This window comes from Erinaceus europaeus, chromosome 7, assembly GCF_950295315.1.
Source record: "Erinaceus europaeus chromosome 7, mEriEur2.1, whole genome shotgun sequence".
NCBI classification, from domain to species: Eukaryota; Metazoa; Chordata; class Mammalia; order Eulipotyphla; family Erinaceidae; genus Erinaceus; species Erinaceus europaeus.
In genome coordinates, this window is record NC_080168.1 from 62691044 (window position 1) to 62835222 (window position 144179).

The 144179-nt window shown below is 41.9% G+C and overlaps 1 protein-coding gene across 4 annotated transcripts; it reads right to left on the minus strand.

Annotated features, from left to right (window-relative positions):
• Nucleotides 1-9337: 9337 nt before the first annotated feature.
• LMNTD1 (lamin tail domain containing 1) lies at nucleotides 9338-102106 on the minus strand. 4 transcript variants are annotated; one of them, XM_060194544.1, is made up of 10 exons: nucleotides 102022-102106; nucleotides 51324-51440; nucleotides 46941-47173; nucleotides 45649-45844; nucleotides 39878-40064; nucleotides 38801-38920; nucleotides 27082-27299; nucleotides 25764-25935; nucleotides 14328-14394; nucleotides 9338-9543 (listed from the first exon to the last, which is right to left on the minus strand). In XM_060194544.1, exons 2-8 carry the CDS (start codon nucleotides 51428-51430, stop codon nucleotides 25812-25814), a joined length of 1185 nt encoding a protein of 394 aa, XP_060050527.1. In that variant the 5' UTR covers nucleotides 51431-51440; nucleotides 102022-102106; the 3' UTR covers nucleotides 9338-9543; nucleotides 14328-14394; nucleotides 25764-25811. The 4 variants fall into 4 exon arrangements, with proteins under 4 accessions (XP_060050527.1, XP_060050526.1, XP_060050528.1 ...); XM_060194543.1 differs by lacking the exon at nucleotides 102022-102106 and adding an exon at nucleotides 81408-81471; XM_060194545.1 differs by lacking the exon at nucleotides 102022-102106 and adding an exon at nucleotides 58928-59023.
• Nucleotides 102107-144179: the final 42073 nt, after the last annotated feature.

Below are 144179 nucleotides of genomic sequence, written 5' to 3' on the forward strand. Positions count from 1 at the left end.
ATACATATCACCATGAACAAGGATATGGATTTGAGCCCCTGTTCCCCAACTGCAGAGAGGATATTTCATGAGTAGTGAAGCAGGTGTCTTTATCCCTCTCTCTCCCTCCTTCCCTATCAATATCTCTCTGTCTTGTCAAATAAACATAAAGTAGAAAGAAAAAAATTAGAAAAAATAGCTGCCAGGACCTGCAAGCCCTAGTGATAATCCTGGAAGTACTACTACTACTAATAATTTATTATTATTATTATTACAAAATACAAGTTTTAAAAAGTTGAGTTTTCTTAAAAAAATATCCACTAGAGTGGAATAAATTCTGCTTCCATCTCTCATGATTCAATATTCTGTGAGACTCCAAAGAAAAATCTGGAATTTCCAGTTCTTTTTTAAACTTGTCAATTAAAAAGTAATTTATGATCTCTAGAGACAGTTATTTCTGCTGAGCAATGTCTTAAGCCAGATTTCTCTATTTCAGCTAAAGTAACAGTGTACACAGCCATGGAGAAGGCAGTCACAGCTTCTTGCTTTTGTTTTCTTTTCTTTTTGTGGGTCTTTGAAATATTAGGATTTAATTGGTCTACCAACTTGGGGGTGTACTTTCTTCCTCAAAATTGGGGCAAGCTTCCCTGCTTAAAAATATTAAAAAGTTGTATGTATTTTCTTTGTGTTTTATACACACTGGTTTTAAAAACAAGGTCATACCAAATTACCTATCAATATGTAGATTTGATGCAATACTACCATTCTTTAAGACCCTAACATTTTCCACAGAAGAAAAAAAATCCTAAAATAGATAGGAAATTTAGGAGACCCCAAATAGTCAAACTCATGCTGAGAAAAGGAATAAGCATGGGAGCATCACTCTCCCTGATTTTAAACTATACAGCAAAATGATAACAATCAAAACAACATGGTAAGAGAATAAGCACACCTACAGATATCCAAGAAGCACCTGAAAGTCCAGAAATCAACCCACAACTTTATATATACACAATGGAATACTACTCAGCTATAAAAAATGGTGACTTCACCATTTTCAGCCAATGTTGGATGGGCCTTGAAAAATTCATGGTAAGTGAAATAAGTCAGAAACAGAAGGATAAATATGGATGATCTCGCTCTCAGGCAGAAGTTGAAAAACAAGATCAGAGGAGAAAACACAAGTAGAACCTGAACTGGAATTGGCATATTGCACCAAAGTAGAAGACTCTGGGGTGGGTGGGTGGGGGAAGAATACAGGTCCAAGAAGGATGACAGAGTACCTCCTGGGTGTTATATTGTTATATGGAAAATTGAGAAATGTTATGCATGTACAAACTGTTGTATTTATTGTTGAATGTAAAACATTAATTCCCAAATAAAGAAAAGGAAAAGAAAAGAAAAGAAAAAATAAATCAACCCACAACTAAATGGTCAACTAATTGAAAACAAAGGAGGCAAAGTATACAACAAAGCAAAGTAAAGAAGTCTCTTCAACACATGGTGTTGGGAAAACTAGATAGTCATTTGCAAAAGATAGAAACTAGACCTTTAAACACCATTCCCACCACCAAAGGACTGTGAACCATCCCTCCCTCCCACTCCCACCCCCCACTGGCCCAGGAAGCTACATGTCTACCCCTCACCACTGGGTTTTTACTTTGGTGCCCTACTTACAATTTGATCAGGTCCTGCTTTTAGTTTCCCTTTCAGATCTTCTTAATCAACTTCTGTTGATGAGTGGGATCATCCCATACTCATCTTTATCTTTCTGACTTAGCTCACTTAACTAATTCCTTCTAGCTCTGTCCAAGATGGGTCAGAGAAGGTGGGTTCATTGTTTTTGATAGCTGCATAGTATTCCATTGTATATATATACCACAGCTTTCTCAGCCACTCATCTGTTGTTGGGCACCTGGGTCGCTTCCAGGTTTTAGCTATTATGAATTGTGCTGCCATATAAATCAGTAGTTAATTAATATGAGAGGGGGAAAATCAATTGTATGTCTCAAAGTTTCTCAAAACACAAACTGAATCCTTTTAATATATAGGCTGTGTATTTGATACGCGGACTCTCTCAAAAGCCTAGACCAAGTAGATTAGAAGCATCCAATAGCACAGCTATATACAAGATACTGGATACTGTACAGCAAACCATAACAAAAGGACTTTTCAAAGTTAATCCAATTACCAAATAATGTGATGATAACATTAACTATCGATTGTCTTTTTGAACCCTAAGACAGCAGGAACCTCACATCTCCACTATAGAGCCCCTACTTCCCCCAGTCCTGGAACCCTTGGATAGGGCCCACTTTCCCGTATGCATCTCCCAATCCAAACCAAATAATTTTGCATCCGCCGATCACAACCTAACCAACGCAACGATTGTCACCTCAACATGCTTCACCTCAGACTGTGTCCAGAGACTTCACGTGTGGAATGACAACCCTTCAGCTTCATTACTCGGGTGAGACCTTTCCTTTTATAGTACACTCTAATTTCATCTCAGGTGGTTCACTTTCTAACAAAGTCCCATAACCTAGATATACACCAATTTCTGTGAGAGAGAGCTTATGTGCACACGTATCCATAAACTACTGCAAAATATATACCTGAAAGCAGTAGTACACTAGAGTTTGCAGTGAGTACCTCCCTAACACTTCCTCTCCACTATTCCAAGCTTGGGATCCATGATTGCTCAACAAATTGTTTGGCTTCGTATGTTAACTCTCTTTTCAATCACCAGGTTCCAGATGCCACCATGATGCTGGCCAGGCTTCCCTGGATTGAAGACCCCACCAATGTGTTCTGGAGCTCAGCTTCCCCAGAGACACACCTTACTAGGGAAAGAGAGAGGCAGACTGGGAGTATGGACCGACCAGTCAACACCCATGTTCAGCGGGGAAGCAATTACAGAAGCCAGACCTTCTACCTTCTGCAACCCTCAATGACCCTGGGTCCATGCTCCCAGAGGGCTAGAGAATGGGAAAGCTATCATGGGAGGGGGTGGGTTATGGATATTGGGTGGTGGGAATTGTGTGGAGTTGTACCCCTCCTACCTTATGTTTTTGTTCATTAATCCTTTCTTAAAAAATTAAAAAAAAAACAACTAGACCTTTAAGAAATACCATATATAAAAGTAAATTCAAGATGAATCAATTATTTGAATATAAGTACTAAAACCATAAACCATGTAAAAGGAAATCTAGGTGATGTGCTCCATGACATTAGTCTTAAGAGATATCTTTAGTGTTTCAACTCTGACAGCAGGAGAGAGAGAAAAGCAAAAACAAACAATTGGCCAACACTGGATCGAAAAGCAACAGCACAGCAAAAGCAAGTCATTGCCATCACAATGGACATGTTTTCCTCCTCCTAGATATGAGCTCAGGTTCTCATTGACCAATATAGAGTATAACTGCATGGCACAAGTAGGACACAGGGAAGAATAGCATCATTCATCTGTGCAATCTGCTGGTATCAGGACAAACTTCTGCCACTTGGCAGTCATATTCTTCCTTCTCCTTCCTTTTCCAGGACCACAATATGGACACATACAGAACCCAGTGAGAACAGCCAATACTACTTCCAAACAACTTCAAAGGGCTTACCTTTTCTTTTTGCCACCAGCGTTACTGCTGAGTCTTGGTGCCTGCCTGACTCCACCACTGCTCCTCCCAGTCTTTTTTCTTTCTGATAGAGTGATAAGAGACAGGGAACTAGAAAGGGAGAGAGAGAAGAGGCAAGACACCTGTAGCAATAATCCACAGCTAATGAAACATCCTCCCTGCAGGTAGGGACTAGACAGTTGAACCCAGGTCCTCATTCATGAAACTGTATGTATAACTCCCAGCCCAGGAGCTGTCATTAACATAGATAATATCTAGTTATTACACACAGATAATAGATTTTCAGTGTCACAGCATTAAACATACTATCTTTAGCCTATGAGGGATAAAATGTAAGAAAAGTAAGACTCCTTTAAAAAGGCAAAATTCCTATTAGTCTGGCCTGTTTTATAATGCCAAAGAATATGAACATATTAGGATTATATTCACATAGATACATTTTGAGGACAGCTGGTAGTGCACCTGGTTAAGCTCACATGTTACAATGCACAAAGACCAGGATTCAAGCCCCTGGTCCCCACCTGCATGGAGAAAGCTTTACAAGTGGTGAAGCAGGGCTGCAGGTGTCTCTCCCCATCTCTATCTACACTTCCCCTTTGATTTCTCTATCTATCTAATAAATAATAAAGTAAATAAGTAAGTAATTTAGATGTATTTCAAGTCAGTATTATTTTTTTAAATTATTTTTGTGGCACTGGGGGCCTTATGCATATATAACTTCACTGCCCTAGAAGACTTTACACTCCTTTATTCATATATATGTATACACACACACATACACACACACACACATATGGAGAAAGAGGGGGGAGAGAAACCACAGCACAGCTCCATCATCTGTAGAGCTTCTCTCAGTGCTAAGCTGTTCTCATGTTGTACTGGAGCTTGAACTCAGGCCTCTGGCATGCTAAGGCATACTCCACTGGGTGAGCTATTTCCCAGTTTCTCAAGTCAGTATTTTCATAAACACAAATAGTTGAGTGGTCACCTGACTTTTACATCATCATACGTACAAAGCCAGATTGTTCCCACACATTTAGAAGGCACTCAGCTGGTAAGATTTGAATGTCCCCCTAGAGTCGCAGGAGATTCCCCTCTAAAAGAACTCTAGTTTTGATACTGATCAGAGATTTCCCTCCAGAGCTCACTGGCAGTTAATTTAAAAACACCCCATCATCTGAACAGTGTATCCTTTTGTAATTTCTTTCACTGTTTCCTGCTAAAATCTTAAAACGTGTGAGAAAGCTGAGGGAAGAGAATTGAAGGGATATGCTTAAAAGCCTGCCTGTTTGGAGGCCTTTTCAGTAGTAATACACTCATAAACAAATAAACAAGGTGAGTTTATTTCTCTAAGAAGTGAGTATTATGTAACAATGCTTGTATGTGAGTGTTTTATGAAACGATCTCACATTTCCTGCAAAGTAATTAGAAACAAAGTGCTGCTATTAGCTTGCAGAGGGGCAAAAATGAAGGACCACATTCCTCAGACTGTTAGACTCACTGCTATCTAAGGCTGCAGGCTCTAGTGTGGGACTATGTGAAAGCTTGGTAGAGCTTAGGCTAGCTCTCCCATCCTTGGATGGAGGTCTGGAAAGATACCCCACTTGTTGGCCTCTCTCCTTATAGAGAGATGAGCCAAGAGGGAAAAGTCTCCCAGACTTAATTTCTCCTTGTTAGTCTCTCAAGCTCACAGAAAGCCTCCAAGCCTCTCATACCTAGTTCCCCCTGCTAGCAGACAAATGGCTGCCTGCTTGAGGGTTCACTCAAAGTTCACACATCCACTATAACTTCACCTTTTGATCATATAGGAGAACACACTCTATCATACACCCCTGCCAGTACCAGGCAATGAGACCCCCATATTCTATTTCCTTGTGCCCCTTGATATCTGTGATTTATATCAAGTTTTGTTTTTCTTCTTCTCTACCTCACCTTACCGGTTTAACCCCTATGCTTTTCTCAAATACCTTTGGATAATTAATTTGCCTGAATCATGGTAAGTAATTGTCTTGACCTTTATGTATCTCATCAATTCTTGTCATACCAACCCCCTACCATGGGGGAAAGCTGACCTTTAAGAAATCTGTAATTTCTGACATATGAGAAAAATGTTCTTTGTTTAACTCAGTATAAAAGCCTGTACCCATCTTCAAATAAATAGATGTTCATACCAGAATGTCTCCCAATGCCTCTTTCTAATTCATTCAGCCACTAGAGCTAGTGAGGGAGGGTCAGAGGCCTACCTCCCCCCCCCTCCATTGGAGCCACTCCACGTGAACACTGGCACTCTAGCTCCTGTTTTTTATTTATTTATTTATTTATTTATACTGCTCAGTTCTAGCTCTAGCTCTAGCTCTAGTGGGGGGGGATGAACCTGGGACTTTGGAGCCGCACACATGAGTCTCTTTGCATAACCATTATGCTACCTATCTCCACCTGTTTTCTTCATTTATTTACTTTTAGACATTGCCAGGGCTTCACTGCAGCAGGCTACATTTTTCAGAGAGAGACAGAGACCGAGAGATACACCAAATCACTAAGCTTCTCTAGTGCACTAGTCCTCCCATGTGGTGTACCAGGGGCTCAGACCTGGACCAAGGGAATGGGAGAGTAGACACCCTCCGAGAGGAGCTGTCTTGCTCGTCCAATCTTAGAGTTTTCATGCACCAAAACTTACAAAAGCAAAATGCTGCAAAACCACATTATTCCTTCTGATTGTTGAACAGTCTCATCTGAGTACTAATTCTGGCACTTACTGATTTATACTTGCAGATGGGGTGTATCTTACCCCCACCTGTGCCTTTCAGAGAGTAACTCATGGTCTTTGAGGACTGGAATTGAGGCCAATGTGACGTGCTGGGATCCTCCACGATAATGCAGTCTGGGATCCTCCACAATAATGTGGTCTACAAGGAGTCTCTCCCAAATCCCTGCACCCAACCATTTAGTTCTAGTCCTTGCACAGGCAAAAGGTTATATTCGTTGTAAGAGCATCCCTCACAAGGAGCAAGGGATACTTAAATAAACCATTTATTTTTCTGACCACCCAGAGAGGAGACAGTTGTGTGAAAGAGCTCAGGGGAGATATTATGTTATTGATGAAGTGCCAGCAAGCCAAGAGACATGCAGATGAAATTTCCCTACAATTACACAATCTCCAAGACAAACAATCTGAGCAGAAGCATGTTTTGCATTTTTTATTCTAGAAACCTCTGTGCCTAGGAGGGGAGTAACTGGAGACACCTGACTACTCTTACAGGCTGGAATGTTTCTGTGAAGAAGCTCAGAGAGCCAGGGGTTGGGGGGGGTGCTCTGTTCCAGGTGTGATCACCCACTGGCTCAAGTCCCCAGGGCTTTTCTGCTTGTATGACCATCACAGACATAGCTGGAAAGGAGTTACGCCCCACGGAATGAAGCTCACTGCTACTGTGCACTCTCTTCACTCCCCTGCACCTCTGCAGGCCTTCACAACAGCCTTGTTTCACGGTTTCTATAGAAACCCAGAAAAAGGACAAGATTGAATTGACTGATCAGAAGATTTTACCAGTCCTGAGTGGCAGAAGCCATCAGCGACAAGTTCCCCAAAACAAACAGACCTCCCTGGTGTCCAGATACTGAAGATATGTGATCCATGTGACCTGGGGAACCTGGCAGGGGGTCATGTAGTGCTTCTCCCAGCAGAGGGGCACCCCCACCCTGCACTCCCTGCTGCTTGGTGCACGGGTCCAGTGGCGCCCTCACCCCCCACCTGGCTTCAGCACACCAGCAGCCCCAGTCCACCCACCTGCTCACGCTTGGGGTCCTGGGCGGTCCTCCTCGCATGCTGGACAGTGCAGCTGTGTCAGCCTTTCACATTTTCTCTAGCTGTGCTCTAAGGATGGGGGGCACTGCCGGTGGCTGCGTTTTTGCCCATCTTGATGACGCAGTCTGCTTTTTGTATCAAACCAAAAAGTTTACAATTTATTTTGTCAGCCACTTGTTGCTTTTCAATCAGGTTGCTTTTCCAAATTTAAGTTGGATTAAAAAAAACAACTAGGAAATACTAATAAAATTTTATTTGTTTATTTTTTGGAACTACATGAATTAAAAAAATTATCTTTATTTATTTGTTGGATAGAGACAGCCAAAAATTGAGAGGGAGAGTTGATAGGGAGAGAGACAGAGAGATACCTGCAGCAGTGCTTCATCATTTGTGAAGTTCTCCCTCTGCAGCTGGGGACAGAGGACTGTAACCCAGGTCCTTGTACATTGTAACATGTGCACTCAACCAGGTGAGCCACCACCTGGCACGTACGTGACTATTTTTAAATGTACGACTCAGAGGCATTAAGTACATTCACAGTGTGGTGTAACCATCATCATATCTAAAAAATTCATTATTCTGGTCAGAGATCCTGCACCCAATAAACAGTAACTTCCCACCCCACCTTCCTGGCCTGTGGGAGACACACACTTTCTATTTCTGTAAATTTTCTTATTCCAGGGACCTCAGATTAATGGAATCCAAGCATATGTGTCCCTTTCTCTCTGGCTTATTTCATCTAGCATAATGTTTTCAAAGTCCATGTTGCATCATATATCAGAATTTTGTTTTCTTTTTTACGGGTGAATAATACTCTGTTGTATGTAATGACCCTATTTATAAATCCTTTCATGTAGTCTGGGAGGTGGCGCAATAGATAAAGCATTGGACTCTCAAGTATGAGGTCTTGAATTCAATCCCTGGCATCACTTGTACCAGACTGATGTCTAGTTCTGGTTCCATCTCTCTCTTTCTCTCCCCCTCTACCTCCTTCCCTACCCCTCTCTCCCTCCTTTCTTTTTCTATCTCTCTCATTAATAAATAAATAAATAAAATTTTAAATCAATTCACCAGTTGCTGAGGATTTGGGCCGTTTCTGCCTTCTGGCTATCGTGACTAATGCTATGATGAACACTGATGCACAAGCCATCAGGACATTACTTTTAAACATTATTTTTAGCTGTTGATATTGGTTAGAACAAAACAAAAACCCAATGGTCTTCAATGATGGATTTTGGGTTATTTTACAAAATATGTTGGTGAGAACATGCTAATTTTTCTCCTCCTCACACTGCAAGGTTATTCATACTCTGTTTTCCTGTGTATATCAGTCTACATAAGTCTAGAATATTAAGTTGAACTACAAGATACACACAGGGTTTGTTCTCAGAAACAGAATTGACCATACTCACTCCAAGGAGGTAGGATAAAGATTAAAAATGAGCATATTTTACTAGGTTTTCAACATCTCTACTCTTTCTTGGTATAGAGTACTGTAGCTAAAGCATAAGTAGTGAGAAACATTAAAAATGCTCTATTGGGTTGTTTAATTAGAATACCATTGACACTTGGCATTTCCCCCATTTATGGGGGTTTGTACTTAATATAACAAACTGGAAACAGAGACTAGTTGGGCTGAGTCTAAGGTAAGTGGAGGCAGGTTTAAACACTGCCCACTAGTTACTACTCTATAGAAACTTCTGTAATTTCTAGTTACTAGAAAGGTAAACATAATCCACACTTTAAGGAGACAGATTCCAAGGTAGAGAATCTGACTAGGAGGTTCAGAATTCCTGAAACATTTGTTTTTGGAGAAATGTGTCTGAGGAAATGGCAGAAGTTGTAGACCTAACAGCTGGGCTGGGTGTGAAAGACAGAAACCAATGACTGGCAGCTTCTGTATGGAGAAAGAAAAGACTGACAGTTTTGCTTTGGACCAATGTTTTTCTTCTCAGAAACCTAGAGAGTCAATGTTTCAACTTGTACACAAACTCTATCACTTTTAAGAAGAGATACAGTACAGTCCTGGCGAGTGACCTTCCCTAAAAGAAGCTGTTAATTCTCTTGTTTCATTCGCGGGGCGAGACTGGCTGCAGCATGTCTGTTGTCCTTGGGTTTTGTAGACTTTTTCTGAGAGGAAAACACAGAATGGTGATGCACATTAAGTCTGCTGGGGGGCTGGAGCAGAGGAGCTCAGAGCCTCCTCTCACGATTCCATTTATTTATTTATATCTTTTTATTTACTAGAGACAGAGAGAAGTTGAGAGAGAGATAAAGAAACAGACAGACATTTGCAGCACTGTTTAACCCCTCATGAAGCTTTCCACCTGCAGGTGGGGGCCAGGGGCTTGAACCCGGATCCTTACGCACTGTTATGTGTGCACTCATGTAGGTGTGCCACTGGCTGGCCCCACAGGATTTCTTTTACACTGTGAGCCAGGCACAGGTAGGCCATATCCTTGGGTGTAGGATGGTAACCAGAGGAAGAAAAACATAGATGAAAATGGTGCTGAGTTCTGAGGTGGATCTGCGAGCAGAGCACGCTCTTTGCTGGCACGGGGCACCAGGTTCTATCCCTGGCATCACAGAAGTGGCACACTGGTGTCTCGCCCTCTCCTCTGTCTCATACAAAAAACAAACAATCTTTAAGAATAAAACAAAACAAAACAAAAACAAACAAACAAAAAAAACCCCACAGTTCTGAGGCAGCCAACTTCATGGCCCAGTCCTGCATGCTCCCTCCCTCGTGGTACTTGAGAAGAGGCTAACTGTATTACCCATTGTCATCTGACATGTTCCCCAGGTTTCAAATATATCAAATAACACATATGAAAATGAAATAAAGAGAGCTCTGGAGTTGGGGTGGGGGAAGCCTTTAACAAGGGGATAAAGATCACTGATTTGAATATTGTGAAAAAAAGTTATGTGACATATACTCAACGAAGTATAACTCAACAGTTAAAAAAAAAAAGACTATAATGTGTCCTTTGTGACTAAATGGATTGAAGTGGCAGTGATTATGCTCAGGAAGTAAGTGAGGAAGTAAAGGACAACCATGGGTTAATTTCACTCATATGAGGAATATAGAGAATTGAAACACATGAATTAAAAAAAGAAAAAATATATAGTCTACTCATATTTATAACCTCAGGAAAACTATGGTGGGGTATGAGAGGGGTTATGGGCACAGAACTTTGGTGATGGAAGTGGTGTGGAATTATACCCCTATTATCTTTTTTTTTTTTGCCTCCACAGTTATCACTGGGGCTCACTGCCTGCACTATGAATCCACTGCTCCTGGAGACCATATTTTTTTTCCATTTTGTTGTCGTTGATGGATAAATCGAGAGAGGAGGAGAAGACAGAGAGGGGGAGAGAAAAATAGACACCTACAGACCTGCTTCACTGCCTGTGAAGTGATCCTCCTGCAGGTGGGGAGTTGGGGGCTTGAACTGGCATCTCGATGCAAGTCCTTGCACTTCACGCCATGTGCATTTAACCTGCTGCTTGTGGTAACAACCCCTCCATTATCTCTTAATTTTGTAAATCATTACTAAGTCACCAATAAAATATATTTTTTAAAAAGAAGGAAAAAATAGCTCTTCTGGGGGTTGGGTGGTAGCGCAGCGGGTCAAGCGCATGTGGCACAAGCACAAGGACCGGCATAAGGATGTCGGTTCGAGTCCCCAGCTCCTCACCTGCAGGGGAGTCACTTCACAGGCAGTGAAGCCGGTCTGCAGGTGTCTGTCTTTCTCTCCCCCTCTCTGCCTTCCCCTCTGTCTTTCTCTCCATTTCTCTCTGCCTATCCAACAATGAATGACATAAACAATAACAATAATAACCACAACAAGGTTACAACAATAAGGGCAACAAAAGGGGGGAAAATGGCCTCCAGGAGCAGTGGATTCATGGTGCAGGCACTAAGCCCCAGCAATAACCCTGCAGGCAAAATAAAATAAAATAAAATAAAATAAAAATAGCTCTGCTGTTCTATGTTTTTACAATGCTTTAAAAATGTTTTTCTATTTTATTTTATTAGATAGAAAGAGAAAGAAGTTGAAAGGGGAGGGGTAGATAGAGGGAGAGAGGCAGAGAGACACCTGCAGCTCTGCTTCACCACTAGTGAAGATTAAACCTTTCAGGTGGGGACCAGAGGGGCTTGAACTGGGGCCTTGTGCTTTGTAATGTGTTCACCACCACCTGGCCCTCTGCTGTTCAGTGTGCCCCCTGGCTTGAGCCTTTGTTTTTTATTTTTCTTTTCTTTTCTTTCTTTTCTTTTCTTTTTATTTATTATTATTTTTTTTTATCTCCAGGGTTATTGCTGGGGCTTGGTGCCTGCACTATGAATTCACTGCTCCTGGAGGCTTTTCCCCCCACTTTTGTTGCCCTTATTGTTTATTGTTGTTGTTATTGTTGTTGGATAGGACAGAGAGAAATCGAGAGAGGAGAGGAAGACAGAGAGGGGGAGAGAAAGATAGACACCTGCAGACCTGCTTCACCACTTGTGAAGTGACCCCTCTACAAGCTCGAACGGGGATCCTTGTGCCGGTCCTTGTGCTTTGCGCCAAGTGCACTTAACCCGCTGCAATACTGCCCAGCCTTCGGTTTGAGCCTTTTCTAGGTGTGTCAGCAGGGTTGTGATGGTCTGAGTTGCTGCCTCTCCTTTCTGGAAGTGGGTGGGAGACAGGCATTTTGCTTCTTTAGTCTGTAGAGGGCCCCTGACCCCACAGGTAGGGGAGTCTGGAGGACAGGCAATTATTTCTCCTCCCACCCAAACCACCCCACAAGGTGGGACTTGGGCATGGTGGCTGAGAAACAGTGGTGCAAGAAATTGTGCAGAAGAAATATTCATGTAATCTAAAACAAAAACAAAACAAACAACCCCCCCTGGAAATGTTCCTTTACAACACACATACAGATTCTATATTCAGAATTCCCTTCCATCTAAAGAAAGCAAAGGTGAGTTGAAGAAGTTCCTTTGCTGATGTCCAGGGCAGACTCCAGAAGCCACCTTGTGCTTTTCACCTACATGCTGCTTAAGGCTATGCCAACTGGGAGGCAGCAAGGAGTCCCAAGAGACACAATTCAAAAACCTCTATGGACAGGGCTTCTATCAGTGCGGTGTGAAGGCCAGGTTTTCTGCCTCTTTCCAGTGAAAACACCTTAGGTTCTGGGTTGACTCTGTGACTAATCACTAGGTGAAAATTTAGTAATGTATCTGTGCAAATTCTCATTTATTTTCTTCTGGAATGAGGCTCAATGCTTGGTTAGTTCCAAGGTCCAATAAGAAGTGTTTGGGAGTCGGGTGGTAGTGCAGCAGGTTAAGCGAACATGGTGCAAAATGCAAGGACCTACGTGAGGATCCCGGTTCGAGCCCCTAACTCCCCACCTGCAGGGGAGTTGCTTCACAAGTGGTGAAGCAGGTATGCAGGTGTCTGTCTTTCTCTCCCCCCCTCTGTCTTCCCCTCCTCTCTCCACTTCTCTCTGTCCTAACAATGATGACATCAATAACAACAACAACAATACAAACAACAAGGGCAGCAAAAAAGGAAATAAATAAATAATAATAATAAAAAAGAAGTGTTTGAGAAGAAAGCACCTGACAGGAATAGGGAGGTTGGAGACAGGGGATATTCCACTGGGAAGAGCACATACATTACCATGTGCAAGGACCTGGGTTCAACTGCCCAGTTCACAGCTTCAGGAGAGGTGCTTCAGGTGACTTTCTCTTTCATTCACTACTTCCCCTTTTCCTACCAATCTCTCTCGCTCAGAAAACAAAACAAAACAAACAAACAAACAAACAAAAAATCCAAAAAAGAATAGAGAGGTTGTAGCCAACACATATTAAGGAAATTGGAAGCTTCAAGGTAATAATGACCTTCAGAAATATAGATGATGATTAGGACCATCAAGTGAGGAGTAGGCTGAAAGAAACTGGGCAGGAGAGAAGTTACAGGTAAACCAGGAGATTGGTAACTGCAAATGTGGGTGACAGGGGGACCAGAGAAGGCCCGTAGGCTGTATGGATCAGTAAAATCTAGTAATTCTAACAACAGAATCTCAAAGACTAGTGACTGCAATTGTATCCTTAGACCAAAGAATAAACCCAAAATCTATGAGAGAGAGAGAGAGAGAGAGAGAGAGGCAGAGAGAGAGAGAGAGAGAAACACAATATTGGGCATATGTTTCTATGGACTTTTCCAATAACCAAGAGATCAGTTATGGACTTGGGCAGTGAAGGATGCCAGCTAGGTACAGAACAAAAGGAATCCTTGATGAAAAAATAAAATCCCAAATATCAGCTCTTTGGGGGAAGAGTTTAAAAACACAAGCACTTACAAAGCAGAAAGTGATTGAGGTTCTCCCCAGTTCCTCAAGTGTTGATACCATTGTGAAAAAGCTGAGACAATTTAGGAGGTGACTGGTTTAATGACACAAGGTCATTTATCAGCTGAACAACTGAGTCCCTAACCTTCCTTTCCAGTGTCAATGGAAAGGTTCACAACTATGGTGCACTTTCAGTTTCTTGGACCAGAATAATCTCTGCTCTACTATTAAAAGTCTATGGATTCTAGAGACTAAAATGTATTGGTATAGTTATAGAATTGGTTTTTAAGTATTTGAAGTGACTTTGGACTTCACTCCCTCTTGTTTGTCAGCAGAGATAGGTCAAGGCTATAGAGCAAAAATATGTGATTTTTTCCCTTGATTCTCATTATTAGAAAAAGGATCATACAACAGGGAAGATAAAAATGTATGATTCTAAAAGGAACACAAATATGGAACAAAAATTACTATTTATGGGATATATGAAAACAATCTATGTATTGATGGCTCCTATAGGTATACCTGCAAACTATGTTGGTATTATTCTTTTGCAGAGAAGACAAGTGTGCAATACTGTAACTTACCTTTATAAGTTGACTGATTGTTGTTTTCATTACTCAGATTACTCAGGTGTACTAATCTTCTTGGTCTCTGAAAATTCCCACACAGAAAAAGGTTAGAGGGGTGGGCAGAAATTAAGTCTAATATTCCAAACACTGACTTTCATGTTAAAACAAACAAATCATAGATCCAACAATCTGGTGAGATCTTCCCTAAAGCATGAGAGTGAGTACCTAGTTCCATTTCAAATCGTGCACTCCCTAGCAAAGTTATACACACTAGAAATAGAGCAAGGTCCAGGGGACAGGGTACATATACACATATCCATAAGTTAGGGGAAAATATAAACCTGAGTAAAAGTGCTCAATATTCTGCTGTGATTAGACTTAGACTTAATAAGCTCAGCAAGCAAGTAGAAAGACCTAAAGAAAACATCATAAAATTGTCTAATCAAAACAAACCCTAGAATAAAACTAACCTCAAAAGGAGAAATGCTCACAGGCTGCTATTTACTGGTAATCGGGACCAAGTGGTTTAAAAACATGCTTCATAAGTATCTTTGATTATGAAGTTTAGGTTTTCAGTGAATACTTTTAAGAGAAAACTTAAAGTGAATACTTTTTCAGTGAATACTTTTAAGAGAAAACAAACGTTAGAAGAAAAATCCTTCTTGAAGAATAGATATGTGCATTTGAGGTAATTTTACTCTCAGAAGTGTCTATCCATCAGCTGCCATAATGGCAAAGCAGCCAGTGAGGGAGCTCTCACTGGAGCAGGCTGCATCAGGAGAGGTGCAAGAGGAGCATGGACAGAATAGGGCTGCTTCCCCTGATTCCACACTACAGAGCAGAGATCCAAAGCACTGTGTTCTCCTAGAACATCTACTCATAAAACTACCACATACGACTGTAATGATGCTGCATTGAATGACCCCAAGTACAGATTACTTCTAGCTCAGCAAATCATATTCTCAGTGCACATGCCAATGAGGTCCTCTGGGGAACACGAGCAGAGGGAAAACTCCTTAGCGGCACCTGACTTTTCTTTTTCTCTGCAAGCTGAGAAAAATTATCAAGTTAAGTTTCCAGTATGCAAATGAAAAGATGATATCTAGAAGCTGGATTTGAAAATGTTATCATCTGGAAGGAAGATGAACACAAGTGCAGATGGTTTCTGGTTGGCACACATTTTCTTCGTCATTAATAGGATTTTAGAACCAGTGAATCAGGATGCTATTTGGAACATCACAGTGTGAGATTTTTGAGTAGCAAGATATGAATCTAGAATATAAACAGGCTTCTAAGCTATTTTCCTTTCCATATGCAGTGGCTTAAACATAAGAATCTAGCTCATCACCACAATTTGTTGAGATGAAATGGACCTTGTAAACATTCTGTGTATTTTCTTCCAGACTCACTAGCCTGAGGGTGGTTTTCAAATGCACTCTGAAAGCTTGGTCTTTAGCAAAGTACTGCATTTTAGAGCTGAAAGCACTTACAGAAAATTCACATCTATTATTTTTTGAAATTTAATGGCAGGCTTATCAGTGGTAGTGATGATGGTGGAAATAATTTCTGCCTCCATTTCTATGGGTGATGGAAATGTCTTGGGTTATTTGATATAGCCTGAAGCATCTAGTGTCTTGGAACTTCAATCTGAATACTCTGACTCCCTGACACAGTATTTGTTTTACTTGTGTAAAGAAATGAATCAATAGGGACATATTTCCACAAACTAGATTATAATCTTTAATAACTAAAGGAAAATTCATGTTGAATTGCTTTGAAATTAAAGATGCAATCATGAAGTTACCCAATCATTTTGCTATTAGGATTTCCTGGAATTCTCTGGATGGCCATGAAAGAAACCTTCATTTCAATAAGGAGAGCCACTTCTCACTTGTCTATCCTTTAAATTCTTAAAGAAATATAATACAATCTTTTTCCAAAAGAAGCAACAACAAAAAATTATTACCCTTGAATATATAGTGCAATATATTTTTCCTTTATAAAAGTGTTATTTTATTTATTTATTTTTTGTCTCCAGGGTTATTGTTGGAGCTCAGTGCCTGCACTACAAATCCACTGCTCCTGGAGGCCACCTTTTCCCTTTTGTTGCCCTTGTTTATTGCTGTTGTTATTACTATTGTTGTTATTGCTGTCGGATAGGACAGAGAGAAATGGAGAGAGGAGGGGAAGACACAGAGAGGGAAAGACAGACACCTGAAGACCTGCTTCACCACTTATGAAGTGACGCCCCTGCAGACGGGGAGCCAGGGGTTCAAACTGGGATCCTTACGCTGGTCCTTGCGCTTTGCGCCATGTGTACTTAACCTGTTGCATTACCACCTAGCCCCTCAAAAATGTTATTTTTTTGACACCATAATTTTAGAGCAAAAACTGAACTGAAACCCTCCAAATTCTTTTTTATTGTTCATTCAAGCTATTGGGTTGTCAGAAATGTCATGGCAGATTTTTGCACAGAAAAATATACCATGACTTTCCTGACAACCCGTCATCATCATCATCACCATTAGCAGCAGCAGCAGCAATGATAATGCTGGGGTCTTGCACATACACCATTTCACCACTCTGGGTCTATGTTTTCAGATATAAAGAGACACAGACAGACAGGTAAGTGAGAAGGTCTACAGTGAGTGACTCCCTAGTGTCACAGTAGCCAAAGTGGTGTGCTGAGGGCTTGAACTCAAGACTGAGCACATAGCATGCCTTATGGCACAGCTAAGCAGTACTCCAGTCTCATGAAAACAAACCATATATATATATATATCTTCTAGTTAAATTATTGACTATTCTATATACATTAGCTAAAATATGCAAAGTTGGCATTTCAAGTTCTGAACTGATAAATTTAATAATACAATAGATATAAACACCAACAAACAAAACAATATGAAGATGTATAAAGAAGATGTATCACAAGCTTGTATTGTTCCCTTTGTCACCATTATGGGTTAGAAGCATATTTTGCAGGAAAAACACTTTGATTCACAGAACAGATAAGGCAGATGGCCCCTAGTCTGAGGGTAGTAAGGTTCTGTGATTTAATTAATACTGAACTGACTTTGATGAGATTTAGATGGCCTCATTCTTGCATGAGATTATCTATGTTCTAGTTTCACTTATTTTCAAATAGATTTTCACAGTGTGACCTTGTGACCCTCAGAAACAAAGGCATATTGTTATCATTGTTATTATGATAGAGTCTGCATGGAAGACAGTGATAGCTGCTTAGTCCTCAACTACAGTGAGCCCCCGGTAGCCTGCGACTTGCATCACAGACTACAGGCCATGTGCAGCCAGCAGTGCACATCTATCCTCTGTGCTTGAAACCATGTCTGCTGAACAGTGCCTTCAGCTAGTTTCGGCCACTTAACTTGATACAGAAGAAAACTGACAAATTTGTCCAAAATCTGCCCTCTGCTCATCTCACCAAGAAGAAAGCACACAGGGTTTGCAAAGGATCCCACTTGGACAGTGGGCTGCTTTGCCACCATGCAACCTGTGTACTTCCTTCACTGCAGTGGAGGCATCTTCAGTGCTGTAGTCTTTCCCTCTTTCTACCTTTCTGTCTCTGAAAAAGTGAAAAGGAAGAGGAAGAAGGGGGGAGGTAAAGAAGAGGAGCAGGAGGGGGAGAAGAATAAGAAAATATATTCTCTGTAGGTTTAGGGGCAATTGTGACAACACAATACTAACACACACACACACACACACCCTTCTTCAGAGCTGCTCTCTCAGACAGGGCTCAGTGCTTCTGGCTGCTACAAGTCACATGCATGCTACATCCACTCAAAAATGACTTTCTGGTTGAGTTCCTTACATATCTACTGTGAAAAACTCCAGATGCACAGAAAGCACTAAAGAATAAGATAACTGCGCCAGGCAGTGATGCCCCTGGTTAAGTGCACACATTTACAGTGCACAAGGACCTGTGTTCAGGGGGAATGCTTCATGAGTGGTGAAGCAGGGTTGCAGGTGTCTACCTCTCCCTCCTCCTCCCCTCTCAATTTCTCTCTTTCTCTATCCAACAATCAAAAATTAAAATAGATAAATAAATAAGAGTAAGATAACCAAGTCTGTGTACCTATCTCCCAGATTCTATGGTCACTACTTTTCCATACAGGTGCCATCTCTATCAGCCCAAACCATGAGACAGTCAGTAAGTGAAGATTTCTGCATGAATCAAGGAATAGTCAATAAAGCCACAATGTAGTGGACACATATAAGGAAAGAAGAGTCTTGTCAATATCTATATCCCTCATTCTGTAGTCAGATTTACCTAGTTCTTAAAAATGCCCTTTCCATGGCATGTGTGAGCTTGTTTTCTTTTTAACTGGTAGCCTATTAAGTGAAACTAAACAATGCTGTGTGGACCATCTGGTTCAGAAACAATGCCACCTTCAACAGGAACGTTTCTCCCTCTTCACAGTCTGCAAAAGTGCCCACACAGGGCCTGCAGAGTGGTTCTTCCAGTCTCAGCACATGGCTTCATCTCTGAGCTGAAACATGGCAGCTCCAACCTGCCATCATGGAGGGAGGAGACCCTCCATGGGCTGGGTCCTGATGTTGCAGACGCAGTTTCTTCTCCTATGCCATTGTGTAGGATGCAGACATGTGCACTGCCTAGCTGCAGTGGAGAGCATGAAAAGTGGGTCTTATTCTGGGAAGCTGTGTGCAAAGGTGTCCTTGGACCATGAGTTTTATGCATAAGAGAACAATGATTCAAGGGAAGTGATTAATCATTTCTTCCTGAGAAGTTTTGGGGAAATGACAAGAGTTATTTATAAAAATTTTTGAAATTGCAACTATAAGTGAAAGAATAATGAAACGAATTCAATCATAGCTTATATAAATAACTTCCTATGAACTATTTCTGGTCACAATATCATCATCAAACTCCTAAAAAAAACTTTAATTTGAAATAATCATTTGTATTTCTTTCTTTCTAACCCCCTGAATCCAGTTCAGGGTCCTGGGGAGCCAAAGACCACCTTGGTAACTCAGGGCAAAAAAAAAAAAAAAAGAGGTGTAGAGGACTTATTCTGGACAAAGAGCCTGTTGGAAATATTCATTATGCCTGTTACTTGTCTGAGCCAGTAAACAAAGAGGAAGGTGGGGCCAAAGGGCAAGATTAACAGATGTTTTAACATTAGCATGTGACTTAACTGGGGGCGGGGTGAAGAGGTAGACTGCACTAGTGCAAGATCTGAAAATTAGTCATTCATTTACCTATTTTGCCTCCAATGTTATCATTGGGACTCGGTGCTAGGACTATGAATCCACTACCCCAGAAGGCATTTTTTCCCCCAATTTATTGGACAGAACAGAAAGAAATTGAGAAGGGCAGGGGATACAGAGAGGGAGAGAGAAAGATAAGACACCTGCAGACCTGCTTCCCCGCTTGTGAAGTGTTCTCTCCAGAGGTGGGGAATAGAGACTCGGACCCAGAGTCTTGTGTGTCCTCCTGTTTAGTACTATGGGTGCTTAACTGGTTGCACCTCTGTCTGGCTCCCTAGATCTGAAAATTATTCAAGAGCCATCTTGCACTCTCTTGGGATCCATGCTCATGAAGATGATTGCTGGAGAACCAACTTGTAACAGAGGGAACTCACAGCAAGTGGCTGTGCTCTTTCACCTATTCTCAGAGTAACAAAGTTTTAATTATTGGTCCTGAGGCCTGCACTCAAGTTGCTACCATGGCTTCCAGGAAACTAATACAACTGCTGTTTTTTTTTTACTATACCCAACTTTCTGCTGGTTTTCTCTTTTCTTTTGTTATTAATACTGTTACAGTAAGACTGTAGACTAGTGTATAGTTCCATACCACACCCAGCACCAAAGTTCTGTGTCCCCACCCTCTCACCTCCTAAAGATAACCACCAGAGTTCTCATGAATCTCAGAAACAGTTTGCTTGCTTCTGGATTTTGTTTTGTTTTAGCATGTTCGTGTAAATCAGATCTCTAGATTCCACATGTAAGTGAAACCATCTGGTAGTTGTCTTTCACTTCTTATTTCACTAAACATCACCTCCAGTTCCATTCATTTTTGTCCCAAAGAACACAATATCATCTTTTTTGATTTCAAGGTAGTATTCCAAGGAATATATATCCTATAACTTCTTTACCCAGTCATCTGTGGATGGGCATTTAGGCTGCTTCCACTCTTTAACAATATGTGAATAATGAAGCTATGAACAGAGGGGTGCATATGTCCCTTCTAATTAGTGTCTGAGTGTTCACTGGATAAATGTCTAAGAGTGGCTTTGCTGGATCCTAAGGTACTTCCATTTTTATTTGCTTAAGGACTCTTCATACAGTCTTCCAAAAGGTCTGTACCAGCTTGCATTCCCACCAACAATGTAGCAGAGTTCCTTTTTCTCCACAACTTCTCCAATACCTGTCATGTCTGGGTTTGCTGATGTAAGACAATCTCTCAGGTGTGAGATGGTATCTGAGTGTAGTTTTAATTTTTATTTCTCTAATGATAAGTGAAGTGGGACATTTCTTCATGTGTCTGTGGGCGATGTGTATCTCTTCTTTAGAAAACTGTTGGGGCCAGGTGGTAGAACACCTGTTTAAGCTCACACACTACAGGGCACAAGGACCTGAGTTCAAGCCCCTGCTCCCCACCTTCAGGGAGAAAGCTTCACAAGTGGTGAAGCAGGGCTTCAGGTGTGTGTGTCTCTCTCTGTCTCCTCTCCCCTCTCAATTTCTCTCTTCTCTATCCAAATAATAAAGAATTAAAAAAATTAAAAACAAACTGTTTAGTTCTTTAACCCACTTCTTTATTGGGTTACTTTTGCTTCTTTTTTTTTTTTTAAGATTTCTTTTTCTTTTTTTCTTTTTTTTAAATATTTATTTTATTTATTTATTCCCTTTTGTTGCCCTTGTTTTATTGTAGTTATTATTGTTATTGTAGTTGTTGGATAGGACAGAGAGAAATGGAGAGAGGAGGGGAAGACAGAGAGGAGGAGAGAAAGATAGACACCTGCAGACCTGCTTCACCACCTGTGAAGCAACTCCCCTGCAGGTGGGGAGCCGGGGTTCGAACCGGGATCCTTATGCCGGTCCTTGTGCTTTGCGCCACCTGCGCTTAACCCACTGCACTACAGCCCGACTCCCCTTTTGCTTCTTTTGTATAGATGTTTGATATCAGTCACTTGTCTCATGTGTGATGTGCTAGTATCTTCCCCCATTTACTGGATTGCCTGGTTAATCTTGTGGAGTTTGATTTCAATGTGTTTCAGTGTTTCTATGTGTGCTGTTTAGTTTCATGTAATCCCATTTATCTACTCTTGTTTTTATTTCCCATGCCCAGGGGGTTGAGTCTCCAAATATCATTTTGATGTGAAGGTTCTGCAAAGTTTCACCCACATTTTCTTCTATAAAGTTTAGGGTTTCTTATTCAATATCTAGGTCTTTAATCCAGTTTGATTTGACTGTGGTATATGGTATTAGGTGGTGGTCTAATTTCCCATTTCTTTTTTTAAAAATATTTATTTATTTATTCACTTTTTGTTGCCCTTGTTGTTTTATATTGTAGTTATTATTGTTATTATTGATGTTGTTGTTGGATAGGACAGAGAGAAATGGAGAGAGGAGGGGGAGACAGAGAGGGGAAGAGAAAGATAGACACCTGCAGACCTGCTTCATTGCCTGTAAAGTGACTCCCCTGCAGGTGGGGAGCCGGGGTCTCGAACCGGGATCCTTACTCTGGTCCTTGAGCTTTGTGCCACATGTGCTTAACCCGCTGCGCTACCACCCAACTCCCTAGTTTTCCATTTCTACATGTGGCTGTCCAGTTTTCCCAGTGCTATTTGTTGAATAGATCTTCTTTAGCCTACTGAATGGTTTGGGCCCATTTGACATATATTAGGTAACTGTATATGTTTGGGTTCATTTCTGGACTTCTGATTCTGCTCCATTGATCCAAGTATCCAGTTTTATTCCAGTACCATGCTGTTTTGATTACTATTGCTTTGCAGTATATACCAAAGTTGGGGAGCATGAAACCTCCACATTTTTCCTTTTGTCTCAGAAGTGCTTTGGCAATTCATGGCGTTTTATGGTTCCATACAAATTTCTGGACCAGCTGTTTGATTTGCTTGGGAATTGCTATTGGAATTTTGATAGGGATTGCATCGCAAAATGTTGATCGCTTTTGATAGAATGGCCATTTTAATAATGTTTATTTTTCCAATCCAGGAATAAGGAATATTTCTCCACTTCTGTGTATCCTTCTCTATTTCTTTTAACAATGTCTTATAGTTTCGATTGTAAAGGTCCTTCGCCTCCTTCATAAGAGTCACCCCAAAGTATTTTTTCTTTTTGAGTTTGATTGTAAATGGGGGTGAGTATTTTATTTCCCTTTTCTTGACTCCTTGTTTGTATACAGAAGTGCAACCAGTTTATGTGTGCTGATTTTGTATCCTACTCTGAATTTATTATTTCCAGTGGTTTCACTAGTATCTAGATATATGATTCACATGAACTTGCCAAAAATAAACAAAAGTAAGCAAACTGTTTCTAAGACTTGTGAAAACTATGGTAGTTATCTTTTGTAGGTGGAAGGGTAGGGACATAAAACTTCGGTGTGGAACTATACATTGTAATCTTACAATCTTGTAACATATTATAACATATTATAAATAACAAGTAAAAGAAGATGCAAGAACCTGTACTTCTGTACAGTATGTTAGTATGTACTTCTGTACATACTAACTTGGTAAAAGTGTATCTATTAAGGGGATGGGTGGTGGTGCATCTGGTTGAGTGCACATGTTACAATGCACAAGGACCCGGGTTCGAGCCCCTGGTCCCCACCTGCAGGGGGAAAGCTTCACAAGTGGTGAAGCAGTGCTGCAGGTGTCTCTGTGCTTCCTTCTCTCTCTGTCTTGTCCTTCCTCTCAATTTCTGGCTGTCTCTATCAAATAAATAAAGATTGAAAAATAAATTAAAAAGTGCATCTATCAAAGTAAGAAAAAAATCTAACATCCATAAAGTACCTAATCAAATATTTACTACTTAGGCCTAGATACGCTCCTCTCCTACCCCCTGCATCACTTCTCTCAATGACTTTAAGTCTAACCTTGTCAACTATAAAAGCTGGGTAAGTGTAAGAGACTGGCATGCTTTAATGATGGCCTAGTCTTGGGCTCTAGTCAGGGAATCCTTGCATTCCCAAATAGATATGATGGGCCTAGACCTCTAATAGATCCCTATCTCCACTATCACTGGTCATTTCCATCAGGAACATCATCATGATCCTTCTTGTGGGCCTCTATAGGACCTTGCCCTCACTGTAATGATAGAGACTGCCCCACTCTTTGAAGGGAGGCTGGGTCATCCATTATGTCACTTGAGGAAGACTAGTCCTGAAATGACTGCAGCCTAGAAGCTTTAACCATGAACTGTGAGCTTAGGCTGATAGAGATGCAGAGGCTACACAGGCTCCTGGGCTAAATATGAATATATATGGGTCCACCTGCATGTTAACTGTCAGACTCAGGCAAAAAAAACTAGTAAAGTCATGGGCCCCTTGGAATATACCTAAAATAGACCTACTACCTTTTTTCAAAATGGAGATCTCAAATATCAACTGTAATATTTTTACTTTTAGGTATGATTAATCAACAATTTGTTCTGCTTATATCTTAATTCTTTTTCAGCCACCAGGTTCCAGATGCTACCATGATGCCTACCTGACTTCCCTTGGCAGATGACCCCACCAATATGTCCTGGAAACCTGCCTCTCCAGAGCCTTGTCCCACTAGGGAAAGAGAGAGACAGGCTGGGAGTATGGATTGACCTGTCAACGCCCATGTTTAGCGGGGAAGCAATTACAGAGGCCAGGCCTTCCACCTTTGGTACCCCATAATGATCTTGCTCCCAGAGGGATAAAGTAAAAGAAAACTGTAAACTGGTCCAATCTGTGGAGAACAGTCTGGAGAACTCTCAGAAGGCTAGAAATGGACCTACCCTATGATCCTGCAATTCCTCTCCTAGTGATATACCCTAAGGAACCTAACACACACATCCAAAAAGATCTGTGTACACATACGTTCTTGGCAGCACAATTTGTAATAGCCAAAACCTGGAAGCAACCCAGGTCTCCAACAACAGATGAGTGGCTGAGTAAGTTGTGGTCTACATACACAATGGAATACTACTCAGCTATAAAAAATGGTAACTTCACCATTTTCAGCTGATCTTGGATAGGCCTTGAAAAATTCATGTTAAGCGAAGTAAGTCAGAAACAGAAGGATGAATATGGGATGATCTCATTCTCAGGCAGAAGTTGAAAAAGAATATCTGAAGAGAAAATACAAGCAGAACCTGAACTGGAATTGGCGTATTACACCAAAGTAAAAGACTCTGGGGTGGGTGGGGAGAATACAAGTTCGAGAAGGATTACAGAGGACCTAGTGGGGCTTGTATTGTTATATGGGAAATTGAGAAATATTATGCATGTACAAACTATTGTATTTACTGTCGAATGTAAAACATTAATTCCCCAATAAAGAAATTTAAAAAAAGACTAGGAAAACTATCAAGGGAGGGGGTGGGATAGGGAGCTCTGGTGGTGCGAATTGTGTGGAAATGCACTCCTCTTATCCTATGGTCTTGTCAATATCTCCATTTTATAAATAAAAAAATTAAAAAAGAGAAAACATCATATAGGTATATACTTTGTACCAATTTCAGCAGTTTCATTGCACTATCTGAAATGTAGTCACCGACTTTGGGTTAATAACACCAAATTCAAGAGCTTTACAATTATTATTTTTTTCTTTTCATTTTATTAGATAGGACAGAGAGAAATTGAGAAAGGAGGGGAGACAGAAAAGGAGAGAGAGAGACACCTGCAGACCTGCTTTACTGCTTGTGAAGCGACTCCTCTCTGCAGGTGGGGAGTGGGGGCTGGAATCTGGGTCCTTGCTAATAGTACTATGTGTGCTCAACTGGGTGTGCCACTGCCCAGCCCCTAAAGGGATTTATTTAGACAGGAAGCCTCTGGTTGACTAAGAGTAAATATTTGAGATATTAGAGTGTTTGAAAAACAAGATTTTTTAGAAAAGCATACTCTAACTTGTAGGACCAGTTTTTTCCCTATCAAAAAGCAAGCAAACAAACAACAACAAAGCACATTTGACTAAACTGTACAATTCCACATACTCTGTGCTGGCCATGCTGTAGCAGCAAGTCATTTCACTCAGTGGAGATTTGCTGAGGACAGTAGAGGACATGGCACTAAAGTGAATGCATGCAAGCAGTTTTCTAATACTTAAAAAACCATCATTTCTTCAGGACAATAGTTTTTAATACTTAGCAAATTTTGCCACTTTCCTGTTTTTCATTTGTTCTCAACTCAGACATATACACACATAAACAGACACATATCTCTTTCCTGTCCTCATAGTAAGTATCCCTTCAACTCACTTGGGCTGTTCCAGGCCTCACTGGCCTAGGTCTGGTCTGTTCCAGTGATCACCTTCCCATCTTGGAGGAAGCGTGGGGGTCAATCAGAGAGCAGTAGGGGTGTGCAGGCACAGAAGGACTGCGGCACCATGGGCTTTGACTGGGGAACAGCATGACTGGAACTCCTTTTTCTCTGCAGAAGACAAATTAAGTCCAAATTGAGCCCAAGAGACATTTTTCTGTAGGAGCACTAGAAATAAAAGTTTCATTGACGTGAAAGCTTGTTTCATGACCAGAAGACTTGTGGGCAGCAGTTTTTTTTTTTTTCCACACCAACATATTTTCCTCTAAATGAATACATTCTGCATCTCCATCTACAGCCAGCTCTTAGCTGAGGTGGAAGTCCTGAACAAGGTGAAGACACAGTGGTGGGAACTCCACAGCCTAGTGTCACGCTGCAGCAGTAGTGAGATGTGCACTGCCCAGAAGGGTCTCCAAACCACACAGTGAAGGTCACCCACCTGTACTGTCTTTTGGGTATTCTTATTCCTTATTTCTTTTTTTTTAAATTTTTTAAAAAATTTATTTTATTTTATTTTATTTACCCCCTTTTGTTGCCCTTGTTGTTTTATTGTTGTAGTTATTATTGATGTCGTTGTTGTTGGATAGGACAGAGAGAAATGGAGAGGGGAAGACAGAGAGGGGGAGAGAAAGACAGACACCTGCAGACCTGCTTCACCGCCTGTGAAGGGACCTGCCTGCAGGTGGGGAGCCGGGGGCTCGAACCGGGATCCTGATGCGGTCCTTGAGCTTAGCGCCACCTGCGCTTAACCCACTGCGCTACAGCCCGACTCCCCTTATTCCTTATTTCTTATAAGTATTTTCTAGTCCTATTCAAGATAGAATTTTCTTTTGTAAAATATTTATTTAATTTATTTATTTCCTTTTGTTGCCCTTGTTGTTTTATTGTTGTAGTAGTTGTTGGATAGGACAGAGAGTAATGGAGAGAGGTGGGGAAGACAGAGAGGGGGAGAGAAAGATAGACACCTGTAGACCTGCTTCACCGCTTGTGAAGCGACTCCCCTGCAGGTGGGGAGCCAGGGCTCAAACCGGGATCTTTATGCCGGTCCTTGTGCTTTGTGCCACCTGTGCTTAACCTGCTGTGCTACAGCCCGACTCCCCCATCAAGATAGAATTTTCTTGGTCATTGTTGATCTCTCTCTCTCTCTCTCTCTCTCTCTCTCTCTCTCCTGTGCATCTACTATGTCTTCTGGGTCCTTCTCACCCACTCAGTTATTCTTGGGGGAAGGACTCAAGTGAAAAAAAAATCGCCATTCACCTCTTGAGAGAAGCATGACCTGGTTCTGAGTGATGTCTTGAGTAATTGTCCTTAGAGTGATCTTGGTCATCTTCAAAGGCTGTAGTTGCAGCTGTTGGCCAGGGAAGCATATGCTTTTTGGTTGTTGGACTAACTATTGAGCGTCTGTTAAACTCAATGTCAGTCTCTAATTTCTCCCATGCTTGCTTCCAGTGGATAGGAGTGTACCAGGCGATAGCCTAAAAAGTTGAGGGATTAGTATTAAATACTATTGTTGGTACATTGACATTTTTAGTGCCATAGCCTTATTGTTATAAAACTTCAAAACCAGGGACCAAGCGGTGATGCACGTGGTTAGGTGATCATATTACCATATGCAAGGACCTGAGTTCATACCCCATGCCCACCTGCAAGGGGAAAGCTTCACAAGCAGTGAAGCAAGTCTGCAGGTGTCTCTTTCTCCCTCTCTGTCTCCATTCCCCTTTCAATTTATCTGTATCCTATCAACTTAAATAAAAGATTAAAAGAAAACCCTTCAAAATCAAGCTGGATAGTGGCACTTCACCCACTTGGTGAGCATGAGTGGAACACACAACAAGGACAGAGTAAAATACTCTGATCCTAGTTTCTAATTGGGAAAATTATTACCTGCATAAGCTCAAGGCAGTTTAGTCACTTTCTATCTTGGTCCCTTGTCCTTATGTGTAAAACAGGGAGGGGTAAGGGGGGAATTACTATGTGAGGGTGTGAGGTTTGGTTGATCTGCTGAATTTCCTAACCACAAAGAACCGTGCAGAAGACATGGAAGATGGCCAACAGGCATGTGGAAAGATGTTTAGGATCTCCATCATCGAGGAAATGCAGATGCAAACCAGTGAGATATTACCTCACATCTGTGAGAATGGACGTTACAGAATAGGTAGGAAATACTAAGTGTTGGCAGTGATGTGGGGGAAGGGGACATTTGTGAGCTGCCAGTGGGATTATAAGTTACTGCAATCACTATGAAACATGGCATAGAGAGCTCCCCCCCCAAAGTGTTCAAAATATAAATAGCATCATGGGAGCCTTGGAAAATACCTAAAATAGACTTCATAGCAACTTCCAACATGAATACCCCAAATCTCATCTGCTATACTGTTACTTTTAGGTTTCTGACTATTAAACAATTTGTTCTGCTTTATATTATAATTTGTTAATGCTTTTCAGCCACCAAGTTGCAGATGCTACCATGATGCCAACCTGACTTCCCTGGGCAGAGAACTTCACCAAGGTGTCCTGGTACCTCACCTCTCCAGAGCCCTGCCCCACTAGGGAAAGATAGAGATAGGCTGGGGGTTATGGATTGACCTGTCAATGCTCATGTCCAGTGGAGAAGCAACCACAGAAGCCAGACCCCCCCACCTTCTATATCCTACAAAGAATTTTGGTCCATACCCCCAGAGGGATAAAGAATAGGGAAGCTTCCAATGGAGGTGATGGGATACAGAACTCTGGTGATGGGAATTGTATGGAATTGTATCCCTCTTATCCCACAATCTTGTCAATAATTATTAAATCACTAATAAAATAAAAAGGTTAAAAAAAAAAGGAATAGAAATAGCATTTGATTCAGTATTTCCACTTGTGTGTAGTTATCCAAAGAATGCAAAAACATTAATTCAAAGATAGTATGCACCTAAACGTTTATTGCAGCACTATTTGCAATTAACTACACTGTAATTACAACTCAGCTATACTAAAGAGAAGCCTGGGGACATGTGGTGGGCACACACAGCTGAGTATACACATCACCATTCACCCAGGTTTGAGCCTTGAGTGTTGAAGCAGGTCTGCAGCCCCAACCTACTTCTACCTCTCTTGTCCTCTCTCAAGTTCTCTCTGTCCTATCAAATAAAATAGAAAGAAAAAAAAAAAGCTGCCAGGAATGGCGGATTCATAGTACTAACACCAAACTCCAGCAATAACCCTGGTGGAAAACAAACAAACAAAAATAATAAAAGACAACCTGCTATTGCAGTGTTATAAAACCAATGTTGCCTCAATAAGAGTTTATTAAGAAAGGGAGTTGGGCCCAGTACAGCAGGTTAAGCACACATGGTGCGAAGCATAAGGACCGGCTCGAGCCCCCGGCTCCCCACCTAAGGGGGGTCACTTCACAGGTGGTGAAGCAGTGGATGGAACTTAAAGGCATGTAAATTGAGTCAAACAGCACATTCATTGCTCTATTGCCCCACTACCCCAGTAGTATGCGGATTGCAAGGAAACTACTCAGCAAAACAAAATGCAGGTCTTAGATACAGAGAACAGGTGTGTGGTAACCCTAGAAGGGAAAGGGGTGGGTGTAATGGGTGAAGGGGTCAGCTACATGAAGACAGGCAGTGTGTACACGTGTCAAACAGCTTAATGCTGAAGTCTCAACAGTGTTATAAACCAATGTTACCTCAATAAGAATTTATTAAGAAAGGGGGTTGGGCCCAGCACAGCTGGCTAAGCACACATGGCGCGAAGCACAAGGACCAGCTTGAGCCCCCCGCTCCCTACCTAAGGGGGGTCACTTCACAGGTGATGAAGCGATGAAGCAGGTCTGCAGGTTGCAGGTGTCTATCTTTCTCTCCTCTCTACATTCCTCTCCTCTCTACATTTCTCTTTGTCCTATCCAACAACAATGACATCAACAACAACAATAACTACAACAATAAAACAAGGGCAACAAAAAGGGAAAATAAAAAAAAAGAATTAAGAAAAAGTAGCTGTCTAAAAATATTGTTTTTTTTTTTTGAAAAGTCATGATGTATTTTTCTGTTTCTTTTGTTACCACTAGGGTTACAATTAGGGGCTTGGTGTATTCATGACAAACCCACCACTTCTGGTGGTCTTTTTTCTTATCCACCCCCCTCCCCGCTTGATAGGATAGACAGAAATCGAGAGGGGAGGAGGGAATTAGACAGGGAGAGAGACAGAGACACACCTGCAACACTGCTTCACCACTTGTGAAGCTTTCCCCCTGCAGGTGGGGACCAGGGGCTCGAACCCAGGTTCTTGCTTATGGGAACATGTATGCTTAACCAGGTGCACCACCACCACACAGCCCCCTATTTTTCTGTTTTTCTATGGAAAAATGAGTCATGACTTTTTCAACAACCCAATAGTTGTACTAAGTTAACGTTTTAAAATATTTAAGCCACTCTAGATGCCTATTTACATGTAGACACACGTGCATCTGTGTCTACCTTCCTACCTCTTTGTGGTGTCTGAGACAGAAAAAACAGGCCATCTAACTAGATGTGAAGAGGAATATGTGCTTCCCAAGTGAGAATTCCAGGTGGGGTTGTCAAGGAGACCTGTCACCAATAGCATCAATGGCGCCGCTTCCTGAATATGTGGCATATTAACAATATGCACGTACAGAGATTACGCAGGAAAATCAAGTTTAGAGAAAAAATATTTTTGCTCAACCTGAGAAAATAATCACCAATATATGCCCAACAGTGCACTAGCGATGTGTTTTTAGTTTATAATATCATCAGGCTAGGGCTGTGGCAGAGAGGGGGATGATGACTTTAACAAAAATTCAGTTTCATGGACATTCGTAGGAAAATTCCACATCTGTTTAGATCATCAGTTAGGGTCTCTCTCTCTCTCTCTCTCTCTTTGCCACCACGGTGATCTCTGGGACTCTGTGCCAATGCTATGTATCCACCACTCCCAGTGGCCATATTTTCCCTTTCTATTTTATTGACTAGGACAGAGAAAATTGAGAGGAAGGGGAGACACCTGCAGACCTACTTCACTGCTCCCCCCTTCAAGTGGGGAGCGGGCTCAAATCTGGGTCCTTGTACATGGTAATTAATATATACATTTAATCCAGTGCAGCACTGCCAGCCCACTCAGTTAGGGATTAACAGCTCAGACATTTGTGAAAATGTACATGGGGCTGGGGAAATGGCTTAGGTGGTAGAGCACAGGAGTTGCATGCCTGAGCCTCCTGTGTCAAACCCTGAGGTCACAGATACTTAATTTTCTCTCTCCCGGGAAGCTCTTGACATCTCCTTTGAAATAAATGAGTCTTAAAAAAAAAAAAAAGAAAGAAAGAAAGAAAGAGAGAAAAACTTGTGGATGTTCCTTTTAGTGAAATGTCCTTCAACCCAATCTTAAAAGTTTTCTCCACACAAAAGTCATATTCTATTTTCCCTGCAACACAGGGATTTAAACATACCTGATGGCAATAATTTGGTTCAATAAAATGGTATGGTCTTAATTTCACCTCTGGCATGTTGGACACATGAACTATGAAGGCAATTTTTAGTACAAGAGAAAAATCTTTGGAGTTGGAATATCTGGTTTTAGGGTGTCAGGCAGTAGGTAGCATAGCAGGTTAAGCGCATATGGCGAGAAAAACAAGGACTGGCGTAAGGATCCAGTTTGAGTCCCCGGCTCCCCAGCTGCAGGGGGGGTCGCTTCATAGGAAGTGAAGCAGGTCTGCAGGTGTCTATCTTTCTCTCCCTCTCTGCCTTCCCCCCCCTCTCGATTTCTCTCTGTCTTATCCAACAACAACACCACCAATGGCAAAAATAACAATAAGAACAACAACAAGGGCAATAAAATGGGAAAAATGGCCTCCAGGAGCAATGGATTCATAGTGCAGGCTTCGAGGCCCAGTAATAACCCTGGAGGAAAAAAAAGAAAATCTGGCTTTACATTCATTCTGCCATTTTACTAATTATGTGACCTTGAACAAGCCCTTCAACTTTCCAAGACCTGCTTTCCTCCTTTGTAAAACACTTGAGCAGTACTGACAATGGAATGAGATAATGCACATAGTCACCAGCCCTTCAATGAGTGCTTACAGCATAGCAACCAGCTGTGCCATAGCTGAATCTCTAATGCAAAACAAGGCACTGTGGAAAATGCCAGAAACTGAATAAACATAAAATGTGTGTGTGTGTGTGTGTGTGTGTGTGTAGATAGATGTGTGTGTAGATATATAGATAGATAGGTAGATCAATCGATTGATAGATAGGTGACCTGACTGGTGAAAAAAAATAACCCTGTTTTAAAATCTAGACTATTATTATTAACACTATTATTATTAACCATCAACCTGTTAGTTTTGACTCAGTAATGACATGCTTTATTTTGGGTTTCTTTTATTTAATGACTCACAATGTAATTTCTTTGCTATATCTTTAAAAAAATTCAAGTCCAGAAACAATCTATTCTAATCATTGATAATTATTTCAGATAGAAGACTGAAGGGTCTGTAACTTTCCCCACAATGCGTGGGCTGCTTTCTATATATGAGTAGAACATGTAGAAATCAATGCCAGTTAGCACCAAAAAAGCAAATGACCCCATCCAAAAATGGGCAGAGGATATGAACAAAACATTCACTACAGAGGAGATCCAAAAGGCTAACAAACATATGAAAAACTGCTCTAGGTCACTGATTGTCAGAGAAATACAAATTAAGACAACACTAAGATACCACCTCACTCCTGTAAGAATGGCATACATCGAAAAGGACAGCAGCAAAAAATGCTGGAGAGGATGTGGGAACAGAGGAACCCTTTTACATTGCTGGTGGGAATGCAAATTGGTACAGCCTCTGTGGAGAGCAGTCTGGAAAACTCTCAGAAGGCGAGACATGGACCTTCCATATGATCCAGTAATTCCTCTCCTGGGGTTATACCCCAAGGCCTCCATAACACCCAACCAAAAAGAGGTGTACTCCTATGTTCATAGCAGCACAGTTCATAATAGCTAAAACCTGGAAGCAACCCAGGTGCCCAACAACAGATGAGTGGCTGAGAAAGCTGTGGTATATATACACAATGGAATACTATGCAGCTATTAAGAACAATGAACCCACCTTCTCTGACCCATTTTGGACAGAGCTAGAAGGAATTATGTTAAGTGAGCTAAGTCAGAAAGATAAAGATGAGTATGGGATGATCCCACTCATCAACAGAAGTTGAGTAAGAAGATCTGAAAGGGAAACTAAAAGCAGGACCTGACCAAATTGTAAGTAGGGCATCAAAGTAAAAACCCTGTGGTGAGGGGTAGACATGCAGCTTCCTGGGCCAGTGGGGGGTGGGAGTGGGTGGGAGGGATGGGTCACAGTCTTTTGGTGGTGGGAATGGTGTTTATGTACACTCCTAGCAAAATGTAGACATATAAATCAGTAGTTGATTAATATGAGAGGGGGAAAATCAATTGTATGTCTCAAAGTTTTTCAAAACACAAACTGAATCTTTTTAATATATAGGCTGTGTATTTGATATGCGGACTCTCTCAAAAGCCTAGACCAAGTAGATTAGAAGCATCCAATAGCACAGCTATATACAAGATACTGAATACTGTACAGCAAACCATAACAAAAGGACTTTTCAAAGTTAACCCAATTACCAAATAATGTGATGATAACATTAACTATCCATTATCTTTTTGAACCCTAAGACAGCAGGAACCTCACATCTCCACTATAGAGCCCCTACTTCCCCCAGTCCTGGAACCCTTGGATAGGGCCCACTTTCCCGTATGCGTCTCCCAATCCATACCAAATAATATTGCATCCGCCGATCACAACCTAACCAACGCAACGATTGCCACCTCAACATGCTTCACCTCAGACTGTGTCCAGAGACTTCACGAGTGGAATGACAACCCTTCGGCTTCATTACTCGGGTGAGACCTTTCCTTTTATAGTACACTCTAATTTCATCTCAGGTGGTTCACTTTCTAACAAAGTCCCATAACCTAGATATACACCAGTTTCTGTGAGAGAGAGCTTATGTTCACACGTATCCATAAACTACTGCAAAATATATACCTGAAAGCAGAAGTGCACTAGAGTTTGCAGTGAGTACCCCCCTAACACTTCCTCTCCACTATTCTAAGCTTTGGGTCCATGATTGCTCAACAAATTGTTTGGCTTCGTATGTTAACTCTCTTTTCAATCACCAGGTTCCAGATGCCACCATGATGCTGGCCAGGCTTCCCTGGATTGAAGACCCCACCAATGTGTTCTGGAGCTCAGCTTCCCCAGAGACACACCCTACTAGGGAAAGAGAGAGGCAGACTGGGAGTATGGACCGACCAGTCAACGCCCATGTTCAGCGGGGAAGCAATTACAGAAGCCAGACCTTCTACCTTCTGCAACCCTCAATGACCCTGGGTCCATGCTCCCAGAGGGCTAGAGAATGGGAAAGCTATCAGGGGAGGGGGTAGGTTATAGATATTGGGTGGTGGGAATTGTGTGGAGTTGTACCCCTCCTACCTTATGGTTTTGTTAATTAATCCTTTCTTAAATTAAAAAAAAAAATAAGAAATCAATGCCAGGACTGTGGTGAAGCCATGGGTCTGGCTGTGTTTCTGCATGTCTAGGGGAGGTACAAAGCTGCCTGTTTCCAGGAAAATCTGTCTTACAGTTGTAGGTCTCAAGGCCTGTTATCACTAGAGTGGGAATAAGAAAAAGGGGTGGGAGAGGTGGAGAGAGGTGCAGAGTACATTCCATGATTACAGTCAGGATTCAGGTGACAGAAAGTCACATTTCAAAGTATTTAATGGAAATAGTCTCTATTTGAATTACATAATGCTGGCTGCATTGCCATGAGGTGGGGATCCTAATAGGATGGGACCAGAAAATAAAAGATAGAACTGAAGGCCAAATTTAATAGGTGAATCAGACCATAGGTAAAAGAGGAGAGAGTCTATGGAGTGGCAATTGTATGTGCAAAGGCCCTAGGGCTCAAAGGAGCTCAAGTACTAGACAGAAAGAAATGGAAAAGGACAATAGGGGTAGAGAAGTGAGCACAAAAGAACTCAAGAGGGGTGAGTATGGGAGGAGAAAAGGGGCAGGACACCAGGCTAACTTGGTGGGCTTCCTGACACCCTGCTAACTCAGAGCACAAGACTCCTGTCTGCTCTCAGATCCTTTTTTCTTGATGCAGTATTTCTGCCGTCTGCAGCCAGGCTGCCTTGCTCTTTGTGCACACTCGAACCGGGATCCTTATGCCGGTCCTTGTACTTTGTGCCACCTGTGCCTAACCTGCTGCACTACCACCTGGGTCGCTCTGCACTGTTTTCTACTCTGAGTTTCCTGAGGCAGAACCATGCAACCACTAAACTCTTCTTTCTCTCATTTATTTATTTATTTGTTTATTTATTTTGCCAACAGGGTAATCACTAGGGCTTTGTGCTGGCACTATGAATCCTCTGCTCCCAGCAGACAGAGAGAGAGCAGAGAAGACTGAAAAGGGAGGGAGAGATAGAGAGAGGAAGATGAATACCTGTAGACATGCTTCACTGTTCCTGTACTGTCAAACCCTGCAACCGTGTCCAGTGTGTGCACTGAACTGGGTGTGCTACCACCCAGCACCCCAACTTCTCTTTACCCAATACTAAGCATTGTACTTAGTAGACACTGACTCCATGGGTGTAAATATCTCCTGCATGAATGAGTCAGTTATACTCTTTCACTATTTGAACATCTATTTGTGTTTACCACCAGCCTGCAGAGCTGGTCTCACCCTGTGCGTATAAAGTAGCCCAGATGTCCTAGTAAAGGAACAATCTAAGTATCAAGTTCTGGCTGGTGTCAGGTGAGGAGAGTTTCCTGTAATGTGCACTGAGGAGCCCTGGGCCCAAGTTAATTTTGCTTCACACTTGGATCCTAGGACACTCCACATAGGAAGCAGAAGTCCTGTGCATAGCTGCAGGGTGGGTAAGTGTGGTGAAATGTCTAAAACAAGAATGGATGAACTTGAATCTGGTTTTCCTAGTGATTTCTAATATGGCTGAGTTAGATGACTTTATTTTTCCCTATCTGTGAAAGTTATCAGAAGCATTATAAAATTTAGTTTGAGCTCACCAGAAAATATAAAGGCAAGTTAGTGAAAGCTCAATATTACAGCTAGGTAATGTTCTCCACCTAATGATAACCACTTGTCCTTATAGAAAGACACTAAATGGATTTTATGAAGTAAGCAAGTGTACTTTGCGGGGAGAGCCAACCTAAGTATCACAGATAACACAGCTATAAAGACAATCAGAGGGAAAAAAAGACACTCAGAGAGAAAGATTCTAATCAGCACATAGTGTGAAGGAGTGGTCTATGACAGAGCAGGTTACTCTGACAGTAAGACCAAAGGACAGGTATTTAAGAAATGCTGAAAGAATGGTTCTTAGTTGTCTGGGTCTCTGGTGGGATGATCTCCACGGGAAAGGTAACGGACTGGTTCTTTCTAGAGTAAAGACACCGGGGAGCCCTGCAGCGTGCTCAGAACTCGTTTATTAGCAGGTGGACATGAGTTAAATAGAAAACCAAACAAAGGGAATTATTATTGAAATATGTCAGAAATTATAGGTTTCTTAAAGGTCGGCTTGCCCCTATGGTAGGGGGCTGGTATGACAAGAATTGATGCAGATACATAAAGGTCAAGATAATTAGTCTCCTGATGTAGGCATTTAATTACCCAAAGGTGTTTGAGGGGAGGAGAGGGGTTGAACCAGTTAAGGCAAGATAGAGAGAAGATAAGCAAGGTTTGATGCAAGTTGAGGACATCAAAGGGCACTGCTAAGAGTGTGTGATAAGGTGTGTTCTGTGATTAGAAGGTGACTTTGAGTAAGTGAATCTTAAAGTAGGCGGCCATGTGGCCTGCAGTTAATGGGGGTTTCTGTGGGCCTGAAAGTCAAGAACGAAAGAACTACGTCTGAGTTTCCCCCCTTTTGCTCACCTCGGTTGAGAGAGACTCACCAAGAGGGTATCTTCTCAGACCTCCATCCAAGGATGGGGGTAGTTCTCCCTAAGCTCTATCAGGCTTACACATAGTCCCAACACTTAGTGAATTAAGTAAGGAGGTGACAGACAACCACAAGGGGAGGTTCACTCCTCTGTGGAATAAAGAAAACTGAAACACATGAAGAAGGAAAAGAAAAAAGAGGGAGGAGGGGAGAGGAGGGAAGAGGGGTAGAGGAGGAGGGAGGAAATGAAGAAAGGAAAGGATGGGGAGGAAGCAGACAAAGAAGTAAGGAGGAGGTGGTAGAAGAGGAGAAGGCAGAGGAAGAAGGAAAGGGGGAGGAGGAGAAGGAAGAGAAGGGCAAGGAGGAAAAGGAAAAGGCACCAAACTCTAGGACATTGTGAACTATGGTGAGTGCTGTCACAACAAAGTGCAGGACTCTGGTGGGGGTGCCATGTGATGGTACACTCTTGGGATCTTATGATCTTGTCAATTGCCATTAAAAAAAGAAAAGAAAAAACAAATATAGCCACAGGCTCTTTGGAATATAACTAAAATATGCCTACTAGCTAGCTACAAAATGAAGACCCCCCCCCCCAACTCTTCATCTGCATTACTTCAGCCTTTAGGTTCATGATTAGTCAAAAACTTGTTTGGTTTTATATGCTAACTCTCTTTTCAGCCACCAGGTTCCAGATGCTACCATGATGACAACCAGACTTCCCTGGACAGACAACCCCACCAATGTGTCCTGGAGCTCCAATTCCACAGAACCCCATCCCACTAGAAAGAGAGAGGCTGGGAATATGGATCGACCTGTCAATGCCCATGTTCAGTGGGGAAGCAATTACAGAAGCCAGACCTTCCACCTTTTGCACCCCATAATGACCCTGGGTCCATACTCCCAGAGGGTTAAAGAATAGGGAATCGGGATCAGACGGTAGTGCAGCGGGTTAAGCGCACATGGCGCGAAGTGCAAGGACTGGTGTAAGGATCCCAGTTTGAGCCCCCAGCTCCCCACCTGCAGGGGGTTCACTTCACAGGCAGTGAAGCAGGTCTGCAGGTGTCTATCTTCCTCTCCCCCTTTCTGTCTTCCCCTCCTCTCTTCATTTCTCTCTGTCCTATCCAACAATGACTACATCAATAGCAACAACAGTAATAAATACAACAACGACGACAACAACAGAATAGGGAAGCTATCAAGGGAGGGGATGGGATACGGAGTTCTGGTGGTGGGAAATGTGTGGAGCTGTACCCCTCTTATCCTATGGTTTTGTACGTGTTTCCTTTTTATAAATAAAATAAAATAAAAAATAAAGCCATACTAAATTAAAAGAAAAATAAGTAATATCAAATTTAAAAAGAATGGTTCTAAACAAACAAAAGAAGCCCTTTTTTGTCATAAAGAGATACCCTTAAGCTTGTGCATCCTTGGGTAGAAGTTTAAGCTACTATCAACATCAACATTATACTAAGGAAAAGACAGAGTTAGTAGAATTAGTAGATATTGAGAATAAGTTTCTGTGTTTTCCAATACTCGTTGCTTTATAGTGTGTAAGGTGCAGTCTTCAACTAGACCGTGGGGTTTTTCCCTGGCATCCTAGCCCCTTGATGCAGATGTCTCACCCCATCTGATGCACTCCTCAGACTAACTGCTGCCTTCCCAATACAGCCAGCTCTCAAAAGAGTTCTGAGAAATGTGTAAATAGAAAAGGCCCACACTTTGTACTCTCCTCTCACCCCACTTTTCCAGCTAAACAAATAAAAAAATCTACCTTGGACTCGGAATTTAAGTCACTTCTTAGAAAGATGGGGTATCAAATGTTTTCTTTTTTTATTTTTCAAATTGATTTGCCTGATGCATTTAGATTACTTAATCACAGCTCTGTCCAAGTTTTTGAGGATGCCAAAGTCACTGAGTGACAGGAGAGCAACAGGGGTTGGGGGGAGAGGGAGGCAAGCATGCATTCTTTAGAAACTGCTAAGAACAGGACACTGACTTCACCATTGGGTTTGCACAGGATAGTTGCACAATTCGGACTGGTGCAAAACTTGTCTTGCTCCTTCCAGAGAAAATCTGAAGGTGGGTTATCTCTTCTTTCAGATGCTGCTGCCCACACCTGAAAGAAACCAGCAATGAGGGCTGGGGAAACAGCATAATGGTTCTGCAAAAGACTTTCTTGCATGAGGCTCTGAGGTCTGAGACTAATCTCCAGCAACACCAGCAGCCAGAGCTGGGCAGTAGTCTGGTATTTTTCTCTGTGTATCTCTATCTCGCTCATTAAAAAATAAATCAATAAAATTTAGAAAGAGGGGGAAACAAGCAATTAATGACAAATACCACTGGAGTTAACTTAGTTTTGTGCCAGAAGCCTACTGCAATGTGTCTGTGTGAACAGAGGCAGCTTTAGGGTGGTGTCACCAGTGTGGTGTATAGTGTAAGCTCTATGGCCCCAAACATCTGCTGCACAAGACCTAAGGAAAACACAGGAAGAGGCGGGCTCTCTAGCATCGCTATTTTTTTCCTCTCTAAGCAAATTATGCTTGCTTTTTTTTGATGATGCTTGCTGAAGTTTAGGCAGTTAGGTGTTGCATTTCAATCACGCACAAACAATATCGTACACCAAACTGAAGCTATAGAATTTAATTATGGGTATTAATTTAGAATTCTGGACATATGATAACTTAAAAATATCCTTTCCCCTTCCTCCCATCATCCTTCCTGTCTTTCTATTTTCTCCCTTCCTTCCTTCCTCTTTTCCTTCCTTCCTAAGAGAGATCAGAGCACCACTTTCTGTATAAGTACTGTGCGCTGATTGAGCCACTGGAGCTCCTTGAGCACCACTTTCTGATAGGCAGTGCTTAGGCTAGAAGCCAGAGGTTCATGCACACACATTCTACTGTTGAGTCACCTGCTCAGCCCCTGTAGGTATTAATTTACATCAGAGAGGACAGACTGGCATGATCCACCACTACCCTCAGAAAGTCACACTTTAGAGATGGAGTGATGAAAAGAGGACCATGGGAGTCAGTTTTCTCTTACATTTTAGCCCATAGTTTTGCTATCTTATACTCACTGTGACAGTGGATTTGGCCTGCATTATGATATTGGGAAGGAACTGGTAACAACAAACAGTTTGTCCATCCATTTTTTGCTGGAGAATATGATTTCCAATCTCCAGTTCTTTGTCTAGAGAAGAATTAATGAGCTTCACAAATAGTCCCTTGGCATTTAGTTTAGAGATTCTAATATCTCCAACAGCACTGCAAAACAAGAATTATAGGGTAACTTTAGTTAAGTCTGTTCATAATACTTGTTAAGAACTGAATAATAAATTTGCTTTTGAAGTTCTTAAAGTCTATATTTAATCAGATATATATTTTTTTTGTCTACAGGGTTATCACTGGGGCTCAGTGCTAGCACTATGAATTCACTGCTCCTGGCATCTATTTTTCATTTTTAATGGGTAGGACAGATTGAAATTGAGAGGGGAGGGGAAGAAAGAGAGGAAGAGAGACACAGAGACACCTGCAGCCCTGCTTCACCACTTGCCAAGCTTTCCCCCTGCAGGTGGGGAGGTGGGGGCTCGAACTGTGGGTCTTTATGCTTTGTACTTTATGATTTGTACTATGCTTTTTTGTCTTTATGCTTTGTACTTTATGCTTAACCTCATGTGCCACTGCCCAATCTCCTAAATGGGGAAATTCAATGTGGAAATAGTATGTCTTGCAACATGAAGCAAATGGTTTGATCTCTTAGTTCTGCTTATCTGTGCAAAAATTATTTATTTCACATAAAATATTTAAATCTTCAAAAACTGCTTTAGGTGTCAGAGTAGAAATGCCAAAGGAAAGTGTGACTATCTGTTGGGATATTGGGATGTGGTTGAACATTGGCAGGGCCCACAAACCACTATATTTCCATGCAAGTATTATTTACATATCTCCCACCATGTTATCCCCTCAGGGCATTGCTAATTCCCGCCAGCTAAACTACAGCAACCATGCCTAAGGAAGTTCCCAGAATGCCTTTTTCTTTTCTCCACCTTGTTGCCTAGCCAATTCTGTCCCGACTTGCCACTTCCGGTTTTACCCTGTAAAGCCACTTCTGTTTCTGGTTTCTCTCTCTTCCTCACTCTCTTTTCTCTCCCGAGTCCTGACCTGGAGAAGGGCTGGCTTGCAGAGTGGGAGGCGGCCACTGTGGTTTGACACCACATGGCCTAACCCACTGTGCTCATGCCCAACTTTGGGACCCCATATCAATAAAGAATTGTATTACCACACTGCCACAAGTTCCTGGTCTCCCACCCGTGAAGCTAGCCTGGCAACTATCATTATTTTAATTTTCTATTGCTCATCACAAAACCACTACATGGAACTCTCAGGAAAGTTCAATCATTCAGTTTATTTCTGATAATGTCACTCTGAAGGTGAATAGCAACTACACAGAGTTAAAACTTGGACTGGTGTTGTATTGCATTACAGCAAAGGACAATGGGGAAGGAGGGCAGATGGGGATTGGGGGACAGGGTCTTTAGGGTCCTGCTACTGCATTGATTGACCTAATTTGAGAATGAGAGTGATAGATTTGAGAAATCTGTCTTGATGAGATGAGAACTTGTACCTATGTGCCAGCAACTGTACTGTAAAACATTAACCCCCCAATTAAAATAGAGGAAAAAGAATTCTGCAAAGTAAAGCCATTGTATAAATACTTGACAGTATGCCCCCATTTTATAACATGTGTTGAAAACTTCACAAAGAGCAGGGCTGGACTAAGCATCGACATGAACATTTCAAGGTGTGGATTCACAACCAGTTAGGATGTCACGTTCCTTTGTGGTTTAGGGCAATTATTCTGAAAGCAGAATATATGACTAATCTTACCATTAGTAATAACAGCAACCAACATTTACATCATAATTTCATATCTACAATTCCAAAATCCAAAAAGATCTGCAAAAATAAAAATCTTAAACCAAACCCACAGCTCATTTGAAACAAAATCTGATTGCATTCCTTGAAGCAAGTGGGTGTGCCTGCTCTTTTTACCTGTTTTTCCCTGCCAGGCATTTGAATAAGTTACCTTATTGTTGGCCACTCAGTTTTGTTTCTGTGAGTCACCTGCTCACATTTGTTTCCCCTTTTGTTGCCCTTGTTGTTTTATCATTGTTGTGGTTATTACTGTTGTGATTGATGTCTTTGTTGTTGGATAAGACAGAGAAATTGAGAGAGGACGCGAAGTCAGAGTGAGAGAAAGAACGCTAGACACCTGCAGACCTGCTTCATCACTTGTGAAGCAACCCTCCAGCAGGTGGGGAGCCAGAGGCTCAAACAGGGATCCTTATACTGGTCCTTGTGCTTCCTACCACGTGCGCTTAACCTGCTGTGCTACCGTTCACTCCCCACCTGCTCACATTCTTTGTCTGCCTTTATAGCATTGTTTTACAGTTTTAGAACTGATATATGGTACATGTTACATAACATTTAAATGATTTCTAAAATAAAAAGCATTTTTAAGAATATAACGTTTGGGGGTTTAGAGAATCACAGGTTAAATTTGAAGACAATTTCAGGTTCTGGAGCATGCTTTCTTGAGAGAGGATTTAGATTTACTTTAGCTTCTGGCAGGCACTAAGTTGGAGGGAAATTTACTTTAACCCAAACAGGTTGTGGACAGATCTGACACTAGTCTTTGGTTCCAGTCAGGCTGGTTCATGATGAATACAGCTACACAATGGGGAGGGCACTGTCAGTTACACTGAAAATCCTATTTGTGCTTCTCGACAGGCCCACAATGACAGACTGTATCTACCTCATCTGACAACACTGCCCAAATCAGAGTAACTTCTCGGCCTCTTGACTGCTCCTTTCAAAATGATAATTGTTTAGAGAAAAGCATCTCCAAGTATAAGATTTTCACTCTGAGTGTCTTCTTCTAGAAGAGAAATTTTAAGAATGAGGGATGTAAACATGTCTGAAGGCTCCTGATGGACACTATCAAACTGCCTTCAAAATTATGGTCTCCCTTTATACTCCTCCTCCCCACTGCATTATGGGAGAGTGCCCGTTTGTAGAGGGGCTGTTTTAAGCAATTTGTATACTGACTTCTGATTTGTTCATTAGTGTTTTGGTCCTTACTAAATTGTGGATTTAACATTTTACTCTCCTTTGATATTCCAGGATTTCTTTATGCTGTTCTTATCTTATGATTACTGAATACTCTGAGGAATGTTTTCAGTTTTTGACAGAATACCCTTTTGTTTTGTAGACTTCACTTTTTCTGCCTGGGAAAACAAGCACTAGTTTTGAGTTTACTTTCAAACAGATAAGACCCTAAATAGTTAGGCTATTCCTTTGCTATCATTCCTATAATTGAATATGTATAGTTGTTTTCCAAAATTCTTTCATTATTCAAGTGAACTGTTTATTCATTAATCTTATTTTTTTCATTGTATGCTTATCTTGGAGAAAAAAGTAACATTGTGTCAAAGATAATCATTTCATGTGCTTTCTGTCTGATATAGGACCATAAAGCTACAGGAAAATACTTCACACAATTCATGAAAATTCACAGAGGCATGACTGTAAATCTCCTCTTATACAGCCTGTGCTAAGTACCTTTTTTTTCTTTTCCCTAGGCCTTCCCATTTGCCTATTTTTTGTTTTTATTATTTTTTTTACAAATATTTTACTTTAGTGGGTGGGGAGGCACATAAATACAGAGGAAATAGTGCCCATCTCAGCTCTGGCTCATAGTGGTGCCAAGGTTTGAACCTAGGACTTCAGACCCTTAGGCATGAAAGTGTTTTGTAGAACTATCATGCTGCCATCCCAGCCCCCATTTGTCTTTTTTTTTTTTTTTTTTAGCAAAGTGACTTGAGAGTCTTCTTCTTAATAGTTGTGGTTGGTTAAAATATAGAATAATGTGCCAGCCACCCTGTCAGTAGCATCTGTATGAAGTTGATTTGTAAAGAGACTGAGAGGAAGTGTGGCTGTATCACTTTTTAAAACAGCCACAAGCTGTTGGGTCCTCTTTATACATGCATGTTATTTATTTGCCTCTAGGCTTTTGCTGCTCCCCAGTTTGCTGTGATTATCTTTAAAGTTTAAATTGTTTGTGTACACATCCGCCTAACATTCTCTGTGTATATTGGTATTTGTAGCTGGAAGAGCACTAGTGAGGGAGTATAGTATTTCACTGCTCCTAAGCTTTTTTTAAAAAAAAATTTATTTATTCCGTTTTTGTTTCCCTTTTTTATTATTGTAGTTATTATTGTTTTTGTCATTGTTGGATAGGACAGAAGAGAAATGGGGAGAGGAGGGGAAGACAGAGAGGGGAAAGATAGACACCTGCAGATGTGCTTCACAACCTGTGAAGCGACTTTCCTGAAGGTGGGGAGCTGGAGGCTCTAACTGGGGGCTCAAACTGGGATCCTTACGTAGTCTTTGTGCTTTGCGCCACATGCGCTTAACCCACTGTGCTACTGACCGACTCCCTGCTCCTAAGCTTTTAAAAGACCAATTTGGAAAGATTCAGAGGGCATGAACCACGGCATTGGTACTATAGGCTCAAATTGTTGGTGATGGATTCCTAATGAAATGAAGAGCTAAGTTTATACTCACTACCACCAGCTACTATACCATCCACAGAATGAATGAATGAATACGGCTTATTTCACATCACAAGCCCTTGGTTATATGAATCAAAAAAAGGTTTCCTTTAAGCCTTGCCTTCATCTCTAGCTAACAATATCTTTCAGCCACTCACACCCTTTTATCTACATGTGTTTATTACTAGCAACTGCAACCTGCAGTTCTAGCTGCTGTCCTTGAAATAAAAAAAAAACACAGTTGGGGCTAGGTGGTGGCACACCTGGTTGAGCGTACATGCTACAATGCACAAGGACCCAGGTTCGAGCCCCTGGTCCCCACCTGCAGGGGGAAAGCTTTGTGAGTGGTGAAGCAGTGCTACAGGTGTCTCTATGTCTCTCTCCCTCTCTATCACCCCCTTTCTCTAGATTTCTGGCTGTTTCTATCCAATAAATAAATAAAGATAATAAATTTTTTAAAAAAGAAAATCACAGTTATATACATGTATAAACAAGGTAGCTCTTTTAATTTACCATCAACTTTCTTTTGGTCAATTATCTTTGCCACAGATACTAATAACTGTAAGACTATACCAATGAGTTAAAAATTCACTTCTCCCTTGTTTTTGAACTCAAGAACCTATTAGCAGAAAGAAGTACTAAGTTCATTTACATCACTTGCCAATAATAAAGAGTGCTTCAATAAGTCAGTTGACTTTCTTTTCAAGGATGATGGAATACTATCAATATTTCCTCAGGACTCTTTGAAGAACCAACTTTGGTTTCTTAGAAAGTTATGTTAAGGGAGTCGGGCTGTAGCGCAGCGGGTTAAGCGTAGGTGGCGCAAAGCACAAGGACTGGCATAAGGATCCTGGTTTGAACCCCGGCTCCCCACCTGCAGGGGAGTCGCTTCACAGGCGGTGAAGCAGGTCTGCAGGTGTCTATCTTTCTCTCCTCCTCTCTGTCTTCCCCTCCTCTCTCCATTTCTCTCTGTCCTACCCAACAACGACTACAACAATAAAACAACAAGGGCAACAAAAGGGAATAAATAAATAAAATAAATATTTAAAAAAATTTTAAAAAAGAGATTTATGTTAATTGCTTAGATGTGAAACAGTTTTATTCAGTTTTATTTTATAAATTGCTGAGGATTTTAAGTGAAATGGATCTAACATCAGACTGAATCTTTACTATTTCCAACTGACTTATTGGCACGCCCCAGCAGAACAGAGTAGAGAGTTGAGGCAGATAGATACCTGTATCTAGACTGGCCCACGTCTTCGAGAATCATAGAAAAATGCTTCCAAGTTTTCTCAGCATGGATCGAATTTGTTGATAGGCTCTTTGAAGGACCAAACAGAGTGAGAAAATAATCCTCCCCTTCTCCAATCACAGCTGGCTTCTGATGGAACAACACAGATGGTTTCTTCTGAATTGTGGAATCGACATTTTCTGAAGAAACAAAGAGGAGAGCAACGGAGAAAGAAATGAAAGAGCAAGAGAAGAATCTAGTAACTATCTTGATCCTTTGCTTCTATATTCTTTAGAAGTTGTCACTGAAAACTCAGTGAGAATAATTAGAAACTTTAAACCCAGATCAACAACCTGTTGCCATCTTTACCATGCTTAAGGCTCCAGTGGAGAGGGAAAGATAGAAACAGACTGGGGGTATAGATCAACTTGCCAATGCCTATGCCAAGTGGAGAAGCAATTACAGAAGCCGGAGTTTCCACCTTCTGCACCCCATAAAGAATTTTGGTCCATATACCCAGAGGGGTAAAGAATAGTGGAGCTTCCAATGGAGGGCATGGGATATGGAACTCTACTGATGGGACAGTATGGAATTATGCCCCTGTTATCTTACAATATTGTTAATCATTATTAAGTCACTAATAATAATAAAAAAGACTCCAGTAGGGAGGAAGATTACATGTACAAAACACTGTTGAATCCTGGTCACATTCAGAGGAAGGCCAGTTAGTGAGTTAGTGCTATATGGTAGAATTGTCAATTATCAGGCTGGGAGTATGGATTGAGTTGTCAACACTCATCTTCAGTGGGGAAGCAATTACAGAAGCCACCTTCCACCTTTTGCGCCCCATAATGACCCGAGGTTCATGCTCCCAGAGGGATAAAGAATAGGGAATCTATCAGGGAAGGGGATGGGATATGGTGTTTTGGTGGTAGGAATTGTGTGAAGTTGTACTCCTCTTATCCTACGGTTTTGTCAGTGTTTCCATTTTATAAATAATAAAAATATATAAAATCACCCCCCCCAAAGAAAAGAATTGTCAATTATCTGGCCATTTATCCACAAGCCATCCTGACAGCTATAGATATTTTAATCATGGTGCATCCATGTGACTTGACTGTACTCCAGTGCTGGGATTGATGGTGAGCACTGTCAAGTGACTCTTACAGGACAGTGAGGAATGAGTGTTATTTGTGACACATAATCAAATACCATTCAGGTTTTCAGAACATAAAGCATTCCTTGAGCTGAATGTCTTAAAGCCACCTACGAACACGTGGGCCATGTTTTGCTTACTTTGGCTAGTTTCTGATAGGGTACGGCTTGCTACAATAGACTTAAAATCCTTTGATCCTGAAGTTGAAACAGTTAATCCACTAAGCAAAGAAACAGACTGGTGGTAATAGCAAGGCAACTCGGACACAGACAGTGACAGAGGCAGTGTTGTGCTACTTGAGTCTGCTATCTCTGGGAAGAAGTGTACAAATGATCGCTGTGCGCCTGGAACTTGGGCATGGAAGTCTTCTCCCCTGTGCACAGAAATTAAGAAAATAAAGTCAGGAAGCTGAATGGATAGAGCACAAACACAAAAAGCATGGCTGCCATTTTTACCCAGATTTCCATTCTTCAAAGGTGTCATACAGCTATTATGGGCACAAGATTTTTTTTTTTTTTTTTTGCCTCCAGGGTTATCGCTGGGGCTTGGTGCCTGTACTATGAATCCATTGCTTCTGGTGGCCTTGTTTTTTTCATTTTATTGGACAGGACAGAGAGCAATTGAGAGAGGAGGGGGAAATAGAGAGGGAGAAAGAGAAAGATAGAATTACTACAGTGCCATCTAGCAAGACAGAACCATTTTCTTCCAGGCTTGTCAATCTGTTTTCTGTCCTAAGCTGAGACTCTAGAGGTACTTCCAGCCTACTTTTCATACTTGTAATGTCAGATCCCCTCTCTCTTTTCATATAAAAGTATGGCTGCAGTCCCTGCTTAATCACTGCTCACTACATTTTATTCTTTCAATTTCTGCTGAACGCATCTTCCTACATTTATAAATACTCTATAGTAAATTTTCTCTTTTAAATAAACTCTGAAAACTACAAGTGAGTGAACAGTGTCTCTGTGTGTATGAACTTGTCATGTGTGTGTATTGAAGGGACAGTAGAGAAGAGGAGGTTCATTTCTAGGGCTATTTTTATAATTCTTTCTTTGACCATTTCCTACTATAATGCATTTTCTGTAAATTATGACTTATAGGTACAAAAAGAAATGGAGAGGGAATGGCTATAGAGAAAGAGAGACAGCTATAGCACTGTTCCACTGCTGGTGCAGGTGGGGGTTGGGGGCTTGAACCTTGGTGTTAGTACAGGGTAATGTGTACATTCAACTACGTGTGCCACTGCTCAACCCTTGTCTTGTATTTTAACATGAAGTGTCAGTTCACTATCTCCTCTCTTATGGCTTTTCAGTCAGACCAGCCATTGTTCTGATTGTTTCTATTTGTACCCCAACAGCAACCCACACACCTCAGGCCACCATGTGTGACCTCTGAAGTGCTAACCTAACCCCCAGTTTTCCTTAGAGCCAGCATCTCCTGTCTCTCCACTCTCAGACCCATCATGACAGATGAACCTTCAAGTCCTATTTCACTTTATTACATACTTGTCCTCAGTTCTCGGCAGCTCATTGGTGCCTATCAATTTATGTTTTAGTGTCGAACTAAACAGTTAAAGAGTTCTAGGATCCATCCTCAAATCTGTTCACTGTATGTCCTGCTGGTTTTCTACTTGAGACAAATTGTTTCATTTACTGCCCCTGCCCCGTGCTGAGTATGTCTTCACTGTGATGCCGAGGCCACACTTCTTACTTGGAGGGATCCTTTTACCTGTTCTTGCTGTGATCTCAAAGACCCCAACTATAGGTCTATACCTGCCCCTCCCATCCATTATCATCAAGAGCCTTTTCATGAGAGAAAGCAAATGTATGCTCCACAGTGGCTGCTCTCTGTGGATTTCTTTAGCACACAAGTAAACCTTGTCGATGAATAAAGATTGTCCATCCTTTCTTTTTCTTTTTCAATATAAAAGCATTTGTTAACTGGTATGCAATCATTTGAACAGAGTCCCTGAGCTACACTATAATTAGCTTACAAGCTAAAGAGTATTCTTCTGGCACTGCCCACGAAAAGGCTTCTAACAATTTCACTGGCATAGTCACATTGAGACTCTTCTGAGCAACTTCAAAGTGATTCCTGTGTGTGCTGCTGTTAACACTTGACTTAGGAAAAAAATAAGTCCTGGTGTCCAGAACCTCTCTGATATCTGAAAAAACTGAGATGAACGGACAGTTCAAGCACCCCTTTTCTGAAAGCTCTACACCTGCCTATCCACTACTATTTCACCTTGATGGCTTATTTATTTTCTTTTCTTTTAAATACTTACTTATTTCCTTTTGTTGCCCTTGTCTTATTGTTGTAGTTATTATCATTGTTGTTATTGATGTCATCGCTGTTGGACAGGACAGAGAGAAATGGAGAGAGGAGGGGAAGATAGAGAGGGAGAGAGAAAGACAGACACCTGCAGACCTGCTTCACCACTTGTGAAGTGACTCCCCTGCAGGTGGGGAGCTGGGGGCTTGAACCAGGATCCTTATACCGGTCCTTGCACTTTGCACCATGTGCACTTAACCCACTGTGCTACCACCCAACTCCCTCTATGGCTTATTTCTATAGCAACTATTCTCCAGAGTTCCTATCAAGTAATTTGATGGATTTGGACTGTATGTGTGTGTGTGTGTGTGTTTCCAATGTTTTTTATGAGGGAACAAGGAAGACTTGGAATTTCTTCATTTGCTTTCTTGCTGGTGTTAGCCTCAGTTTCTTTGTTTATCAAGACGTATTTGCAAACATTGCTCGCAAACATTGCTCCGGAACTTGGACACTTCGCCATCAAGAGATGTTTCATCTGGAGAACTTTCTGCTCAAAGCCAGACTTCTCTAAATGCACCACCTGAAAGCACAGGCAGCACCAAATGGTACTAATGCCTTTGAAACTCATGGTCACTGAGCTTGGGTGCTTGCCATTCTGCTAAGAGACCAAGTGCTTGTGGATGTCAGGAAAACCTCTGACCCATGAAGACACACCCTTGAATGTGACTGGTGCTGGTGGGAAGGAAACTAAAGAGGTCAGTTATCAAATCACAGATGTTTCATCTCTGTCTATGTTGGGGCAGGATCATATGACATGACTTCAGCCTGACACGTGCTAGAGGAAGTTGAAAAAGTACATTTCTCTCTTCAAGTTCTTTATGCCTGGCTTTCATTACAAACTGGCTCCATCATTTTAACATGCTTTCTTTTATAAACATCCCCCCCTTTTCTCCAGCAAAAATAAAGCTTTCCCCAAGTAAACTCAAGTCCATGAAATATTCCCAGTAAGCCTTAAAAATTTCAATCATATGACTATGGTTAAGGGCCAGAGGGTGCCCACCCTTACGTGGTATGGTTAAGCAAGAAATGTCTGATCACTGTGCACACACCGAGGCAGAGAGAAACAACTCAACACTGACACTCTTGAGTGGTTCCGTGCATTGTCACAAGCCTGTGCTTACTACCAATCCGATTCCTTCTGGGAAATGAGTGCTGTTTCTAATGCTTAGTTAGCTTTCCCTTCCCCACATGGAATTCGCTGAGTTCTCTGCTATTGTGCTCCTTCTGTGACTGATTAGCACCAAGCCATGTGCAGTTAGAGGGAGTCTGTTCCTATATTTCAGTGTTATTTTGGAGATGCTGCTTTGGCAATATTGACATCACTCATTTCTTAGAGAACCTCCCAAGCAAATGTTAAAAGTGGACCTGAACAAAAACAGGACACTAGGTCTAATGTAATGTTAGTCTAAGTTATGGATAATCGGTGCCTGAGCACTTTGTAGAAAAATATTGGAAACCCAGTGCTTTAGCTGACAGAATGATTTACATTAGTAGAAACAGAATATTAATGCTTTTAAAATCCCATTTCTGAAACTAGAATTTTCTAGCAATTCCTTATCTCCAGTTAGTAAAGCAGTCCTGAATAGACTGACTACACACTGCCTTAACTTGTTAGGAGTTTTGGATTCTCAACCAGATATCATATGGTGAACAGTGCAGACAATTTTTTTCTTGTTAACAGGGTTATTGCTGGGGCTTGGTGCCTGCATGACTCCACCATTCCTGTTGGCCATTTTATTTTGATAGAGATGACAGAGAGAGGAGGAGGGAAACAGGAAAAGAAGAGAAAGAGGGAGGGGAGGCAAGAGGGCTGGAGGGAAGGAAGCATGGAGGAAGGGAGAGAGGGAAGCAGGGAAGCAAGGAAGGAGAGGGGGAGAGAAACACAGCACTGCTCCACTGCTCATAAGTCACCCCCTGCAGGTGGGGGCCAGGGGTTTGAACTCTGGTCTTTGCATATGATATAACGTGTGTACTCTACAAGGTCTGTCATGACCTGGCCCCTGTCAAAGCAGAATTTTATATTATTCAAGGACCTTGTGAGACAGTGGCTGAGAGAAAAGAGCTGTGTGCCACAGTTCATAAATTTTAGAAGACACGTAGACTATGTCGTAGCTGAAACTACTCAAGATGTGTTGGGATAGAGGGTCCTTATCTTCTAAACTCAGGACCCCCCTCCCCACTTGTGCTGTTCTTACTGGGCTTCAACCTCCAAGTTCTTTTCCAGATCATAGACTTCCACCTGCAGGCATGATGGTACAGACTTGGTGGCTACCAAATTGTTCACATTGGCTGTGTGAGGCATCTCTTCTTTCCTGGGGAAACACGTCATATTATTAGGCAATAGATATAACCAAGGTTCAAGACAGACTTGATTTTTCAAATGGACACCACCTGCTACTCTAAGTGCCTCAGATTACCTACCAGGTCTTAATTATTTCTATCCCAGGTTGGTACCAGAGCCAGGGGTGCTAATGTGAAGGTGCGAGTGCTGACTTAGCCAGGGCCAGCTGGACAAGGAGTGCCAGTGAGAGCTTGTGAAGCTGCGATGCATCACTGGAAGCAGCTCAGGGGGCAGGCAGTAACTCAGCAAAACTGCCCCTGTGATCATCTGGCTGCCCTGCCTGCTGGGCATTGTGAGGTAATGTCTCCATAGTGACGGAGTCCCAGTCTCTGCACAGTTGCCATGCTGGCCCCATACCTACTTTGCAGCTCACTAATATTAAATGACCCAACCTGCTTTCAGGCAAGGCCTGTTTCCCACAAGACAAGCGCTGCCACCAAGATGTCTGGAGTCCTAATTTGGATTTATGAGTGTCAGGGGGCAGAAAATTAATCACAACCGGTTTTGCGGCACTCAAATGCCCATCAGATATAAAGCAATAGTCAAGGCAGCCAAAACAGAAGTAGGATACTAAAGGCACTAAGAAGTGAAGTGAAATCAAAGCTGGGAGACCTGAAAATTTCTCCTAGTTAGGCCAGTAGCTGCTAAACCTTCTGTACTTGAACTGCATACATTAATATGAAGTCATTATGACCTCACTTGCTTTATCAGAGAGCCTATTCACATTTGACACAATAGTCTGGAGAAACTTTTTTTTTCTACTAGGGTTATTGCTGGGACTCAGTGCCACTAATCCTGGTCATTTTCTCCTATCTCTCCCTCTTTTTATTTTGATAGAACAGAGAAATTGAGAGGGGAAAAAAGTGAGAGAGGTTGAGGAAGGGGGAAAGGGAGAGGGAAAAGTAGATGGATAGCGGGTCCCCCCAGTGAGAAGGTACAGTTTAAAACATGGCTTGTTTCACCACCTTGGGGTCAAGGAGTTTGTAGAAACAGAAATGCAGCTTCATATTTGTACTCAATGCAAGTATGGTATAAATGCCTGTGCCAGGGAGCATCTAGCCAGTCTGACAAAGTACTGGGGTGGTTCACCATGAATGCAGACATCCCTGAAAATTGAAACTATAATTTTACCTTCAAGTGAGGGGTTCACTGAAGACTGCCTCAGAGACCACCTACTGGGAGGTTCAAGTTTCAGTTAGCCCAAGTAAACTTCGTGACCTTCCCAATCATAACTTATTTTTTATTATCTTTATTTGTTGGATAGATACAGCCAGATATTGAGAGGGGAGGGGGAGAGAGAGTGGGAGAGAGAGAGGGAGAGACAGAGAGACACCTGCAGCCCTGCTTCACCACTTGTGAAGTTTCCCCTGCAGGTGGGGAGTGGGGGCTGGTACCTGGGTTCTTGCACACTGCAACGTGTGTTCTCAACCATGTGCACCACCACCTGGTGCCCCCAATCATAACTTTCTACATTGTAAAACAACTCTGACATCTTAGATCTATATGTGTGGCACTAAATGTCAAGCAATGGCTTGAGACCTTAGACATATCAATTTCACTTAAAAAATAACTGCACAAGGGCTGGGTTTTACAGAAAGACTTTCATGCCTGAGGCACCAATGGTCCCAGGTTCAATCCCCAGCACCACCATATGCCACATCTTAAACTCTAGTCTTTGTCCTCCTGCACACACATCTCTTTTCATCCTCTCAACCATCTCTTACTAAAATACACTGACAAATTTAGGGAAGTGTGCTGTGTCCAGCTAGTGTGGGGGTGCCTCTTCCCAGGCAGGAGAGTTAGTCCAAATTACCTGGGATGCCATTATGCAGTCACACCCACACACTGCTGAAATAAAATGTTTATACACCTGTTGGTGCCACTGTACACCACTGGTGTCTTCAGTCCTTAGAGCCAACTTCTCCTTCAGCACTCTCATTAGACAAAAGAGCAGAACTGTAACCAGTTGGTTTCATGACAAATTCTAGACAATGTTCAAATTTATTTTCCTACTTGGGAAATTTTGTCTGTTCCAGGCTGAGGGATATAGGTCAATCAGCCAACATCCATGTCCAGTGGAGAAGCAATTATAGAAGCCAGAACTCATTCCTTCTGAAATGTTAGGGAAAGATGACCAGAGGGCTTTGAACTCCAATTCCACCAGGATCCAAAACGTTTGACACCAAATATCTTTGTTTTTATGCCATCTCTGAGAGGGAAGGGAATCTGGGAAACACCAGAGGAAGTCAGGCATTGTTTCGCTTATCTGAGAGGGAAGAGGAAAAAGGAAGGACTCTTGAAAGTAGTAATAGGTGTGAGTGTGACTTGGAAAGTAAGTGAAGGCAGGGCTGTAGAAGTGAATAAAAATGGATGAAAATATATAGATATATTTAGATATGTAGTTAAACTGTATCCGTGACCTTGAGGGAACTACTACAGTTTCTGCTGGAGGTGGGAATGGTGTGGAATTTTACTGTTGTATTTTTGTAAATCTCTAATAAAAATTAATAAAACATTTCTTTAAAAATTTAAAAGAAAATTGTGTATGTTCTAAAGATCTAGTTCTTCTTGCTATTTAATTTTATTCTTTCACAGAGTATGACATAGCAGAGGCAGGAGGAAATGGCAAGAAAGATCTCTGCAAGTGTTTAAAGAATAACACAGATAAAAAGGGCCATTACTACTGGTATGATGTAGGATTGTTTATCTTGCAAAAAACCTTTCACATAGATCAAGACCTCTGAGAATGTTGTGGAGGGCGATTCTCTGCAGAGGGCCTGCTCTGAGTGGTGGCAGGTAGCCTGACCAGAGCCTTTCCTGGGGAGAAGAGTCACAGAGTAGACAAGGAGGACAGGTTTGTCTACACATGAAACAAGTGTGATTCAGAAGCTTGTGAAAATCAGGGGCTGGGAGGCAGCTCACCCAGTAGAGTGTACACTTTATCATGTGCCAGGATCCAGGTTTGAATTCCTAGTCACCACATGAACACACCAGCATAGGGAAAGCTTCACAAGTGGTAAAGTGGTGCTGTGGTCTTGGTCTCTCTCTCTCTCTCTCTCTCTCTCTCTCTCCTTCCCTCCCTCCCTCCCCCCTTCTATCTGGAAAGAAGAGAAGGAAAACAGTGCAAATGTTTCATTTTTTTTCAGCACCACTTTTCTCATTTGCAAAATGGGATTATTATCTTTTTCATAAAGGATCCAGTAAACTAACATGAGTGAAGCACTTTATACTTAAAAGATCTTTTTAAAAATAATTTATTTGTTTTATTTTATTATTTTATTATTATTTTATATATATTTATTTATTTTCCCTTTTGTTGCCCTTGTGTTTTATTGTTGTTATAGTTATTATTGTTGTTATTGATGTCATCATTGTTAGATAGGACAGAGAGAAATGGAGAGAGGAGGGGAAAACAGAGGGGGAGAGAAAGATTGACACCTGTAGACCTGCTTCACCACCTGTGAAGTGACTCCCCTGCCAGTAGGGAGCCGGGGGCTCAAACCAGGATCCTTACACCGGCCGGTCCTTGTGCTTCACACCACATGCACTTAACCCACTGCACTACTGCCCGACTCCCTTAAAAGATTTCTTTTGTATTTTTATTTAATGAAGTATGTGAAATGCCATCATAGTTATTTTTATTAGTAATATTACCAGTGGACATTTCTTTCCTAAAGTGTTTTCTGACTTCCTCAAATGAGAAATGGCTTATTTCTCTCTGGAATGTCCACAGAGAGCATTTTCTGCTCCATCTCCAGGCTCCATCATTGCTACCTTGCATTAGGTTGCAGTTCTTTTTCCACATACCTTGTCCAGTCAGAACAGACTCTAAACTTTAAGCCCCCTTAGGTCTTGACCATTTCTAACCTCTTTGTTCCTTCCTTGGTGCATAGAATAGACAGCTATAAATATTTGTGAAAGCAACAATCAAGATCAGCATGGAAGTAATTATAGCTTTATCAGAGTCTTTACTCACAAATTACATCTGGATGAAATTGCAAATTAGCAAACCCCACTACACTTACAAATTGCACCATGAATCATTCATCCGGAGGGGGATTACCTGGCTCTGTTGAGGCTCTGGCACATCCCCAGAGACAAGCAGAAACCTGAAGAAGGCAGTGCTGCTGCTCAGAAGAGAGAAAATGGGCAGGCAGCTTGTGCTTGGTGAACTTTTTCGGCTGTACTGCCAAATCTCTTAAGCTCTTGTCTATAAAAGGTATCATTCGATCAATTATCAAGAAAATAAAAAAGTCCAAGACAAGAAGGTTAATGGGAAGCTTGGGCATGAAGCTTGTTTTTTTCATTCTGGGAGGAGAAAAGAAAGAAATACCTTTTCTGAAATTTGTATTGAGAGGGGGAGGGGGAGATAGAGGGGAAGAGAGACTGAGAGACAGCTGTACACCTAGAAATAAATCTTCTAAAATGAATCCAAGCCAAGCCACATCCATACTGTAGGTGCTGTGGATCCTATGATGGATTCCATGTTCAAAGGAGCTAATCTATGGAAAGCACATCACCTCAGAACTGCTGTAGTACATGTCCACTGAGTCAGGGGACATCTGCAGGTGACTCAGTGAAAGAGGCACAAAGTCAAAATTAACTCTGGCAGTCAGATCAGGTCCCAGGGTCCCTTTGCCAGTAACCTGGACAACTTCAGAGTGAAGGGGGCACTTCAAGGCCCATGCTGGCCTAGTTATGCCTTACAGAGACTCAGTGGGAGAGGAAAGATGGGAGGGAATGGTGGGGAGCCATTTGCCAGGCCTCTGTGGGCAGCTCCTTCCACCATCACCACTGAGAGAAGATTGGAAAATTACTTTTATATTACTTTAAAATTACTTCTAGAATTTTGGTCCATACTCCCAGCAGGGAAGAAATGGCAGGGGAAAGATGATAAGAGAGCTCTGAACTCAAACTCCATCAGGACCTGGATACAAGAATCCGGCATGAAGCCCAGCCAGTCTATCTTGGTGTTACTCTCGATCGCACCCTGTCATTTCACGAACATCTCATAAAAACTGCAGCAAAGGTGGGCACGAGGAATAACATCATTGCAAGACTGGCCAGCTCCTCATGGGGTGCGAGCGCTTCCACACTATGATCATCATCTCTGGCATTATGCTATTCCACTGCAGAATACTGTGCCCCAGTATGGTTCCGTAGCCCCCATGTCCACTTGGTCGATTCCAAATTATATTCCTCCATGAGGATAATTTCTGGAACCATCCGTTCCACTCCAGTTCCATGGCTGCCAGTTCTTAGCAACATCGCCCCGCCAGATATTCGTCGGGATGCGGCATCATCTAAGTTCATTTCCCACGTCTACGCTCGACCGGACCTACCAATATACGCGGATATCTTCACCCACCCTGTCCAACGCTTGACATCTTGTCATCCAATCTGGTCCCCTACGCCTACACTGAACTTCTCTGTTCCAGACTCTTGGAAACAGAGTTGGCAGTCAGCTGAGGTAAAGAACAAACACCTCCTCACAGACCCCTGCAAGCGTCAACCCGGCTTTGACCTAGCACATTATGATTGGGCCCTCCTCAATCGCTATGGAACAGGCCATGGCCGGTGCGCCGCTATGTTCCATCACTGGGGAGCCAGAGACGACCCGAACTGCCCCTGCAGCTATAGACAGACTATGACCCACATAGTCAACGACTGCCACCTCTCCAGATTCAAAGGAGGTCTCAAAACTTTACATCAGGCTCAACCTGACGCTGTTGACTGGCTACGGAAGAAGGGCAAATGCTAGAAGAAGAAGGACCTGGAGAGAAAAGAAAAAGGGAGGAATATTTGGATGTAGTAACAGGTGTAGGTGTGACTTGGAAAGGAAGAGAAGACAGAACCATAGGGAAAAAAGAGGGCAAATATATACAGATATAGACAGATAGTTGTAGAAATAATAGTCAACCCATATTTGCAACCTAGAGAGAACTGCTGTAAGCTTTCAATGGAGGGAATGGGGACACAGAACTCTGGTGGTGGGAACAGTGTGGAATTATACCCACTAGCATATGCTGTGACAGCAACAGGAGTTTGTTGTCAGCCTGGGGCGGAGCAGACTGACAAGTGGCCCCCTCAGATGTATTTTTGCTTTTAAAAAAATCTTCTTGCTCCGGGAGTTGGGCGGTAGCACAGCGAGTTAAGCGCATGTGGCACAAAGCACAAGGACCGGTGTAAAGATCCCAGTTAGAGCCCCCGGCTCCCCACCTGTAGGAGAGTAGCTTCACAGGTGGGGAAGCAGGTCTTCAGGTGTCTATCTCTGTCTTCCCCTCCTCTCTCCATTTCTTTCTGTCCTATCCAATAACGATGACATCAATAACAACAACAATAATAACTACAACAACAGTGACAAAAAACAAGGGAAACAAAATAAATATAAAAAATAAATTAAAAAAAATAATCTTACTCCAATCTGGCATTAAGTCTTATATCTTGTTATTAAATGTGCTCTGGATTCCCAAAGCTTCAAGTCTAATCTTTGGCCTCAGTAAGTTGCATGGGCCAGTGGAGCAGCCTCTGCTAGAGGAGGGGACCCAATGTTGAGATGTGTCAAGGCTGGGGCAGCCATAAGGACAGGAAGCATTGGAGAGGGGACCTAGTGCTGAAGGAATCAGAGCTGACAGGGGACAGATAGGCTGGCCCTCAGGGCCTGGCTTGGGGAGACACTGCGTTTACTGTGTGAGATAAGGAATGTCACTGGACAGTATTGGGCTGAGGGCTCGCAGGCCCTGACTTTTGAGTTTTAGGAAGGTTACTTTGGTTTCTGTGTTGAAGATGCCCCGAAGGACAGTTGGAACTTGGGGAGTGGGGCATGGAGGAGTTCCCTCCAGGCAGGATTGATGGGGCTGCTGGTTGCAGGGGAATTAATACTGGGTACACTCTGTAGGAAGGGCTGTCAGAGACTCTGTGTAGAGGAGATGTGAGGTGTAAGGAGATGAGAAGCCTTTAGGCATCTAGGTTCAAGTCACCAGAGGCTGTGAGCCACCAGGCTGCTGGTAGGGACCCACGGGTACCCCTCCCTCCCAGAGCAGTGTGTTCCTAGGAAAGTTTCCACTAATAGAAATCTGCAAAGTGAAGGTGCATTACTATCACATCATCTGTTGTTGTTTATCTGTTTACTTCCAGGATTATCGCTGGGGCTCTCGGTGTCAGCACTATGAATCCACTGCTCCTGGAGACCACTTTTCCCATTTTTTTATTGGAAAGGACAGAAATAAATTGAAAGATGAGGGGGAGATAGAGAGACAGACATCTGCAGACATGCTTCCCCACTCATGAAGCTCCCCTGCAGGTGGTGAGCAGGGGCTCGAATATTGCATGGGTCCCTGCACTTCGTACTATGTGTACTTAGCCAGGTGTGCCACCACCCAGGCCCATCACATGGGTTTTTTACAAAGATTCCGTGCAGGATGCAGTGTTCTGCAGGTTATTTACTGTACTCCATACCTTCAACTCAGCAATAACCAGCAAATGTCCCTGAATGCAGTGCTTCCAGAAAGGTTAAAGAAATGTGCATTGCTGTACAGCAATTATTAGGAGGGTCTGCCCTGTGAAAAACAAGGATCAGTTTAAAAACACCACTGACCCAGGTTGAAGATTTGGGCACTGGAGAAACATAATCTGTTGTTTCAAAGTTGATTCCATAATTATGGTCTTATTTGCATTAGTTTTCCTTCGACCATCAAGATGACGTATATTTCCATCACAAACCAAGACTGAAAACTGTTTGGTAAGGAATAACTCCTTTGGCAGAGCAGAAATATTTGGTGTTAAGCTGTGCGTTCTAAAACACTACGCTTATATCAGATCTTTGAACTTTTGTATGAAAAGTAGAAGTTGAGACACTTTCCAAGTGAAATGGCTTATTTCTGCTGAAAGCATTACTGGTTCTCATTGAATTTAAGCTACTGATGTGGGTTTTATTTTTAGTCTGACCTTGGGGACAGCTGCCAGCTGGCACCACATAAGGTGGCAAGGAGATGAGAGGCAGCAGCCAAAGCAAGCACCTGAGCCTACTGGCTGTGTCCCCTAGACTCGTGTGTGTACCCCTACAGCATCTGGGGCCAAGGGTCTGAGCAGTCCTTCCTAAAGGCCCATTCTCAGCTAGTCTAGACTCACTGGAATTTCACAAAATCTGGCAGCATCCTTGGGTCCAGCTTGTTATGACTTGCAAAATCCTACAGGCTCAGGCTCCAACCTTCGGTTGAATTTGGATATAGGAAATTAGCTATTTCAAAGTGTTCCTTCTGCCATAAAGGCACATGCTGCCACTACTGCGTTGTGCTGGAATAAATCAGGCCATTTTAATCCTTGGTAGTAGGTGAACAACGTGTATGTCACCAACCCAAAGAAAAAAATGTTTCTTAACTCAGGGAAGATATTTTCAGCTACCACCTGTAGACTTACACACATAATAGAAAAACTAACCTTTTCTCCCCAAGTAAAACCTTTCAAAGTAATTTTGAAATGCAATTAGCAAAATCCTCTCTACTTTAATAAGAGGCTTTATACATTTGCCAAAGTTTAATGCACCAGACCAGACCACACTAAAGTCGGTTTCCAACAGCCAAGTAGAAAAAACTGGAAAGCAATTAGACAGGAAATTGTGTTTACTCAGATTGTAAGGTACTGCAAGCAAAGTGGGGTTGGAGTGAGGCACAGTGGTTCTAAGCAAGGTGACAGGTCCCATCAGTGAGTGCAGGCTCCCTCAGACACAACCTAACCCTGCTTCCTCAGTTTATACTTGGGACACAAGTTGGGGAGGTGTGCACATTGCTGCACCCGACTAGTCTTGCTGCTGACTCTCAGATTTGAGGTATTTCCCATCTCTCTCTTGAACAGAAGGAAAAGGTCCAGCTCCCATGGGTTTGGGGGTACTAATGACACCCCTGAGCTTGCAAGTAAAGTAGTAAATCCCAACATTTTGTTGCTATGGGAAAGAGTGTTGTAAAAGGCAAAACAAAAGAAAATGGTAGTCTCACAGGCAAAAAAGAGCTTATATTATCATTTTGTTCTCTCCTCCTATTTCATGATGGTGAAAACTCCCCAAGGTGACACTTAAGTCTACTCAGTCACTCCGACCAATAACAAAGAGGCTCCTCCCCACCCATTGTACCAGCCTTTCTCCTCCTCCTCTCTTCTCTTTCTTCTCCTTCTTCTTCTCCTTCTTCTCCTTCTCCTCTTCCTCCCCCTCCTCCTCCCCTTTCCTTTTCCCCTTCTCCTTTGCCTTCTCCTCCTCCTCCTTCTTCCTCTTCTTTTTTACTAATCATTTTATTGGAGAGTTAATGGTTTACAGTTGATGCATGAGCACAATTTCTTATATTGCCATGATACATGTCTGCAAAACACTCTCACCCCCAATGCAGATATTTTTCCTTTGTCATTCACTAGGACCTCACCCCTCCCCACCATCCTTCCCCAGAGTCCTTTGCTTTGGTGTAATACACCAAACCATGGATTACTTTGTGTCTCCCCTTTCTGTTCTTATTTCTTAAGTTTTCTCTGAATGAGATCATCCATATTCATCCTCTTTCTGGCTGATCTCACTTACACAATTCCTTCAAGCTCCATTCAAAATGAGGTGAAGAAGGTTTAATTCATCATTCTTAATAGCTGAGAAGTATATATCACAACTTTCTCAGTCACTCATCTGTTGTTGGACACCTAGGTTGCTTCCTATCACACCCAGTGTTCTGGCTATTACAAATTATGTTGCTATGAACACAGGTGTACACAGATCTTTTTGGATGGTTGTATTGGGTTCCTTAGGATATATCCCCAGGAGAAGAATTACAGGGTCATGGGGCAGGTCCACTTCTAGCCTTCTGAGAGTTCACCAGACTGCTGTCCACAGGCGTTGGAGCAATAGTGCAGGAAGGCTCCCTTGCCCCTACCCTCAACTCGACTTCTCTAACATTTACTGTCACTTTTCTTTCTGATGTATGGCATTCTCATAGGAGTGAAGTGGTTTCTCATTATTATCTTTATTCTCTGATAATCAGTAAACCAACCTGCTACCCTCCTTGCCCCCAGCAGCAGAAGCCAAGCCTGTCTCTTTGTCTCAAGAGCACATCTTAGCACAGCCCTCAGTCTCTCTGGCTATAGCACAGAAACCGTCTTCTCACTAGGCTTTCTTGCTTCTAGAGACTTCTTTCTCTGTTGCAGAAATCACCAGCTCTTCTCTGTTTTTCTCTGTTTCCTGGTATTTGTCCCAATAACTTTGCAGCTTGGTGTGACCATGAGAGGAAATCTCAGCAGCCCGGCCAGAAGGGAAAGGCCAGTGGCAGTTTCTGGGAAGTTTCTTTAAAAGACAGTTGGGGGACACAAAAGATCCTCTTTTCCTTTGTCACTCCTCCTTCTGGCTCCTTCTCCTGAGGACTGTGGATACTGCCCTCCTGGCAGTAAGCTGGGGCCACAGACAAGATCAACCCAAAGAGAGACTGTGCATCTGGCCACATAGAGTCCTGACACCGTATCAGCCTGCACAGGATCTTTGCACCAGCTTTTTGAGACAGTGTCATTCTGGGTCACTATCAATTAGTCTTACTCCTTCCTGTACAGCTGACCACTTAAATTCCACAACATCTTCCTAAAACACAAAGATGATCACATCTGCATACTTAATGACTTCCTACTGAGCAAGGCCCAACAGCACACTGGTGATGTGGCCCTGAGATTTCTCTGAGTCTTATCTCTCTTTACCTCTTGTGTTTAAAGTCCTGGCAACACCACAGCACAGTCCACCTTCAGGTGCTTGCTCATCCTGTTTCCTTTGGGCTGGAATTTTTCTATTTGTCCTTTTAAACTCACTGGGATGCTTCATTCTTCTATGGTATTATCTCGAAATACTCTGAACTCTAAGAAAGGTAATCATCTCTTGTTGGTATGCTTCTAAATCCTGCTTATAAGACCTTCTGTTTTGATCATCACATTAGGTTCACTTGTATTACTTACGAGATGTATTCTATTTATAAAACCACTGTTAACTAAGCACTCCCCTGTCTCCGGGACATTGGTTTAATCCTCACTGGTTCATGATTTTCCCTTCTCCCCGCCCCCTATCCTGCGTTCTTCCTTGTTCCTGACTCTTCCGCCTGAGGAGAGATGCAGGACAGAATTGTGTTGTGATTAGAAGAGATTAGATTGTTGAACAGCATCCCCGTTCATCAATAAAGAGATACTGCTTCCCAGCTCAGCCATGAGTCCCTGGTTGTATCTCTCTCCCATCTGCGAAGCCATCCCAGCAATCTCTCCCTCCTTAAATCTTTCTCCCTGTCTCACTTCTACCACTGATCTAATACCACGTGCTCATGAGTTATCTGTCCATATGGAGGTGTTCTCAACTAGACTATTACATCTACCAAAGAAGATATGGCTTCCTTTTTGTGATGGGGGAGAAGATATTGACTATTGTTGACTTGACCTCACTTGACTGCACTGTGTTTTAGCAAAGGGAGTTAGAGAATAAGAAAACTAGAGTACAACCCTAAAGTTAAAAAAAAAGAGTTTGTAAAAACAAAACAAAACTGTCAGTATATAACTGGTAACATGCTTAAGTCTGAATTGTTAGCATTTACTAAGTGCTGTGGGCTTGAACAGGAAATTTGGACCTTATAGTGTATCTGGACATTTCATATTAAATATCCATGAGCTAGATCAGAAGTTCTTCTAAAATATACATTCAGGCTAGTGTATTGGAGAGAAAAGGTTATAAAAGAACGGAACTGACTGCCTTAGAGCTAGTCGATGCGAAGTGTGGGTGTACTAAAAGTTAATTCATGATTATACCATACATAAGATGTTTAGAACTAAGGCAGCAATAAAACAAGAATTAATCTGCTACCATAGTAACTAACTAGCAATTTAGGGAAGTTTCTGAATCCTTTGGAACTAACACAAAGAGGTTTGTAAACTGGGGTAAAATGGAAGGCATAAGAGGATTTGGATGAGTATTCTTTTGTTTTTAGGCTTATTTAAATTTCAACACCCTATAATGGCATGCAAATTTGAGCTATAAGAAAGTAAGAAAGGGATGGTGGAGATAGCATAGTGGTTATGCAAACAAACTCTCATGCCTGAGCCTCTGACATTCAGGGTTCAGTCCCCCATACCACCATAAGCCAGAACTGAACAGTACTTTGCTGGGGGGGGGGTAAGAAAGATTCCAAATCCTGGATAGATTCAAGATAGGATATGACAGTAGTCTAAGTCTCATAAATACAATGGTTACATAAAGAAGCAAATCTTTGTGTGTGTGTGTGTGTGTGTGTGTGTCTGTGTGTGTGTGTGTGTGTGTGTGTTCGTCCATGGACAACATTTTAAAACATATTTTTAGGAATGCATGATGAAAAACTATCAATAAAATCAATAACATAAATCTCAGAAATCAAGACAATAGAGTCTAGGGAAATAACTCAACTGGGAGAGTGTAGGACTTGCTTGTCTGAGGCTTCTAGATCCATCCCCAGTGTTACATGTGCTATAGCAATGTTCTGCCCCCCCATGAAGATATCATATTATTAAAATAATTAAATAAATATTTAAAAAACTTAAAGATAACACTTACTGAGGAGGAAAGGGTGAGAGTGAGTTAGAGAAGTGAATATGTACTTCCTGACATGGATTGAATCTGCAGAACATTTCCTTGAATTTTTCAATTGTGCTAGAGGCTTCAATATAAAGAACAACTGGGACATCCCCAAGAGAGCTGGAGAAACACACACCTGCCACGAGGTGAGAACCCCTGCTAATGGGGTGCAGCAGCACTCAAAACTGCGAGACACTGGAAACTACCCACACAACCCTCCATAACAAGCTTAACAATCTTTGTGGCACAGAGGAATGGCTATTAAGAAATGCTTTCTAGCCTACACTTTAGATGTGAGAGCGTGGTAACAGAGCTCAAGCTCAACAGCACACAGTCTGTGAGCCCTTGCAAAGGCAGAAAAAGTCAAGTGCCAGAGCTCAGCCTGGAGTAGCTAGCATTCCTCCAACCCATGGTACCACAGAGTTGGGACATCGGTGGGAATTAAATCTTTGACAAGATTTGGGGGGTGGGCAGTGGTGTACCCAGTTGAGTGCACACATTCCCACACACAAGGACCTGGGTTCAAGTCTCCGTTCGTCACCTGCAGAGGGGAGACTGTTAATGAGTGGTGAAGCAGCTCTACAGGTTTCTCTCTCTCTCTTTCCCTATCTTCCCCTCCACTCTTGATTTCTCTCTCTGTTCTATCTAATAAAGTAGAAAGAAAGAAAAAAAGAAAAAAAAGGCCACTAGGAGCAGTGCATTTGTAGTGCCACCCCAGAGATAATCCTGATAGTAGCAAATAAATAAATAAAAACTCTGCAAAGACTCACTTCTCTTGCAAAGTGAAGCTAATGCCTTTGGAACACAAGGTTCTCGTTTATAGGGAATGAAAATCAATACTTAATTATCAGTCCTCCTGTTCCACTCTTACTGAAAATCAAGTTAATTCTTTCCTTAATGGCCCTCAACATCTTAATGCTGACACCATTGTGACAGAAAGCAAGTTTCAGCAAATGTTACAGAATTTGATGATTTCTTATCATGCTCCTTTTATATCAGAATTTTATTATAATTAATTAATAATATGGGAGGGAGTGTGAATGAAACCAGATTAAATGCTAGAATCTTTGAACTTCCCCATTAAGTAAAGTTAAGAAACAAGCTTTGGAATTGGACAGCATGTCTCTGGTTGTGACTTGGGAATTCAAAATTTTTATATCTTTGGGGCATGCTTCCAACAGAAGAAGAAAACACAGCATCTTGCTGGCTGCTTTTTTCTGCATCTAACTGACTTGTTTAGGCTGAAAAGTCAGAAGAAAGAACAAGCAGGTAGCAGAAAGCAGATGTGTGCATGGAAAGAAGTCACCAAGCTTGGCTAATTCCTGAGCTACCTTTATGTGATGATGGTGGTGGTGATGGTGGTGAGAATGGTGTTATAGTGGTGGTGATGGTGGTAGTGATGGTGGTGATGAGAATGGCAGTTGTCAGGAGGCAGGTGTGGCAGAGCTACAGGGCATTCTCTTCCTGGCTTGGTGTCCACTGTATCTGGAAGAGTTTTCTCTCAGGTTTTTTCCAAGGGGCTTTGAATGGCTGAAAGTCAAAGAAGATTCAAAAGATTTCTTTCTGTGAATCACCACAAGCTTGATACTTCTGACCTGCTCAAACCCCTTTACTAGATTCCTGCCTATTTGGATTCTCCTAGAGACCAGTCATGCCTCTCAACTCCTGATCTGACTTTTAGTCTCTCGTAATTTGAATATTTTGAATGTAAACACAAGTGCGAATAAAGAAAAGTCGCTTGAACCAGAAAGCCAAGCTTCTTTCTCAATGTACGTTGCTTTGGTATCTCCCGCCCTCCTCCGCCTTTCCTGGTTTTATAACTTAGACTAGCAGTCCATTTGAACTTTGGATAATGCAAGCTTCCATACGTTCACACCAGAAAACATCTGGACCTTTGGAAGTAATCTGCCAAACAGAAATCAGCACTAACAGAAGTGCTTTATATTGCTATACAGAGCAGGACAACATGGAGGAGAGAGAACTGAGTGCTAATGAATTCTGCTCTGTCCCAGTGAGATGCCCCTCTCTTAAGTATTGCCAGAGTTTAGTGTTTATCGTCTGTTTTCTTTTTTCTTCTGATGTTTTTAAGTATGCAAACATTAACTTCATTGAGTTCCAATTTAGTGTCATTTAAGTTCATAAGAATATAACCAGATGTACGATTTTTTTAATGTTCATGATTCTATCAGGAACATATGTCAAGTTGCTCAACAGGAATGTTGCAAAAGTTCGTAAAAATAAAGTCACCTACTTTTCAAAATCATAGTTTTAAATACAGTTTGAATTATTGGCAGAACTTTTTCCCCATCTAAATTTCATAGGCATCTTTAATGGTACGGATTCAATTGCCAGGAAGACTAAAACAAAAATAAACCAGTGGTACTATATCAAATTAAAAAGCTTCTGCACAGCAAAAGAAACCACTACCCAAACCAAGAGACCCCTCACAGAATAGGAGAAGATCTTTACATGCCAAACATCAGACAAGAGGCTAATAACCAAAATATATAAAGAGCTCACCAAACTCAGCAGCAACAATAACAAAATGACCCCATCCAAAAATGGGGGGAAGATATTAACAGAATATTCACCAAAGAAGAGACCCAAAAGGCCAATAGACATACAAATAAATGTTCCAAGTCATTGTCAGTGAAATACAAATAAAGACAATTAGATACCACTTCACTCCTTTGAGAATGTCATACATCAGAAAAGGTAGCAGCCACAAATGCTAGAGAGGTTGTGGGGACAAAGGAACCCTCTTGCACTGCTGGCAGGAATGTAAGTTGGTTTAACCCCTGTGGAGGGCAGTCTGGAGAACTCTCCGAAGGCTAGAAATGGACCTGCCCTATGACCCAGCAATTCCTCTCCTGGGGTATATCCTAAGGAAGCCAACACAACCATTCAAAATTATCTGTGTATACCTATGTTCATAGCAGCACAATTTGTAATAACCAAAACCTAGAAGCAACCCAGGTACCCAACAAGAGGTGAGTGGTTAGGTAAGTTGTGGTCTATATACACAATGGAATACTACTCAGCTATTAAGAATGATGAATTCACCTTCTTCACCTCATTTTGGATGGAGCTTGAAGGAATCCTGTTAAGTGAGATCATCCATAAAGAGAAGGATGAATATGGGATGATCTTACTCATAGACAGAAGTTGAAAGGTAAGAACAAAAGGAAAAACACAAAGCAGAACTTGGATTGGAGTTGGTGTACTGCATCAAAGTAAAGGACACTGGGGTGGGGGTGCAGAGGGTGGAGGGCGGAGGGAAAGGAAGCATTCAGGTTATGGAACATAGCGGTGGAGGAGGAACAGGGGGGGGTAGGTTTAGAGTTTTATGTGGAAAACTGAGAAATGTCACACATGTACAAACTACTGTATTTTACTACTGACTATAAACTATCAATCCCCTCAATACATAAAAAAAAAATCAAGTCATCTACTTTTTAAGATCTGAGTTTTAAAAGCTTACTTTTGGGGGATCTGGTGGTGGTGCACCAGGTTAAGCACACATAATTCAAAGTGCAAGGACCAGTGCAAGGATCCCTGTTTGAGCCTCCAGCTTCACAGTGGTGAAGCAGGTCTGCAGGTGTCTGTATTTCTCTTCCCCTTTCTGTCTTCCCTCCTCTCTCAATTTCTCTCTGTATTATACTAAAAAACTGGAAAACATGGCCTCTAGGAGCAGTGTAGGCACCAAGCCCCAGTGATAGCCCTGGAGGCAAATTAATAATAATAATAAATAAAATAAATATAGGGTCATATCCATAGATTTATTTGGGTTGGAATGTTCTAAAAAGATGATTTAGTCTGGTTTTAATTATATATAAAATAAAAAGAAATTTCAGTACACTAGATCCAATAGAAGAGCTAAAATACAAATGTACTTCTGCCTTAGGTAACAGACATTTTATTAGGAAAAATATTAATGTTTCTTTGTGTGTGAGGTGTGCTTGCACATTTGGGGAAGATATAAAACTATACTGCTGAAACAACATTAGTTCTTTAAAACAATATTTCTGGGGGCGGGGAGGGTCATGGGCCATGTAACCTCAGAAGTGGTGCGATGGATAATGGATTTGCCCTGAAAGTATGAGGTTCCGATTTTAATCTCCAGCTTGAATGTGCCAGAGTGGCACTCTGGTTCTCTCCTTTCCTTCCTTTCTCTCATTAATAAATAAATGAATAGGGAGCTGGGCAGTAGCACAGAAGCACACATGGCTCGAAGTGGAAGAGCCGGCTTAAGGATTAGGGTTCGAGCCCCCAGCTCTGCTCCCCACCTGCAGGGGGTCGCTTCATGGGAGGTGAAGCAGGTCTGCAGTTGTCTATCTTTCTCTCCTCTCTGTCTTCCCCTCCTCTCTACATTTCTCTGTCTTATCCAACAACAATGATACCAAAAGCAACAAAGATAAACAACAAGGGCAGCAAAAGGGAAAAAATGGCCTCCAGGAGCAGTGGATTCGTAGTGCAGGCACTGAGCCCCAGAAATAACCCTGGAGTCAATAGACAAACAAACAAACAAACAAATAAAAAAATATTTGAGACAATTCAGGGTCATAAATGGATAGATGAAGCACAAATGTTCTGGACTAGAAAAGAGTCTTGCAGTAGTAAATGAGGATGAAAGAGGGAACTTCTCTTAGAGAAGGTGGCATATGACTGTCCATTGGAAAACAAAACAGAGTTATGACCTGAAAAAAGGAAGCCAAGAAGTTCCAGATGAGGATAGTACAAGTATGCATGAAAAATAAGAGGGAAAACTGGAAGAGTGAGGTGGCGTGGCATGCTAGATGAAAAGAGAGCTGCACAAACAGGAAACTGCATGACTGAAGCAACTGTAGAGCATTCTCACAGGTACCTTCCACTAAAATAGCCACCTCTGGTAACAGAGAATGGTCTGCTACCTCTTAAGAGTCCTGTCTCAATTTTAGTTAGGTCTAGTTTCTCCTTGTAGTGACCTAAATTACTTCTCATGTAACATCCACTAGCTTTGTTCAAGTCTAAGCTCTTATAGTCAAAGAGAACAAGAAAAGCTCTTCCACAAATGGCAGTTACTCAAATATTAAGATCAGTTCTCTCTTTCTCTTTCAGTTTTAACTGTGATTCATGGGGCAACCTGTCTCCCTTTCATTAATCTCTTGCTGTGCAAGCAGTTTCCGGCCCTTTCCCCAACCTGGTCACTGCACTGTGATAATCCCCCGTGAGATGAGACATGAGGCTGCATTAACAGGTGACCATGCAAATGGGCTGGTGAGTGGTGTGGGGGAAATGGGCACCATGCACCTGGTGTCTCAGTAGATATGGAAGAGGAAGAAGTCACAGAAACTCTCAAGACCTCTAGTTTCAGACAAGGTGATGTCCTTAGTTGGATATAAGGACGTCTTAAGAAGCAGCTGGCTTCAAGGAAAGCTGCTGGTTTGGCACTGCACATTGCTTTCTGTGCATGAGGGCCTGGGAGTGATCCCCAGCACCATATGGGAACTCCACAGATGGTGGAGCAGTACACTGGTCCCTTTGTCTCTTAAAATATAGACTCACAGGGGGCTGGGTGCTGGCGTACCTGATGGAGTGCACATTACAGTGTGCAAGGACCTAAGTTCAAGTCCCCAGTCACCACCTATAGGGGGAAAGCTTTGCAAGTGGTGAAGCAGGGCTGCCGGTGTCTCTCTTTCTCTCTCCTAAACTCCCCCTACCCTTTCAATTTCTGGCCCTCTAGCCAATAAATGAAGATTATATATATATATGATACTTGGGTTATGGAGTTGCTACAATGGTATTATCACATATGAAAGCCTAATTTCATCTACCACACACAGATTAAAAAGAGAAAGAGGAGAAGCTTGTGAACCACTTGCATTTAGGGGACTGTATGAGGCAGCAGATCTAGAGGAGGAAGTGAAGTGAGGAGAAATGGTGTATGTAATGCAGGCAAGAGAGCTGGGGGTTGGGAGTCGGGCGGTAGCACAGTGAGTTAAGTGCACATGATGCAAAACGCAAGGACCGGCGTAAGGATCCAGGTTCAAGCCCCCAGCTCCCCACCTGCAGGGGAGTCACTTCACAGGTGGTGAAGCAGGTCTGCAGATGTCTATCTTTCTCTCCCCTCTCTGTCTTCCTTTCCTCTCTCCATTTCTCTCTGTCCTATCCAAGAACAATAACATCAATAACAACAATAATAATAACTACAACAATAAAACAACAAGGGCAACAAAAGGGAATAAATAAATATTAAAAATAATTATTTTAAAAAAGTATTTATATTAAGGACACAAATTTAATATGAATGTCCCCAGAGATAACTGAGTAATACATGACTGTACTGCTTCTCTCTCTCTCTCTCTCCAACCTTCCCCCACCCCCACCCCCACTTTTTAGACGTTTCTTTATTTTTCCTGGCAAGTGATTTGATGAGCCAAGTTGAATAGTTTGACAGGGCACTTTCTCACACAGGCAGGTAAACTGTGTAAAATGCTAGCATTTTTGCTGCTGCAGCATGATCAGGGCTCCTGAGAAACCAAGAGCATTGCCTCAAAAAATCAGATTTGAATGGGCTCATGTTATGCCAGTCTGATTTCTGATTTAAGTCGTTCTTTATAAATCTAGATTTCCTTTGTTCACCATTCTGGCTACTTTTCCTTTATTATGTGCAGTGAATTAATGAGTAAATGTCTATCTGTCAAAAATATATTTCCTTGAAATAGCAAAACTTCAGCTCAGGGATTGAGAGTACTTATTAAGATTGCTTTTAGCATTTCAAACTTTCACTCAGTTGTACCTATTCAGCGGTTTTTGTGTGAGTTCAGTGAGGTAGAGCTTTTCTATCCATGGCTAACTGAAGAAATAAGAGAAACACTGAGGCATTTGATGGAGAGAGAAAATTAGCATTTTCAAATAACCTCAAATATTCCTTATTAAAATAAATGAACAAACATCCAAGAACAAAATCCTGCCATTTCCTATAGTGAACTATTTCTTTTTCTTTTTTTAATATTTATTTATTTCCTTTTTGTTGCCCTTGTTTTTTTATTGTTGTTGTAGTTATTATTGTTGTTGTTATTATTGTTGTTGATGTTGTTGGATAGGACAGAGAGAAATGGAGAGAGGAGAGGAAGACAGAGAGGGGGAGAGAAGGATAGACACCTGCAGACCTGCTTCACCACTTGTGTAGTGATTCCCCTACAGGTGGGGAGCCAGGAGATCAAACCGGGATACTTATGCCGGTCCTTGCACTTTGCACCACATGCGCTTAACCTGCTGCGCTACCGCCAGACTCCCAGTGAACCATGTCTACTGGAAATCTCTGAGGTACTATGACACACACACACAGGCACACACACACACACACACACACACACACACACACACACACACACACACGTTGCCACCAGTGCTGAGCAGTTAGCCACCCAGTTCCTGGTATCTGGGCTTTGGGCAGCTTCTACTTGGCCTCTGTCTGATAACCTCCTATTGTTTGTTCTTTAACTTAATTCAGGCAATCCTAGGGCTGGGAAGCCTTTGCTGCATCACATGGGCAGGATAAGCAGGACTCAGACCCTGCACAGCCTGCTGTTGTCTCTGCTGGAAGGCCAGTGCCCTGCATGGGGCCTGGCACTCAGGTGCTCCAGAATGTCTGTTGACTGAATGAGGCTCTAACAAACCCACCTGGATGCAGGAAATGGCAAAGGAATCTTGGGGCCTGCAGTGATTTTTATTTAGAGTCATGTTTACAATTTCAAGGATATTTTGGTCAGTGTGTTGAAAATGGCCCTCAGTTCACTTGGATAGTGTCGCCATCTGCACAATCCAGTTTTGTGTTGGTACCATACCACATTGAAGGAAGCTTAGTATTATGGTATCTATCTATCTATCTATCTATCTATCTCCTTCCCTCCCTTACTACTCCTTCCCTCCCTTACCTCTCTATCTCTGTCTCTCTATCTCAATGTTTCTTTTCGTTTTAAAAGTTTTTTAAACTTAATTTATTTTATAGGATAAAGAGAAGTTGAGAGGGAAGGGTATAGAGAGGAAGAGGGGGAGAGAGACAGAGAGAGGCAGAGAGACACCTGTAGTACTGCTTCACTACTTGTGAAGCTTTCCGCCTGCAGGTGGGGCACAGGGGCTTGAACCTGGGTCCTTGTACATGGTAATATGTGCACTTAGCCAGGTGTGCCACTGCCTGACCCCTATCTCAATGTTTCTCTCTGGAAAAAAAGAAAAGGAGAGAAATTGAGCCTGAGAGATATTCTGGTTCTAATTCTTGGAGTCTGTGAAGTTTAATTCCAGTGACTTTTCAGAAGTAACACTAAGATGTTGAGCTGGGGGGATAATGTTGGAGTATATGGGAGTCATTGAGGGAGAAAGAAACAGACAGTCAGTGGGAGAGCTATCAGAGAGGAAGAAGCCAGTGGAGCATGGTGACAAAGGAAGAGGGTGCATCAAAAAGGCAGGGAGGTGGGGCATGTGGCCTGTGTCAGTGCTGCCAGAGGGAACAAGAAAAGAAGGATCTTCTGAGTGCACTGGGATTCCACTGGGTGAGGAGGCTGGTGGGTGGGAGGTGGGAGGCGGGAGGATCCCCCTCCCAGCTCTCTTCCTGCCTCACTGGCTGTCCCCTCTGTTTCCATGTCTGACCCCTCTAATCCTCCACTAGCCCCAAGGTCCCTACAGCTCAGGGCTTGCTATCGCCATCTCTGCATAGATACAGGCCCTCTATGAGCTCACTTTACCCCAAATGCTTATTCACAGGGTCTCTGGGTGACACTCTGGCACTGAATTCCAGCTCAGCCTTTCCAGATGCCATCCAGGGTGCTTGACCATGAATTGAAGCCAAGTCTAGAACAAGACTGTTCTACAACCCTATCCTGTGCTCTAAGCAAACCATGTCCACTCTCTTCTGGGTGGGTGTTCCTTGTGGAGTTCATTTTCAGAAACACATAGGAGAATGAGATGTGAGAGGCTGGGACAGTGGACAAGAGCAGATGGCAGAATCTAAGGCCTTGGGAGGAAGGATCAGAGCTCAGAGTGTGTCTGTTAAACAGGAAGCATGACTACATTAGTCTGCTAGGACTGCCCTGAAAAAGTAACTCAGGCAGGTTACACAGACTTAAATGACTGGGGCACGCTGTCTTACTGTCTCGGAGGCTAGTCTGTGGTCAGCACTGGTGGGGTGTTTTTCTGTAGGCTCCCTGCTTGATGTATGTATGGGTGACCACCTTTTCTCTGTCTGAATGTGACTCTTCTTCAATATGTCTCTATGTCTCCATCTCCTTTTATAAAGACAACCAGTCATCTGGATTTGGACCCATCTTATGGCCTTGTTTTATCTTCTTATTTCTGCAAAGAGCCTGTTTCTCAATACAGTTCCATCCTGAGGCACTGGGGCTGGGGAGTAGGACTTGAATATGTAAACTGGGAAGTCCAGTCCATACCAATGACCAAATGCAGAATGTGGCTCAGTTAGAAGGAAGAGACTTAGCAAACAAGCTCTTTATTCATCAGATGAGGTTGCTCTGTAAGTGTGCAAATTGGGCAGAAAAAGTTCCCGAGGTCCCTGAGAACATTATGCTGAGGGCATTAGTGGGGTAGCGGAACAAAACACAGATGCACACGCCCATGGTATAAAAATAGGACTGCAACTGACCTTGTGAGGTAACTCAGCAGTTCTGCTTTGCAGTGGTCAGTCAGTAGTGACTAGTCTGGCTCCTGTATATTATTTCTTGTACTTATTTACTGGATAGAGACATAAATCAAGTGGGGGGAGAGGTCGAGATGAAAAGAGACAACTGCAGCTCTGCGTCACTGTTTATGAAACATTCCCCCTGCAGGTGGGGATCAGGGGCTTGAACCCAGGCCTTGTACATGGTAATGTGTGTGCTCTACCAAGTGTGACACTTCCCTCCAACCTCATATATTATTTCTTGTTGGTATGCTTCTAAATTCTGCTTCTAAGACCCCTTCTGTTTCATTGGTTTAATCCCCCCTGCATAACACTGTATTCTATTTACATAACCACTGTTAACTAAGCACCACCCTACCTCCAGGGCATTGGTTTAATCCTCATTGTTTTGCATGCTTTTTCCTTCTCCCCACTCCCTAACCTACGTACATCCTCTTCGGACCTGACTCTTCTGCCTCAGGATATATAAGGACAGGATTGTGTTTAGAGATAGCTTAGATTGCGCTGCATTCCACATGAATAAAGCCTGAACTGTGAACCACTCAGCCATGAGTCCCTGGTCGTCTCTCTCTCCCGCCCGCGAAGCTAGCCCGACAATTTCTCAATTCCAATTATTCAGTTTCATAAAAAGTGTTTCTAAACACTGTACATGGTTAAAAACTGAAAAGGTTTTCTTTAAAAGTAAGTTCATATCAGGACTCTGTCTACCAACATGAATATGAACAATGTAATCATTCATTCTTTACTTAACGAGTTTGCATCAAGTGCTGACCCTATGCCATGCACTAAGACAGACATGAGCAGTGAGTCAGCAAAATTCATCCTCGTGTAGTCGATTTTCAGCTAGGAAGCCAGATCTCCCCTCCCCCCCTTACACACACACACACACACACACACACACACACACACACTGGGTGTAGGCCTGTGAAGATCAGGCTGACACTATTTTAGGCAGTGTGGTCTGGGAAGGGCTTTTAGAGAAAGAATATCCAAGGAAAGACTTGGTGGAATCCATTGTAATAGCCATGATCACGGAACATAATTACATTCCCAACATTTCCTTGACAGCCATAGCATCTAGTCTTTAAGACAAATCAATTTTACTAAAGAGGAAACTGAGGCTCAGGGAGGACAAGTAACTTTTGCCCAGTCACTTACAACTAGTAGCACATTGAGATTGCTTCCATTTTTGCTGGGAAAAGCAAGGATGCAAGGAATAGCTTTGCATGTGTTTACCTGTGTACACATGCAGGGAGTTCTCTTGGACCAGAAGTGGACCAGTTAGGATGGGGCTGGGCAGGGATATCTGATTGTTTGTTTGTTTGTTTGTTTACCAGAGCACTTCTCAGCTCTGGTTTGTGGTGGTTCAGGGGACTGAACCTGGGCCTTAGGAGGCTCAGGCATGAGAGTCTTTGCAGAAACATTACGCTATCTACCCCCTCGGGATATCTGTTCTCTACCAGTGTAAATATATGGTTAAACAGTTTTCCAACTCTATACTCCAAAGCATATGCAAAATGTAAAGGCAAAGATGATGAATTTGGCATAAAGTATAAATATTCTAACTGGCAGGATGTACAACAAACCAAGCTAAAACATCTTGTAAAGCTTTCCACTCCTATCCAGTATATGTAAAATTTAGAACAACAACACAAACAAACAACAACAAAACCCCCAACCCTCCAAGCCCTATGTTTGCCTTCTGTAACTAGCTCATAAAGTAATGAAGAGGTAGAGCCAGCTGGTGGTGCACCTGGTTGAGTGTACTTCCTACCATGCTCAAGGACCTGAGTTTAAGCCTCCAGGTCCCACCTGCAGAGGGAAAGCTTCACACATGGCGAAGCAGGTCTGCAGGTTTCTCTCTGTCTCCTTCTTTCTCACCCCCTTCCTCCCAATTTCTGTCTCTATCCAATAAATAAGTAAATGGAGAGGTCAGAGAACACTTCTGCTTTTGTGGCCTGTCTTAGCCTAAAAAGTTGTTTGGGAGGGTGGACACTTGCCTTCAGGTGGCTCTTCAGGGATGTGCAGCTGGCAGCAGTGGGGCTTAGAGCAGAGGTGCTCTGTTATGTTTTCTGCAGAGGATCTTCCCAGCTGGCAGCAGGCAGGAGAGCTTTCTGGGCAGCCGGCAGCCACTCCAGGGACTCAGATCTGTCCCCTCCTTGCTTGCCCCCCAGAGACAACCTCATTTTGGCAAAATGGATGTTCAAGTAGTCATGAGTGTAAACAACACAAGGATGCCCTTGTTAAGGCTGATCCTATAAAGGTTTGCTAATTCCTCTTTAATATTTTCATTATGGGGCCAGGATATGGTACACTTGGTTGAGCGCCCATGTTATCATGGGCAAGGACTTGTGTTCAAGCCCCTGGTCCCCATCTGTGGGGAGGAAGCTTCACAAATGGCTTCTCCTTCTCTACTTCCATTTTTACCTCTCAGTTTCTGTCTCTAACCAGAATAAATTAAAAATAAAAGAATAAATGATTTATAAAATTTGTTAGAAGAATTTGTCCTGCATGTAAATTCTAAATAACTAGACACTAGCTCAGAACAGCCTGATCCTTCTCAGTGAGGCCTTTGGGCTTAGCAGCTCCAGGACGGTTGGCTTTTCAGGAGACTGCAGTATTGATACAAATGCAGGTGATCATGGGCATTGCTTAACCTTTTATTATGTTAAATGCACCAGCCACCCAGCTAACTCTCAAAACCTTGTGTAGGTTGTAGTTAGCTCTAAAGCTGTGGTGTTTAGCCCCTTGTCTTCTTTTGCTCTAGTGATGGTCAGTGGTCACTGAATTCTTGCCTGTGACAAGTGCCAACATGGAAGGTTCCCAGTGGCCAGGAACTAGGAAGGAGAAGGGAAAGAGATTGTCAGAGTAAGAAGAGAAAGAAGATACTGGGCCTTCCAGGCTGTGTGGAGGCCTCTTCTTTCACACTGAGAGAGATGGGAATCTACCTGAGGGCTCCCCAGGGGACTACTATGGTCTCCTCCAGAGTACAAGGGTCTACCTGAAGGAGAACTCTACAGGACACACTTGGGAGCAAGCAAGCTGGCTGGGGGGATCAGAGGTGATGGCTACTGGGCCTAAGTTGTAGCCTAGGATTAATAACAAATACTGAAATTGTGGGTGTTTTTCAGAGGTGGTATCATTGTGGATAGAACAAATGTGGGATATGAAATAGAGAGAGGACAGCTCTAAGGTTACAGAGGAATTTATTGAGTTGGAGAAAAGCAGGAGGTGGGCTAGGTCTGGGGTTGGAGAAGAGTCCATGGCAGGAATGGAAGATGTTTCTCAGCACCTTGCAAGGACCTGCACACTGAGAGGGGTCAGAAGCTGTGATGTGAGGCAGCAGTTCAGGGAGCTGAGAACTCAGGTCCCCTCGGGGCACAGCCAGCGGATCACCCAACTGCAGGGCTTGGCCAAGCATAGAACAGTAAAGCTGTGGGGAGTCAGTCAATCAGAGAGGCACTGACAAAAACAAAGCATTGTGCTGGTCTGGAACTCCCATGACCTTGAGCACATGGCACCAAGGAAACCATCACTGGCTCTGCACGCACACTTTCCCCTTCCTCTCACTCCTCCCTCTCCCCCTCTGCTCTGGGGTCCAGCCAGTTCCTGGCTGCTTTTGTCCTGCTGCTTGACTTTGTCAGCTTTGAAGCTGGAGTCCCTGCACCAGCCTTTGGTCCTCCAGGCATGTGTCACACAGGCGAGCATCAACCTGGCACCATTCATCCACGTGCTCCTTTTCTAGACTTTGTGCTCTGAAACTGGAGTCTTGCCTCTTACTGTTAAACTCCAGCTGTTGGCTGTAACCCAGCCAAGCTTTAATACTTTCATCTGCTCCTTCTCAACACAGGAGCTTTCTAGTTCTGAGACATTTCACCTCCCCCACTCCCAAGATGTTTACATGCTAATCCCTGGAACCTGGGAAGATGACCTTGCATTTTAGGAGAGAAGTTCAGTCAACTGGAATCCTGCGGGGCTGGAGAAACAACTCACTGGGGAGGACCAGTGAATATCCACACTCACAGTTCAGGTTCAAGCCCCAGAAGCACAAGGGAGCACCATGGCACCTGGGCTTTTGTCCTGTCTCTCTCTTCCCCCACTACCCCCCCCTTCTCTGACAAAGCCAGCAGGAATGGTGAATCATGTATGGGTAAGGTCCTAGCTCTGCAAAAAATAAAATAAGCTGCAATGTGGAAGAGGAGATTATCTTGGAGTATCCAAGGACATCTGACCTAATCACAAGTCCTTTCGAAAGGGCCACAGAAGGAATGAGTGCCAGAGAGAGGACTCTGATGAAAGAAGCAAAACCTGTGTGCTGTGGTTCCAGCTAAGGAGTGCCAGCAGTATTTGGGAACTCTCAGAGACTGGGGAAGGAGCCTCCCTCAAATCTTGAGAGAAGTCAGCTCCCCAACACTTTACTTTTGGCCCAGGGAAACTGGTTGTGGACATCAGACTTCCCAAACTGCAGAAGCTAAGCCTGCAACTGTTTTAAGCCTTGCACTTGGTAGCTGGTGACAGCAGCTCTGGGGAAAGAATTGCTAGGTGAAGGCACAGGCACTTCTTGGTGGTCTGTAGAGCTCTACAGGCCCCTTCCCTTTGCCCAGTGAAACCACCACTACACTTAATGCACCATAACCAGTGGGAAAACTATGAGAACAGCAACTGAGTGGACACTCTGGAAACAGTCCTGAGGTCATACAAAACAAACAAACCCAAACACTTATCAGACACACACACACACACACACACACACACACACACACACACACGTAATTTTATAATGGACTTGGACCCTCTTACCTGTGTGGCTTCATGATTCCAGGCCACATTTTCACTCATCTAGACAGACAGATGGAAAATACCACAGCATCAGAGCTCCCTCTGGTGCCATTGCATCTCCTGTGTGGTGCTGGCGGCTCAAATATGGGTGGCACACATGGTAAGGGGCGCGTCCCATTGAGTGAGCTAGTTCTCCAACCTGAGAGACACTCACAGGAAGGTAAGGCATGATCTCAGCGAGTCAATAGCATCTGAGCCCCCAGGTCAGTGAAACATAGGCTGGACTCTGAGTGCAGCAATAGCCCAGTCTAGTCAGAAATAATTGGGGGCGGGACATCCAAATAAGAAAGCAAGAAGAGCCTATCTCTAATAAGTAATAGTAAGTAATCCACTAAAATCTTATTAGGACTAATAATGGGTTCTGCAAAATGTCAAGGTGTAAGTTCAATATACAAAAGTCAGTTGCACTTTGACCCATTAGGAATGAGCAAATGTCACTCTATACACAGTAATGAACAATTGCTCATTAGTAGTGAACAATCCCAAGTCAACATTAAAACTATCATTTACAAAGACATCAGAAAGAATTTTATATAAATATAAATATAAATATAAATATAAATATAAATATAAATATAAATATAAATATAAATATAAATATAAATATAAATATAAATATAAATATAAATATAAATATATATCCTCCAGGGTTATCACTGGGCTTGATGCCAGTACTCAAAGGGGAGGGGGAAAGGTAGTGTTTTCATCAAATTGCCCTTAGATAGCTAGATATTCACATGTAAAAGAATTGAGCTATAGCTTCACACACACACACACACACACACACACACACACACACACACACACTCATTCAAGATATGTTTGTGGAAGGAAATATAGAGGTAGATCACTGTGACCTTGAGTTAGCCAAAGCCTTCTTTTCCATAACATCAAAAAGTGCAGGTGTTGTACTTCTGCTCAATGCATAGTGTGCTTGCTCTGCCATGGGCATGACCCAGGTATGAGCCTGGCCCCACTACACTGAGGAAGTTTGGTGCTGTGATAAATTTTTTTCTGTCTATATTTGCCTCCATTTTTCTATATGAAAAAGTTAGCCTGGAGCAGTGAAGCACCAGTGAGGATCAAAGTAAAAAGAAAAGTAAAGGCTGGGGTCAGGTGGTGGCACACCTGGTTGAGGGCACACATTATTATGTGTAAGGACCCCAGTTCAAAACCCCAGTCTCCACCTGCAAGGGGGAAGCTTCACAAGTGGTGCAACAGTGGTTCAGGCTCTTTCTCTTTTCCTTTCTCTCTCCCTTCCCCCTTCTCTTTTAAGTTCTCTGTCCTATCAAAATAAAAAATAAAATAAAGAAAGAAAGGGGAAAAAAGGATAAAAGTCTACCAGGAGTGGATGATTCATTGTGTAGGCACCAAACCTCAGTGATGATCTTGGTGGCAATTTAAAAAAAGTTCAGGTGAAAGGGTAGGGGACATGGCTGAAAGGTAGAACAGATACCTTACATACATGAGACCCTGGGTTCATCCATGGTACCACATTATAACAATATAGATCAAAACAGATCAGACAGCATAAATGGCAGAGTCATGCTCTGGTCTGTCTGTATGTCTGTCTGTTGGTCTTTCTCTCTCAGCACAACTTGCAAACAAACAATAAATAGATAAAATTGACTTCATTAAAATTAAAGACTTTTGGGGGCCGGGTGATAGTGGACCAGATTAAGCACACATAGTACAAAGTACAAGGACCAGTGAAAGGATCCCGGTTTGAGCCCCCAGCTCCCCATCTGCAGGGGGGTCGATTCACAGGCGGTGAAGCAGGTCTGCAGGTGTCTTTCTCTCTTCCTCTCTGTCTTCCCCTCTTCTCTCCATTTCTCTCTGTCCTATCCAACAACAATGATGGCCGCCAGGAGCAGTGGATTTGTGATGCAGGCCCAACCCCCAGCAATAACCCTGGAGGTAAAATAAATAAATATTTTAAAAATAACGACTTTTGTGCTTGAAAGACCATCACTGAAACAATGACGACAACCCACAGAATAAAAGAAAATGCTGGGGCCAGGTGGTGGTGCACCTGGTTGAACACACATGTTACAGGTGCAAGGACCTAGGTTCAAGCCCCCAGTCCTCACCTGTAGGGGGAAAGTTTCACAAGTGGTGAAGCAGGGCTGCAGGTGTCTCTCTGTGTTTCTCCCTCTCTGTCATTCCCCTCCCTCTTGATTTCTGGCTATCTTTATCTAATAAATAACAATAATAAAAAAATTAAAAGAAGAGAAATAGCTTACTTTAAAAAAATGCTGTATCTATAAGAACTTGTTTCCAGAACATGTAAATAACTAAACTCTATGATGAGAAGACAAGTAATCTAAATAAAATGAGCAAATATTTGAACAAAAATTTCTCTGAAGATGAAATACAAATGACCAGTAAGCAGACAGAAAGATGCCCAATGTCTTCAGTCATTAGAGAAATAAAATGATAATAATAATAAAAGCAAAAACCACCAAAGGTACCAGTGCATTCACACTAGGAAGGTCATAATTGAAAAGGCAATTGCTTGTGGACAAATTATAAGCTTCACACATTGTGGGAATGTAAAATGGTGAAGCACTGGCAAATATTTTGACAGCTTCTTGTGAGTCCTCGATTACACATTCTTTATACTCACAGCAAATGATACTTTACAGTTCTAAACAAACCTGTACACAAATGTTCACAGCAGCATTAGTCACATCATGCAAAGAGTAGAAACAAGTGCCATAAAATGATGAATGCGCCCATTTAGGCAATGGGCTATAACTAGCAATCCAGAGGAATGGAGCATGAATGTGCCACAGTATGGACCAACTTGAAAACATTATACTCACTGAGAGAGGTCACTCACAAAGACCCACAATTTACATGACCCTATTGATGCAAACCATCCAGGAAACAGGTCTGGGGTTGGCTCCAGCAAGACTGAGGAGAGGAAATGAGGAACAAATGCTAGCAGCTATGAGGTTTCTTTGAGGGAGTGATGTCAACATTCTAAAGCTGCATTGTGATGACTGCACAACTTGGGATGTACTAAGAGTTATTTCTACTGTGTTGGGAGCTGGAGGAGGGACTTCTGGGAAGTAATTAGAGTAATTGCAGTTAGGTTAGGTCATACAGTTATAGCCTTTATGAAGGAATTAGTGTCCTTAGAAGGCAATGATGAGACTAGGACACATGTGTTCTCTCACATTGTCTCATTCTCTCCCTTCTTCTCCTTATCCTCCTCCTCCCTCTCCTCCTCCTCCCCCTCCCCCTCCTCCTCCTTCTTCTTTTCTTCTTCTTCTTCTTCTTCTTCTTCTTCTTCTTCTTCTTCTTCTTCTTCTTCTCTCTCTCTCTCACTCTCTCTCTCTCTCTCTCCCTCCCTCCCTCACTCCCCCCTTCCTCATGAGGAATAGAGTCCTTACTAGAAACTCAATTTCATTGATACCCTGGACCTGAACTTCTCAGCTTCCAGAACAGTCAGAAGTCAGTGTGTGTTGTTACTGAAGCCATCCCATCTAGGATGTTTCCTTACCACAGTCAGAGTAGACCAAGACAACTTAGTACTTCAGTACTAGAGGCGCCAGAGAACACACATCAGCTTTCTCTCCCTAAAATAACTTTCCTCTTTCCTTCAAAAGCTATGTAAGCAGAAAACCTATCTTTGGATCTCCTTTCTGCTGCTTCAGAAAATAGAAGCACTGAGAAACAGTTTCTTGAGTGTTTTTAATTTGAGTCAAGGCCACCCTGGTGGAGTAATTCTATTCAGGTGTCACAGCTCTCATGTTCTGTCTGCTGTCCTCAAACCAGAGCTCTCAAGACTCTGTCTCCCAATGTGCCATTTGGTTGTGCCAGGACTATCATGCAGCCTCAAGACCACAGCTCAGTGCACATTTAATTAGCCTTGCACTGCTCTGTGCCATAGAAATATCACTCAAGATCACAGCCTGCAGGGAGGTTAATATTCCCTCCAGAACAGGCTTCTCAAGAGTCTCTTATTCTCATGAATTAGACAGAAAACAATCAGATGGAAACAGCTATTTGTGATCAGAATCAGACAGTAAGTCATAATGGGAGGTGCAGGGGGAATCCCCACAAACACACACTTTATTGGGGGCTGGGGCAGTGGCTTACAGTACAGTTATCTATACATAAGTTCAATCCCTCATCTCTCTGTAAAGGGGGGAATCTTTCTAAAACTGGATGTCTGAGTTGACTCCTGCATGACAAGGAGGAGCCAGCATGCAGGGTATGGGGGACAGACATTTCAGGGAGGGAGGCCAGAGAGCAGAGACTTTGAAGAGGGTAACAGATGACCAATGTGGTAGAGAAGCAAAGGAACAGGATGGCACAGAAAGAAGAGAAGTCAGAGGACCCAGTTGTAGAGCACTAAACAGTAAAACAGAGGACCTGATGTAAGCATTCACTCTTAATCACAAGAATAATGCTGCAGAAGGCTGTAGCTGATTCTACTTTCCATCTCGGGCCAGATTGTACCACATGCATTTTTATTTTTAAGTCAATAACTGCCAATAGGATTTGAAGGACTATGTTGGAGCCATGACTGACTAATCAATCTTTACCTGGATGCCTTATTACCCCTGGTAATCAAATAAAATTAAGGCTTGTGCTAACAAGGCTACAGGGTTAGAAGGGTTTGTAGAGGCTGTGGTGAAAAAATGACACAAAATCTGTGTGTTAACAAGTGGAGGTGCCACATGGTCAGCTGATCACACATGCCTGGGATTCAGGGAAGGGTCTCAGTTGGACACAGAATAAGTCTTCTGGGCACAGCTGACACTCAAGCCTATGGACTGAATGGCAGTACATGGAGAGAATGAATGTGGACAGACAGTCTTGTATGAATAGAATGGGAGAACTTTATACAACATATTTCAGATAAAGGACTAATAATGAACTCGGTAAACTTAGCAACAAAAAACAAGCAGTTGCATTAGAAAATGGGGTGGGCATCTTGGATGGAGCTTGAAGAAATCATGTTAAATGAGATAAGTCAGAAACAGAAGGATGAATATGGGATGATCTCACTCTCAGGCAGAAGTTGAAAAACAAGACCAGAAGAGAAAACACAAGTAGAATGTGAACTGGAGTTGGTGTATTTCACCAAAGTAAAAGACTATGGGGTGGGTGGGGGGAGAATACAGGTCCAAAAAGGATGACAGTTGGGGTTGTATGATATATGGAAAACTGAGAAATGTTATGCATATACAAACTATTGTTTTTACTGATGAATGTAAAACATTAATTCTCCAAAAAAGAACTAAAAAAAATGGGGTGGGGACACTTACAAAAACTTCACTGAGAAAGAAGTCTAGAGGGACAACAGACACATGAGAAAGGGCCCAAACTCACTGATTATCAGAGAAATGCCAATAAAGATAACAACGAGAGACCACTTTACACCTGTGAGAACATCACACATCAGAAAGGACAGAAATCACTATTTTTTTTTAGCCCACCTGCATTTTAGTTATCAAATCCAAGCAAAAATTACTAAAGTCATGGGTCCCTTGGAACATACCTATAATAGACTCCGTAGCTCTGGACATCCTAAGATCCCTACTATCATCTGTTCTGTTCCTACTTTTGATTACTGTTTATTAAACATTTTCTCCTGCTTTATATCTTACTGCCTTTCAGCCACCAAGTTGTGGGTGCACCTGAACTCGTTGGGCAGATGAATTTACCTATGTGTCCTGGAACCTCACCTCTCCAGACACCTACCCCACTAGATATATTAAAACAGGATGGGGGTATCTATCCACCTTCCAACACCCATGTCAAGTAGAGAAGCAATTGCAGAAGCCAGACCTTCTACCTTCTGCACCCCAAAAAGAATTTTGGTCCATACTCTCATTAGGTATAAATGATAGGGAAAGATGACTAGAGGGCTCTGAACTCCAACTATGTCAGGACCCAGAGAGAGAAGAGGAAGAAAGAAAAGACATTTGGAAGTACTAATAGGTGTAGTTGTGACTTAGAAAAGAAGAAAAGGTGGGGCTACAGAGCAGCAGAAGCTGTGTTTCTCTCCTCTCCTCTCCTGGGTCAACTAGGAATACCAAAGGAAATCATTTTTGACTACATCTAGCTCGTGGACAGAGAGAAGCCTAAGGAGAGATTAAGTGGCTTTTAACAGTCCAAGAGTTTACCAGTTGAGACACCATCTCCAGTCTGTTTCACCAACAAAAAGACAGCTGAAGGGAGGACAGGACTCCTCTAAGACTCACCAAATGCAACTATGAGTCTCCATTGCTACTGCCCTCAGAAGCTGGAGCAGCAGGGGGGAGGCCCTGTGCTGACACCAGGGAACAGAGAACTAACCAGGAAACTCAGGAGAAGATCTATACCTCCTTGGCCTGTGAGGTGAGCCTGTGAGAATCTCTTTGCATAACCACTGGATTATCTCTCCCTCACCCTGCTTTATTTCTTGGTCAGGAGTGAGGGATTAAGACGTATACTTATATTTTAAAAGCCCTCAGGGTCCTATAGGCTACAGGGAAGAAAAAGAGCAAAAGAGACTTTTAAAGCCTCTGAGCTCCAACTCAGGGATTAAAATAATATTGAAATAACTGTCAATTTCCACAACCGTGAACCCTTTAATTACCTTACTTAGACACAAGTCAATTCAGGCAAGAGTGATCAGTAATTTGAAAAGTACTGAGAGAGGGACCTCATAACATACTATATAGAATGGTTAAAACAACAATAAGAAATATTGGAGAAATGAACCAGGACAAGAGTCCAGCTAAAAGCCCCCCAAAGGTTGAAGTGCTGACAAAATTATGAGGTCAACATCCAAGCACTAGTTAAGGAAATAATCACATGACTGAAAAAGAATTTGATAGAATTGTCATCAGAAATGCAGAAACAACAAATGAGACTCTGAAAGAAAACACTAATTATTAGGTTATTAGAGAACTGAAAGCTGAAATAGCTTAGCTAAGAATAAAACTAGCTGAACAAGCTAAAACACTATCAGAACAGGGGAACAAAATAGTTGAACTCAGGAAAACAGTAGAGGGGAGAGAGAATAGCATAAATGAGGCTTAAGACAGAATTAGCAAGATCGAGGATGAATTAGAGACAACTGAAAAAGAAGTAAGAGCTCAAAAAGAGACTATGAGTTACTAATAACAACAACAGAGACCTATGGGATGAATGCAAAAGAAATAATATTAGCATTATTTGCTTACCAGAGGAAGAAAGAGAGAGAGTGGAAAAAAGCATGCTTCAGGACATAATAGCTGAGAACTTCTCTAGTCCAGACAACATCAAAGACATAAAGGTTCAAGAAGCCCAAAGGGTCCGAAACAGAATTCACCCAGACTTAAAGACACCAAGACCCATCTTATTTAGAATGGAAAGGAATAAGGATAAAGAAAGGATCATGAAGACAGCAAGAGAAAAACAAAGAGTCACCTACAGAGGAAAACCCATAAGATCAGCAGCAGACTTCACACAAACACTATAGGCCAGAAGAGAATGGCAAGATATCTATCAAGTGCTCAATGAGAAAGGCTTTCAACCAAGACTACTATATCCTGCTAGACTGTCATTCAGACTAGATAGAGGCATCAAAACCTTCTCAGACAAGCAACAGTTGAAAGAATCAACTACCACCAAGCCTTCGCTGAAAGAAGTTCTGAAACATCTATAAGTAGACAGACCACCATAAATATGCCATATATCAGAACACTCTAAAACTCTATAAGAATGGTGATAGGATATCTTAAATCTTTGATATGAATAAATGTCAGTGACCTGAATTCACCTACTAAAAGGCACAGAGTAAGGGAGATGGACCAGAAAACACAACTCAACAATATATTGTCTACAGGAAACCCACCTCACTCAACCAGACAAACACAGACTCAAAGTGAAAGGATGGAAAACTACCATACAAGCCAATGGCCCACTAAAAAGGGCAAGAACAGCTATTCTTACATCTGACAAAACAGACTTTAAAGTAAATAAAATTAAAAAAAGATAGGGATGGACATTACTTAATACTCAGAGGATCAGTCAATTAAAAGGATTTAACAAATATTAACATCTATGCACCCAATGAGAAGCCATCTAAATACATCAAACATCTACCGAAAGAGCTACAGCAATATATTAATAGCAACACAGTCATAATAGGGGAATTCAATACCCCACCCTCTCAACTTGACAGATCATTCAGACAGCAAATCAATAAAGATATGAGAGCTAAATGAGGAGATAGATAAACTAGAACTATTGGACATTTTCAGAGTCATTCATCCCAAGAAAATGGAACACATATTCTACTCAAGTCCACCTGGGTCGTTCTCAAGGATAGACCATATGTTAGGCCACAAAGACAGCATCAGTAAATTCAAGAGCATTGAAATCATCCCAAGCATCTTCTCATACCACAGTGGAATTAAACTAACACTTCACAATCAACAAAAGATTAGTAATAGTCCCCAAATGTGGAAGCTCAACAGTACACTACTTAACAACTACTGGGTCAAAGAGGAAATAAAGGAAGAAATCAAAATGTTTCAAAAGTTTAATGAAAATGAAGACACAAGCTATCAAAATATTTGGGACACAGCTAAGGCAGTACTGAGAAGGAAGTTCATAGCCATACAAGCACACATTAGGAAATAAGAAAAAGCACAAATAAACAACCTGACTGCATATCTTAATGACGAAGAAGAAGGAGGAGGAGGAGGAGGAGGAGGAGGAGGAGAAGGAAGAGAAGGAGAAGGAGGAGAAGGAGGAAGAGGAGGAGGAGGAGGAGAAGAAGAAGAAGAAGGAGAAGAAGAAAGGAACCTAAAGCAATCAAAAGGACAGAAATAACTAAAATAGGGCAGAAATCAAAAACATTGAAAATAAGAAAACTATACAAAAGATCAACGAAAGTAAATGTTGGTTCTTTGAAAGAGTGAACAAAATAAAAAAACTTTAGCCAGACTCACAAAACAAAAAGGGAGCAGATCCAAATAAACTGGATAGTAAATGAAAGAGGAGATATCACAACAGACATTGCAGAAATTCAACATATCATGCAAGGCGTCTATGAACAACCATATGCCACCAAGCTAGAAAACCTGGAAGAAATGGGCGGTTTCCTAGATACCTACCAACTTCCAAAATTAAATAAAGAGGAACTAGATAATATGAACAGGTCCACCACAGCCAAAAAATTGAAATAGTTATCAAAAACCATCCTGAGAATAAAAGTAATGGACCAGATGGTTTTACAAATTAATTCTACAAAACCTTCAAAGAAGAACTAATATCTCTACTTTTAAAAGTCTTCCAGAAGATTGAAGACACTGGAATACTCCCTTCCAGCTTCTATGAAGCCAACATCACTTTGATACCAAAAGAAGAAAGGGACACAACCAAAAAAAAAAAAAAAAACAGTCCAATATCTCTGATGAACATAGATGCTAAAATATTGAACAAAATTCTAGCCAACCAGATACAGCAGTATATTAAAAAGATTGTTCATCATGACCAAGTGGGATTTATCCCAGGGATGCAATGTTGGTTTAATATACATAAATCAATCAACATGATTCACCACATCAATAAAAGCAAGATGAAAAACCACATGGTCATATCAATAGATGCAGAGAAAGCACCTCTGACAAAATACAACATCCCTTTATGATCAAAATACTACAAAAAATGGGAATAGATGGAAAATTCCTGAAGATAGTGGAGTCTATATATAGCAAACCTACAGCCAACATCATACTCAATGGTGAAAAACTGGAAGCATTTCCCCTCAGATCAGGTACTATAGACAGGGCTGCCCACTATTACCATTACTATTCAACATAGTGTAGGAAGATCTTGCCCTAACAATCAGGTAGGAGCAAGGAATTAAAGGGATACTGACTGGAAGAGAAGAAGTCAAACTCTACCTATTTGCAGATGACATGATAGTATACATAGAAAAACCTAAGGAATCCAGCAAGAAGCTTTTGGATATTATCAGGCAATACAGTAAGGTGTCAGGCTACAAAATTAGCATTCAAAATTAAGTGGCATTCCTCTATGCAAACACTAAATTAGAAGAAGTTGAAATCCAGAAATCAATTCCTTTTAGTATAGCAACAAAAACAATAAAATATCTAGGAATAAACCTAACCAAAGAAGTGAAAGACTTGTATACTGAAAATTATGAGTCACTACTCAAGGAAATTGAAAAAGACACAAAGAGATGGAAAGATATTCTGTGTTCATGGGTTGGAAGAATTAACATCATCAAAATGAATATACTAGCCAGAGCCATCTACAGATTTAATGCTATCCCCATCAAGATCCCAACCACATTTTTTAGGAGAATAGAACAAATGCAACAAATGTTTATCTGAAACCAGAAAAGACTTAGACTTGCCAAAACAATCGAGAAGAAAGAACAGAACTGGAGGCATCACACTCCCAGATCTCAAATTGTATTATAGTGCCATTGTCATCAAAACTGCTTGGTACTGGAACATGAATAGACACACTGACCAGTGGAGTAGAACTGAGAGCCCAGAAGTAAGCCCCCACACCTATGGACATTTAATCTTTGACAAAGGTTCCCAGACTATAAAATGAAAAATATGAATCTCTTCTTAAGTGGTGTTGGAAAAAATAGGTTGAAGCATGCAGAAGAATGAAACTGAACCACTATATTTCACCAAATACAAAAGTAAACTCCAAGTGGATCAAGGTCTTGGATTTTAGACCAGAAACTATCAGATACTTAGAGGAAAATATTGGCAGAACTCTTTTCCATATAAATTTTAAAGACATCTTCAATGAAACAAATCCAATTACATAGAAGACTAAGGCAAGCATAAATCTATGGGACTACATCTAATTAAAAAGCTTCTGCACAGCTTAAAAAAACACTACCCAAACCAAGAGACCCCTCACATAATGGGAGAAGATCTTTACATGCCATATATCAGAAAAGAGTTTAATAACCGAAGAGTTTAATAACCAAGCTTGCCAAACTCAACAAGAAAGCAAATAACCCCCTCCAAAAATGGGGAGAGGACATGGACAAAATATTCACCACAGAAGATATCCAAAAGGTCAAGAAACATATGAAAATGTTCCAAATCTTTGTCAGAGAAATGAAAATAATGACAACAATGAGATACCACTTCACTCCTGTGAGAATGTCATCTCAGAAAAGGTAGCAGCAACAAATACTGGAGAGTTTGTAGGGTCAAAGTAACCCTCCTGCACTGCTGGTGGAATGTAAATTGGTCTAAACCCTGTGGAGAACTCTCAGAAGGCTAGAAATGGACCTACCCTATGATCCTGCAATTCCTCTGCTGGGAATAGATGCTAAGGAACCCAACACATCCATGCAGAAAGATTTGTGTACACCTATATTCATAGCAGCACAATTTTTAATAGCCAAATATATGGATGCAACCCAGGTGTCCAACAATAGATGAGTGACTGAGCAAGTTGTGGTCTATATACACAATGGAATACTACTCATCTATTAAAAACAATGACTTAACCGTTTTTAGCCAATCTTGGATGGAGCTTGAAGAAATCATGTTAAGTGAAATAAGTCAGAAACACAAGGATGAATATGGGATGATCTCACTCTTAGGCAGAAGTTTAAAAAGAAGATAATAAGAGAAAATAGAAGTAAAACCTGAACTGGAATTGGAGTATTGCATCAACGTAAAAGACACTGGGGGTGGGATGTGGGGGGGGAGACTACAGGTCCAAAAAGAATGACAGAGCACCTAGTAGGGGTTGTATTGTTATATGGAAAACTGAGAAATCTTATGCATTTACACACTATTATATTTTATTTACTTTTGAATGTAATACATTAATTCCCCAATAAAGAAATTAAAATAAATAAATAAATAAAAGACTCTAGGGTAAGCGGGACGGTTCAGGTCCTGGAATAGGATAACAGAGGAGGACCTAGTGGGGGGGTGAATGGATATGTGGAAAACTGAAAAATTTTATGCTTGTACAAACTGTATTTTACAGTGGATTGTAAATCATTAATCCCCCAATAAAGAAATTAAGAAAAATGAAAAGAAGAGAATGGGGGGTTGTATGGTAGTGCAGCGGGTTAAGTACACTTGGTGCAAATTGCAAGGACTGGTGTAAGGATCCCAGTTCGAGCCCCCGGCTCCCCACCTGCAGGGGGGTTGCTTCACAAGTGATGAAGCAGGTCTGCAGGTATCAATCTTTCCCTCCTTTCTCGATTTCTCTCTGTCCTATCCAACAACAACAGCAATAACAACAAGAACAATAACAATCACAACAAGGGTAACAAGAAGGGTTACAAAATGGGAAAAAATAGCCTCTAAGAGCAGCAGAGGATTTATCGTACTAGCACTGAGCCCCAGTGATAACCTTAGAGGCAAAAAAAAAAAAAAGAAGGAAGAGAAGGCAGGACCATCAGAAACAAAGGGCAAATATATATATCTTTATAGAAATAACAGTCAACCTATCCATATCTGTGACCTTGGGAGAACTACTGAAGTTTCCAATGGAGGGGGTGGGGACACAGAACTCTGGTGGTGAGAAAGGTATAGAATTATACCTCTGTTATCTCATATTTTTATATATTAATATTAAATATTAAAATAAAATTTAAAAAAAGACAGAAACAAAAATGTTGGGAGGTGAAGTCAAGATGGCAACTTGGAGGCAGCTGCTGGCATGAGCTCTGACAACAACTGTTGGAAAGGGTAGGTAGGATACCTGGCTGTCAGCAGGATGGTGAATAAGGGTCCTAAGTGTGACACCAAGGAGGTGACTGTGGCTCAGTTTGGGTTAGAAAACAGAAAAAATAAAGGAATTTTTTTTATTATTTCTGAAGCGCACCCCCTCCACACCCTATAATCAGACCCCTGGGGCTGGAGAGCTGCTACTAGCAGGCTCCCTGCTGAGCTTTTTTTCGTTACTAAGATTCCTCGCTCACCAGGAGTGTGATCCCAATCCTTTTCCTTTCTGATTCCCTTTGCTCTTTTTTTTCCTTCTAAGTGGCTCAAGTGACAATATATCTGACCAACCAGAGCCTCACCCCACTGCTGGGGAAAGACTACCTGGAGGTTGTTTTGTTTTTGTTTTTGTTTTTTAACAATTGGCTGTCTTTGCTCAGGCTGCCTGAACCATCTACTTTGTTCTATTTTATTATTACTATTAATATTATTACTATATTCTATTTTATTATTACTATTATATATATGCGTGTCCCTTCACCCCCCCCCCCCCGGTTGACCAAAATTAACTTTTAGTGTATTTTCCATTACCTGGGTGACTGGGTGTCCTATCCATTGTGAGAGGAACTTATTTCACTCTACCTACCTCCTCTATCCACTCTCCACCTTCCCTCCTCCTAACTAATTAAAAATAAAAACTTTCACTGCTTTTTCTTTCTTTTCTTTTTCTTTCTCATTCTTGTCTTCTTTTCTTCCTTCCTCCTTCTGCTTTATGAATTCACTGATACTCATTTGTGAGTTATTTTGGGGAAGAAATCTGACTCAGAGTGGACTCTCTTTGTGTGTGTCTCTTCTCTATTTCCTTTTCTTCTCTTGATACCCCTAGAATTTACAGTGGACAGTAGATTTGCATAATTGTCTATTCTTGCTATCCCTTTTTTTCCTGTCTCTTTCTTTGTCATTTGGATTTGGTTGCTATTTTTTCTTGGACTGGAGGCATTGTTTGGTTAACTGGTATTGGTTAAACTGCTTCAATCCTTGCTTCAGTTACTACTGTAATTTCCAAGGTTGGTGACTGCATTTGTCATAAAGGTATTTATTATAGTGTGGCTTGTACTCAAAACACAACAACTGAAAAACAACAGAACATAAAAATAAAAAACGCATCAATAAAAAAATGGTTAGACCAAGAGCAAATAAAACTGCTACTATAATGAATGAAGACAGGAGCCCAGAAAAAAACTACAAATCAGTCAGAAGTAACAATGCATAAAAAAGTATGCAAGCAATAGTAAACTTAATAATCACAGAAATAAAGACAACTATGGATGAAAGGGCTAGCAGAATTAGGGAAACAATAGACGAGACCCTCAAGGAAAATACTACCTACCTTGAGGTAATTAGAGAACTGAAAGCTGAAATAGCTGAAATGAAGAAAGAAGCTGAGGGAAGGGAAAGCAGACTAACAGAAGCAGAAAACATAATTAGTCAGACAGAGGATGAACTAGAGAAAACTAAGAAAGAGGTGAAAGAGCTCAAAAAGAGATTGAGAGACACTGAAAACAACAACAGACATATGGGATGATCTCAAAAGAAGTAACATTCATATCATTGCCCTGCCAGAGGAAGAAAGAGAGGAAGGAGAAGGAAACATTCTAGAGGATTATAGAAGAAAACTTCTCAGACCTGAACAACAGAAAGGACATCAAGATTCAAGAGGCCCAGAGAGTCCCAAACAGAATCAACCCAGACCTGAAGACACCAAGACACATCATAGTTACAATGAAAAGAAGTAAGGATAAAGAAAGGATCCTAAAGGCTGCAAAAGAAACACAAAAAGTCACATACAGGGGAAAACCCATAAGATTATCAGCAGACTTCTCCACTCAAACTCTAAAAGCCAGAAGAGAATGGCAAGATATCTATCGAGCCCTGAATGAAAAAGGGTTTCAACTAAGGATAATATATCCTGCTAGACTTTCATTCAAACTAGATAGAGGGATCAAAACCATCTCAGACAACAGTTTCCTTTAACAACAGTTAAAGGAAACAAACATCACCAAGCCTGCCCTAAAAGAGGTTCTAAAAGACTTCTTCTAAACAAGAACATTACCATAATACTTGCAATATATCAGAACAAATAAAAAATTGTTGATCAATGGCACTACAATACATTAAATCCATGATATCAATAAATGTCAATGACTTAAACTCACCCATCTAAAGGCACAGAGTGGGAGGATGGAACAGAAAATATAACCCAACCATATGGTGGGTTATATTATCATCTCTGACACAATAGATTTTAAATTAAATAAAGCAATAAAAGATAGGCAAGGCCATTACATAATGATTAGAGGAACAATCAGCCAAGAAGACTTAACAATTATTAACATCTATGCATCCAATGAGGGACCATCTAAGTACATCAAACAACTACTGAAAGAACTACAAAATTACATCAATAGTAATACAATAATAGTGGGAGACTTTAACACCCCATTCTCACACTTAGATAAACAAAGCAGAGAAGCAACAAAGAATTAAATGAAGAGATGGACAGACTAGACCTCCTGGACATTTTCAGAGTACTTCACCTCAAAAAACTAGAATACACATTCTTTTCAAATCCACACAACACATACTCAAGGATAGACGACATATTAGGCCACAAAGACAGCATCAACAAATTCAAGAGCATTGAAATCATCCCAAGTACCTTCTCAGACCACAGTGGAGTAAAGTAACATTTAACAACAAATAGAAAATTACTAAAAGACACAGACTTTGGAAAACAAACAACATACTACTTAAGAACCACTGAGTCAGAGAGACAATCAAGCAAGAAATTCAGATATTCCTGGAAACAAATGAAAATGAAGACACAACCTATCAAAATATTTGGGACACAGCTAAAGCAGTATTGAGAGGGAAAATTATAGCCATACAACCACATATTAAACAAGAAAAAGCTCAAATAAACAACCTTACTGCACACCTTAAGGACTTAGAGGAAGAGGAACAAAGGAACCCTAATGCAACCAGGACAGAAATCACTAAAATTAGAGCAGAAATAAACAACATAAAAAATAAGAGAACCATACAAAAGATCAATGAAGCCAAATGTTGGTTCTTTGAAAAATTAAGCAAGATTGACAACCCCCTAGCCAGACTCACTAAAAAAAAAAAGGGCAATATAGCAAGGTGTCAGGCTATAAAATCAGTGTACAAAAATCAGTGGCGGGGAGTCGGGCTATAGCACAGTGGGTTAAGCGCAGGTGGCGCAAAGCACAAGGACCGGCATAAGGATCCCGGTTCGAGCCCCAGCTCCCCACCTGCAGGGGAGTTGCTTCACAGGCGGTGAAGCAGGTCTGCAGGTGTCTATCTTTCTCTCCTCCTCTCTGTCTTCCCCTCCTCTCTCCGTTTCTCTCTGTCCTATCCAACAATGACAACAACAATAATAACTACAACAATAAAACAACAAGGGCAACAAAGGGAATAAATAAATAAAATAAATATTAAAAAAATAAAAATCAGTGGCATTTCTTTATACAAATACTAAATCTGAAGAAAAAGGCATCCAGAAATCACTCCCAATCACGGTTGCAGCAAAATCAATAAAATACCTAGGAATAAAGCTGACTAAAGAAGTGAAAGACTTGTATAATGAAAAACTATGAGTCACTATTCAAGGAAATAGAAACTGATACCAAGAAATGGAAAGACATCCCATGCTCATGGATTGGAAGAATAAATATCATCAAAATGAATATTCTCCCCAGAGCCATATACAAACTTAATGCAGTACCCATTAAAGTTCCACCAAGCTTCTTTAAGAGAATAGAACAAAAACTACAATCACCAAAAAACACCTAGAACTGCCAAGAACATCTTGAGGAAAAGAAACAGAAATGGAGGCATCACACTCCAAAATCTCAAACTATATTATAAGGCCATCATCATCAAAACAGCCTGGTACTGGAACAAAAATAGGCACACAGACCAGTGGAACAGAATTGAAAGCCCAGAATGAAACCCCCACACTTATGGACTAATGTTTGATAAGGGGGCCCAAAGTATTAAATGGAGGGAGGAGGCTCTCTTCAATAAATTGTGCAGGGGAAATTGGGTTGAAACATGCAGAAGAATGAAATTGAACCATCTTATCTCACCAGAAACAAAAATCAACTCCAAATGGATCAAGGATTTGGATGGTAGACCAGAAACTATCAAATACTTAGAGGAAAACATTGGTGGAACACTTCCCACCTAAACCTCAAGGACATCTTTGAGGAAACAAACCCAATTGCAAGGAAGACTAAAGCAGAAACAAATCAATGGGACTACATCAAATTGAAAAGCTTCTGCTCAGCCAAAGAAACTATCACAGAAAGAGACCCCTCACAGAGTGGGAAAAGATCTTCATATGCTATACATCAGACAAGAGACTAATAACCAAAATATACAAAGAGCTCATCAAACTTAGCACCAAAAAAGCAATGACCCCATCCAAAAATGGGCAGAGGACATGAACAAAATATTCACCTCAGAGGAGATCCAAAAGGCTAACAAACATATGAAAAACCACTCCAGGTCACTGATTGTCAGAGAAATGCAAATAAAGACAACATTGAGATACCACCTCACTCCTGTGAGAATGGCATACAAATGCTATAAATGCTGGAGAGGCTGTGGGGACAGAGGAACCCTTCTGCACTGCTGGTGGGAATGTAAATTGGTCCAGCCTCTCTGGAGAGCAGTCTGGAAAACTCTCAGAAGGCTAGACATGGACCTTCCATATGATCCAGTAATTCCTCTCCTGGAGTTATACCCCAAGGACTCCATAACACCCAACCAAAAAGAGGTGTGTACTCCTATGTTCATAGCAGCACAATTCATAATAGCTAAAACCTGGAAGCAACCCAGGTGCCCAACAACAGATGAGTGGCTGAGAAAGCTGTGGTATATATACACAATGGAATACTATGCAGCTATCAAGAACAATGAACCCACCTTCTCTGACCCATCTTGGACAGAGCTAGAAGGAATTATGTTAAGTGAGCTAAGTCAGAAAGATAAAGATGAGTATGGGATGATCCCACTCATCAACAGAAGTTCAGAAAGGGAAACTAAAAGCAGGCTCTGACTAAATTGAAAGTAGGGCACCAAAGTAACAACCATGTGGTGAGGGGGAGGGTGGACATTCGGCTACCTGGGGTGGTGGGGTAGGGGTGGGTGGGTGGGATGGGACACAGTCTTTTGGTGGTGGGAATGGTGTTTATGTACACTCCTATTAAATTGTAGTCATATAAATCTTATATTTAATTAATATAAGAGGAGAAAATTTGATTATATGTCTCTTCTCTAACTTCTTAAAGCATAGACTAAGTCTTTTTAATACATAGGCTGAGTCTCTGATATGTTGACTCTCTCAAATTCTAGACCAGGGAGAACAGAAGCAACCAGTGGCACAGCTATATACAAGATGTTGGGTATTATACAGCAAATCCTAACAAAGGAACTTTTCAAAGTTAACCCAATTACCAAATAATGTGATGATAACAATAACTATCCATATTCTTCTTGAACCCTAAGACAGCAGGAATCTCACATTTCCAATATAGAGTCTATATTTCCCCCAGTTCTTGAACCTTAGGGTGGGGTGCACTTTCCTGCATGCTTCTCTCAATTCACCGATCACAACCTATCAATCAATGCAACAAGTGCCACCTCAGCATGCTTCACTTCAGACTGTGTCCAGAGACTCCAGGTGAACCCTTCAGCTTCATTACTCAGGTGAGACCTTTCCTTTCATAGTATTCTCTAATTCCATTCCAGGTGGTTCACTTCCTAACAAAGTCCCAGAGCCTAGATATAGACCAGGTCCCCTGAGATAGAGCATATGTTCACCTGTATCCATAAACTAGGGCAAAATATATACCTGAAAGCAGAAGTACACAATAGTCTGCAGTGAGTACCTTCCAACACTTAATCTGCACTATTCCAGCCTTTAGGTCCTGTTGTATGCTTTACATTGGCTTGTTCTAGCTCTCCCCCTGCCAAGAAAATTGGTTCAATCCTGCTAGTTTTCACGGGCCCACTTGTTCCCGCCCCAAGGAACCCCGAGAGAGTTCCAGAATTCCAGAGTTCCAGAGTTGGAGAGTTCCAGAGCTAGAGAGTGCTTGGCACCGCCGCAGGGGAAAGAGGCAGCAGAGTTCTGTTTGGTGATTAGTTTGGTTTAGTTTATGAATCATTGTTCCTGAATAAAGAAACACAGCTTCCCTGCCCAGCCGTATGTCTCTGGTCGTCTCTGTTACCTGCCCGTGAAGCTAGCCCGGCCAGCTGGAGCCTCCAAATTTTAACAACAAGGTCCATAATTGTTCAACAATTTGTTTGGCTTTGTATGTTAACTGTTTTTTCAGCCACCAGGTTCCAGATGCCAGCATGATGCCAACCAGACTTCCTTGGATACATGACCCCACCAATGTGTCCTGGAGCTCTGCTTCTCCAGTGACCCACCCTACTAGGGAAAGAGAGAGGCAGGCTGGGAGTATAGATCGACCAGTCAACGCCCATGTTCAGTGGGGAAGCAATTATAGAAGCCAGACCTTCCACCTTCTGCAACCCACAATGACCTTGGGTCCATACTCCCAAAGGGATAAAGAATGGGAAAGATAACAGGGGAGGGGATGGGATATAGAGATCTGGTGGTGGGAATTGTGTGGAGTTGTACCCCTCTTATCCTACAGTTTTGTTAATGTCTCCTTTTTAAAATAAATAAATAAAAATAAATTAAAAAATTTTGGAGAGAATGCAGAGGAAAAGGGATGCTTTTGCACTGCTGGTGGGAAACTGGTTCAACCCTTGTGGAAAACATTCTGGAGATTTCTTAAAACTAGGTATGAACCCCATGACTCATCAATATCTCCCCTGGGGATTTACCCAAAGGAAATAAAAACACCTTTTAGAAGATATCTATGTATACCCTTCTTCATAGCAGCCCAATTTAGAATATCCCAAACTTGTAAGCAACCCAGATTTCCAGTGACAGATGAGTGAGTAAGAAAACTATGGTAAGTATACACAATGGAACACTACTCTGCTGTTAAAAATGATGAAATAACTTCCTTTGTCTCATCTTGAATGGAACTTGAAGACATCATGTTAAGTGAAATAAGTCAAAAAGAAAGGAAAAATACTGAATAATCTCACTTAGAGATGGAACATAAGAAATAAGGACAGAGAGGGAAAGCACAAAGCAAAACTTGGACTGGGTATGGTATATGCACCAAAGTAAAGGGTTTTGGAAAAGTACACAGAAGAAAGGGTTTGAGGCCCTGTTGCATGATGCATGGGGGGATGAGAAATTGCACCTATCTAAACCAGTAATCCCCCACCTTACTTCACAAACAAAGGCAGTTTCCTGTTATATTCTGCTGTGCCCCAGTATTTAGAGACAGGGTAAAAGGGGTAAAACAGAAAAAGGATTGGCCAGAGCAGAGTGTGTGCACACCAATATTTTTTCTGAGAGCCCAGAGAGTAAGGCCTTCCAAGAAAGGTGGGGATAGGTAGATCAGATGCTGCTTGTAGGAAGGTGAGTGCAGTAGAGTTAAATGTGTTCCTGGGATCTAGCAGTTATGACACTGGGGTGGCCCTGAGAGAACAGGTTCATAGGATGATGAAAGAGAAACTTGAAGAGGCCAAGCGAGGGTGTATGGGGTTAAATGCACACACATTACATTGCATAGGACCTGGGTTCAAGAATCCCCTAGTCCCCACCTGCAGGGAGAAAGCTTCACAAGAGTTGAAGCAGGTCTTCAGGTGTACTCTGTCTCTCTCCCTCTCTATATCTCCCCTCCCATCTCAATTTCTCTCTGTCTCTATCCAATTATAAATAAATAAAAATATTAAAAAGAGAGAGAGAAACTTGACAGAAAAACCAAGGCGTGAGAAGGTCTGCTGTGACAGCACAGAGATGTAGTGGAGGGAAAGTCTATGCTTTATAATTTGGGAAATGACAGAACTGGCTTGCATGTTGCTGGAAAGACTCGGGGCAGAGAAAGACACTGATGGTGTAAAAGACAAAGGGCTGTGTGGTGGGGGTGGGGGGTCAACACAGGAATGGAACCTTTAGAAGGTGAGAGACGGTGGGAAGAGGGAAGGCAGAGAAATGAGTCTGGAGGTGAGAAGGTCAAATGCAGGCATTCCAGTCTGGGCCTAAGTCACCAGTTAAGAATGGGGAGGGAGAATGTGTGGGAGGAGAGGAAATATGAAATAGTGATTCCAGGGGGAATTTTATTAGGGAAAGGAAGCAGGGCCTATGGCAACAGTGAGGGCATATGTATTTCAGGCTTGGGCTCACACACTCAAACTGCAGCCAGCAGCAGCTGTGATACCATCTCAGGACATCTGGGCAGGAGTGGCTGGGGCTGGCCAGGCAAGTGAGTGCAGGGAGACTGGGCTCAGAGAACCAAGCATGCTTTCAAGAAAATGATTGTAACAGTGCACAGTGAATTATATATGGGGTATAAAGAGGAAGGGGAGTGAAGACTGAAAACATGGTAGCACCGAAGAACAGGATACCTCCATCAAATTAAGGAGTAATTGTAATGCAGGTGCTAAAGTAAGGGAGCTGAACAGAGCAATAGAACAAGTCCCCTCTTTCGGGACTTAGACTGCTCATACATTATCACTCTGCATTTACTCTGCCTTTTCCAGAAGATCAAAGTACCTGCTGAGTGCAGCTTGCTAATAAAGAGCACAGTTATGTGCAGCTAAGAAGCAGCATTGTGATTAGGGAGCTGGAAATGTCCTACTTCAGCAGTGCCATGGTACAGTGGCCACATGACATTAAACAGGAACTGCAATACAGCAATGCAGCTTAAGAAGAAGGCTCAAAACCATGAATTCATCCTGACTCCCCTGTGCAGATGACTTCACCAATGTGTCCTGGAACCCCACTAGGGAAAGACAGAAACAGGCTGGGAATATGGATTGACCTGCCAACACCCATGTCCAGTGGAGAAGCCATTACAGAAGCCAGACCTTCCACTTTCTGCACCCCAAAAATAATTTTGGTCCATACTCCCAGTAGGAGAGAAATGATAGGGAGAAGATGACCAGAGGGCCCTGAACTCTATCAGGACCCAGAGTGAGAAGAGGAAAAACAGAAGAACATTTGGAAGTAGTAATAGGTATACGTGTGACTTAGAAATGAAGAGAATGCAGGGCCATAGAAAAAATGAGCAGGGGGCTGGGTGGTGGTGCAGCCGGTTAAGCGCACATAGTACTAAGCAGAAGGATCTGCACAAGGACCCAGGTATGCACCCCTGCTCCCTACCTTCAACAAGAATGCTTCACGAGTGGTGAAGCAGTGCTGCAGATGTCTTTCTCTCCTCTCTTCCTCTCCTCTCCTCTCAATTTCTCTCTGTTCTATAAAAATAGAAGATTAAAGAGAGAGAAAATGGTTTTGAGGAGCAGTGGTTTCATAGTGCCAGCACTGAGCTCCAGCAATAACACTGGAGGCAAAAAAGAAATAAAAAGATATATATATAGTCAGCCCTTATCTGTGACCTTGGGAGAACTACTGCAGTTTCCAATGGAGGCAATGAGGATACGGGACTCTGGTGGTGGGAAAAGAGTGGAATTATACCCTGTTATCTTGTAATTTTGTAAATCAATATTAAACGACTAATTTAAAAAAAGAAGAAGAAAAGAAGAAGAAGAGGACTTGGCTTGAAGTCAGAGATACGCAATTCATGCCTAACGGTGACAGGTAGAAGCTGTGGGTCTTGGGGAGGAAGGGAGGCCAGAGCACTGTTCCATCACTTATGATGTTCTATTTGTCTCTGGTGTTCTCATGTGGTGGTGGGGATGTATTCACCCACTAAGCCAGCTCCATGGAATATTTCCTAACCACCCTGGGCCATCCTTTTAAACAGATACAGCTGCTTATTCCACAGAGGTTGCCAGGCACGTAAGAAAGGATCCTATATGTCAAGTACCTGTACATGGAACGTTCTCAGTAAATATTAACCATGAAGTCAGTGCACAGCCATGTTCCCACTGCTCCTTGGAGTCTGGAGTGCATGTGGGGGAGCTTGTACAATGACTGTTGGGTGGGCAGTGTACAAGGGCAGTGAAATGGAGTCTGTCATGGGAGAGGGGAAAACCTGGGCTGGTTGTGGCATTATAGCTAACAATTTTGATGGGAGCAATGAAGGCTCAGTTTTTGGCTATTGACATTGTAAAGGTCAGAAATAAGTTAGTTTTTTAATCAATGACAAGTCTCAAACCAGGAGACACTGATGTTCAAGGTGCTATAGGGCAGGTATAGGACCCCTCAGCCCTTATTTATTTATTTATTTATTTATTTATTTATTTATTTATTTATATTGCCACCAGGGTTATCACTGGAGCTCAATGCTGGCACTACAAATCCACAGCAACTGGCAGCCATTTTGTTCTTTCTACCTTTTTTTTTTTTTTTTTTTTACTTGACAGGACAGAAAGAAATTAAGAGGGAAGGGGGATAAGAGAGGGAGAGAGAAAGACACCTGCAGACCTGCTTCATCATTTGTGTCCTCCTTGCAGGTGGGGAGCTGAGACTGGAACCTAGATCCTGTGCTTGGTGATGTCTGCTTAACCGCGTGTGCCACCCACCTCCCTCCTGTCGCCTCTCTTTCCTAGTCCTGTAATTCAATTCTTCCAGCTTCCCGGCTTCATCTTGTCTCCCTTCAGGTGGCCTACTGACCTTACTTACTGTATTCTCAAAGTTCCTCAGAGGAGCAGCTGGGGTGGAGAAGTGATGTCTGTCACCAATATGTGCTAAGTGCAGGTCCTCAGTTTGTCTATATTCTGTGGATTTTAGTCATAAGGAGGAAAAATGAAAATATGCCTGGGTTGCCCTTTGGAGCATAAGAATTTTGCTTTTGCCTTACGATTTACATAGGGAACTAACAGGCCTCTTCCATTTTGTACTGTTTCTGCAGTATGAATCAAACATTGGCTTATTACGCTAATGTGTGGAGAAAGTAAGTTACCTACACAGGTGAGCTTTAATGAACAAATGTGTATTTTCTCTGAGTTTGAGTAGAGAGCGAGAGTGTGCGTGAGTGTGCGTTTTACTGAAGACCAGCTCTCAAAACTTTGCTTAAATAAAAATATTGCAGCTTACTCTTGAAAAGGTTCAAATGTCCAGTGTGGAAAATGAAGTAGGGCAGGGTGTGCCTAGAAACAGACTCGTTCACCAGTAGGCTCATCGATTATTTTGGATTTTTTTTTTCCTTTTCTTTCTTTCATGGTGCAATGCCAGGGAAGTTCTGAAAGATGCTGTCAGTCTTACTTTTAAATGAGAATCTGCTATTTCTGTATTTTATTATTTTCAATAAACCTTCTGTTTCGGAAAAAAAAAAAAAGAAAATATGCAGCAAAGGAGCATCAGCTATACTTCAAAGAGAGACTAGTGGAAGTGGCAGTCCTAAGCAAATTCTAGCAGTGGTCAGCTATAAAGTAGTTTTAAACATAATGTCTAGAAGCTTTAGAATTTTCTTATAAAGTACATTAGGAACTACTAGAACTCAGAAATTTTAATGTGTAAACCAAGTTTTTGCCAGAAAATTGGCTTTCAACACATTTACATAATAGCCTTTAAAATTTCTAATTCTCATAACTTGATGTCTTCCCATGACATTATTTATTACATAGGACAGTTGATTGCCATACCTTGTCTAAGAACCAGCAGCAAAGAAAAAGCAAAAAAAAAAAAAAAAAAAAAAGGGCATACTTGTAAAATGCCTTTACTACTACTCTGGAATGAGAATCACTTAAGGTTTTCTTCTAGTGACTACTTAAATCTTTTGCTTTCTAAAATCCTGCTGTTCCAGGGGCACACCGGGTTAAGCGCACATAGTGCGAAGTGCAAGGATCCCAGTTCGAGCCCCCAGCTCCCCACCTGCAGAGAGGTCACTTCACAAGCAGTGAAGCAGGTCTGCAGGTGTCTGTCTCTCTCTATCTCCCCCTCCTCTCTCAATTTCTCTCTGTTCTATCAAAAAAAAATTGAAAATATGGCCACAGAAGCAGTGGATTCGTAGTGCAGACACTAGTCTCAGTGACAAACCTGAAGCAAAATAAATAAATAAATAAATATAAAAAAAGTGAAATCCTATCTAACAACTTAACCGTCCTACTAAATATTGTGTTACAAAAATTCAGAAGGAATTTTCTGATGAGATCGGGCATGCTCATGGTAATATGGTGTAGAGATAAATATTTTATAGTAGATTGTCTATAATTCAACACAAAACATATGTGGAAGTAGCTGCAATATAAATGTAAAATGTATCATTAGAGCTGTGACAGAGACTTGGTCAATTTTGTTCACCTCTTCCGTTGCCTCTGGCAGAGAGGACGTCCTGGCTCTCACCAGCTCACTGAATGAAGAAATCAGTTCTGTAGTCTCTGAATTTGAAATAATATGTGCCAACAATGCATTTGTCACTATATTTAATTTCTTTTCTTTGAAGGTCTTAAAACTGGGAGAACTGTTACCAGTTGAACAAAATGGTTCCTGGTGACTCAGAGTCTGGTAAAGCAGTCATTTCCTTAGCAGCTGTCAGATGATGAAAATGGCACAAGTAGAGCTTTTAGATGTATTGGAGGCACTTTTTACCTTTCTTGTCTAATGTATTGCTATGTTACTATGTAATTAGCAAAGGATTATTTATTTAGTGATACAAAATGGAGAATGTAGTTTTCAGGGGCCAGGCGGTGGCACATACAGTTAAGTACACACATTACCAAGCACAAGGGCCCGGGTTTGAGCCTCCACTCCCCACCTACAGAGGGTGGGGGTATACTTCACTCGTGGTGAAGCAGGTTTGCAGATGCCTATCTTTTTTTCCCTCTCTCTATATCCCTTCTCTTCTCAATTTCTCTCTGTCCTATCCAATTAAAAAAAAGTAAAAAGAAAAAAGATGGACAAAATGGCTGCCAAGAGCAGTGGATTCATAGTGCTGGCACCAAGCCCCAGTGATAACCCTGGTGGCAATAAAAGAGAGATGGGGGTGGGGGGTGGGGAGGGAGAGAGAGAGAAAATATGTAATTTTTGAAACAAAAAGACTTATTTCCATTATGAGAGTCATGCATATTTATCAAAGAGAATTTGAAAAAAGAAAGAAAGAGAGAAAGAAATAAACAATAGAAATCACCCCAAACTCTACTTCTGTGAGATACCCCTATTTATTCTTTAGGGTGATATTGCCATTTTTATTCTAGGCAATTCTGGGATAAAACTGGATACACCATTGAGGCATTCTTTCTCACTTCACAGTATTATATTTTACTCAAATTCATTCTTCCAAATACATGCCATTTTCATCATGCTAGAAATTTCTTTTCCATATTTAGGAAGGGATTTTGCTATTTCACATCAGTGATGATGATAAATGAGACCCTTTTCTAAAGTGTGAGGTGTTAGTTCTGTGGCAGGATGGAGAGGAAAGCCAGCCTACAGCGGCCCTGTGCACAATGCTGGGCCTGGCCTTGCTGCCCACAACTGTGATGGCTGAATGAGCAGCCCTGACCTTTGGACTTGGGAATCTTCCACAGGGTCCCAGTGTCAATGCAGCCTGCCTGGTGAAAGCACAGGACTGACCCTAAGTGCTGCCACTGTCCTGGGACTGGGACACACAGCAGGAGGTGGGAATGCCCCTCCCTCACCTAGAGGGAGGTTGTTGCCTATAGCCAGAAGTCAGCCTAGAACTTTCTGATCTCATGCCTGGTGGACACTGACAAGCTTTGACCAGTTTATACTAACTGGTTTTCTATACAGAAAGTTTTGGTGTGGTCCAGGAGGTGGTGCAGTGGGTAAAGCACTGGACTCTCAAACATGAGGTCTTGAGTTCAATCCCTGGCAGCACATGTACTAGAGTGATGTCTGGCTTTCTCTCTCCTAACTTTTTCATTAATAAAATAAAATCTTAAAATAAAAAGAAAGTTTTGTTTATTTGTAATCCAAATATGCATACATATACATGTCTTTTAGCAAAGGACTCTTGGTGATTATTTCCCCAGTTGTTCTCCATTCCATATCAGATTAGTGAGCAGAGTGGTCTTTATGATGATCATGATGTGTCTGTGCACTTCAGCCCCCCCACCCCAAGGCATTAGTCTAGTCCTACACTGATAGACAGTCACAGACGTCATTCAAGTGTGTGCCAAGCACTGAGCTAAGTGCTGGGGAATCTTGGGAGTCAGTGACTTTTCTCAAGGACCTCCTATCCTAGTGCTACTGACAGAGTCCAGTGCTGCAAATATGTAACAATGAAGTCAAGATTTTCAAGTCACTGAAACAAAAGAAAACAAAGACTTGGCGTGTCTCAGTCCCATGGCCATATTTCAAGTACGTGGATTGTATGTTTTTGTATCCCCCCACCCTTATCTCTGTCTCTCCCTCTCTGAAAAAAGTCAGCCCAGAGTAGGAAAGCCACAGAGACAACAACAAAAAAAAATCCTTTTATATGTCTAAGACTCTTCCTGCCTATGGAATCAACCCTCGCACAAAGCAATTTCTTCCTCTATTGTTTTGGCCAACTTGAAGGGAGAAACAGACCTTAACCAGACACTGTGGGACTCTCTTTGCTTGCTTCTTCAAGAAGGAAAGTTGGAATACATTATTTTTTCAGGTCTCTTCCAGCTCTGTGTTCCCAGATTTTATGAATAGGGAAGTAATTTTAAACTATAATACTCATCATATTACAGAAAATATTGCTTAAACCATGTGAAGTTTATACATTTTAACTTGATCAAGAATTAATCAAGTATGCACTCAAAAATAAAAGTATGTCTTCAAGAGAAAAACTTCTTCTATCCACAAATCTGCCTCTACAAATAATAGTTCTAAGAGAAGCATGCTGCTGACGGGTCCTGATAAGGTTTCTACATGGTCCCTTTACAAATCACACACTGATTTCTTAACTAAACGAGGTCCTTCAGGCTATGCTGTGATTTTCAATATTGTGAGAGAAAAGGGCATATTTTGTGAATCTCCATGGTTGATTCTGCACTAGTCGTTTTGCATAGACAGCAAGCAGAATCTATTTAAAGACAAAGGTCCATTCACAAAAGTCACCTTCATAGTTTATAGCAAATGTATAAGCTTAAGTGATGTTTCCAGTATACTGTGTTGATTGGTTGTTTTTTTTTTTTTAAGACGCCTTGAAATCACATTTAATTCTGAGTTAAATGTGAGTGTACAAGGCAGTGCATGAGGCTGAGCACTCCCTTTGCATGCTGATTTCAAATGGTGTCCCTAGACAAAGCAGCCAGGGGGTCATTAGCTCCTGAAGGAGCAATTAGGTTAAGAATTGGACTTGGCCCAGTGGATAATGCATGATGCTTCCAGAAGGGCTTCAGACTATGCCAAACAGGTCAAATTAGTAACAGACATTTTTTTAAGGGACACTCAAACACTTCAATGCATACTTTATTGATCTACCTATTCATCTTTTTATATTTTTATTATCTATCTCTAATATGCTCTTTAAGTTTTTGTTTTTTTCCCCAGAATCATTTGGAGATTGATAACATCATTTTTGGGTTATATAAAAAAAATCATCAGCTGTCAAAATTGGCATTGGCTATTGCTATGAAAAAGGCTAAATTTGTTGAATTCCCTTGGCAGGGCCTGACCGAATAATGCCATGGGCAGTGTGTGGCTGGAAGGCTAGACATTTCCCACTCCTGTTTTACATAATGTCACATCAGGCAGCTTAAAGATCACATCTCACTTCAAAAACACAATTTTAGTGCTAGTAAAAATATGGATTGCATAGATTTCCAATCTGAGGACTCAAACTCCTTGGATCTTTTTCACTCTAAGGCAGCTTTTTATTTTTCCCCTCAATACTACAGTTCTAATACACTCAGCTCTGTGGAGGTGGAAAAATACTCCTGTCATCTGATGAGGGTGGAAAACACTGAAGTGACTAGTAATCCCATTCAGCCAGAAGGACAGCATTCCAGACTCTGGAAATTTCCTCCCACAGGAGGAGGTGGGTGCAAAGGTCCCGGCACTCCATGAAGCAGTAATGGGAGGGCACATGCTAAGAAGACACACCACCCATCCTAGTGGCTTGGCTTTATGAAGAAGCGGGTGGTTAGTAATGAATGGGAGTGATTAGCAGTGAAGGAAGCTATGCTGGGGAGCCAGATGAACTTGAACCTGTCAAGGGCAGGGGAGAGGCTGCACAGTGTAGGCTCCAGGGAAGGCAGCCTGGTCAGCTGTGGCTGTAGGTCAGCCCCACAGGCTGGGAACCTGGCGGATGCTGAGCTGGACATGCTGCTTGGTACTTCATGGGAGCTTTACTATTTGGTCCTCTTGCAAATGTGTATAAACAGGGCACTTATTCCCCTTAAGCTTGGCTAAGTAATTATATTCCACTCAGCTAGCAAGTGATAAATAAAACCTTTCTGACCCCAATCCTAAGTTCATTTCTCACTCTATCAGTCTATCTCCCAGAGAAAGAAACCAAGAGAGTCAGTGTGGAGATGGGACTTGAAAGTGGGGCAGCAGCTTACTCTGCCTCAGCTCAGGAGGGCTTGGGTAATAATACCACAAAAACTACTCTCTCTTTCCCTTCTCTTCTCTTCTCTTCTCTTCTCTTCTCTTCTCTTCTCTTCTCTTCTCTTCTCTTCTCTCCCTTTCTCTCTCTCTCTCTCGCCCCCTCTCTCTCTTGTGCGCACACCTCCAGGGTTATTGCTGGGACTTGGCCTCTCTCTCTCTCTCTCTCTCTCTCTCTCTCTCTCTCTCTCTCTCTCTCGTGTGCATGCCTCCAGGGTTATTGCTGGGACTTGGTGCCTGCACTGTGAATCCATCACTCCTAGCATCCACCCCCCTTTTTTTAGGACAGAGAGAAATTGAGAAGGGAGAGGTAAGTATAGAGGGAGAGAGACAGAGAGACACCTGCAGAACTGTATCACAGCTTGTGAAGCAACCCCCCTGCAGGTGGGAGTGGGGGCTTGAGCCCAGATCCTTGCACATGGTAAAGTATGCATTCAACCAGGTGCACCAGTGCCCATCCCTCCACACTAATTAATCTCTAAGGCAGCCTCCCCACAGTCTACTTCTTACTGACCAGCCCTGGCTGAATAAAACTTGGGAAATCAAACCCCACTATTTAAAGTATGTTTTGCCTTTGTGTTTGCATAAACGCCAATTGTATCTGGCTTTATCCTTCCAGCTCTGTCAGTGTAAACCAGAGAGGTACTAGATCGACCTTCTCGTGGTGCATCCCGTGAGTACCCATTTATTGGGGAAACTGATGGTCCTTCCTAGCCGACTGAATCCACATGGATCCCAGTCACTTTCAAAGCCAGCAACAAGCAGACATCAGGCTCAACCTGACACTGTTGACTGGCTACGGAAGAAGGGCAAACGCTAGAAGAAGAAGGGAACATGGAGTTGAGGTTTCTCAAAATAACTGCACTCTTAAATTATGAGCCCTTACCCATTTGGTCTTAGATGTGTTCACTCTCATCGAGTTTCTCAGAGAGAGCTCTACAAGGCCCACTATGGTCTGACAAATTGAATCAAATCAGTAGTGATACACTACTTAGCTGTGCCATTCTGAAGCAGGGGCTTACATGGTTACCCTTGAGCTTCAGCCAAAGAGCTGGGAGCAGGGACCGGGTGGGCAGGAGGCCTGGCAAGAACCATAGCAGCCAAGGGGCAGTCAGACTGGCTGGTGGGTTAGGCAATGTGCTGTGAAGAAGTCCAGGCATGCTTACCCCACACATGGAGCAGCAAGAGAGAACAAGAGCTCAGGCTGGGAGAACTGACCCAGTTAAAGGTCTCATTCCTGATAGTCAGGAGCCCACATGCACCTTGCAAAAGTGAGCGTGGCCAAGTCACATGAAGCCTAGTTGGACAAAGCACCAGGACAATGAGAAACAAACATGAGGAAGTGAGAGAAAAGCAGTGAGTTCAAATAGCCAGTTGGCCCAGACAGCAGAGCAAGCAGTAGGAATGGGGGCAGACCCAGCCAGCTTATGGGCATGGCTATAGTGAGGGCCTTCAGGGCCCCAGGTGTGAACCTTGTGCAGAAAGAAGGCAGGACAGAGACCATTCTAGATTTCTGCACTATTCATTAGGTTTGATAAGACCAACTCCAAACTCATCTGCTGAGGTGGGAGTGGGCAAACACTTTCTGACTCCTCTCTGTCCTGGCTCACTGGGCACCGTGACTAAGCCTGCCTGACCCTCAGGGGAAATACTTCTGTGAGCTGGGGGTGGAGGAATGTGAGAGCCAGCAGGTGCCTGCTCTCTGTCAGGTGTGGGCGAGGCGGGAGTGGGGCTCCCAGAGCAGCTGGGTCACCACTGTGAAGACTTCCTTCCCTTGGGGCAGAAACAAATGTGAAAAAGGTCATGAGACCACACACTGGGGGCTGAGGTCACCTTTGAAGGAGACCCTTCAAAGCCTAGGGCCACAGCACCTAATCAGGATAGGACACTGGAGACCCCTTGTCACCAGCGAGGCTGCTTTGCAGTATGGCTCCGGCTTCCTAATTCCAGCCCTTTCTCAGAAGATGGAGGGCTGGTCCCTCTCTCTCTGAGTGTTGCTTAAAGAGGTCTGGGATCACACTCCCCATCTTTGTGTGTGTGTGTGTGTGTGTGTGTGTAGTTGGAATGTTGTACATGCATGATTTTACTGCTCCAGACCACTTTTTAGTGACTGACACAGAGACAACGAGATGGAGAGGTAGCAGAGCACTGGAACTTTTTGCAGTGTCATAGTACCTTCCCCATGGTGCTCAGGCTCACACCTGGGTGACACACAGCACAGGGTGTGCATCCCACCTGGTGAGTTGTCTCTCTAGCCCAGCTTACATACTCTGTCCTCACCATAAACTTCTATTGGCAAGTGGTAAAGACGGCTTTAGACTCAGTGTTAGCTGAGTGTTTACTGTGCATAAATCACTCCCCTCCAACAGACTCGAGTTGTTCTAGCCTCTTGACTCTGCCATGCTCTCTTTCCAACACAGAACAGCTTTCCAGGAGTTTACAGAATTCACCACATTTATCTGCCTAACAATTCAAGTGTCAGTTCAGATAAGTCTGGGCCTTTATCAAGGGGACCTTTAATTTTCAGTAGCCTCTTTTTTTTTTTTTTTTTTTAATTTCCCAATAACACCAAGAGAGTCTGGATTTCGAAGGAAATGCAGGCAGGCCTGTGCAGGAGTTTGGGAAATCCCCCTCTGTTTTCTGGGAAATCTCAGTGGAAAGTGCCCTTTTCACTGCCAGAGTCCCCAGTGGATGGAAGAACACAGGTGAAGGGGCCAGAAGGTGGCACACCCGTTTTAAATGCATGTAGTATTAAGCATAAGGATCTGTGCAAGGATCCAGGTTTGAGCCCTTGGCTCCCCATCAGTAGGGAGGACGCTTCATAGGTGGTGAAGTAGGTCTGCAGGTGTCTACCTTTCTTTCTCCCTCTCTATATCCCCCTCCTCTCTCAATTTCTCTCTGTCCTATCCAGTAAAATGGAAACAATGGCTGCCAGAAGCAGTGAATCTGTAGTGCAGGCACCAAGCCCAGGGGCAACCCTGGAGGCAAAAAAAAAAAGTGAGGTGGAGGTGCTGAGGGTGTGTCTGAAATCCTTCCTGGGAAGGGTAAATGCTGCTGGGGGCTTTCTCTCCAATTTTTCTCTTCTTCATCCCTCAGTCTCACCACTAACCTTCATAGATTTCTATATACATACTCTTGAAGTCATTTTTTTCTTCAAATGTGAGGCCAAAATTACACTGTTCCTTCTCCCTAATCAATCAGACTCACAGCCAAAGAGGTAAGGGAAAACAGAGAATGTCAAGATTACCTGACTCAAATAATATATGCTGGTCAAATGCTGCAGGCTCTCCAGCATTTGAGAAGTCAGAACAGAACCTTGCTCTTCTGAGGATCGAGTGATGGCCAGAGGAAATGAGTAAGCCCCGGGGCTACATTGTAGAAGGTGAACAGAGGAGCCCCAAGCCAGCTGGGCTGGAACAGGAATGAAGGAAAATGCAGAAGGCATGAGTGTGGGGAGCGGGGCAGAGCTTTAACCCATCCATCACCGGGCAGTGCAGACACGGTGTTAACTATCATCCGCACCAGCTCCATGGTGGGTGGACACAGCTTAGAATAAATTCATTCATGTACAAAGAAGGGGAGAACTGGTCAACTCTTTAGTGAAAAGAAGTCTGTTTAGGAGTCAGGGGGCAGGGGCTCCAGCTGCATTAGCTCACTGCCATCTGATAGGTTTTCCTGGACTGGGTATGTGAGCAGCTCTCCAGAGAGGACATGTGAGGGCTCCACGCACATGGGGGCTGGCCGCCGAGTGACAGGCTGAAGGTGTCTTCTGAGGCCTGTAGCAGCCTGCCAGGCTCAGGCTACACAGCCAGGACAAAGGAGCCCAAGCATATGTCCTGTTGCCTGGGATTCATGCTAACAGCACCCATGTGGCCAGCATTCTATAAACTGCAAAGGATGCCAGATGCCCCAGGGCCCAGGGATTTAACAGGGAGAGAAAACTGAGCAAGCAGCCAGATGAATTCACAGGAGAATCATTTGTTTCCCTATCGTCTCAAATGTTCCATCAGAACTCCTGCTGGCTTCACTTTGCCCACTGTCCAGCTTGAGGAGGTTCTCAAGGGCAGGGGGCAGACAGGCTATCCATCTGGAGGAGCAAGTTGACATAAGCACGGTGTCAGGACACTTGCAGTCTGAAGATGAACACACACTTCAAACCAGACAAAACTGAAACAGAAACAAGACTTTCAGAGGCCAGGAGGATGCCACTTATAGATGTGTTTCTGCACAGGCTTCTAAAATCATGATTTTCCAAGACTTCTGTCTGAATGTCTAGTCTTACTCAGCCCTGACTCTTGTGAAAACAAAGATTCCTCTATTGCTGGATACATCATTTGTAAGTCACCTTCAAAACATTTGTAGAGAAGAGCTTCCATCTGGGCAAATAGAATCCACACAGAATGCTGATGATCAAAAACACTTTTAAAAATGTACCACACAAGGACCGGCATAAGGATCCCGGTTTGAGCCCCTGGCTCCCCACCTGCAGGGGAGTCGCTTTACAGGCAGTGAAGCAGGTCTGCAGGTGTCTATCTTTCTCTCCCCCTCTCTCCCCTCCTCTCTCCATTTCTCTCTGTTTATTATTGCCATCAACAATGGCAATAATAATAACCACAACGAGGCTACAACAACAAGGGCAACAAAAGGGGGGAAAATGGCCTCCAGGAGCGGTGGATTCATGGTGCAGGCACCAAGCCCAGCAATAATCCTGGAGGAAAAAAAAAAGTACCACATTTCACTCACCCCAAAAGGCTTACCACAAGTGCTGTGGTGGCTGATTTGCCCCCACCCCTACACAAACACACTGAATGCCTGCATGCGGTCCAGCAGGGTTGCCACATCAGTGCCAGACTCTTTGGGAGACAGTAAGTATTGGACACAATATGAGTGGCACAGGGATGGTGACCCAGGGCTCCCATTGGAGCTTTCTCCGCCAGCAACACATCGGCAGGAAGGAGGGTCTGGCTGTCTTTCTTGATGTGGGGCCTTTCCCCAGATTTTTTTTCAGTCCCTGGTGGCACCTCAGTTTCTGTAGGAGTATCCATATTCTTCAAACTTCTTTTAGGTGCTAGGAACGGCTGTGCCATTCTAAGTGTAGTCAAGATCTTTCTGGTTCCATTTCTCTATTCTTTCTCTACTACCTCCCAAAGTCAGGAAGTTTGTAAAGGAATCTTCTATGTGAAACTGTCAGCTGGAGACCCAACTCCTTGTCAGCCTTCTTTTCTCTGTAGGAAACTATATTAAAATACCCCCAAAGGCATCTGCTATTACTTGGAAAACTTTAAGGAATTTGCTCACAGGGTACAAAATCCTGAAAGAACTGAAGGTCTCCATTTCTAGAATGGATCCAGTGTCCTACTTCTCTCAGTGATGAGCCCAGATTCTGGTGTATGGAGGCTCCTAGTCAGTCTACATTCGTCTAAAAAAAAAAAACCAAAAAAACAAAAAACTGAGTAATCCATGTCTATCAGGCTTCGTTTAGGTGAAATGAATTGTACAGTCCTCTCTGGAAGATTTTGCTGTTCAGTATTTTCCTCTTCTTTCAACAACACCCTTGTTCACCCTTGTTTGTGTATTAATGGGTGATATTTCTCTTCCCAGCAGCCCTTACTCTCTGGCATTGTGTGTGGGTTTATCTGCTGACCTGCTTGGAGTCAGTCTGTCTGTCTCCTCTACAAAAACAGAAAGCCATCCATGATGGTAGGAATTTATTTATCTATTTATTTATTATTGCTATCAGGTTTATTACTGGGGCTTGATCCAGCACTAAGAAAGAATCCACCTCTCTTAGTAGCCATTCTTTTCTTTTCTTTTCTCTTCTTTCTTTCTTTTCCTTTCTCTATTTTATTGGATAGGACAGAAAGAAATAGAGCAGAGGGGATAGAGAGACCCTGCAAGTAGGGAGCAGGAGCTCAAACCCAGGTCCTTACACATGGTAATATGTGTGTTTAACCAGGTATGTCACTGCACAACCCCAGGAATGTTTTTTTTTTTTTGCTATTGTTTTTGCCCTTGGGGTTATCACTGGGGCTCAGTGCTGGCAGTATGAGTCCACTACTCCTGGTGGCCATTTTTCCCATTTTATTGGATAGAAGAAAGAGATACTGAGAAAGAAAGGGAAGACAGAGAGGAAGAGAGAAAGATAGACACCTTCAGACCTGCCTCACCACTTGTGAAGTGACCCTCTGCAGGTGGAGAACTGGGAGCTCAAACCAGGATCCTCGTACTGGTCCTTGCACTTATATTGTTCCTTGCACCTTGTACTATGTGTGCTTAACTGGGTGTGCCACCGCCCAGCCCCCGGAATTTTTTAAAAATAATATTTTCATTAGCAATAATAAAACAGTGGTTGACAAAATTCTAGGCTTTTCATACATGTGTCACAGCACCCACCACCAAAATCCCTGTTCCTTGCCTCCCCTCTTCCCTCTGATAGCCACCATAGTATTCAAACTAAGAGACAGTTTGATAACTTTTTTTTTTTTGCAAGTTCACTGCTTTTGATATCTACAGACCACATATAAATGAAACCATCCAGTCATTCCCATTTACCTCTTTACTTGAACATTTTGTGCTTTTGTTCAAACACTGCTGAAACAGTACCTGGCCTAAAGACTCGAAGAGCACTTGCTGATTAGAGAAAGAATGGTTTTTCTTTTCTTTCTTTTTTAAAGATGCATTTATTCATTTAATGGGAGGGAGAGATAGACATTACTTTTGTTTTTCTTTTTAATTGTTTTTATTTGTGATTTACAAAGTCATAAGATAATAGGTGGGTAACTCCACACTGTTCCCACCACCAAGAGTTCTGTGTCCCCATCCTCTCCAGCAGAAACTGCAGTAGTTCTCCCACGTCACAGACATGGGTTACTTTATATTTCTACCTCTGTCTACCTATGTATTTTTTTTTTTGCCCATTCTTTTTCTATGGTTCTGCCTTCACTTCCTTTCTAAGTCACTCCTACTCCTATTACTACTTTCGAATAGACATTATTTTGGCAGGCCAGAGAAATATTAGCTTTTGCTGACAACTTGTTGCCACAGTAACAACAAGAAGGATGGTTTCTTTGGGAACATGAGAAACCAGTTCTATCCTTTGAACTATTAAGGCAATAGTTTCTTGTTTTGTTATTTTTGTATTTATTTGTGCAGGAAAAAAGATACTGTTTTAATTGTAGATGACTTAGTGTCCAGTCTTTATAATAATCTTGATATTTAATTTTCCTACAAAGTACTTTTGTTTTAGAAGAGGTGCTATGCTATTCTTCACCAGGTGGAAGACAGATCACCTGCACTGTTTGCCTCCTGTAAGATGAGGGGTAAGCTGCATGGCTTCCATGTTACAGATGCACAGAGAGAAGTAACACATTCTTTTTTAAATTTCTTTACTGGGGAATTAATATTTTACATTCAACAGTAAATACAATAGTTTGTACATGCATAACATTTCTCAGTTTTCCATATAACATTACAACCCCCACTAGGTCCTTTGTCATCCTTTTTGGACCTGTATTCTCCCCCCCCCCACACACCCACCCCAGAGTCTTTTACTTTGGCGCAACATGAGAAGTAACACATTCTATGTACCATTAGTCAGCCCACAGTGAACATGACAGACTCAAGTTATCAGCACTATATTCAAAGTGGGTCTGATTGGAATTGAAATCTGACACATAAAACTCTACCAATTGATCCTCATCTCTGTTTCCATTGATTTGGTCTCCTGTTGATTCAATAAAATAGGTTGACCCAGAGCCCCACCCCACTAGGGAAAGAGACAGGTTGGGAGTATGGATTGACCTGCCAATGCCCATGTTCAGCAGGGAAACAATTATAGAAGTGAGGCCTTCTCCCTTCTGTACCCCATAATGATACTGGGCCCATACTCCCAGAGGGATAAAGAATAGGAAAGCTAGACGCCCCCCCGCAACTCTTCATCTGCACTACTCCAGCCTTTAGGTTCATGATTAGTCAACAATTTGTTTGGCTTTATATGTTAATTCTCTTTTCAGCCACCAGGTTCCAGATGCTACCATGATGCCAAACCGACTGACAGCCCCACCAATGTCTCCTGGAGCTCTGATTCCCCAGAGCCCCACCCCACTAGGGAAAGAGAGAGACAGGCTGGGAGTATGAATCAACCTGTCAACGCCCATGTTCAAGCAGGGAAGAAATTACAGAAGCCAGACCTTCAACCTTCTGCATCCCACATTGACCTTGGGTCCATACTCCCAGAGGGATAAAGAATAGGAAAGCTACCAAGGGAGGGGATGGGATACAGAGTTCTGGTGGTGGGAATTGTGTAGAGTTGTACCCCTCTTATCCTATGGTTTTTGTCAGTGTTTCCTTTTTATAAATAAAAAAAAATAGGTTGACAGCATAGATGCCAACTACTACCTACCATGGAGGAGAGTAGAAAGTGAAGAGAAGGGAAGTGACTAAAGACAGGATGAGCATTCCTGACTGTGTCTAAGAAAATAGATTAATTTAGACTCAGCATTGCCTTGGGAAGCCATGCATAAAGATTTTGAGGGATAACTTTATGGAACATACTTTGGACGTCAATATGAAAGTAGATTCTAAGAAGCAGATCTATTTGCATGCATGAAGTAGTATTCGGAAAAATATTAAAATCACTGGCTAGCAACTGCTTTTATAATCACAAAATAAATAATACTGGCCTTCACAATCACAATCTAATATCTACAAATTTCTCTTCTAAGGCTCAGTCTACTCTTTTGATGTAAGTCATACTTTTGGAATCATGCCTTCTTCCATATGTGTACCCAATAATCAAGAAATTCTTATTAATTAATCATGTTCTCTAACATATATGAAAGTAATTAGAATGTCTTATTTCCATAAAAAAAGTAAAGCCAAGGGGAGGAGTTCAGTAGTTGAGCAGATGCCTTGCATGTGTGAGGTCTGGGGTTTAATTCACACAAGACATTAAACATGCACACACAAACACACACACACACACACACACACACACACACACACACACGCATGTGTTGTATTCTTCTCTTTTTCTCAGTAAATAAATAATAAGATAAAAACATTTCCCATGGAAAAAATCATTTTCTCTAATCTGAACACAAGGCACATTTATTTTAGAGATAGGAAATAGTGAAAAGTAATATTATTTTCCAACCGAGGAACAACTTGGACTAATAACGTCAGTGACGACTTATTTTTCTCTTGTTGTATATAAAATATGCCATGTTAAAAAAAAGAAATCAAAACCAAAATTGCTGCCTTGCTATGTGCCCAGCTTCTTTCACTAGACTAGAGCTAATTATTTTCCACTTACACTCAGCAGGTACAATATAAAAGCAAGGAACACGAGTGGAACACCTTGTATTTTAAATCGGAATGAGTCACCAACACGAGCAATGTTCCTTCTGGGATGCATTTTCATGCCCACTCAGTTATCATTAAACCTTAATGCAATAACAAGCAGGGTCGCCCGGAACTCAAGACACTTCGGCATGAAACAGGGTGGTGACATTTCTAGGATTTCTGACCCCACCTCCCCCTTCAACTGCAGCTCGTCCTTTAGCTGAAGAGGCCCCAAGAACCAATGCATGTTCTACAGGTGAACTGTCTCCTAGCCATCCTACTTATAAAGCTAGACTCTGCAATAATCCCACACAATAGCTGTCCTTCTCTTGCTGCTCCTTCACATATACTAGCACAATGCAGTCCCCTGACTGCCTCTTCAACTCTTCCTGAGGATGAAGACTGTAAGCTTTGTTGATGTAAAAGTCACATCTTATTAAAATGAAAATGCATTACTATTCCTATACAAGGCACAACAATATTTTATAACAGCTGGGTGGTGGGGGGTAGGCTTTATGATCTAAGAAAACAAATTAAATATATTCTGATATTCTTTTCCACCCCATGCCAGTTTATCACTTGTATCCAGCAAACTCCAATCTCAGCATCTGGAAAACAGAAGGCCATTCTTTTGGCTTTTTTTCCTTTTACAAATGTCACCTATATCCTACCTACAATGTATGGCAATTTCATCTTTCTGAGTTTAATTTCATTTTAGGTTTGGGAGGCACTGTCATATTTGTAACCTGATAAAAATATCAAAAGCCTTTTTTTTTTTACTTGCTGGGTACAGTTTTGAATTTAAATAAGGGACCTTGTTTCAAATGGTAATCAATAGAATTATTATGGGACCATATTTTATTTTAAGGGAAAACTTAAATAGAAAAATGATATAATTACTCAAAAGAGATTTAGTGAGTGTGTATGTGCCCCCCACAGGTTGAAGAACCACAGTTTTAATGCCATGTAAGCTCTGGCTTATAGTGGTGCAGGGGACTGAACCTGGAACTTTGGAGTCTCATGCCTGAATTTGTTTATATAACCATTATGCAATGTATGCCCTTGAAATACAGCTCTTTTCTTTCTTTTTTTTCTCTCTCTTTCTTTAGCTCTTTCTTTATTTCTTTTTCTTTCTCTCTTTCTTTCTTTTGGGGGTTTTATAAACATCATCTCCTTCTGCTTTGTTGGCATGGAATGCCCTCCCAAGTATGCTTGGCAAAAACATCTCAAACACCACTTACTCCAAGAAACCTTCCCTTATCACCTCAACAATATACCTAGAGTAAAAAATGCCAAAAATCACAGTCACTTGTATTTAGAATTTCTTTTCCTGCTCTTAATTTTGGGGCAGGGAGTACTCATTTTGTAGACCGACCCCCCACCCCGAAGCTCCTAATGTCAATAGGAGAGAAAAAAGATGAATGCAGGCAACAGAAATTCCAAGCAGTCTATGAGAGGTCCAGAGGAAACAAGGTAGATGCACAACTGATGTCCAGAGGAGGGTGGATGGATATTTGGAGTGATAACAAAAACTATGTCTGAAGTAAGGAGGTCATGCTGTCACCCAGAATCAAGTTCAAAAATATTTAGATACATTTCCTGCGGAGCCTCACTCTAATAGAAATCTCCAGAGCTCCTCAAAGCTGGTTCGTGTGCTACTATTTCGAACAGTTGAGAGGGGAACCATGATTGGTCAACTACGGACAAGTGGAAAATAAAGCCGGTAAACGTACAACTGAGTAGTAAACAAAAGCAGGAGAAGGCAGCATCTGGGCATGAGCCTAGTCGGGTCTAAGTCCACTGATGGTCACATGGAAGAGGTGGATGGTATGGCCATGGTAAGGGAAGTTTCTGCTTTTGTGCATGGGGATGAGAGACTTGAAGGGGAGTGGGTGAGTTTGCTGAAGGACGGGAAATGCCTCTATGAAAACAGATGCTGTCAGTGAAAGGAAAATTACTTCCAGGGTTACAATAAAAATCAACTGAAGGTTTTAATTAGAAGTGGAGGTCATGGGGTGTGGAAAAGGGCACACACTATGGAGAGTGAGAATGGAAAAAGGACAAGCAGAAGAGATGGGACAGAGTAGCTGGTCCCTCTCACTTGTTCACCTGTCTGTCTCAGGTCCAATACTCCCCTGACCCTGCCCTCCAGAGGCTGTCTGCTGCCACCTGGAGTGAGGCATTCCCCTAGGCCCTCAGACCCTTTGGGGGAGGTGTTCCTTGGGCTGTCAGGGCCTTTGGTTGAGGTGCTCCCCTGGGCTGTCAGAGCTTTAGGGGGAGGTGCTCCCATGGGCTATCAGAGCTTCTGGGAGAGGTACTCCTTTGGGATGGATTGTTAGAGCACTGGGGGAAGTGCTCCCATGGGATGTCAGTGCTTCTGGTGGAGGTGCTCCCCTGGGCTGGATTGTTAGAGCTTTGGGCAGAGATATTCCCCTGGGCTGTCAGAGTTTGGGAGGGGAGGAACTCCTCTGGGCTTCTGAAGCTCCAGGTGCCTCTCTCATCACTATGATCTGAGAAGACCTATCCTTAAAGTCAACACTTTGTAAAATACAGAAAAAAAGCAAAAAAAAGTTATCTAGAACTTCTTGTTACAGAGAAGTCACATTGGGTATCTATTTCTTTTGACTGTCTTTATAAGTTCTCCCTCCCCCTCTCCCCAGCCTGAGGCATGTTCATGTCTTCTGCTCATCTGCTTCCCCTTCACAATCGATGGCCACCTCCTCTCACAGCACCACAGGGAGAAGACTGAGAGGTCTGTGGAGTGAGAAAGGGAGCAGAGCCCCAGAGCTGGGTAATGGAAGTCCAGAAGATTCTGGGTCTCTGGAGCTCAGCACATAATACCAATGTAGCTCCAACTGTGGTCTCAGCACCCAGGACAAGACCTGGTGCACAGGGGGCAGTGCAGTGCAGTTGCCATTCTGTCACTGGGCCAGTAGTAAGAGTAGAATTTGATGAGAGAGGACAGATGCGTGGGTCTGTGTGAAGTCACAGGGAGCACCCATCTAGAAACACAAGGCATGGCAGAGTAAGGGAGCAATGCAACAAATGGCTTGAGAGAGGGCTGGGGTGCTGCCAAAGGACCCCTAAAGCTTGTGAAAGAGAACAGGACTAAAGTTAAGGGCAGCAGGAAGACTGCAGAGACAGGAGAGCTGAGAAGTGGTGTGGTTAAGTTTGTGTGTTTAGAGAAGGAAATCTGGTGTGGCCTGGGAAAGAGTTGGGGAAAGGATCCAGCAAGGTAGCAGGAAGCCTGCTTAAAAGGCAGTTGGGGAAGTATGTGGGAGACATTATCAATCATGTCTTAAAACATAATAGTGCAGGAGGAGTGGAGAAAGTGGACAGAGTCAAGAACTATTTCAGAAGGTGACAGTGTTTTGATTGGAACATAGGGAAGAGAGAAGCCATGACAGATGATATCTGCGCTTTGGCTTAAGCAAATGGAGTCAGTGGAAGGGGGGGGGGAGTAGGTAGGTGGTCCACTAGGTAGAGCCCCATGTGCAAGGAACCCAGAGGTTTGAGCCCTGGGGTCACCACATGGGAGAACCTACAGCAGGAAAGCTTCAGTGTCTCTCCTCTCTCTCTCTCTCTCTCTCTCTCTCCCTCTCTCCCTCTCTCCCTCTCTCCCTCCCTCTCCTTCTCTCTCTCTTTCTCTCCTTCTCTATTTCTGTCTCTCACATTATCTAGAGGGAAAACAAAATGATCACCTGCAGTGGTGAAGTCATTCAGGTACTACACCCCAGTGAAAATCTGACAGCAAAACAAGTGAACAAATAAATAATGAAAGCAAGAAGAAGGATTTTTTTACTTCTGTAAATTCCTATTCAGCCTTATTGAAGTCCATAGAGTCAATAGAATTTGATGTGGAACTGAGGGAGATGAAGATGATTCCCTTATTATCTGCATTGGCCAAATAAAGGATAATCATAACAAATTGAAACAGCAAACACCAGAAGAAACCACCTAATTCAAGTGGTCTGGGAAGTGCTGAGCTTCTGGGGTAAGGGACATTCAATACTGAGGGGGGTGCTCTGAAGGTCCCCAGAAACATTTTTCTGGCTCTCAGTGGGAGTTCTGGTCAGTGCTACCAACCCCAAACTATAGGTGTAGAAAGACAAATGGAGGCTCAGGAAGAGAGGGAGGGGGCCTGGTGAGCCACAGATGGGTCAAGAGGAGGGGAGGAGCCCTTCCAGCATCTTCCTCATCAGCAGGCTACAGACCTCCACACCCTTTCTCACTCCATAGATACCAGAGTGTTCTCCCTGCAGCACTAGGAGAAAAGGTGGCCATGAGAACAGACTTTAACATATCTTCAGGCTGATGGAACAGAAGCAATATAAAGAGAGTTAAAAAAATTAAAAAGAAGAGATGGGGAGACAGCATAGTTGTTATCAAAAGGCTTTCATGGCTGAGGCTCCGTGGTCCCAGGTTCAACTCCTACCACCACCATAAGCCAGAGCTGAATAGTGCTCTACTTTTTCTCTCTGTATTTCTGTATCTCTCTCATTAAAGTAAATAAAATATTTTTTAAAAAAGAAACCCAATGTGATTTCTCTATAATATGAGGTTATATATGATTTTTGTTTTCTTCTTTGCTTCCTTCTGTATTTTACTGATTGTTGACTTTGAGTGTATTACTACTGGGCTCTAGGGAAAAAAAGATCTTCAATATGAAACTGATGAGTCTATGAACTGATGTTCCAAGAAAAGTGAAATGTAATGGAACACGGGGGGAAGGAGAAGAGAGCCTGGGAAAAGGAAATGAGTATGTACACACACACACACACACACACACACACACACACGCACGCACGCACGCGCGTGTCCTGTGGCAGCTCCTGACTCCCTTGTCATAGCCCCTCCACTGCTCTCTGGCTTCTCTTTGCTCCTCAAACACATGGGGATGAGACTTGACCAGCAGAAGCAGAGATCAGGGTAGTCTCGTGTAATTAGATGCCATGGGCTTCAAAGGGAAGAGAAAAATCAATGAAAGATGCAGCATTTGACCCAAAAGGGTTAACTAATTGAAACCAGAAAAAGAAAAAAAAAGTCAGCAGTTCTATCCTGTCTTTCTCACCCCGCTCCACCCCTGTAGCTCCCTAACAGGGAGGGGAGGACATGTCATCTCATTTAGGGAATGAAACCCAGACTTCTCCCAGAGCACCAGATTCTCCCAATCATCCTGGTCACCTTGCCTGTCTGTCCCAGAGGTACCTCGATGTCAGAAGCTGCCCACCACCTCTGTAAAAACACCTGTGTCAGAGGATGCGGTCCCACCCCTCTCTACCCCCCACCCTACCCCTGCGGCCCCATCCCCCATGAGGTCTCAGGTTTCAGCCAGCTCTTACTTTGCCTGGATTTGGCTTCTACAAGCTAATTCTCTCTACTCCTCCCTCCCAGCTAGCCCCTGGAAACACTGGGGTGGTCTTTCTAAGACATCCGCTTCATCACATTATTCTACTGACTCAAGACTACTGACTACTTTTCCAGAGGAAAGCCAAATTTTAGTCATTTGTACCTTTAGCTTTTTTTCATTCATCTAATTAGAGAATGCTGTGTATTCAGTATTTCTCTACCAAGCTATGGCTTGCTGAGGCCCTGAGGATGATGCATGCCAGTTAGTACAAAAGGGCAAGCCTTCTTTCTGAAATGAGCCAGGGCCTTCTGCAAAGCTTAATATACCTCCCACACAGAAATGCCAGGAATGACTCTCAGACCTTTTGTTTCATGAACGCAGTATAACATTTAGGTAAAACTAACTCTTGGGACATTGGCTGAAAGTCAGTAATGACCACAAGTGAGATGGAGAAAGGCACATGAGCATTTCACACATCTCTACTCTCGGGGGATCAGCCCTTGTTCATACAGGGCCACAGAGATGAGAGGGTCCATGCTTCAGATTAAGTGTTCACAGCCAAAAAAAAAAAAAAAAACCCCAAAAAACCAAAAAAAAAACAGCATCATAAACATCATGGGTGAGTGTTCAGCAAAGAGCCTTGCTCCAGGGAGCCTCTTTCTGATATCCTACTGAAAGCACTTTTACATCTGTTATGGGCAAAGCAAACTGTTGCTATTCTCAGGTGAGCCTTGGTTATCAACCAGCTCCTTAGCTCATAGCCCTGACCCTGGTAAGGCAGAGTTGTTCCACAGACTGTTGCTCCAGTGGCTATCACAGCCTAATCCCAGACTGGGTCACACATTCTAGATGTGTACAAAGTGTGAGGCATCTTTCAGAGAACTCAGGGTAGTCTTGGTAAAGAAATATCTACAGGGATAAAACAGGGCTTATTCGGAGTGTGGCTTGGTAGCTGCCCTGTATTCAGCCTCAGGAAACATATCTGGAGGAGAAAGAGATGGGATGGGAGAGGAGGGGAGAAGTGGAGGGTGGGGGGAGGGGTCTTTTCTGGCTAAGACAACAGGACCCAGAGGGTTAAGGGCACAACCTCTCTCACATCCCTCCACTCCACATGCAGCTGCAGTGCTTCCAGGGGCCACTGGGTAGTGTTGCACAGTGAAACACTGTGAAAAGTCTTTGATGTAGAGGGAGGTCTTGCAGGGAAAAGAATCCAAATTTTTAACTTGCCAGCTGAGAGGTGGAGGTGCCAAGTCCTGAGACAGAAACAAGAGATGAAGATCATGACAGTTTGAGATGCCTATGGAGCCACTTAAGGGAGAGGTCAAGAAAACTGCTGAGAACTTCCAGGTCTGGAGTAGAGCTATAAGGGCAGTGTTGCCAGCTTAGAGATTTCAGTGGAAGAAATGGCTATGGAGAAGTCAGTCTAGAGAAAATACTAAAAGAGAGCAGATAATGATGATGAAGAAGAAGAAGGAGGAGGAGCAGAAGAAGAAAACCCCTAGGATTTTCCACATTAAAAGAAACAGCAAGTTGTGACTTGGAAGAGGAATATTTGAGTAACTGTGAACTTGGCTCTAGGGTAGGAGAGCTAAAAGCAGTTATTGCTTAAAATTAAAGAAATTATTAAAGAAATGACACTTACAGTCTCTTCTCATACGGTGAAGCAGGTCTGCAGGTGTCTGTCTTTCTCTCCCCCTCTCTGTCTCCCCACCTCTCTCCATTTCTCTCTGTCCTATCTAACAACAATGACATCAATAACAACAACAACTACAGCAACAATAAAAAACAACAAGGGCAACAAAAGGGAAAATAAATAAATAAATTTTTAAAAATTTAAAAAAAGAAATGACACTTGGGTGAGAGTGTTTTTGCTGGTACCTATTATGGGGAGATAAGGAATTATACCCATGTGTCAACAACTATACTATAAACAATTACCCTCTCCCAATAAAATGATAAAAGAAAAAAAAAAACTAAACAAGCAAGCAAAATAGATGATACCTTGCACTTAACCTGCTGAGCTGTTTTTGGAAAATTATGTTGCTTCTTTATTTTGAGATCTTCCCTTTCAGAGGAACTGACTAAACACTCTTACATCTTAAACTGGATTTTCAAATAAAGGAAATAATTATAGGGTGTTTGAAGGCTACAAATCAGCAAATAGATAAGCCAGGGCATAATAAAGTCATTAGCTGAAACAAAGCAATGTAAGCCTTAGAAACACTATTAAAAAATCATTGTTCACTAAGACACCACTAGAATAAAGAGTCCCATTGACTGTTGCTTATATAGCGATAAATCTCTTCATCTCCCTCCAGTCATCTGCTATGTTCTGTAAGACACCCGTGTAGAACGTAGTGCTTTAGCAGGGACTTAGGGTAGAGGAGTGTGGCAGCCTGGCTCTCAGCATCACAACTCAACACCAGCCTGCTTCAAAGCACACACTGCTGACACAGGTTCAGAAGCTCTGCGGGGCCATCAGCTCCAGTGCGCACACTGCAGACAGTGGCTTTTCCATCTGCCTGGGAATCACCAGTCCAATACCTTCTTTGTGAGAGGAGACCGCCATGACAAAGGCTAATATGCCAGCTTTGCCAAGTCCCTGCTTTTCCTTTAGAAGTAAACCACCTCAACTTCACCCTCAGTGAGATGACAACGGGGTCCAACCCGCTGGAGGAAACCAGCACTGCGCTGAAGGCTAGAGAGCCACTGATTTACTTGAAGACTCTTTTCTTATTTTTCTTTTAAAAAATTTTATGATGTTCATTTATTTATTGAATAGGGAAAGTCACTTGCAGGAGGGAGCTTTGCAAGTGGTGAAGCAGTGCTGAAAATATCTCTCTTTCTCTCTCCCTCTGTATCTCCCCATTCCCTCTTGATTTCTTGTTGTCTCTATCCAATAAATAAAGATAATAAAAAAATTAAGGGAGTCTGGTGGTAGCACAATGGGTTAAGTGCAGGTGGCACAAAGCACAACGACAGGTGTAAGGATCCCGGTTCAAGCCCCTGGCTCCCCACCTGCAGGGGAGTTGCTTCACAAGCAGTGAAGCAGGTCTGCAGGTGTTTATCCTTCTCTCCCCCTCTCTGTCTTCCCCTCCTCTTTCCATTTCTTTCTGTCCTATCTAATGACAATGACATCAATAACAACAACAATAATAACTACAACAAAACAAGGGTAGCAAAAGGGAATAAATAAATATTTTAAAAAATTTAAAAAAGAGAGAAAGTCATAAATTGAGAAGGAAGGGGAGATAGAGAGGAAGAGAGACAGAGGGACACCTGCAACACTGCTTCATCATTCGCAAAGATTTTCCCCTGCAGATGGGGACCAGAGGCTCGAACTGGGATCCTTGTGCACTGTAACATGTGTGCTCACCAGGTGCCCCATCACTGGGCCCCTGACTCTTTTTTTCTATAACCTTCTTTCCCTCTAAGTATCAGATTTCAGAGGTTTAGCCTACAACTTGGGATACAAAAAAGATAACTCTTCTGGTCATAAGATAATGATACAAAGAAATTATAAAGAGAGGCAGATGTCATTCGTAGAGAGAGAAAAAAAATTCACACTAAGTGGAAGTAAAATCAATTCTGCTGGAAAAGACGGCACATCAGGAGCAACTATTAAAATTAAAACCAGTTAAGTCAGCAGATGTGGGTGGCAGACAACCTGGCAAATATTGCCTTCTTTCAACCACAAGAATAACACGAGGCAAGCTCACAGGCTCCAGGTAGAGCACAGGGCAGGGCTCTCCCTGCATGGGACTCCTCCCCAAGTTCAGAAAATTTTCATAATATCTCATTTATTCTTCACAGTAGTTTCATTAATTCCCATGTTCTGATAAAGAAACTGAGACTGTGCAATAAGGAAGTGGTGCTATTGGGAACCTCAAGCCAGGTTCCCCTTACACTATACTGCACCACAAATACCTGGGAGACTGCCACTATGGGTGGTCACCAAGCTGTGGTGAAAGCCTCAAGGCCTCTGTAATCTAGTGATTTTATTTACTCATTCATTTATTCTGCTCAGTTCTGATTTATGGTGGTGCTGGGGATTGCACCTGGGGCTTTTGAGCCCCAGGCATCAGTCTTTTTCTTTCCCTTTCCCTTCCCCTTCCCTTTCCCCTTCCCCTTCCCCTTCCCCTTCCCCTTCCCCTTCCCCTTCCCCTTCCCCTTCCCCTTCCCCTTCCCCTTCCCTCCCCTCCCCTCCCCTCTCCTTCCTTCCTTTCTTTCTTTTTTGCCTCCGGGGTTTTTGCTGAGGCTTGGTGCCCGCACTAAAAGTCTACTGCTCCTGGTGGCCATCTTCTTCCATTTTATTGGATAGGACAGAGAGAAAGTGAGAGAGGAAGGGGAGATAGAGAGGAAGAAAGAAAGGTCTGCTTTGCAGCTTGTGAAGCTTCCCCCTTACAGATGGGGAGCCAGGACTTGAACTCGGATCCTGCCACAGGTTCTTGTGCTTTGTACTATGAGCACTTAACTAGGTATGCCACTGCCTGGCTCCAGGCATCAAAGTTTTTTTTTTTTTTTTTTTTTTTTTCAGAACCATTATGCAGCCTCCCTCATTCAACAGTGATTTTATTTTTTTTAATACTTAGAGGAATCACAACCAGAAAATTCAGTAATCCTTAAATTTACATTATAGTAACATTCTGGCTAATTTTCTGGTTGTGATTCCTCTAAGTCTTTGGGAATCAGACTGTGTTTCAGTCCTATTCTCATCACTTAAGGGCTGTATTAATTTGACAAAGTTACAAAATCTCTGTACCTCACTTTCCATTGTCACAAAGATTTGCTCAAGAGGATACTTAGACAAAACTTTGCAGGTTACATCTTCAAGGGATGAAATGAATTCATATATGTGAAACATTTACAGAGAGCTACTCACAGGGCCATTGTTTTAAGTTTGATTATTACCATTACCATGGCATGCCCAGTGCCTAGTTTAATGCCTGACATTCAAAACCATGTAAGTATGGAATGAATACCAAGAACCAGAGCTTCTGGAGGTTACAGTCACTGTAACCTGTCTGCCCCTGTATAACTGACCTCTGGAAACTCTCTTTTTTTCTTTTTTTTTTTTTACCACTCCTGTCACCAAAGGTCTGTGTCCCCATCCTCACCCCCATAGATGACCACTATAGTTCTTCTACACTTTTGAAAATAGGTGGACATTTTGTTTTCACATTTGTATATTCAATAGTCTATATTCCACATTAAGAATGAAATGATTCTGTAGTTGTCCTTCACCTCCTTACTTGCTTCACTGAACATCATCTTCTCTAATTCCATCTGCTTAATCCCAAGGACACAATATCATCCCTTTTTATTGCTGCATAATACTCTATTGAGTATATGTCTCATGACTCTTTTTTTAAATTTCTTTATTGGGGGATTAATGTTTTACATTCTACAGTAAGTATAAAAGTTTGTACATAATATTTCTCAGTTTTCCACATAACAATACAAACCCCACTAGGTCCTCTGTAATCCTTTTCAGACCTGTATTCTTCCCCTCACCCACCCCAGAGTCTTTTCCTTTGGTGCAATACACCAACTCCAGTTCAGGTTCTACTTGTGTTTTCTCTTCTGATCTTGTTTTTCAACTTCTGCCTGAGAGTGAGATCATCCCATATTCATCTTTCTCTTTCTGACTTATTTCATTTAACATGACTTATTCCAGTTCCATCCAAGATCAGCTGAAGACGGTGAAGTCACCGTTTTTAATAGCTGAGTAGTATTCCATTGTGTATATAGACCACAACTTGCTCAGCCACTCATCTGTTGTTGGACACCTGGGTTGCTTTCATGTTTTGGCTATTACAAATTGTGCTGCTAAGAACATAGGTGTACACAAATCTTTTTGGATGGGTGTGTTGGGTTCTTTAGGATCTATCATCAAGAGAGAAATTGCAGGATCATAGGGTAGGTCCATTTCTAGCCTTCATCTCATGACTTTTTTTATCCAGTCATCTGTTGAAGGGCATTTTTGGTTGTGGATACTGTCTCTCAAGCTAAGTTCAAGAGCAGCTGAAACTACCACTTAAAGTGTCTGACTGGTGTTATAGTAATGTGGCTTAGATCTGCTGCAGAAACACTGACTAAGAAATGAGACAAAGGCCTGAAGTGACTGACAATTTTCAGTCCTAAGAGATGACTGAAAAGATGAACTGAAGATGATTGTCACCTCAAGACATTTTTTTTTTAATCAGCCAGGAAGAACTTTAGAAATTTCCTTCTAATGAATATTCCAAGTGTAAATGGGAGGGCATAATCTCTTGCTTTGCTTAACAGATCTATTTCATAAAAACCGCTTGAAAGTGCAAAACTTGACGGCTCTTTCTTTCAAAATTGGCACTTTTCCAAAGACTGAGTAGTGGGGCATCGGGCGAACTGTAATTTGTTCTCTTGACATTTTCAAGCATACCTGTGCTCTTTAGCACAGGGATACTGAATATTCAGCAGTGTTCTTGAGTGGCTGTGTGGCTGCCTGCTTTAGCACTTTGCTTCCCAGGCTTTGCCAGGCTTGCACATTAGCATGTAAATGGACAGCCAAATCCTGTGGAGACCTCAGCTACCTGTCACCCAGCTTCCACCCTTGCTCAGCTCCTCCAGGGACTGTGGAGATTCTTTGCCTCTCCTGATGTTCCAACTTTTCTTTTTAACTTTTGCCTTTGTGCATTTGGGATGATCAGTTATCTGCAAGATTTATAACCAATAGCTTTTGATTTTGGGCAGATGTATGGTGTCAACTTACTGCAATTCAAGGAAATGTTCTTCTTCCTTTAGGATGTAATGTTGTGGTTTTCTCTTTGCTGGCTGCTCACTTTGATAAAATAAAGCGAGCATCAGTTCTTTGAGCTTACTCAGAGAGGGAAAAGTCCCATTCAGTCTGCATTCCAAGTCTGAACTTAATTTAGTGCAATGTCCCTAACTTTTTTTTTCTTCCAGAGCACTGCTCTCCTCTGGCTTACAATGGTTGGGGGATTGAACCTGGGACCTCAGAAGCTCAGCATGAGAGGCTGCTTGCATAACTATTATGCTATCTATCTCTTCCCCCTCTAAATTTACAGTTACACATAGTGAAAAAAGAACTCATTTGTTATACAGCTAAAATCCATGGCTGCTTGTCTCAGCAACAAAACTTGTAAAGCACTGACTATCTGGAGTGTTATTATTACCTCACACACACTGAAACACATAATTACTACACAATTTATATCACATAACTGGCAGAGAACCATACTCTATCCCTTGGCCTTGAGTGTGATAAAGAGTGCTGTTAACAATGCTCTTAGCTCATCTTATTCTACTGCCTGTTGGTGTAACAGTGGATAAAGGACATGAGGCTGGCTGAGTACTATACAAGTGTGTGATGGTGGATCCTACCAGCCATCTAGAACATCACGTAGAGCTCTGCTTTTCCAGATAGTAACCAGTTATTAAGTAGATAAGTCTACTTAAACTTCAATATATTTAAAATTCATTTCCTCACCCTGCCACAACTTGGGAGGCTACTAAATTGGACAGTGTAGACACAGAGTACTTCTATCACTGTACAAAATTCTACTGGACAGTACTGGCTTACAGTCTGAGAGCATTAGGAATCTTAGAAAAAACAAGCAAGGAGGTTCTCGGAAGATGGCAGACTGAGAAGTTGTTAGTGGCTTGAGCTCTGACCACATCTTCTGGAAACAGTAGGATTTTCTGCCTTTAGTAGGCCAGTCAATAAGGGGTCCTAGCGGTGACACCAAGGAGGTGACTATAATTTAATTTGGGTTAAAAAATAGAGTAGAAAAAAAGGAAAAAAATTATTTTCTTTTAAATTATTAATCCCAAAGTGCACCTCCTGCCCCTTCCCCCCCCCCCATAACCAATCCCTGGGGACCAGCTCCTAGTAGGCTCCCCTGTTGAGCTTCTTTCTTTACCAAGATTCCTGTCCCACCAGGGAGTATCATTCATTCTAAGTCTATTCCCTTCTGAAACCTCTGGCCTTTTTTCTTTCTAAGTAGCCAACCCCCACCCCACCCTGCATAGCTAATTAAATAATTAAAAATATATAAATAAAAAACTCTTTCCTTTCACCGCTCTTTTATTACTGTTCTTTTTCTTATCTTTTTCTTTTTCTTCTCTCTCTCTCTTTTTTTTCTTTTTCTCATTCTTGTCATCCTTTCTTCCTTAATCCTACAGCTTCCAAAGCCACAGGCCCCATCCCCCATACCACCAAACAGTGTGCTTTCACTGAATTCACTGATACACGTTTGGGAATTATTTGGGGGAAGAATTCTGACTCAGAGTGGACTCTCACTTCGAGTATCTCTGCTCAACTTCCCTTCCTCCTTTAGCTACCCCTAGAACATACAGTGGAGAGTAGATTTGCATAACTGTCTATTTCAGCTATCCTTGTCTAGTCCTGAGGTGTTTTTTTTTTAATTTTTTTTTCTCTTTCTTAACAATCAGCTGCCTCTGATCACGAGGTTTGAGGTAATCTGGGACAGGGTTTTTTTTTTTACCCTGCTCTATTTTATTATTAATATTATATAAAGGCATATATCTCCCCCCCTTTAGGATGATCAGAATTAACTCTTAGGGTATCTTTCATTGCTGGGTAGTGGGCATCTTATCTATTGTGGGAGGAACTTGTCTCGTTACTCCTACCTCCTCTACAGACTCTCCCCTTCCTCCTCCTCCTAGCTAATTAAAAAAATTAAATTAAATTAAATTAAAAATAATAAAAAACCTTTCATTTCACTGATCTTTAATTACAGCTAATTTTCTTAACTTTTCTCTTTTCTCTCTCTTGTTTCTTTTTTCTTTTCTTCTTCTTTTTTTATCTTGTCATACACTTCTTCATTCTTCTTTGCCTTTCTGAATTTGTGAATTATTTTGGGGAAGAAATCTGACTCAGAGTGGACTCTCTATGTGTGTATCTCTGCTCTACTTCTCTTTCCCCTCTTGTTACCCCTAGAATATACAGTGGATAGTAGATTTGCATAACTGTCTATTCTTGCTATCCCTTCTTTCTTTTCTCTTTCTTCTTCACTGGGATTTGCTTACTATTTTTTCACAGACTGGAGACATTGTTTGGCTAACTTTTAGTGATTAAACTGCTTCAATACTTGCTTCAGTTGCTATTGTAATTACTGAGGTTGGTGAGTGCAATTGTCATAAAGGTATTTAGTACAGTGTTGCTTGTACTCAAGACACAACAACTGAGGAACAACAGAACATAAAAAAGAAACACATAAATAAAAAAATGGGTAGATCAAAAACAAATAAAACTGCTACTCCAATGAATGAAGACAAGAGCCCAGAAGAAACTACAAATCAGCCAGAAGTAACCATAGTTAAGAAAAATATTCAAGCAATAATAAACTTACTAATCACAGAAATAAAAACAACATTGGAGGAAAAGAATGTCAGTATTAGGGAAACAACAGATGAGACCCCCAAGGAAAATACTGATTTATCTTGAAGCAATTAGAGAACTGAAAGCTGAAATAGCTGAACTGAGGAAAGAAGCTGATGGAAGGGAAAGCAGACTAACAGAAGCAGAAAACAGAATTAGTCAGACAGAGGATGAGTTAGAGAAAACTAAGAAAGAGGTGAAAGAGCTCAAAAAGAGATTGAGAGACACTTAAAACAACAACAGACATATGGGATGATCTCAAAAGAAGTAACATTCATATCATTGCCCTGCCAGAGGAAGAAAGAGAGGAAGGGGAAGCAAAAATTCTAGAGGAAATAATAGAAGAAAACTTCCCAGACCTGAATAACAGAAAGGACATCAAGATTCAAGAGGCCCAGAGAGTCCCAAACAGAATCAACCCAGACCTGAAGACACCAAGACACATCATAGTCACAATGAGAAGGAGTAAGGATAAAGAAAGGATCCTAAAGGCTGCAAGAGAGAAACAAAAAGTCACATACAGGGGAAAACCCATAATATTATCAGCAGACTTCTCCACTCAAACTCTAAAAGCCAGAAGGGAGTGGCAAGATATCTATCGAGCCCTGAATGAAAAAGGGTTTCAACTAAGGATAATATATCCTGCTAGACTTTCATTCAAACTAGATGGAGGGATCAAAACCTTCTTAGACAAACAACAGTTAAAGGAGGCAACTATCACCAAACCGGCCCTGAAAGAGGTTCTAAAAGACCTCTTATAAACAAGAACATCACCATAATACTTGCAATATATCAGAGCAAATAAAAAAAATTTGTTTGAACAATGGCACTACAATACATTAAATCCATACTATCAATAAATGTCAATGGCTTAAACTCACCCATCAAAAGGCACAGAGTGGGGGGATGGATCAGAAAACATAACCCAACCATATGCTGCTTGCAAGAATCCCATCTGTCACAACAAGATAAACACAGACTTAAAATGAAAGGATGGAAAACTATCATACAGGCTAATGGACCACAAAAAAGGGCAGGAACAGCCATTCTCATCTCAGACACGATAGATTTTAAATTAAATAAAGTAATAAAAGATAGGCAAAGACATTACATAATGATTAGAGGATCAATCAGCCAAGAAGACTTAACAATTATTAACATCTATGCACCCAGTGAGGGACCATCTAAATACATCAAGCACTTACTGAAAGAATTTCAAAAATACATCAATAGAATAATAGTGGGAGACTTCAATACCCCACTCTCACACTTAGACAGATCAAAAAACAGAGAACCAACAAAGATACAAGAGAATTGAATGAAGAGATTGACAGGCTATACCTCTTGGACATTTTCAGAGCCCTTCACCTCAAAAAACTGGAATACACCTTCTTTTCAAATCCACATAACACATACTCAAGGATAGACCACATGTTAGGCCACAAAGACAGCGCCAATAAATTCAAAAACATCAAAATAATCCCAAGTATCTTCTCAGACCACAGTGGAGTAAATCTAACATTTAACAACAAACAGAAAATTATTAAAAGTCACAGAATTTGGAAATTAAACAACATACTCCTTAAGAACCACTGGGTCAGAGATTCACTCAAGCAGGAAATTCAAATGTTCCTGGAAACAAATGAAAATGAAGACACAACCTATCAAAATATTTGGGACACAGCTAAAGCAGTACTGAGAGGGAAACTTATAGCCATACAGTCACATATTAAACACCAAGAAAAAGCTCAAATGAACGACCTTACTGCACACCTCAAGGACTTAGAGGAAGAGGAACAAAGGAACGGTAAAGCAACCAGAAGGACAGAAATCACTAAAGTTAGAGCAGAAATAAACAACATCGAAAATAAAAGAACCATACAAAAGATCAATGAAGTCAAATGTTGGTTCCTTGAAAGATTAAACAAAATTGACAAACCCCTAACCAGACTCACCAAACAAAAAAGAGAGAAGACTGAAATTAATAGAATTGTAAACGATGGAGGAGATATCACAACTGACACCACAGAAATCCAGAGAATCCTGCAAAACTTCTATAAAGAACTACACGCCACCAAGCTAGAGAATCTGGAAGAAATGCAACAATTCCTAGAAGCATATGCCCTTCCAAAACTGAACCAAGATGAACTACAAAATCTAAATGCACCAATCACAGACAAAGAAATTGAAACCATTATTAAGAATCTCCCCAACAACAAAAGTCCTGGACCAGATGGCTTCACAAACGAATTCTACAAAACTTTCAGGAAACAGTACCCATACTTCTTAAGCTTTTCCATAAGATTGAAGAAACAGAAATACTCCCTTCCACCTTCTATGAAGCCAACATCACCCTGATACCAAAAGCTGATAGAGACAGAACAGAAAAGGAAAACTACAGACCAATATCTCTGATGAACATAGATGCCAAAATATTAAACAAGATCTTGGCCAACCAGATACAGCAACATATCAAAAAGATTGTTCATCACGACCAAGTGGGATTCATCCCAGGAATGCAAGGCTGGTTCAACATCCGTAAGTCAATCTATGTCATTCACCACATCAATAAAAGCAAAGCCAAAAACCACATGATTATCTCAATAGATGCAGAGAAAGCCTTTGACAAAATCCAACACCCATTCATGCTCAAAACTCTACAAAAAATGGGAATAGATGGGAAATTCCTCAAGATAGTGGAGTCTATATATAGCAAACCTACAGCCAACATCATACTCAATGGACAGAAGCTGAAAGCATTCCCTCTCAGATAGGGGACTAGACAGGGCTGTCCACTGTCACCATTACTCTTCAACATAGTATTGGAAGTTCTTGCCATAGCAATCAGGCAAGAGAAAGAAATCAAAGGAATACAGATTGGAAGGGAAGAAGTCAAGTTCTCACTATTTGCAGATGATATGATAGTATACATAGAAAAACCCAAAGAATCCAGCAGAAAACTACTGGAAGTTATTAGGCAATATAGCAAGGTATCAGGCTACAAAATCAATATACAAAAATCAGTGGCATTTCTTTATGCAAACACTAAATCTGAAGAAGAAGACATCCAGAAATCACTCCCATTTACTATTTCAGCAAAATGAATCAAATACTTAGGAATAAAGTTGACCAAAGAAGTGAAAGACTTGTATACTGAAAACTATGAGTTGCTACTCAAGGAAATAGAAACTGCTACCAAGAAATGGAAAGATATCCCATGCTCATAGATTAGAAGAATAAATATCATCAAAATGAATATTCTCCCCAGAGCCATATACAAATTTAATGCAATACCCATCAAAGTTCCACCAAGCTTCTTTAAGAGAATAGAACAAACACTACAATCATTTATCTGGAACCTGAAAACACCTAGAATTGCCAAAACCATCTTGAGGAAAAGAAACAGAAATGGAGGCATCACACTCCCAGATCTTAAACTATATTATAAAGCCATCATCATCAAAAGAGCATGGTACTGAAACAAAAATAGGCACACAGATCAGTGGAACAGAATTGAAAGCCCAGAAATAAATCCCCACACCTCTGGACATCTAATCTTTGATAAGGGGGCCCAAAGGATTAAATGGAAGAAGGAGGCTCTCCTCAATAAATGGTGCTGGGAAAACTGGGTTGTAACATGCAGAAGAATGAAACTGAACCACTTTATCTCACGAGAAACAAAAATCAACTCCAAATGGATCAAAGATCTGGATGTCAGACCAGAAACAATCAAATCCTTAGAGGAAAACATTCGTAAAACAGTTTCCCACCTACACCTCAAGGACATCTTTGATGAATCAAACACAATTACAAGGATGACTAAAGCAGAAACAAACCAATGGGACTACATCAAAGTGAAAAGCTTCTGCACATCCAAAGAAACTATTAAACAAACAGAGAGACCCCTCACAGAATGGGAGAAGATCTTCACATGCCACACGTCAGACAAGAAACTAATCACCAAAATATACAAAGAGCACAGCAAACTTAGCACCAAAAATGCAAATGACCCCATCCAAAAATGGGCAGAGGATATGAACAAAACATTCACTACAGAGGAGATCCAAAAGGCTAACAAACATATGAAGAACTATTCTAGGTCACTGATTGTCAGAGAAATGTAAATTAAGACTAAGATACCACCTCACTCCTGTAAGAATGGCATACATCAAAAAGAACAGCAGCAACAAATGCTGGAGAGGTTGTGGGGACAGAGGAACCTTTTTACATTGCTGGTGGGAATGTAAATTGGTACAGCCTCTCTGGAGAGCAGTCTGAAAAACTCTCAGAAGGCTAGACATGGACTTTCCATATGATCCAGTAATTCCTTTCCTGGGGTTATACCCCAAGGACTCCATAACACCCAACCAAAAAGAGGTGTGTACTCCTATGTTCATAGCAGCACAATTCACAATAGCTAAAACCTGGAAGCAACTCAGGTGCCCAACAACAGATGAGTGGCTGAGAAAGCTGTGGTATATATACACAATGGAATACTATCAAGAACAGTGAACCCACCTTCTCTGACCCATCTTGGACAGAGCTAGAAGGAATTATGTTAAGTGAACTAAGTCAGAAAGATAAAGATGAGTATGGGATGATCCCACTCATAAACAGAAGTTGAGTAAGAAGATCTGAAAGGGAAACTAAAAGCAGGACCTGACCAAATTGTAAGTAGGACACCAAAGTAAAAACCCTGTGGTGAGGGGTAGACATGCAGCTTCCTGGGACAGTGTGGGGTGGGAGTGGGTGGAAGGGATGGGTCACAGTCTTTTGGTGGTGGGAATGGTGTTTATGTACACTCCTAGTAAAATGTAGTCATATAAATCACTAGTTAATTAATATGAGAGGGGGAAAATTAATTGTATGTCTCGAAGTTTTTAAAACACAGACTGAATGTTTTTAATATATAGGCTGTGTAATTGATATGCAGATTCTCTCAAAAGCCTAGGCCAAGTAGATCAGAAGCAACCGGTGGCACAGCTATATTCAAGATTCTGGGTACTGTACAGCAAACCCTAACAAAAGGACTTTTCAAAGTTAACCCAATTACCAAATAATGTGATGATAACATTATCTATCGATTGTCTTTTTTTTTTAAATTTTTTATTTAAGAAAGGATTAGTGTCGATTGTCTTTTTGAACCCTAAGATAGCAGGAACCTCACATCTCCACTATAGAGCCTCTACTTCCCCCAATCTTGGAACCCTTGGATAGGGCCCACTTTCCCATATGCCTCTCCCAATCCATATCAAATAATATTGCATCTGCCGATCACAACCTAATCAACGCAATGATTGCCACCTCAACATGCTTCACTTCAGACTGTGTCCAGAGACTTCAGGTGTGGAATGACAACCCTTCAGCTTCATTACTCGGGTGAGACTTTTCCTTTCATAGTATACTCTAATTCCATCTCAGGTGGTTCACTTTCTAACAAAGTCCCAAAACCTAGATATACACCAGTTTCTGTGAGAGAGAGCATATGTTCACAAGTATCCATAAACTACTGCAAAATATATACCTGAAAGCAGAAGTACACTAGAGTTTGCAGTGAGTATCCCCCTAACACTTCTTCTCCACTATTCCAAGCTTTGGGTCCATGATTGCTCAACAATTTGTTTGGCTTTGTATGTTAACTCTCTTTTCAGCTACCAGGTTCCAGATGCCATCAGGATGCTGGCCAGGCTTCCCTGGACTGAAGACCCCACCAATATGTCCTGGAGCTCTGCTTCCCCAGAGACATACCCCACTAGGGAAAGAGAGAGGCAGACTGGGAGTATGGACTGACCAGTCAACGCCCGTGTTCAGTGGGGAAGCAATTACAGAAGCCAGACCTTCCACCTTCTACAACCCACAATGACCTTGGGTCCATGCTCCCAGAGGGATAGAGAGTGGGAAAGCTATCAGGGGAGGGGGTGGGATTTGGAGATTGGGTGGTGGGAATTGTGTGGAGTTTTAACCCTCCTACCCTATGGTTTTGTTAATTAATCCTTTCTTAAATAAAAAAGAAAAGAAAAGAAAAGAAAAGAAAAGAAAAGAAAAGAAAAGAAAAGAAAAAGCAAGCAACTTAGATCTGCAGGGATGCAGAGGTTACACATGCTCCTGCACTGAATTTGGGCACCAGAACAAATCAATGGGGTTTTTCAGCTAACCATATTATATACTTTTCCCATATTTGGAAGCTACTCTCTTCTCTAATCCAGATTTCTAGTCCTATTTCCAACTCTGACACACCATCTCCTCAGACAACATAGCCTATCTGCATGTTAGCTGTTAGGCTTAAGCAAAAATTAGTAAAATCATGGTCCCCTGGAATATACCTAAAATACACCCACTAGCTTTTTCCAAAATGGAGACCCCAAATCTCATCTGTTATACTTCTGCCTTTAGGTTACTGATTATTAAACAATTTGTTCTGCTTTATATCTTAATGCTTTTTCAGCTACCAAGTTGCAGATGCTACTATAATGCCAACCTGACTTCCCTGGGCAGACAACCTCACCAATATATCCTGGAACTCTACCTCCCTGGAGCCCTATCCCACTAGGGAAAGATAGGGACAGGTGGGGAGTATGGATCGACCTACCAACGCCCATGTTCAGTGGAGAAGCAATTACAGAAGCCAGTCCTCCCATCTTCTGCATACCACAATGATCTTGGGTCCATGCTCCCAGAGAGAAAAAGAAAGCTTTCAAGAGAAGGGATGGATGGGATATGGAACTCTGATAGTAGGAATTGTGTGGAATTGTACCTCTGTTATCCTATGGTCTTGTTGATATTTTTAATTTTATGAATAAGAAAATTAAAAGAAAAAGCAAGCAACTACTCTAGCTATCCCAGGACTAAGAGATTGCTGGGTTTGGGAGCTTTCAGTGTGGGATAACTGCTCCTCCTAATAAGCCGTCTAGTCCACCATGCCTGATACAGATATTTCTTCTTCAAACTTCTTGACTTAGGGCATTTCTGAGTTGGTTAACTCAGGCTGTTATAGTTAACTGAGGTGACCAAAGCAGAGAGTACTAGAGAGCTGCAGTAAAGGAGGTTATTAAAATGATAAATAGAAACACAGTTTCTGATGGTCACCAAGAAGAAGAGAGGTCACAGGAACAAAGCAGATGAGTGCAAGCAACCACAATGAAATGGTTCCACCTCTAAAAGAAGCACACTTCAAAAGTAACCAACAGTATTAGTAATAAGTCAAATATCAAAGGCACACATCTGTTAGAGATGACTGAAGCATTTACTTGATAATGCAGGGTTCTGTGGCATTATATATCCCCAAAAAAGGTGCACACACAGTTTGGAGTCACTGAATGTAAGAACTCAAAGAAGGCTTGGAGACCTTCCAGTCTAAGTGGTTTCCTCCCCCCCCCCAAAAGAAGGACCTGCAACATACACATGACTAAAAAAGTCTTTTCCAACATTCCACAATGAGGGAGAAATTCAACCCAACTTTCCAAAAAACTAGGGTGAAAGGAGAGACTAGTATAAATTTCTGTAAAGAAAACTGATGGCAGGGCCAGATTGTGGCACATACAGTTAACAGCACATATTACAGTGCACAAGGACGCAGACTCAAGGCCCTGGTCCCTACCTGCAGGGGAAAAGCTTCACAAGTGGTGAAGCAGGGCTGCAAGTGTCTTTCTATCTCTCTCCATCTCTGTCTCCCCCTTTCCTCTCAAGTTTTCTCTGTCTCTATACAGTAATAAATAAATAAAATTGAAAAAAAAAAAGAAAGAAAATTCCCTCTGGGAGTGTGGACCTTGCCCTCACAGGAGAGCACTAATGGTAGGGACTGCCCTACTCTCTGAAGGGAGGCTGGGTCAACTTTGCCGCTCAAGGAAGACTGTTCCTGGCATGAGTGCAGCCTAGAATGTTCCCAGCTGTGACCATGGACTATGAGTTCAGACTAACAGGGACTCAGAGGTTATACAGACTCCTGTGCTAAATATGAATAGACATGGGCCCTAGGTCAGATTGATGGGGTGCACAGCTAATGGTATTTACATATTTTCCTCATGTTTGGGAGCTACTCTCTCTCCTAACCCAGCTTATAGCCCTATTCTCGTCATGAATTTTCCAACAGCCCACTATATTTGTCTCAAGTGTTGTTTTTTTTACTTATATGTGAACTCTTAGTTTTAAAGAGCTATATAAAATACATTACAGTGATATTTTAATAATTAAAATTTTGCTTATCTCCTAGCATCTTATCCTGATCTATGAGAACTATGAGTGAGCATACAATCTACTATTAAGGAAGCACTAATTATAAAGTCTTCTATGAATTCACGTCCATTGAGTATTGGACAAAAAGTTCATGTGAGATAGTTAGGAGTGTCTGATCTCTTCTCATGAGCAGGCTTATTTTCTCTCTCTCTCTCTCTTTTTAATTACTTGAGTTCTGAGTTCAGTCTCAGTATTATTTTTAGAATATTTAGAGACATGGTTTTGAGTACTATGATTAAAGCCAGATATAGAAGTGCTTTGAATGAGTTCCATGAGGAGAGGTAATGTGAGAGTCATTCTCTTTAAACAGTATTTGTGACCCTTTGATAAGCCCAGAATGATGTGACGACCCATTTATGTTATTGACTGTTCTTTGTACATGGAAGCAAGTAATAGTCCTGTTTGAAGTTAATCCTAGAAAAAAAAGCTGACCTAATACTAATTTGTTTTGTCATGAAAAGGGAAATAACTGTAGCCTAATCTGGAACTGCTTCTGTCTAAGCCGCCAGACATAGTCAGGTGCAAGGTGTGCATGAAATCAGCTCACTGCTAGGAGCTTGGCATCAAGATGTCTAGTTCCTGACTTACAAAGCAGTTTTACAATGTTTCGTGCCCAATCTTGTGTAAAGTAGTAAAACAAAATTCCTCGTAATAGAAATTATCAAGTAGTTTCGGGATATTTTCTATAAAATGACTTACAAAATATTAAACTATATTTAATATTTTAAAAGATTCATTTCACTTGTTTATTAATGTGGAGAGTGAAGGAGATGAAGAGCCAGGACATCACTCTGACACATGTGATGCTAGAGATGGAACTCAGAACTTCATGCTCTGAAGTCCAACATTCTAACCACTGTGCAGTCTCTTGGAGACTTCTATCCAACCTTCCTTCCCACTTCTTGCTCATTGTCTCTGTGCTGTGAGATAATAATAATTATTTAGCCATTTTAGTTTCTTCTACTTTTCCCTCACAAGAATTTACCTAATGCAATCTTCATGCATTTAATCACAATATATTTTGTGTGTTTTAAGAAAGAAAGTGTCGGGAGTCAGGTGGTAGCGCAGTGGGTTAAGCGCAGGTGGTGCAAAACACAAGAACCAGCCTAAGGATCCCGGTTCAAGCCCTGGCTCCCACCTGCAGGGGAGTCGCTTCACAAGAGGTGAAGCAGGTCTGCAGGTGTCTATCTTTCTCTCCCCCTCTCTGTCTTCCCCTCCTCTCTCCATTTCTCTCTGTTCTATCCAATAACGACATCATTCATAACTACAACAATAAAACAACGAGAGCAATAAAAGGGAATAAATAATAAATAAATATTTTTTAAAAAGGAAAGAAAATGTCTTGGGTACACAAGCGGGATGCACACACCTGGAGGCACAAAGAACTTGCTCAAAGACCTCAGTCACATGCTCTGAAATGCACCGCAAGTTTGCACTGCAAAACATGCTCCCAGGAATAGAACTGAGTTGAGCAGAGACTTTAAGTCTGTCCCTCTCCTGGGAGACCCCACACTCTCCTGACGACTCCCTGGTGACTTTGTGGAAGCTTTCATAGACTATATGGTTGTCTTGAAGACTTCCATCCAACCTTCCTTCACCCTTCTTGCTCATTGTTTCCGTGCTGTGAAATGATAATAATTATTTACCTATTTTAGCTTCTTCTACTTTTCCCTTACAAGAATTTCCCTAATGCAATCTTCATGCATTTAATCAACTTTTGATATCCATACCTGGGAAGATAGGGATTAACAAGTATTCATTTCTTTTTAATTTTTTTATTTCTTTATTGGGGAATTAATGTTGTACATTCAACAGTAAATACAATAGTCTGTGCATACATAACTTTTCCCAGTTTTCCATATAACAATACAACCCCTACTAGGTTCTTTGTCATCCTTTTTGGACCTGTATTCTCCCCACCCACTCACCCCAGAGTCTTTTACTTTGCTGCAATACATCAATTCTAGTTCAGGTTCTACTTGTATTTTCTCTACTGATCTTGTTTTTCAACTTCTGCCTGAGAGTGAGATCATCCCATATTCATCCTTCTGTTTCCGACTTATTTCACTTAACACGAATTTTTCAAGGTCCATCCAACATGGGGTGAAAACGGTGAAGTCACCATCCATTTTTTATAGCTGAGTAGTATTCCATTGTGTATGTGTATATATATATATATATATATATATATATATATATATATATATATATATATATATATATATATATATATACCACAACTTGCTCAGCCACTCATCTGTTGTTGGAGACCTGGGTTGCTTCCAGGTTTTGGCTATTACAAATTGTGCTGCCAAGAACATATGTGTACACAGATCTTTTGGATGGGTGTGTTGGGTTCCTTAGAATCTATCACCAAGAGAGGAATTGCAGGATCATAGAGCAGGTCCATTTCTAGCCTTCTGAGAGTTCTCCAGACTGTTCTCCAAAGAGGTTGAATCAATTTACATTCCTACCAGCAGTGCAGGGGGCTTCCTTTGACCCCACAACCTCTCCAGCATTTATAAGCTTTTTAATTTGATGTAGTCCCATAGGTTTATGCTTGTCTTCTTTTAATTGGATTCGTTTCACTGAAGATGTCTTTAAAATTTATGTAGAAAAGACTTCTGCCAATATTTTCCTCTACGTATCTGATAGTTTCTCGTCTAACATTCAAGTCCTTGATCCACTTGGAATTTACTTTTGTGTTTGGTGAAATATAGTGGTTCAGTTTCATTCTTCTGCATATTTCAACCCATTTTTTCCAACACTATTTGTTGAAGAGAATCCCAATTCCCCATTTAATAGTCTGGGCACCTTTGTTAAAGATCAGATGTCCATAGGTGTGGGGAATTACTTCTGGGCTCTCAATTCTTTTTATTTTATTTTATTTTTTTTAATTATAAAAAGGAAACATTGACAAAATCACAGGATAAGAGGGGTACAACTTTGCACAATTCCCACCCACCAGACTTCCGTATCCCATCTCCTCCCCTGATAGCTTTCCTATTCTTTACCCCTCTGGGAGTATGGACCCAAGATCATTGTGGGATGCAGAAGGTGGAAGGTCTGGCTTCTGTAATTGCTTCCCCACTGAACATGGGCATTGACAGGTTGATCCATACTCCCATCCTATCTTTCTCTTTCCCTAGTGGGGAAGGGCTCTGGGGAAGTGGAGTTCCAAGGTACATTGGTGGGGTTGTCTGTCTAGGGAAGTCTGGTCGCATCCAGCTAGCATATGGAACCTGGTGGCTGAAAAGAGAGTTAACATACAAAGCCAAACAAATTGTTGAACAATCATGGACTCAAAAGCTGGAATAGTGCAGATGAAGTGTTGGGGGGTCCTCCATTTTGTCGATATCTAGTAAGCATATTTTAGTTATATTTCAAAGGGCCTGTAGCTATACTAGTGGTTTTTTGTTTTTTTTTGTTTGTTTGTTTTGTTTTTGTTTCTTTGCATGAGCCTCAAATCTGATATGCAAATGGATCCAAGTTATTGTCTGGGGAGATGATATCATGGCTGGGAAAAGGACCAGAAAGCTGGATCAGGGAAGAGAGTAGCTCCCAAGTATGGGAAAGGTGTATTGTTGACTTTAAACCCCATCGATTTGATGTGATCTGGAGCCCATAATTAGCTTAGGAGCCTGTGTGACCTCTGCATCCCTGTAGATCTGAGCTCACATTCTGTAGTCATGAGTAGGAACATTCCAAGCTGCTGCAGTATTGACCCATCTTCCTCAGGTGTAGCATAGAGTATGTTGTCCATCCTCCCTTCAGAGGATGGAACATTCTCTGCTATTGTTGATCCAAGTTGAGGGCAAGGTCCTATGGAGGCCCAAAGAGGGGTCTATTCTGTTGTTCATGATAGAAATGACCGGTATCAATGGAGAGAGGGATTTATTCGAGTTCTAGGCCCATCAAGTCTGTTTGGGAATCTCAGGATTCCCTGACTAGGGCCCCAGCTTGTAGAATGGC

Bases quoted from the DNA above. Each gene is read 5' to 3' on its own strand.
- LMNTD1 (XM_060194544.1), bottom strand. From the start codon at position 51,430: ATGCCTCACACAGCCAATGTGAACAATTTGGTAGCCACCAAGTCTGTA. The intron at 38,921-39,877 runs GTGAGTATAAGA...GGTTTCTTTCAG, and splicing joins AGGCCAAATCCACTGTCACA to GTGTGGGCAGCAGCATCTGA. The intron at 25,936-27,081 runs GTGAATGGCGAT...TGTCTTCTGCAG, and splicing joins GGTCATGCTTCTCTCAAGAG to AGAAAAAGGAGTTCCAGTCA.